At 33.7% G+C, this 120,369-nt stretch overlaps 8 protein-coding genes and 1 non-coding gene across 13 annotated transcripts; 3 read left to right on the top strand and 6 right to left on the bottom strand.

Annotated features, from left to right (window-relative positions):
- Positions 1 to 10,424: 10,424 nt before the first annotated feature.
- LOC115988222 lies at positions 10,425 to 10,526 on the top strand. The gene has a single exon (XR_004091397.1). It is a non-coding gene; the product is annotated as a U6 spliceosomal RNA (small nuclear RNA).
- An 827-nt stretch (positions 10,527 to 11,353) lies between these two features.
- Positions 11,354 to 11,935, bottom strand: LOC115985919. Its single transcript, XM_031108808.1, has one exon. It carries the CDS (start codon positions 11,933 to 11,935, stop codon positions 11,354 to 11,356), a length of 582 nt encoding a protein of 193 aa, XP_030964668.1.
- Positions 11,936 to 16,346: 4,411 nt separating this feature from the next.
- Positions 16,347 to 17,215, bottom strand: LOC115985920. Its single transcript, XM_031108809.1, has 2 exons — positions 17,202 to 17,215; positions 16,347 to 17,046 (listed from the first exon to the last, which is right to left on the bottom strand). The coding sequence occupies exons 1-2, from the start codon at positions 17,213 to 17,215 to the stop codon at positions 16,347 to 16,349; spliced, it is 714 nt and encodes a 237-aa protein (XP_030964669.1).
- Positions 17,216 to 30,807: 13,592 nt separating this feature from the next.
- On the top strand, positions 30,808 to 41,482 carry LOC115985921 (G-type lectin S-receptor-like serine/threonine-protein kinase At1g67520). The gene is made up of 8 exons (XM_031108810.1): positions 30,808 to 30,964; positions 31,637 to 31,792; positions 39,842 to 39,955; positions 40,043 to 40,242; positions 40,328 to 40,538; positions 40,672 to 40,909; positions 41,028 to 41,169; positions 41,261 to 41,482. Exons 1-8 carry the CDS (start codon positions 30,808 to 30,810, stop codon positions 41,480 to 41,482), a joined length of 1,440 nt encoding a protein of 479 aa, XP_030964670.1.
- Positions 41,483 to 50,238: 8,756 nt separating this feature from the next.
- Positions 50,239 to 56,202, bottom strand: LOC115983162 (proteasome subunit alpha type-2-A-like). Its single transcript, XM_031105788.1, has 6 exons — positions 56,113 to 56,202; positions 54,858 to 54,933; positions 51,812 to 51,897; positions 51,521 to 51,584; positions 51,106 to 51,171; positions 50,239 to 50,428 (listed from the first exon to the last, which is right to left on the bottom strand). Exons 1-6 carry the CDS (start codon positions 56,138 to 56,140, stop codon positions 50,380 to 50,382), a joined length of 369 nt encoding a protein of 122 aa, XP_030961648.1. The 5' UTR covers positions 56,141 to 56,202; the 3' UTR covers positions 50,239 to 50,379.
- On the bottom strand, positions 55,891 to 64,523 carry LOC115983159 (WD repeat-containing protein 74-like). The gene is made up of 13 exons (XM_031105781.1): positions 64,248 to 64,523; positions 63,730 to 63,865; positions 63,449 to 63,564; positions 62,453 to 62,482; positions 62,194 to 62,330; positions 61,883 to 62,062; positions 61,684 to 61,747; positions 61,485 to 61,592; positions 60,761 to 60,914; positions 59,695 to 59,784; positions 59,045 to 59,100; positions 58,047 to 58,104; positions 55,891 to 56,608 (listed from the first exon to the last, which is right to left on the bottom strand). The coding sequence occupies exons 2-13, from the start codon at positions 63,809 to 63,811 to the stop codon at positions 56,319 to 56,321; spliced, it is 1,365 nt and encodes a 454-aa protein (XP_030961641.1). The 5' UTR covers positions 63,812 to 63,865; positions 64,248 to 64,523; the 3' UTR covers positions 55,891 to 56,318.
- Positions 64,524 to 85,889: 21,366 nt separating this feature from the next.
- LOC115983160 lies at positions 85,890 to 93,517 on the bottom strand. Of its 5 annotated transcripts, none has more exons than XM_031105782.1 (5): positions 92,495 to 93,517; positions 91,386 to 91,489; positions 91,035 to 91,118; positions 89,439 to 89,509; positions 85,890 to 87,083 (listed from the first exon to the last, which is right to left on the bottom strand). In XM_031105782.1, the coding sequence occupies exon 5, from the start codon at positions 87,063 to 87,065 to the stop codon at positions 86,253 to 86,255; it is 813 nt and encodes a 270-aa protein (XP_030961642.1). In that variant the 5' UTR covers positions 87,066 to 87,083; positions 89,439 to 89,509; positions 91,035 to 91,118; positions 91,386 to 91,489; positions 92,495 to 93,517; the 3' UTR covers positions 85,890 to 86,252. The 5 variants fall into 5 exon arrangements, 4 of the variants coding, with proteins under 4 accessions (XP_030961642.1, XP_030961643.1, XP_030961646.1 ...); XM_031105783.1 differs by having other exon boundaries at positions 91,386 to 91,501; XR_004089897.1 differs by lacking the exons at positions 85,890 to 87,083; positions 92,495 to 93,517 and adding an exon at positions 92,150 to 92,375 and having other exon boundaries at positions 89,201 to 89,509.
- A 4,005-nt stretch (positions 93,518 to 97,522) lies between these two features.
- Positions 97,523 to 110,596, bottom strand: LOC115983161 (proteasome subunit alpha type-2-B). Its single transcript, XM_031105787.1, has 12 exons — positions 110,488 to 110,596; positions 109,340 to 109,403; positions 109,133 to 109,209; positions 108,232 to 108,296; positions 106,963 to 107,009; positions 104,198 to 104,273; positions 102,300 to 102,367; positions 100,112 to 100,181; positions 99,125 to 99,210; positions 98,835 to 98,897; positions 98,416 to 98,481; positions 97,523 to 97,845 (listed from the first exon to the last, which is right to left on the bottom strand). Exons 2-12 carry the CDS (start codon positions 109,378 to 109,380, stop codon positions 97,797 to 97,799), a joined length of 708 nt encoding a protein of 235 aa, XP_030961647.1. The 5' UTR covers positions 109,381 to 109,403; positions 110,488 to 110,596; the 3' UTR covers positions 97,523 to 97,796.
- A 1,708-nt stretch (positions 110,597 to 112,304) lies between these two features.
- LOC115985923 lies at positions 112,305 to 113,413 on the top strand. The gene is made up of 2 exons (XM_031108811.1): positions 112,305 to 112,395; positions 113,064 to 113,413. Exons 1-2 carry the CDS (start codon positions 112,305 to 112,307, stop codon positions 113,411 to 113,413), a joined length of 441 nt encoding a protein of 146 aa, XP_030964671.1.
- The last annotated feature ends 6,956 nt before the right edge of the window (positions 113,414 to 120,369 follow it).

Here is a 120,369-nt window from a genome sequence, read left to right on the forward strand (position 1 = left end):
TTCATTTTCCACACATTAATTGTTTGATATTAAGCTTGAATTGGTAATTTGTAAATTGGGGGTCTAAACGTTCAAGGTGTTTTATACACTTATTAAACTTTCAATTGGTATTAGAGCAGGTACACTTTTATTAGTTTCATTACCATAGTGTGATCCTTGACCCCATTTTGAGATTGACTGGTCTCAATCTTTAAATACTCCACCATATTTTGATGGTAGCAACTATGCCTTTTGGAAGGTAAGGTTGAGAGCATTTCTGTGTTCTATAGATGAGGCTGTTTGGGATGCTGTTGAAATAGGTTGGACAAAGCCAGAGGCAGCCAAATCCACTTGGGATAAGGCAGTCCTTGCAGCGTCAAATGCTAATAGTAAAGCACTTAATGCAATTTTTTGTGATGTGTCCCCAGATGAATTCCATCGGATTTCTCATATCACCGTTGCCTAGGAAGCATAGCAGATTTTGGAAACCACTTATAAGGGTACAAAGAAAGTTAAGGACACAAAGCTATAGATGCTGACTACCTGGTTTGAGGAGCTCAGGATGAGCGAGGATAAGTCCTTTGACTTTTTCTATAGTAAGCTAAATGAAGTGGTCATCGGCAAGTTTAACTTGGGAGAGAAAACGGAAGACTTGAAAGTTGTAAGAAAAATTCTTCGTTCATTGCCGGAGACCTTCCGTGCAAAGGTGACTGCAATTGAGGAGAGCAAAGACCTTGATGAAATCAAAGTCCAAGAACTAATTGGTTCTCTCCAAACGTATGAACTTTCATTACCAAATCAAAGAAAGAGCAAGTCACTGGCTCCTAAGACAATAAATGAAAGGGTAGAAGGTCATGGTTCATTGGATGAGGATGCAGTAGAAAAGGATGTTGCCTCCCTTGCAAAGAATTTCTACAAATTTCTAAAGTTCAAAAATAGTGAGAAATTTGGTGATAAAGGGAAATTTATGAGTTCCAGAAAGGAGAAGAAAGACTTCAAAAAGAGAGAAGGGAAGGAGTCTCAATCTACACAAGGAGTCACTTGTTTTAAGTGTAATGGACAGGGCCATTTCAAAAAGGAATATCCTAATTATCTGAGATCGAAGGGCAAGGTGTATGCCACCACTCTTAGTGACTCAGATTCCTCCACCTCTGATTCGGAGGATAGTTGTGATGAAGAAGGGAATTTCTCAGCATTCATGATTGTTGCTCATGTTGAGTCTTTAGAGGACTTGAATTTTCTTGTGGAAGAACTTGGGGAGCATAGTGATGAGGAATTCATGGGCATTGTAGAAGAATCAAATGCTGAAGAAGATAAAGATACAACTAGTCTTAAAGAGAACTATAATTTCTCTACTTGAGAAGTCAGGAGAATATGCAAGGGTGGCCAAAGCAGCTGTGAAAAAGATGAAGAAAGTTGAAGAGGACTATAAAAGTCTTCTAGTAAGATATAAGGAGGCCAAGTGTGAGATAGAGACACTAAATGGCGAGCTAACCGAGGCTTACACCAAGGTAAAATTCCTTGAGCTTGAGGTGATTCAAGCAAATGCCAAAGTGGAGCGAGTCTCTACAAAGAAGCTTGATGATGTCCTTTCTTCTCAAAAGATCTTCTCCGACAAAACCGGATTAGGATACACCGAATAAAGCAGTTCAACTGTGAACATCTACAAAGAAGTAAAGTTTGTGAAGGCCAAAGAACTGGTTGTAGTTGCCCCTACTGTTGAAAAGACAAATATTGAGAAGAAGAAGAATGTAACTGACCAGCAGATGTTGAAGAAGCCCCATAATCAATCTATGGTCAAGTTTGAAGGCAGATCAAAATCTCTTCCTCGATCGCAAAGAGGTCCTAGAACGAATCATATGTGCCATTACTGCAGACTTCAAGGGCATACCCGATCCAATTGTCATAAGCTGAGAGCATTGAGGAATACTAGTGATCAAAGGCTAAGAAGGCCAAGAAATGACAAGAGAACTTGGGCTGTTAAGTCATCAAGAGATCGAAACGTTGATCCCGGAATGATGGACGTGATGAAGAGGATTGGTGCATTCACCAACTGCTTGGAAAGCTTTACTAGAAGGTTTGAAAGTCCTAACTCTCGTACCCAATTCTAAAAGGATATCACCCCAAATGCACGTGACGTGTGGGTGATGAAGGGTACTCATGCATAAGCATTACCACATGTCCATGCATTAATACTTCCTATGTTATGTGACTATTAGTTTGTTTATTGATTATGAGATTTGAAAATTGTTTGCTTGTTTCATTTTTTTTTTTTTTTTTACATTATTGCTTTTAATCAATCTTTTCCTTCCTGTGTGTCAAAAATCCAAAAACCTCATAAAAAGTAGAAAATCCAAAAAGATTGATCGACATTGTTGAGTTTTGTCTCAAAATATGTTTTACCTTGTACCTTTGTGCAAATGGTTTTGTGCATCTATGAACATAGCTTGTTCCCTATGCACTTATATCATTATAGGAGAAATTTTGAAATCTTTGTGACTGTTGTAAATAGATCTTCAACCTTGACATGAATGATTAGTGAATGGTTTTGTTGATCTTGACACATGCATAAACTTGTGTCTATATATCTTCCCACTCTTTATTTTATTTTTTTTTTTGCTAAAAGAGCTCACAAAATATAAATCTCCAAATGAAAAGAGATATTGAGCTGCAAAAATTTGTCGCACATACTAGTATTTGACTAGGAAAAAGGGAAAGCAACCAAAAATTAAAAATATATGATGCCCAAAAAGCGAAAGGCTAACTCATCAAAGTGGAATATCAAAAATTTCAGGTGTCGATCTCAAAATGAGATATGTTGATTCAAATAGATCAAATGATATGTCAAACATGGAGTCAAATGAAAAGCTTAAAAGATATTGTACTCAAGCCTTTGTGGGAGGTCATATATGCATATTTCTATAATTAAGATGGATCACATTATCTAGTACTAGTTGTGTATGCCTTAATTGAATTGATCATTGAAACTTCACATTAGACTAAGGACTATCTTATCTTTGATATTCACACACAACACACATGCTTATGTTCAATGAATGCCATATTCATTCGTGTGATTGTACTTGATTAAATGTGTTTTCATATGTTCTATCTTTGTTGATCTATCACAAATAGATTTTTGAGTGTTTTAGTTGTTTTTGAAAAGTACTTTGTTTTTGCAAAAATTTTCAAAAATGTCAAAAATTGTTTTGCCCTGTTCTGGCGACTTAGATGCGGGTAGAACCAGTCGCGAGTCCATCATAGAGATTTTTCGCGACTCACTGGTGACTCATTAGTGGGTAAATGCTTCAGTCGCGAAAAAAACTTAGAATATTTTAAAAAAATTTAGAATTTCATGCTTTTCTAGGCTCAGGTTGGCGACTCGTTCTCGGGTGGAAGGTCTAGTCGTGAGTGGTACACAGAGATTTTTGCGGCTCAATTCGCGACTCTCTCGCGAATGGAACTTCCAGTCGCGAAAAACACTTAGAAAATTTTTCAAGATTTCTCTTTCAAGTGTTTTGGCAGCTGGTCCTGGCGACTTGCACGCGACTTGAGCCAGTTGTGAAAATCGCATGTTTTAGGCAAACTTGGTCAGTTTTTAAACCTTTTCAGTTTTCCCTTGAACATTTCTGACTGATTATCTTCTTCCTTACCTGACATACTCTCAAACTCACCGTGTCTCTCTCGAACGACCTCCGTTCTTGCATCATTTCATCATTCAATCTTCAAGGAAAGGTTTGGGTTTTGTCTCTTACTCTTTGTCTTTCACATTTACTGTATATTCCTCTTGGATTGTGTATTTCTTCTGATATCTGTATATCTTTTGATTGTACATGGGTTTCTATTATTCTGGTGAAATCAATGTGTGATTTTTGGTGATTATTTTCTAATCTACTCTATCGTGAGTTAATATTAGGTCATTAGTGACACACACACACTCATTGTCTTGTTTAGCACATACATCTCAAGTTTTTAGGGTTTTTCATCATTATCCTTGTTTTTGAACTAACCCATTGCTAATAATGTTTGTGGTATTGTGGGGTTTCTTTCTTTATGAAATATGATGCAGAGTGAAAATGTCTCCATTTAAGAGAGCAGCTGTGAAAGGAGGTAGTAACAAAGGGAAGGAGCCTGTCATTGATGTTGATAACCTCTCACTTAGAACAAAAAGGACTCGTTCATCATCAGAAGTGTTCGATCCCACTAAGTTTAGATCCTATGCTGCTTTTCAGACTCATGAGAATTACTTCAGAGATGCCACACCTTTACTTGAGAGGGTTGTTGATCAATCGTCACTTTTTGACACCGACATCCTAAAATGGTTTGCCCATAAGGATTGGAATTACCTTCTTTCCGACCTTGATGTCACCTATGAGAATTTGGTAAAAGAATTTTATGCCAATACAATTGTGGAAGGTGGAGAACTCAAGTGCTGGGTTAGAAGAAAAAGCTTCTCAGTCTCTTTGCATATTTGGCAGAGATCCTTCACATCAACAAACCGATGCTCAAAAACTCACCGGTTTATGATGATTTATGTCTAGACGAGGAACTTCTTCGGGATGGTCTTGGACAAGACTTGGAATTCTCATCCAATGGAAACTCCGTCAGTGTTTCTTCTCTCCCTCCAAAATTGAGAGTGCTTACAATAGTCATGTTTCACAACCTGTACTCTTTATCTAGCATAGGGTATATGAACCTTGGACGTGCCTTATTTCTTCATGACCTAATCTCTGATGTAGAGATTGACATCTGTGCTTGTATCTTTCACATTCTGTGCAAAACGGTTCTACGAACTGAGTCAAAGATATGCGTTCATTTTTGCTGTCTCATTTCTAGAATTTTAAAGCTCAAAGGGATTCGGCCAACAGATGATGACTCTTCCTACACAAAACCGAGTCCAATCACCATGCGTACATTCAACGCTAGCATTGGTCATAGTCAGAAGAAAGTCAAACCAAAAACTTGCACATCTCCTAGTGGTTCGCACTCCAGCTCATTCTCCTTTGACGACAAACTCGACAACATTGTGACATCTATCCACGAATTGAGCACCAAGATGTCCGGACTCACATCTATCTTACATCATCATAGCATTCGATGGGATATGCAATTCACCTCCTTACAAGCTCAATTGGATTAGATTCAGAGGAAGCTAGAAGAGGATATAGACTAGCTATTCCATGACAAAAAGGGGGAGATGATGTTCATAGGGGGAGAACAATGAAAGGGGGAGAAATAGCTTGATCAAAGGGGGAGAAGACTATCAAAGGGAGAGATTTTAGCAAGCAAGCCTATGTTCAATATTTCTGTTTAACTTTTTGCTTCTAATTAGTTTTTGCTATTTCAGTATTTTATGGAACTTGTTTATGGTAGTTTGTGCCCATGTTGCTTTTGTAAGCTTTTAGGGTTTGTTTTCATGTGTTTGTAGACTTTTATGATTTGTACCATGCTATATAGCCTTTATGTTCTGTTGCCTAATACTTCTAGCTAAATGTTTTGTATTTTCTTTAAGTATTCTCACTCTTGTGCCCTAGTAAGATTTTGTTCCTAGATGCATATATTTTATGTATTATACATTGGTTGAGTGTTGGGCATCCAAGTGATTTGCATTGAGCTTATTAACTTGTATGTCCGGATGTTTATTCCAAGTGTGAATGAGCATTGTGGTCACTATTTTATAGTAATTGCCTGTTTGGTTAAGCCATGATTTATTTCTCATTCCATTTTGCTTGATTGCATTGTGCTTGTCTCATATGCTATTATTACAAGTTTTTCTGCATACAATGATGATACTGTGTTGTTATGTTTCAGGAGATTCTTGTTCATATGATTCAAGAGTTTATCAGATTCTAGAGTTAGGTGTGAGTGAGTTTTGTTCAACTGTTCCCAACTCACATATTAAGTCTAGAGTTTGTTTTAGGGTTTTGTTACGAAATAGCCAAAGGGGGAGATTGTAACGTTGAATTTTATCAACCATCTTGTTGGCTTTATTTTGTACCAAATTTGTTTGTAGTTTAGCAATTAGTAACCTTGTATTTAGGTGGGAATCATGTAAGGGTAGTGTGTGAGAGAGTGAAGAAATGCTCAAGATTATGCAAAGAAGCAAGGACTCGCGATTGGATCTTGCGAGTGGCTCGCGGCTTGCAAGCCGCCAGAAGTTGCACACGTGCCAAGCATGCCAGAAACTGAAAAGTCACACCAGCTGTTGCACTATAGGACAAAAGTCCCAGTCTGGCCAGGCCGTTAGCTTGCGGCTTGAACTCGCGACTCAACCCAGTCGCAAGGTCAAGTCACCATAACACCCTGTTTAGGAAAAACTGACTTTTCATATTCCTTCTCACCCTACTAAATATATACCCTTATACCCACGTTATTAAAGAGATTCCAGAGAGAATTTTGAGAGAGAAACCCTAGAGAAAAACAAGATTGATTCATCCACAATTTTCACATAGAGACTCTTCAACTTCCTCTACTCTCTTCCTTTCCATTGTCAAATCCTTAAGAGGTACATTACCAAAACTTTTTCTCACCATACCCATATCTATGAGGATGTCATTTGGTGTTTGGGAAGCAGTTAAGAAGGGACCAATTTTATATTGGTAGATGTTATGGTCAAGTAGCGGAATCCAGCATAAATAAGAAATAGGTTCGGCGTAACCTCATTAGAGTAGAAGCTTGGAGGGCTTAGGTACATTGGGTAGATTAAGCTTGGAGGGTCTTCTGCTGTTCATGTATCCCAACTACATTCTTTAGTGGATTGTTTACCACTTGGAGGGCGGCAGAGAGGTTTTACGCCGAAGGCTTCGGTTTCCTCTTCGATAACACATCGAGTGTTGTCCTTGTGTTTGCATCTCTCTTCCTTTAATCTTTTCCATTTAATTTCTGCTGTGGATGTGATTTTATTTGATTTAGATTGTTTATCAATTTTGTATTAAGCTTATGTTCATTTACCACACATTAATTGTTTGATATTAAGCTTGAATTGGTAATTTGTAAATTGGGGGTCTAAACGTTCAAAGTGTTTTATACACTTATTGAACTTTCACTAAGTTTTCAAAAAAAAAAAAATACAGATTTCTCAAATTGGTTAGATTTGGAGCTTTATACATGTTTATTTTCTCTTATTTTCTTCTTTTTCAACAAAAATAAAAGCATGAAAATTTAATTTCCTATAATTTTTTTTTTGGTAGATAGTTGATATGAAATATAATATGTACGTTTTTTGACCCTTTAAACACAAGTTGTTTAACCTAATATTAAGCCAATTTAATTAACAAGTTCATTAATAAGATCTAGGTTAAACACATTCAAATCATATCATGTAAATAGTGCGAAAATATAAAGAACACACAATATGATAACCTAGAAAAATCAAACTAGTAAAAAATCTGGAGATGATTTAACCTAGCTATCCTCAAGGTAAAACAAATCCACTATGAAAGAATTGAAGTTTGTACAATAAGACTTAGACCACTAGCATCCTATTTCTACCTCGAGTAAAAAACTTACTACCACAACCACGTGACAATTCCGAGTTCACAGACTACTTCTTTCTTTGATTCCTAGCAACCACAAGTTCTCCTACTTGTGTTTTTTTTAAGCTCTTGAAACAGCAACTAAAGAGATCGTCAAGTTCTTAACATCAATCTTAATCTTGATAACCCTAAGTGTGTATGAAGGTAAACACCTCTAGATCTCATAGAATATTCACACACATAACATATCAACAACGTCTAAAACGTGGCTAGGGTTTTTCCTTTTACACTTGAAGCAAAACATAAAACCCTACATGTCATATGGGCTTAGGCTAAGCTACAAATTCTGCAAAAAAAAATCTGCACGAGGTTCGATTGATAGAGTCTAATGGTTTGCCAACACATTACACATTGAAGTTCTAATACATTTAGTTCCTAAAGTCTTAGAACCTAACATAATACTTGGATCAAAAGCAGCAATTATTTTCTTATATATATATATATATATATATGTATATGATGATTATTAACACAGTTAATTATGGCCAGATGGAGGATCGAAGACGTGGGTATGGATTGTAATTTTCACAACCATGGTTCAACTTGTGATTTTTTGCTGCATATTATGTTATCTACTCAAACGGAGAAAAGTTGTACTTCAAGGTAGATAGTTTGTGTGTATATATATATATATATATATATATATACATATTGAATTTACCTATTTCTTGATCATTTAATATGATATAAGCAAATTATGATGTTCTATGGAAATTTAAACAGGGAGTAATGAAACAAACCAAGCAAATGGATTGCTTGATTTGGTAAAATTGGATACATCTATCAACATCAATGAAATTACAAATGATGGGGAGAAGGTGGCTGATTTCAGTGTAATCAACTACACATGTATCGTGGCTGCAACAAACAACTTCTCATTAGAAAACAAGCTTGAAGAAGGGGGTTTTGGACCTGTTTATAAGGTAACTTCTATATAATTTTCTATAAAAATTAGTTTTAATTAATTTATACCTAAGCTTAATTAAACCTTTTTAATCATCACATCAGGGAAAATTGGCAGGGGGAAAAAAATAGCAGTAAAGCGATTTGGAAGAAATTCTGGACAATGAATACTTGAGTTCAAGAATGAGTTGATTGTCATGCTTAAACTCCATCATATAAATCTTGTCAAACTTATTGGTTTTTGCATTCATGGAGAAGAGAGGATGCTAATCTATGAGATTATGTCCAACAAAAGTTTAGATTACTTTCTATTTGGTTATTGAAACATCGACACTTATGTAAGACTTCCTCTGCTTAATTACACACAAAAAAAAAAAGTATTTATTTAAATCACCTTTCCCAGATTATTGGTCACATAAATTGTTTATATTGAATAGATCCGAACAGGAGCAAGTTTCTAGATTGGAAAAAACGTTTCAACATAATTGAAGGAATTGCTCATGGATTGCTCTACCTCCATAAATACTCAAGAACAAAAATTATTCATAGAGACTTAAAAGCTAGTAACATACTACTTGACAAGAACATGAATCCCAAGATTTCTAATTTTGGCATGGCAAAAATATTCAAGCTGGATGAATTGGAAGCAAACACTAATAGAATTGTTGGAACATAGTAAGTTAACAATACATTCCTATTCTTCTGATAATTGAAGTTCTTATTAAAATACTAATTTTACTTATGCTCAATTAAATAATTTATGAAATGAAAATATATATTTTGTTTTGACGTAGTGGTTATATGTCTCCGGAGTATGTTATGGAAGATGTGTTATCTATAAAAACTGACGTTTATAGCTTTGGAATCTTAATGCTTGAAATTGTGAGTGGTAGAAAAAACAATAGTATCTACAATGTTGATTGCACACTCATCTAGCTAGATATGTATGTCAATTAAATTTAAGCTTTGGATTTTATTTATTTTCATAGTTATTTATGCTTCTAATATTGTAAATGATTGTAACCTTTTTTATAGGCATGGGATTTATGGAAAGAAAGTCAAGGGCTACAACTTATAGATCCAACGATAAGTAATCCATGTGTCAGATATAAACTGTTGAGATGGATCCATATTGGTCTTCTATGTATACAGAATAGTACCAATGATTGGCCCACCATGTCAGATGTGCTATCTATGTTAACAAATGAAGGTACAACATTGCCTTTACCAAAAAATCCACCACTTTCTTTTGAATGAAATGTAATTAGGGCAACTATGTGTAATAAAAACTCAAAAGTTCTTTCAGTGGATTGCTTGTCCACTTCTGTTAGGGCGGATTATATAGAGATGATATTTATCTTTCGTTTTCCTGCAAATTTGTTTGGTGGGCAAAGGTTGAGTAGAGGATTGTCAATTCCATATTTCCACGTAACCATTCCTAATAAATACTGATTCTGCTATTTTCACCTTACAAGTTTCAACTAAGCTACAAATGTGCAATTTTCTTGTCTTATAGTTATCATCTTTCTTTTTCTTATTATTATTATTATTTAATTATAACATTTCTTGTTGAAAATTCTATGTCTTTGACGCATTTATGTGAGTAATATATTTGCTAAATTAATTAATTAACACAGTTAATGAAGTTCATTTTGGTGTCTTTGATTTTTTTATTTTTTTTTATTTTGAAAAGATGGGGTCTTTGAAGTTCAATAAACAAACAAGGAAAATCCCAAATTAATGATCATATATATGAGTTATTTCATTTTAGCACAATAAACAAACAAGGAAAATCCCAAATTACTGCAGGATATTACTATAGGCTCAAGTCAAGGTTTGCATCCGGGACTGGGAGGTCATTTTTTGGCAAAAAAGTTTTAAATACCAGAGTCGCATCAAGGTGGAACATGAACATCCCATAAAAATGAAAGAGTTGCGAGGGTGGTAAGTTTTTTCTTTTTTTCTTTTTTTCTTTTTTTTTTTTGGGGGGGGGGGGGGGGGTGGACGGTGGTGGAGGGGGTATCTCATGTCAGATTGACATCATATTAAGATTAGCATTGTCCCTGCGTAAGGATGACACGCATAAATTGAGACATCATATATGTATTTTCTTCTGAAAAGAAAAAAAGAAAAGAAAAGAAAAATATATATATATACATATGTATTTTTTGAATAAAAGTTAATTAATCACTAATATATTGCTTATTTCTTAACCATTTTTTTCTTGCAATTGTTTTGCCATGTTATGATTTAGATTAGGCCAATTTTGTTTATATTGTTATTAAAAATCAATTTGTATTATTATTTTTCAAAAACACATCTGAAATAACTTTTTTCCGAAAATTAGATCAGAACAAACTTACCACAACTTTTAGAGAGAAAAAAGTGTACTGGATTGCTTTATGTTTTTTCCCTTGAACAAAGAATAACAAAGAACTAGTACGATGCAAACAGAAAGTTACAAAAACCAAATCGCAATTGCTTTAAGAACCAATAACATTTTCTACAAGGGTTTCTTAAATCCACAAAGAGAGTTATTAGAATACCCCAAAAAATAGAGTGACAAAACTCTTAAATTTTATTAAAGTGAATACAACTTTTATTTAAAGGTTTGGAGGAAAATTTACTGACTCTTGTAAAATTTAATTGATAAGAAAATATATTCTAAAACATATCCTTATTAATACCCTACCATAATAGGGCTCTAATTTTACTAGTAAAACATAAAATACACATTAAATCAAGGAAATAATAGTTTTAAACCTAAAATTTCAAAAAATTGCATAAAAAAATTTCAAACTTTACCGTGATTTTTATAGCCATCAATTGCTTGCATTATAAATATTATAGTATTCCTTATTAAAAAGCTTTATATTCTTTCTTTTTTTCCCTTTTTCTTTTTGATAGGAATACTGAAAATGATATTATTAAAGCAATTAAATTGTTACATTGTGGATAAGAGCTTGTTCTAGAAAGCAAGGCATCTCTTCAATCCATGCAATAAAATCAACAATGCCAAGAGCATGTTTTGCTAGTAAGTGAGCCGGCCTATAACGTTGTCTCTTAACGTGAGAAACTTCCACCCTACGGAAGCCCTTACTGAGATCCATAATGCCTTGTACAATTGCCAAGACTGCGGATGGTGGAGTAGATGTTCCATTCAGAGCTTGGACCGTAATTAAAGAGTCACTTTCCACCACAATATCTTGGATTCCGATGTCTTGTGTGAACAACAACCCTACCTCAACAGCCTTGGATTTGGCCTCAATAGCACATAAAGGAGCATTTAAGTTTCTGCACATCGTAGCCTCCATTCTACCCAACTCATCTCTGACAATCACACCCACACCTGCCTTCTTGTTTGCTATAGCTACCGTGCCATCAACATTTATTTTAAACAAGTTCTGTGGTGGTGGGGCCGATGTTATGATTCTCTGCATATTATTCCCGAAGTTGGTTTGTGCTTCAGTAACAGCACTATATTCCTCCAGGTAGTTTGCTGCCCAATTCACCAACATGTTTCCTAGCTTTTTCTAGGCTCCTAATCTTGCTTCATTTCTATCATGCCACATTACCCAGGTTAAAATGATCACCCAAGCCACCTTGTCCACATCTACTTGGTCTACCATAAGCATCTTCCACAACAGATCATATAAGGAAGTCATAGAGAAAGCTCCACCTGGTAACACTATTTTTGAGCATGTTCACACCTCACATGCCCTTGGACAAGAGATGAAAGTATGACCCATTGTTTCCGCCTCCAACCTACACCCATCACAGAGGCTGTCTTGCACCACCTTGCGCTTTAGAAGGTTCACCTTGGTGGGGAGTACATAATGACATGCTCGCCATGTGAAGTGTCTAGTCTTATGTGGAAGAGGAAGGGCCTAGATCCTTTTCCAGAATTGCCAAACTAGACTTATATTCGAGCTAATGCCACTGTTGGGATTTGATGAGAGTCTTATTGCTACTACATATGCACTATGAACGCTGAATTTTCCATTAGGTGATTCAGTCCATACCAGCTTATCTTCCGAAAAACAGGAACTTAGAGGTATGCTTTGTATAATGTCAACCTCATATGGAAGAAATAAGGCAGCCAAGACATCTGGTTTCCATCTGACATTTTCGTGATCTATAAGCTCCCCCACTAGTGTATCCGAATGCAGAAACAACCTAAGAGAAGCCACTCTATGAGTCAGGGCTGAAGGCAGCCACTTATCACCCCATATTTGAATATTTCTACCATTGCCAACCCTCCATTTGATCCCTTCCCTAACCATGGTTTGAGCAGCCATGATGCTTCGCCATATGACAAGTTGTTCCCCATAGACACTTCAATAAACTCACATGTAGGGAAGTATTTGGCCTTGAATACCCTGTATACCAAGGATGTGTGATTCGTTTGCAACCTCCACCCTTGCTTAGCTAGAAGAGCCAATTTGAATTGTTTCAACTTCTTGAAACCCATACCTCCACTAGATTTTGATTCACACATTTTCTCCTAGCTTAGCCAAGCAATCTTCTTCTCATCTACTTTTTGTCCCCACCAAAAATTCCTTATCATGCTAGTTAGGTCGTCGCATAGGGAATCCAGAATTTTGAATCAGCTCATTGTGTAGGTGGGAATTTCTTGTGCCACTACCTTAATCAACACCTCCTTGCCCACCTTAGATAGCATCTTCTCCTTCTAGCCTGCTAGTTTCTTACCCAGCTTTTCCTTTATATCATTGAAGGGGTTTCGCTTGTTCTTGACCACCAAGGAAGGTAAGCCTACGTATTTCTCATGTTGTTTAATCACTTGTGCTCCAAATCTCCTTTTAATTTCTTCCTTGATAGTGAAAGGGGTGTTGCTGCTTAAAAAGAGGGAGGTTTTTACTTTATTTAGTTGTTGACCCAAAGCTCTCTTGTACACTTGTAAGACCTTCTGAAGTGCATCGCATTCTTCAAGAGAAACTTTACAAAATATGAGACTGTCATCTGTAAAAAATAGGTGAGATAATTTGGGGCCCCCCTGGCACTCCGAGACTCCTTTCATGCTGCCACTAGCCACTGAAGCTTTTATAAGAGCTGAAAGCCCTCTGCACACAACAAGAAAAGATATGGTGATAAAGGGTCACATTGACGGATACCCCTTGAAGGAAAAATATGGCCTTTAGGACTACCATTGATTTTGATAGAATAAGTAACAAACCTCACACACCTCATAACCAGCCCCCTCCACCTCTCATCAAAGCCCAACTTCTCCATAATTTTCTCCAAACACCTCCATTCTACCCTATTATACGCTTTACTCATATCAAGTTTAAGTGTCATCTCCCCCACTTTTCCAGTTTTCTTATTGCTAATGTGATGCATAGTTTCAAAATCAACAATTACATTGTCAGTGATTAACCTACCGTGCACAAATGAAATTTGGGTTTCACTAATAATAGAGGGTAGAATCTTTTTCAGCCTATTTGCAATAACCTTAGATACGATCTTATAAACGACATTGCATAGGTTTATTGGCCTATAATCAGTCACCCTTTTAGGTTCCTTGACCTTTGGAATCAACACAATATGAGTTTCATTGAAGTTAGCTGGAGAGATACCATAGTTTAGGAAGTCAAGTACCATTTTTGAGACCATATCACCACAGGTAGGCCAAAAGTGCTGAAAGAAAAGAGGGGGGGGGGGGTATCCCATTCGGGCCCGGCACTTTGAGCAAATACATTTGCTTTAGAGCAGCCTTCACCTCCTACACACTATATTCTTTGGTAATTTGTTGATTCATGGCAGGGGTTACCTTCCTTTGGACGGCAGTGGGGTTGTTTGTCTGGAAGAGGCTTTAATAATATCCCACTACAATCTCCTCAACCTTATTCCCCTCCTTCTGCCACACATCTTCATCATCTAGCATACCTACAATGAGATTCTTTTTTTGTCTAAAAGAAGCCTTTGCATGGAAAAAGCTTGTATTCCTATCCCCAGCTTGGAACTAGTTTAGCCTTGACCGTTGTCTCCACATTGCATCCTCATTGTCAAGCCAATTGTTCAATTCAGACCTAGTACTTCTCAAAGCTTAATTAATCTCAATTGATGAGGGTTGAAGCTCAAGCCATTCTACTTTCTTTTGAAGTTCAGCCACCGTCTTACTGACATGTCCAAATTCCTTTTTATTCCAATCATCTAGACTAGACCGAAATTACTCCAAGCAGTTCTGCAACACATTGCCTTCTATTGTTATCAACCCTTCTAGCCATGCGTCATTCACCACTTGCTTACATCATTGGTCTTTCAACAACATCGATTCAAACTAGAAAAGTTTCTTCAGTCTTCTACCCTTTGGTTTTGGTACCATACGTAGTAACAGGGGAGCATGGTCTGAAACCAATGATGATATGTGGTATAACTTTGCCATAGGTAACAAACTAATCCACTCAAGAGTTGCTAGTGCTTTATCCAATCTCTCTCATATCCACACACCATCTACCCTCTCATAGTTCCAGGTAAACTTAGGCCTATTGTACCCTAAATCATAGAGGCCCCAGGAGTTTATAGTGTCATTGAAGTTCATCATCTATTGTCTCGGTCTATCACTACCTCCCTCCTTCTCCAATGAACTAGTGATCTCATTGAAGTCTCTAATAGTCAACCAAGGCAAAGCAGAAACCCCTTTAAGGTATTTAAGTTTTGCCCAAGACTCAAGGCGTTTGGCTACCGTAGAAACCCGTAAAGTGCCACCACCCGACATTTGGTCCGCCATCCACTAGTGCATCAATATGTGTTTAAGAGTACATTTGAACCACCATTGTTATCCGTTCTTTCCAAAATAAAGCCAGGCCGCCGCTCTTCCCAATACTCGGAACAAACAAACCATCCCTCATGTTGCATTTACCCTTAACCATACCCATCCAACTCTTCTTATTTGACTTCTTCTCCATGAGGCAGACCATTTTGGGCTCTTCTTTTTGAACAACCTTTTCCAAGACATTAACTAACCGAAGGTTCCTAAGCCCCCGGCAGTTCCAACTTAGCAAACTCATTGTGCCCAGTAGCCTCTGCCCATCCCAAATGTTCAGCCAACAAAGCACTGAGTTGCCTGGTTTCCTCCTTCATTCTCATCTTCTTTTTCATCTCTAAGTTCTCAACACGTGATGCGCATGCATGCTCTTGTTTCCTTTTTGCTACATGCTCCTTATCTAATTTCATGGAACCCTCCAGCTCACGTGATCCATCCTATGCACTTAAAAAATTCCCCTTGTGTGGACTTCTTCTTATAACCAGTTTAGGTTTACTTGGTGAAGGCCCATTCTTGTTCTTTAAAGTCACATTGCCTTTATTTTTATTTTGGTTGGGCCTACTCAAGCCCATATTATTATCCTGCATGTTGTCAACCTGGCCCACCACGAAAGAAACTTTTGGACTACTCAACTCTCTGACATAAATTTCTTCCTTATCACTCCTTAAATCATGTGATTCAGTTTCTGAATTCAAAAGTAGAGATGGGTTTCCGTTGGTGAGCAGATTCTTTCCAATCTTATCAGCGTGTGTATCGAGATCACCATCAATTGAATGCGTAATCATAGGGACAGAGTTTATTGCATCATCAATGTCCCTGATACACGCCTCGAAATTTGGGATTTTTTGTTGTATCGTTGTCTCCTCGAGATTCGCCGTACCACCACCGGCAGGGGGGCCGCCTACACTTTCTACATCCATGGAGGTTCTAACTAACTCTTCCCTATTTCCGACCCCAATCTCATCACCACTCCCCATCTCACTGCTTCGTGTTGTCACTGCTGCCGTGGCCGTTGTGCTTTTTCAATGCTCCGATGATGAATCTCTTTAAGCTCTACCACTCTCTGGTTTGTCAAAACCCAGAACCTCCACAACTAACTTCTTTGCCCTGTTAAACTAAGGAGTCCAGAGCCATGGTATGTATTGCTAGTCCTCCATGGAGAGGCTTCCTTCGTTGTTAAGCCATACCATGCAGTCTTTGTCATCGTGAGTGAGGCTATCACACCAATAACACAGGTTTCGTAGTCTCTTGTGTCGGTATGAAACCCATCCTTCCTTGTCTTGATCCCATGACACCATCCGCCCCCTGCTTAATGGCTTTGAGGTATCCACCACTACACATACCCGTACAAAATTTCCTCCTCGCATCTCTAAATTATCCACGGGTTTGATCACTGTGCCCAGCGTCGCCCTTAAACTCAAAGCAACCTCCCTTGTCAATAGAGAGAAAGGGAGGTCATGGATCTGTATCCAAAAAGCTGTTTTGCAAAAACTGAGTTCATTCGCCGGCTTCAGGCCATCGTATCGTTCTAACGCCACCAGATGCCTATCATACGTCCACGGCTCTCCATGCAATACCTTCTCTACATCTGCTTCTAACTCAAATGCGAAGAGTGCTATGTTATCGCCGGCTGCCCTTATCTCAAAGTTTCGTCGTGTTCTCCATAAGGGGCGGAACGTTTTTGCAAAAGCCTCAGTGTTAATCGCTCTTCGGGTAAAGAACTTCCCCGCAAGAACAAATTCCGATGATTGCTTTTCCTTAGACAAATCGAACTTGGTTCCCTCCGTATCTGTTAATGAGATTTTTTGCCACGTTGGGAAAGCTCCTCCATGTAAAACTGTTTCCCTGTACCCCCGAAAAATAAACCCACTTGCCCCCTAGTAACTGTGGTACTAGGAGGAAACAGCACGTCCTTCTCCGAGAAGAAGGGACTTCCTATGCTACAGGTAGAGAACTGTGTTTCCCCACCAGAAGTTCTTATTCGAAATTATATTGCTAACAGCACAACATTCATCTCATTAAAAAACGGATAGATTCTTTACATTGTCATAAGAAGGCTTTATGACCGGCCAAGATATAGTCAGAAAGAAATAAAAAGTTTACAGCTGTGAACCTGTGATCCTTTTGAATTATTGAGCTACAGATATTCAAAAATCAATTTATGCTATTATTCTAAACACTTATCATCTACTTTCTCTTCTTCATTCTAATTTGAGTATGTTGCCAATTTTTTCAGCTTTAATATTAATTTGTACCATACCATGTTATTGTCGTAACTTGAGGAACATATATAGTCCAAAATCCTAAGGAAAAAAAAAAAAAAAAAAAACCTAAGAATATGAGGTATATAGATTAATTTTGATATCTCCTTTTCTTTTCTTTTTTTCCTCATAATTTTTATTTTAAATGGACCTTTTAAAAATAAATTTAAACAGTGAATAACCAATTTTTGTAATAGTAAATGAGAGTTTAGACATGGTTTTTTTGTTTTAATTAAAACCATTTCTATATACCCTTATAAAAATATAATGATAAGATAATTTTTTTAATTTTATTAAAATTGCTCCTAAAAATATATACTAAAATAACCACATGGCAGTGGACAAATTCCATTGTTCAAACTCCATTGTCCTTCTTGTTGAAATGTTGCCATGGATTTCAACTATAGTGAGACCAAGATCCTCTGCAACGCAGTGAGATCTATTTTTTTTCTTTTTGATTCAAATTTTAGTTGACACCCGAACTACTAACGTCAAAATTGGCCTAAAGGCTAGACCCAAAATTCGATAAGTGAAGTAGATGTGATAAGTGAACCTTATTAATTCGTGTCTAGCAGTAAAAGCAATGATTAAGGTGATACATGTCCAAGCGTGATAGGGAAATAAAATAGTGAGAGTCCAATGGTAGAATGAGATAGGTTATTATATGTCTAGCAAAAGTTGAAACACATTAATACACATCCAGCAGTAAGTTAGAACTGAAAAAGAACAAATATCAGGCTCAGCGCAATTCGTACTTCTAAATTAAGCAATGATTCCAACAGCTTTAATAGTAAACCAGTATCAAATCTTTCCATACTCTCATTTTGATTAAAGTTGAAGACTTAAATATAGTGTGGTGGTGGTGAAAGGAGAAAGTATATCCAGGTGCATTAATTTTAGCTTGTCAAGTTTTATGTAAAGGTCTATCTTACAGACTGTTGGAGCTAAATCAGAACTTGAAGTGATAAGTCACATTTATTTTCTGTGTGAGTAGAAATAGCATATTCCTTGCTCCATTCTTGGTTTGTACATTGGTATCGGCCATATGGGAGTCTGTTTGAAACTGAGCCTGAGGTCATCCAACACCATGATATCAAGTAGTACCCGATCCCTAGAGATTGGGGCAAATGATAAGCATGTCTTCTCTCTTTAAATGCTTATAGCTTCAGTTATTTGTATTAGTACTATGATCCCACATTTGATGACTTAATAAAGGTGATCATGTAGCTTGAAGGCTCGCATGAATAATCTTTCTAGGGTTTCAAACACTTATTTAAAAGGGTTGTACATCTAGAAATTAGTAACCGATAGGGGTGGCAATTAGGTGTGTTTTGAATCAGGTCATAACTGGGTCAATTACATATTCTTTTATCTTTAGTTTTGAATATGTGCATGTGAGCCTTGAATTTTATGAATAATACTAATTTATTCAAGCTTTGGTGAAAATAATTCTTTTTCCTCAGAGAATATATTGCTTACTTTAGAAAGAATATGATTAATTACTAAAATGTTTTGTCAAAAAAATAAATAAATAAATAAAATGTTAGTTTTGTGAGACACCCAAAAATACAATGAACAGTTTTGGAAGCCTAATACAACTACTTGGCACACCTAACAACTATTCTTGGACTATAACCATTATCCTCACACTAATTTACTATCAACCATTAAGTTGGGAGCAAGTGGGTTTTTCTTTTCTTTTTCTTTTTTCTTTTTTCATGAATATTATCACAGTTCTGCCATGGGAACTTTTGTTGGTCATGTCACCTATACAACCTTTAGTAAAGACATGAAATAATGCATAATTTTTGAGAAAAAGAACATAGTGAATTAAAGATCCAATATACCATAATAACCAAATTGAAATAATATAACAATTTTAATAAATTAAGTGATTTTTAGCTTTAAGAGTTAAGATATTCAATTGTATTAAGTTATTCCCTCAAATTTTAAAACATTGTCATTCACTCATAGAGTTTTTCATAGTATTCATGCTTTTTGAAATATTAATTTTTTGTGTAAACTTTTATGTGTAATTATCTATATTAATATTAATTTTTATAAATAATTAATATTATCTATAAAATGTTATCATTTAGTTGAGGTTAAAAATTAGTCCCAACCACAAGGCACATCACATAATTCATCAACACCTAATCAATCAAAGGACACATCATGACTTAATCAGTCACTTCATCCATCAAGTAAACAATCAAGTGCCCTTTTAGAGGTTCACCCCTCAAGTATATGATCATTTCATGCAAGGAATATGTGGAAGTAAAAGTTCAAACTATAGGTATTTATGAATATGATTACTTAAGTTTTTAGTCCTTGTATTTAGCATGAAAACTTAATTAAAAGTATGCTTATGTTGTTGGCTACATTTTTTTTTTTTTTTTTTTGGTTTGGTATAAAACGATTTTGCAGGTATATGTAACACAAGTATATCTTACATATATATTGAATTTGCCCAAAAAAAAAAAAAATTAAGCTGTCTTTTAACGTTTTATTTTTTAGCCTTTTGAACATGAAGATGGTATGATTAATCAAAGAATTAGAAGTATGCCTTGAAAGAGGTGATGATTCAATCTTTTAAGTCAGGTACCAGTATAGTTTCATTCCAAAGATAGATGCCAGTGTTAGGTTCTAAATATTTAGGAATAAATGTTTAGGTTCTAATTTTATGTATGTTGACAAACCGAGAATAAAAACATGTCTAAATTAAGTGTTAGACATTGCTCAATATTGTTAAAGTCAAGATTCAAGAACTATCAAGTTGTAAAAAGAAGAGTTCAGATTCTATGAAGCTCGATTGATCAAAAGAAAGATTCGACCAATTGAAATTCGTATTCTGTAGATTTTAAATCAGGCCCAAAGCCCCACGAAAATGTTTAGGGTTGAATTGAACACTACTAGGCATAAAAGGAAAACCCTAATTACATTTTAGAAGCCTTTGGAAGTCTTGTGAGTTACTCTTATGAGATCTGTGAGGTTTCTGTAACCTTCTAACTCAACAAGCATCTACCGGAACGAGATCTACAATCAAGAATTGGTGGAAACAAGTTGCTGCATAAAGATTTACTACTGATTGTGGTCTAAAACCTTTGAATAAGATCTCAAAGTCACAAACATGGGTGTTTGTGTTCAACAAATTTAGATAGAAGAGTCCGTGGAATTGGAACTGCATGTGATCGTGTGAGTAAGTTTTACAAAAGGTTGCTTTAGATTTAGGGAGAAAATCTATTGTAAACTTGCATTCTATCATAGTAAATTTGTTTACCTTGAGGATAGTTAAATTAAATACTCCCAAGTTTTTTATCTTGAAATTGTTGGTTTCATTAGTTTTCCAGAGTCATCATATCGTTTGTCTACTTTAATTTTCCACACTTAGGAATATAATTGCATGTGTTTAACCTAGATCTAAATAATCAACCTAAGTAACTACTTGATTAATTAATTAGGTTAAACATTATGATTTTAAGGGATCTAAATAGAACAAACAGCCAATATGAATTCATTGCAAAAATGAATGCCAATACAGCTTTATTGCAAAAACATATGCAAGTGTGGCTCTATTGCAAAGATGGATGCCGGTAAAGTTTCGTTGCAAAGACAAGTGCCAATGCGGCTTTGTTGCAGGGATGTGTACCGATGGACGCTAGCGAGAGCATCATTGCAAGGATGAACACCACAATACAATCAATGGCTAGTTGCTTCAAAAAAAAAAAACAAACAAACAAAAAATCAAAAAACAAAACAAAACAAAGAAGAATAAGAGAGTAACAAGTCAAACCATAGAAAAGACTATGAACAAAAATGAAACGCAAGGACGTTTATGCATGAAAAGGGGGCAATTGGGGTTCTTGGCCTTGCTATGTGAGAATCAAATTTGAAGGTCATGCGGAGTTCCATCCTTTTAAGTGCACCACTCATTGATCAAAATGAAAATAATTTGTGGCCGGCCCATAGAGAAATAGTGAGAAGATTTAGGGTGGCAACATGAGCATTGAAGGTCCAAAGAACAAAGAAAGCCAAAAGAATAAGTTTTACAAAAACATAAACAAATTGTCCGAAGAAAATCCCATGGCATGTCTAAAAAAATAAAAGAAAATAAAGCTTCAGTTTTTCGTAATTCTCTAAATCATTGATTAAGCTTCAGTTTTTCATGCAACGAAGAGAGAGAGAGAGAGAGAGAGAAGCTAACACTATTCTAGGATAGAATCCTCCATAGGGTGATCCTCTTATATAAGTGTTACGACTGGTGGGAAAAAAATGGAAGGAAGAAGCAGTAAAACTTGGTGCCACAAAACATGTTGATGCCGTGGGCTCTTTATGCTACCAAAGAAAAAAGAAACACATTCGTCATTCGTGAGACCTAAAGACAAGATACAAGGGCCAAGGAATTAATTTACACGCAGAGGCTTTAATTTATGTGATATACGTAAAAAAAGGTTGCTGGCCGGTTGCGTGAAGATGCAATACAAAAAGCCATGGAACTGATCATGAAGTTGATTAAAGAAGAAAAGAAAGAAAGAAAGAAAGAAAGATAGATCAAAGCAAACACGTAATGCTAAGAGGAAGAAGAACAATACCTATACAACGACAAAGGAGATCTCCTTTCAGATTTGTCTTCACTAGGAAACAAATTTGAGCCATCAGGAATGCCCTAACAATTGTTAGAGGCTGCGGCTGCATTAATAATAATAATAATGGTACATGATTAGGTTTGACTTACAAATGTTTGTGACTTTTTCTTGGCCTCACAAAACATCAAACAGCAATACATGAAGGAAAAAACATGCAAAGTACCCAAAAAAAAAAAAGAAGTCTTCAACAAAGCATTGACAGAGTTCAAGATTCAAGTATCCAATTCAAATTTTGAGACCCATTCACACGCCACACAAAAAGACAGTGTACGTGAACAAGCGCCAAGGGGGCATTTATTGAATGCATAATTTTTAACCAATTGCAAATTGTCATATTATATCACTAAGATCGTATAGTAGGACTAATTGCAAAGCACCATGTGTTACTTATTAGGTACCACTTTTGTTATTCAGACCAATAGAAAATTTCAAAATATCCCTACATAAAAATTACAAAAATATCCAAACGTCAATCACATGTTGATAGATGTTGATATTTTAAATTTAAAATTGCACAAATAGCTTAATCAAATATTGTCATGTGTTATTTTAAATTAAAAAAATTGGCTAATCAAATTACGTCATGTGGCCCTTGTAAAACAAGATTTAAAATCTCTCCATTTAAATTATGCATGTGTGTTACCAATCGTAGTCAATCTTTTGTCATCAAACCTTTTCAAGACTCTTATAAATAGAGATTCTCATCAATCTCCTAAAAAGGACATTCAATAGTTTCAAACTCTATCAGAATCATGGTCCAAAGCTGTCAAGAACATCAAGAACTTCAAATTAGAATTTTCAGAGAGAAATCATTTAAATCATCCTTCTAAATCAAAGTTCAGTTGAATTAAGCTCAAAAAGGTCTCCATAAACTACAAAAGAATTCAAATTAGTAAAACTCCATTTATTCTAGCCCCTAAAACCACAAAAACTTCCACCACAACTCTTTGAATGCAAAGAACATTCAAAACATTCATCCAAATAATCCCTCCAAGTCTTAGAGTTCTATTGGATTCAAGCTTCAAAGTCTCTAGAAAGCAATGGTGGAGTCAGGAATTTATATTTGGGGGGGGGGGGGGCAAACATAAAATTAGACAATTAATTATTTCTGTGTATATATTAATTATATCCATACTAACAGTAATGTACATATAATTTAATAATCAAAACCCAAACGTGTATTATTTCTGAATTACCAACTTCTAAACTTGTCCATGAACCTAGATTTTTCAAATTAAATTATCACCCATTAAATATAATGACTAAAATTTTAAAAAATACTAATAATTTAAAGATTTTTAAATAAAAGACAAACAATCATTCAAATTTCAATATATAAAAAAAAAAATAGCTATAACTACAACCAAATACATGTTATATTATTTATATATAAATAAAATGATAAAAATAATATATTTTAATCATATACATTTATGATGTTATGATACATTGATTATTTTAATATTTTAAGAACAAATAAAAATATGAGAAAGGGAGAGTAGCCTACACAGCTACACACCTGCTTTTGCAGGAAGTATTTTAACCACACACATGGTTATGTAGTGGAGGAAAATTATTTAAGTGTTACCTCTACAATATTTTTACAATAATTTCATAATAAATCCTAAGTGATAAGTTATTATTAGTTCTAATTTTAATCCACAACTAAATAACCTTTTTGCACACACGTAACAGCCAATAATAACTTGCCACTTAAGATTTATTGTAAAAATATTGTGCATATAGCATTTTTTTATTAAAATAACTTTACTATATATATACTAATTTTTTCAAATATTTTATGGGGGCCAAAGCCCCCTTGGGTCTCAATGTGGCTCCGCCACTACTAGAAAGTTCAAGAACTCTAATCAATTGCAGTTTTATTGGATTTAATCTCTAAAGTCTCAAGGAACTTTCACCACAAATCTTCGAAGATGATGAACATTCAAAAGTACACAAAGAACAAGAAGTCTTTAACAAATGCACAATCAGAGATCTATTCATCGAAATCCATTCCGAAAATCTCTTGATCCACTTTTCAATCAAAGTGGGGAACAACTTGTGTTCAACTCAAGACTACATCAACACAATTCTTGAATTGAAATCTTTTTCAAGGAGATTGGTTCAAAAGATCCTTTTTTTTTTTTTTTTTTGGTAATAGAATACAAATACAAATAATTATACCCACTCATTCATCAATACAAAAATATATTTGTGAAACTATTTTAATTGATTGATTTCCAAATTTGAAATTCTGTGTTTAAACTATTCATAGTTCATTTTTGAGAAATTAATTGAGAGTATTTGTTTGTTTTTAATGGGATTAGTAGAAAGAGAGAATCCAGGGAAAAAATTTATGTTCATGTGTGTGTATATATATATATATATATTAAATTGGGCCTCTCATGAAAAGGAGAAGAGTGAGGATAAAACAAAAACAAAAAATGATGCCTACAATCCTAGTTCTCACAAAACCATATGAAAATAAAAGCATAGAACCATGTGCCTTCATCTCTATTCACTATTTCAAAGTAGTTCATTACATTGTTCCACGCTAAATTAGATAAAGAAGTATAAAAAATAAATCAAAAATAAAAAGAAATCACGCCTGATAAGCCACTCGTTATGATTTGAAATTTTATGATTTTAATAAAAATTGAATTTTTAAAAAACAAAAGGAAAAGTGTTGTACGACTTATCAAAAAAAATATATATGGGATTGCCAAGAATGTAGTCAATAACGAACAAAAACCCAAATAAAAATTTATTCCTTAAGCTGGTGGGCATCTATCCGGAAATTATGGTTTTGACCAAAGTGTCTACTTTTGACAAATGCCAGCATAAAAATCATCTTTCGTTTCCTTTTCAGTTACTAGTGTGTTACGCGAGGCAAGAGGGAAGTATACCGGTACATGTATAGACTTAATATATATGTTAAAGGTGTTGAAAATTTTTATAGCTTAGAAAAATCCTAACATGATTAAGCATGCGTTTGCCCAGTAATTAAGTTATATTTTGCATTTTTTTGAGTCTCATGACACTGTTTATGGACCACCAAACCCATGAAAAACGCAACAATCACTCACTGAAAATGAAACAAAAGATGATTAAGCGTGCGTTTGCCCAGTAATTAAGTTACATTTTGCATTTTTTTGGAGTCTCATGGCACTGTTCATACCACCAAACTCATGAAAAATGCAACAATCACTCACTACTACAGTGTTTTGTGCTTTAAAAATTATTTTTGTAGTAATAAGTTTTCAGTTTTCAGTTTTCAGCAAAATAAGCGGTATCTAAATAGACTCTAAGTTCTCATTAGCTTAAGATATATTGAATTTCTTTTCTTCTTAATAAAAGTTACGAATTACTTTAAAAAAAAAAAAAAAAAAAAAAAAAAAAAAAAAAAAAAAAAAAAGAAAGAGAGAGTAAACTCTGCATCTAAATAATTGCAAAATAAACGGTATTAGGTTTTGTTGTTGACTAATTTCATGACAAATATAGTGGATCAAAACCATTAGGATTTAGGCCAAATAGGCAATGAACTAAATCCCTCAAATGAAAAAAGGTCCTCTATTATCTTATTAACAGTTTAACAAAAAATAATAACAATAAAAACTATATATATACCAGGGTTCAAATTACACCTGGTGTAACTGTAAGCAATATTACACCACTCAATATTTTTTAATTAGATGCAAATTTTAACAAATTTACCGTTAGATTACATTATTTTTGTATATTCTCCGTGCTTGCAAAATTTAAAGATGATCAAAGATCAATGACCATGTCATCAATCAATTGTTTAAATTCAAGTTTTTGTAGTTTAAAATAATGTATAAAAGATGAGTTTATGGATCAAATGGTAATTCACATTCAATTGTCATGCATGTTAAGAAATATAGAACATGTAATTCAACGATGGGTTTCTCAAAATATGAATTTTATAACAAGTTATTAGGTGATGTAATATTGTTTAGAATTACATCAGGTGTAACTTGAACCCAACTCATATATATATATATATATATAAGCAATATTACATCAATCAATATTTTTTAATTGGAAGTGAATTTTGACAAATTGACCGTTGGATTACATTATCTTTGTATATTCTCTATACTTGCAAAATTTTAAGGTGATCAAAGATCAATAGTAATGTCATCTATCAATTGTATAAATTTGAGTTTTAGTAGTTTAAGATAATGCATAAAAGATGAGTTTGTAGATTGAATGGTAAATAACATCTTATTGGTATGAAAATTGGCATACATGTTTAGAAAAGATAGTACATGTAATCCAACGGTAGAATTTTTAAAATATAATTTCATTAACAAGTTATGGTAGTTTCAATTTCCCAAATAAAAAGATGGAAAATGATTTTTTTTTCTTTCTTTCTTTATCAAAATTAGAATAAGAATTAATAGTTTTACAAATTAATTACTTACTAAAATCCTTACTCAAATTTTTTTTTTTAATTGAAATCCAACATTTATTACATGAATTTAATATTGCTACGAGAGAGACAAAGACTCTCTTAAAATAAGGCCAACCAAAAAAGAAACCACACTTTCTTTGCTCCTAAGTCTTGAAGAAACCAAAAAAAATATTATCCAGCTCACTCCTCACCTTGCTACTCTCCATCTTGAATTTTATTTTATTTTTTTGTAGTTGTCATCAATTGATATATGGCATTCTATAAGGTTAGTGGATTTATTTTGCCTTGAGGGTTGCTAGTCAAAAACCCCAGGATTTTTATTGTGAAATTTTTATTCTATTGGTTTTTCTTGGATCACCATATCATTGTGTGCTATTTTATTTCTGTTATGCTTTTTTGTGCATGATATTGGTAATTGTTGCATTAACCAAAGGTTGTTCATAACATAATCTAATTAATCTAGTTAGCTGGTATTTTAACAAGGGTCTATAAACACAATAATTCTCCAAAAGCTTATCTAGTACAATATTATGAGGTTAATTAAAAATCAAAATTTTTTTTATTATATATATATATATATAAAGATCAATCACATTAACAATTTCTTTTATATTGAGGCATTTTAAAACTTTGAACTAAATTGATACAACTAATAATCAAGGGATAAAATTAAAATCTAACACATACTTCATGGTTCTTATCCAAAAAAAAAAAAAAAAAAAAAAAAATCACAATTTGAAATTGTATTTTAGCCCTTCTCTTAGTAAAGTACCATTGTCGTGTCAATTTTAATGTTTTAGACAATGGGCATAGCCAAAAAAAGTTTGGCTCCAAATAATTTAGAGTTATTTTACTTTATCTCTATATGGGATAATTAAAGAGATCATGTGTAGTTTTTGTCACACATTATTTCTTTAATAAGTTATGTACGAAACTTGTTTAAATAATACACAATACTAATCTTATAAATTATCAAGTAGCTAATAGGTTGAAAAAAAAATAACTACAAACATATTCGAGTGGCCTGTCTCTTTTTTTACTTTTTTCTTTTCTTTTTCTTTCATTGATAACATTGTTTATAGCCTTCTTCATTTTAATGCCAAAAATCTTATATTTTACTAATATGACGTAGATGTTTCTCAAAGGTAAAAACTAATATGATGTTGTAGATGATGGCCATTATAAAGAAAGTGGTAAACCATGTTAAACATCAAACCGAGTAGTATGATTTTGTTATTCGACAAAACATAGTGGACCACCGACAAAATTTTATTTTAATCACCGTATGCCGCAATTATAGCCAATTCTTCGTCTTTCTCGCGTAAAAATTAAAATAAATAAATAAATAAATAAATAAAGGTGTGAAATTAGAGAAGGCAAAGTGAACGTGGGTCAATTGTAATCATGCAGGATAGAAAAGAAAGGAATATTGGAGTTTGAAGATGATGGCCTTAGTTTTTTCTATGTTGACTATATTGACTCTCTAAGAAAGGAAACTGCTCCCTGCTCATGAATTTGAAGTTGATCACGCCAAGCAAGCAATCATATATAAACAGTAAAAGCCCATACGAAGATCCATTAAGCAAAATTTCTCCTAATGTTGTACAGGTAAAAAGAGTAATGTTACCTACACAAATTATTTTACAATATTTTTATAAAATATTGATATGAAAAATTCTTACTAATTTTCAATTGAACTTACCTTTAACGTTACATTTTTACTTACCAATGATCACTCATCGTATCATTTGTAAAAAGAACTTGTAAAATAATTTGTGTATATAACATTACTCAGGAAAAAAAATCCTTGTGCAAATCTTCTTGTTGTTGTATTAGTCATTCATCAGATATCCATGCACTAAAGAGATTTGAGAGGTAGAAGAGTCCAATTGAGATAGATCTGCGTTTGGTCATGTGGATAAATCTTACTATAGATAACAATACGAGGATGTGTGATATTCTTGTATTGAGGGCTTCCATTCTACTGTTGTGAATTCTACTAGTCATGAATAAACTCCTGTAGTGGTTTTTTCTTTGGAAAAGTTTTTCTTTTGATTTTCCCTGCATCACTGTATGCCATGTTCTTTGTTTTTTTTTTTTTTTTTGGTTACTATGTTATTATAAACCTAAAAATTAATCTAAATTCCTAATTGATTAACTTAACAAGTTCATTAATGCTGATATAAAATCAACCGGAGTCTAAATTTCCTAGACATATTCCATTGGGCCTTTGATTTCAATGCCAAGGGATCTTCTATTTCACTAATATAACTTTGCTTCTGAGAATAGTTATGATGGATAAAGAAAGTGATCAACCCTGTTAAACCCAACAATTTCGATTTTGGTATGGACAGACCATATAATTGGACGGCTAGCTTTTTTATAATTTAAACTACAACAGAGTCAATTTCTTGATCCTCTCGTGTGAAAATATGAACTTGGATATGCCCGGCCTACTATAATCGACTATATAAAAGACTTTATATAGTTTCACGCAGGGTAGAAAATAAGGGAAATTGGAACCGACAATGCATCCCTTTTCTTCATGGAAATAGCGCCATCCTAAACTAAAGGCTCTCTGTTTCTACAATGAACTCCGACTGCAAAAGCTAATGGTACAAGCCTCCAACTCTCAAGTAATCATGGTATTACTAAACGTTGCAAAAATGTTGCTCAGTTGTTAGCAATTGTTTTGCCTAGGTGGCTGAGTATTTTTTTTTTTTCTTTTTACAAGATGAAAATTCTCCTCTAGTCTAATATATATATATATATATATATATATATAAACTTCCCCTTGAAAACTTAAATCTCAACTCTTTCTCCCCACACTCTGCAAGAACTTTGTACATGTAAAGTAACAACCCGAACAGTGCACGGTAGTAGATAAAGATGTTTCTATTTGGATAGACTATCCTGAAGTCCTTCTTATTGTAGACAAAGATATTATCTATATATGACACATAATTTTGGCATGTTTCTTTCGAGGTCCCACAAATTTCCACTTCACTAATTTATTTTCTTTTTTCTTTTAATATAAAATTTTGACTTATATCTAATGTTGCGTCTTTTATTTTTTATAAAAATTAGACTTATTTCCTTTTTTAATACAAAAATTAGACTTACTTCTACTATTGGGTATGGCTATTGTTAGGTTTTAAGACTTTGGGAACTAAATTTATTAGAACTTTAATGTGTAATGTATTGGCAAACCATGATCAAAACTTAGAGTTTAGATTTAGGCTGCTCAAAGTGTGTTTATTTGTAAAGTTGGAATCGAGTGATTACAAGATTTATTTATCTAAATCTGCAAAGCTCGTTCGATCGAACCTCGTGCAGATTATTCTTTTCTACAGAATTTCCAACTCAACCCAAGCCCGATTTGACGTGTAGGGTTTTATATTTTACTCAATGTATAAAAGAAAAAACCCTAGCTACGTTTTAGTGGTTGTTGATGTGCTGTGTGTTGAATCTCTTGTGAGATCTAGAAATGTTTACCTTCATACACACTTAGGGTTATCAAGATTCATGTCAAGAGCTTGGTGGTCCCTTCAGTTGCAGCATAAAGAACTTAAAGAAGATTTGAAACCTTTGAGTGGAATCTCAAAGTCACAAGTGAGAGTACTTGTGGTTGCAGTGGATCAAGGAAAGAAATAGTCCGTGGACTTGGAGCTGTCACGTGGTCGTAGTAGTAAATTTTCTATACAAGGTAGTAATAGGATGTTAGTGGTCTAAATTCTATTGTAAAAAATTCAATTCTTTTTATAGTGGATCTGTTTTACCTTGAGGATAGTTAAGTTAAATCCTCCCTAGGGTTTTTATTGGTTTGGTTTACCTGAGTTATCATATCACATATTCTTTATATATTCGCATTACTTTCATGATATGATTTGATTATGTTAACCTAGATCTGAATAATTTATCTAAATAATCACTTGGCTAAATAACTAGGTTAAACAACTTGTATTTTAAGGGGTCTAAAAATGTACAAGTGGTATCAAAGCAGGTTAGCTCGTGTATTTAGATCCTTTGATCTAAGAGTTAATCCTTGATCCCTGTTGTGATGGAACCCGGTCACTCTCTTGTGATCCCACCTTACTTTGATGGGAACAACTATACCTATTGGAAAGTAGGGATGAAAGCATTTTTGAAATCTATTGATGAGAGAGTTTGGAATTCCATTGAATACGGATGGGAGAAACCGACTACTCCTGTAAGCAAATGACAAAGTTCTCAGAAAGAAGCAGCCGCTTTTAATAGCAAAGCCATGAATGCTATTTTTAATGTTGTTTCTATGGAAGAATTCAAGAGGATCTCAACTATTGAGGTTGCTCATACTACATGGAATATTCTCCAAACTGTGTGTGAAGGCACAAAAGCAGTTAAGATTAACAAACTACAGCAGTTAACTACCAAATTTGAAAGTATTAGAATGTCTGATGATTAGTGTTTTGATGAATTCTATACTAAACTGAATGATATTGTTAACTCTGCTTATAATTTGGGTGAAATTTATGATCAACCTAAGATTGTTAGGAAGATACTTTGATCATTGACTGAGGATTTTAGACCCAAAGTGACTGTCATTACTGAAAGTAAGGTTGTGAACTCCATCCCTGTTGATGAGCTTGTAGGATCTCTCCAGTCCTATGAGCTAGTCCTACCTAAGACAAAAAAATCCAAATTAATGGCTCTTAAGTCAGTTGATGATGTTGATAGTAATGGATTTGATGATGAACTCTCCTCTACAAAGATTGCATATCTTGCCAAGAACTTTAGAAACTTTCTTAAGAACAACAACAGAAGGGCAAAAGGTAAAAACAATACTGAACCTAGGAATTTTAAGAGGAATGAACCCACTAAAGTGAATAATACTGATAAATCTAAAGAAAAAGTAGGTCAAACCTCAAATAATTCCATGGGTCAACAATGTTTTGGTTATCAAGGATATGGTCATGTGAAATCAGAATGTCCTACATTCTTGAGATCAAATGGTAAAGTTATGGCTGTAACCCTTAGTGATGATGAAATTTCTGATCATGAGTCTGGTAGTGATGAGGATAGAAACTTCATTACTTTCACATCTACTGCTATAGTTGATGAAAGTGTTGTGGTTGATGAGAACCCTTCTGATAGGGAACTCTCTAAGAATGCTGATTTGCAAGAAGCCTATAATAAGCTTTGCAAGGTTGTTGTAAAGGATGCTATGAATGTTGACATAGGTTTAAAGAAAATTGCTTCTCTTGAACTTGGTAAGAAAAATTTGTTGTTGAAATTGTTTGATGCTAATAAATTGATTAATAATGTGAAGACTGTAAACATGCTGTTGCTTGATATAGTTAAGAATTTGGAACTAGAATTATTTGTTGCTAGAGAACAAACAAATAGGTCTGCTAGTTCTAAATTGATCACATGTTGAGTATTCAAAAGTCTCCCTTAGACAAAACTGGTCTAGGTTTTGAAAATCTGTATCTGAAACTCATTCCGTATATTTTGTTTCCCCTTCTGAGCTCCCCAAGAGTGAGATTGTCAAATCAGTAGAAGTTACACCACCTCCTAGGAAGATTAAGGTTGATCTTAAAGAGTCTGAGCCTAAGAATCCTACCCTCCCTAAGGATAAGTTGCATGATAGACCTTTATGGGTTTGTCATTATTGTGGAAGGATTGGGTATATTTGTCTAAACTGTTTCAAGTTGCAAGCTGTAAAGCGAGCAAATAAGCCAAAAGTACATGTGCCTTAAGCACAAGATCATATGGTACTTATTGGTGAGTTGGTAAAGGCGTTAAATCTTTATACCAATCCTAGAGTTGCTCATCATTATAATATGAATAATAACTCCAATACAAGAGTTGCATCTAAAAGGTTTTGGATGCAAAATGTTCAATCTAATTAAGTCTTTCTGACATGGTTCTTGTACTTTATCTCAATATTATTTGTGACCATTCTCCTTTTGCTTTTTTTTTTTTTCTATGATTTGCATTATATAACATTCATACATTTCATGATAGGTTGTTTTTGTTATTCCTTTTATAAATAAAATAAAAAATAAAAAAATAAAGGTGTAAATGCACTTTTAGTCCCTATATTTTGCATCTTTTCCGTTTTGGTCCCTATATTTTTATTTCACCACTTTTAGTCCCTAAATCAATTAACATGTTCCATTTTGGTCCTTACAATTATTCACTTAACAAAAATTGCTGATGTGACAAACGAAGTGCACTGTTGGCACATTCAATGATGATGTGACCAATAAAGTAATATTAAAAAATGCCACGTTGGTATAAAATAATGATTAAAAAAGACACATAAGCATTCACATCAACTTTTGATTTTGAAAATTAATTTATCTATTTTAACAAAATAAAATAGGGAAAAAAAAAAAAACAAATTAGAACCTAAAATACATGAATTTAGATATGCCATCCTCTTCATCAAAAAGACAAAAGAGCACAAACCCAAAAATAAAAATCATACAAACCCAGAAAATCAAACATAAGAACACAAGAAAACAAACCCAGAAAATTCATAAATGAATATTGTACAAACAAAATCAATCTATTTATGTATATATACATAAATCAAATTATCCAAAACAATATCAATCCACATATACCAACACAAACCCAGCTCAACCATACCAACACAAAGCAAAATTAAAATTAAAATAAGAACACAAACAAAAACTGATCTCCAACAAGAACACCAAAACATCTCAAACCTAGCAATCAATGATCAACAAACCCACCCCACAACCCACTCCAACAACAAACCCACCCTTCGACCCACCACCAGGCCAAACCGACCACTGCTTCACAACCATCGACCACCACCAGCGATTTTTGTTTCACAACTACCACCACATTGATCTCAGCCTCTCTCTAAATCTGGATCAAAACTATGGAAGGTTGTAGAGAGGGGAGGAAACAAGGAGGGGCAAGCAGAAAGGGGAATCGGGGAGGGAGAGACACCGGTCTGAGATAGAAAGACCCACCAAGAGAGAAAGACATCGATCTAAGCCACAGAGAGAGAGGGCAAAGCACCGATTTGAGTGAGGAGCTTGAGGCATTTGGGTTTGGGTTTGGGTTTGAGCAAAATCAAGAGATAAAGAGAATGAGTCAATCAGAGAAAGAAAAAAAAAAGCACCATAACTAGTTGTTATGGTGGCAGTGGCGATGAGCAAGGAAGTAGAGTTTGAAACTTTTGGCCATGAACATGTTTTGGAAAAGAGAGATCTTCATTTTTTGGAAGAGAGAGAGGAAGCTTTGAGTTTTGGAAGAGAGAGGAAGCTTGGAGAATGTTTTAGAAGGGTTGGGGGAACTAGTTTTTGATAAAGAAGTTTTGGGTTGAAGTTTTTTCTGGGTTTGTGTTCATGTGATTGAATATTTTGGTTTTGTGCTCTTTCTTGTTCATGTTTTTAGATTTGAATTCATGTATATTTTAATTCTGCAAGGCTCGATCGATCGAACCTTGTGCAGATTATTTTTTTCTGCAGAATTTCTAACTCAACTCCAGCCCGGTTTGACGTGTAGGGTTTTATACTTTACTCCAAGTATAAAAGGAAAAACCTTAGTTACGTTTTAGTGGTTGTTGATGTGCTATATGTTGAATCTCTTGTGAGATCTAGAATTGTTTACCTTCATGCACACTTAGGGTTATCAAGATTCATGTCAAGAACTTGGTGATCACTTCAATTGCTGAATAAAGAACTTAAAGAAGATCTGAAACCTTTGAGTAGAGTCTCAAAGTCACAAGTGTGAGTACTTGTGGTTGCAGTGGATCAAGGAAAGAAGTAGTCCGTGGACTCGAAACTGTCACGTGGTCGTGATAGTAAGTTTTCTACACGAGGTAGCAATAGGATGTTAGTGGTCTAAGTTCTACACTAACATCCTATTACTACTTCATATAGAAAACTTACTACCACGACCACGTGACAACTCCGAGTCCACGGACTACTTCTTTCCTTGATCCACTACAACCACAAGTACTCACACTTATTTGTGTGTTCTTTATATTTCCACATTACTTTCATGATATGATTTGATTGTGTTAACCTTGATCTGAATAATTTATCTAAGTAATCACTTGACTAAATAACTAGGTTAAACAGCTTATGCTTTAAGGGGTCTAAAAACATACAGCTATTAATTTGGTATGGCAGTAAATTTGGTCATAATGTTGACCAAGTCTTATTAGGACTCAAGATCCTTGCCAACTTAAACAATATTATTACGATACTCATCATTTTATACACATCTCATTTTTAAATTGAAATTGTGACTTAAAGTCATAATCTTGAATTCAAAAATCAAGACTTAATGTCACGATTTCAGTTAAAAAATGGGCTTTGTGTAAAACTATGTGCAAGTATTGCCCTTCCAAGGAAATATATGATCTTAACTGAAATTTTACATGATTAGTATTATTATTTCTATACATGGATTGTGGCAACATAGTTGAAACTTCTATACAAACTATAGATGGACTAAATGCAAAAGGAAAGCTTAAAGGTATTGGATGCTATCAAAATATTTTCATATATTATTCTCATGTTTGGCACCTAAGTATTTTGATATCAAATGGAGTAAATATTTCAGAAACACCTATACCAGTTATGCTTAAGCTTGGTGAAAAAATATGCATACGGATTTTTTTCAAGATGTGTATATCTTTGTTTCGTCTTATAAAAAGTTCATTATCAAATTATATTTGAGATGACTGCTATATGTAAAACCAATCTTATATCTATTTTCAACTTTTATTTTGAATTAGAATTATTGATTTTCATTTATTTTTTACTCATTGTTGCATTAAACAAGGTAAAGATATTTAATATTTTCTAATTATCCAGAGTGTTGCACGAGTTAGCAATAAGTTATCTATTAAAACTCTAGAATCATTTAAGATTTGCCACCTAGTTGGGTAAAGGCCAATACTCTTGCCACATATCATTTTTCATATAAATATTTATTCGGAAAAAAAAATCAATTAATATAAAAATTAAATGCATTGATCATTATTATTACTATTATTATTATTAACTCATGTATAAATCTTCATTAAATTTATATTATATATTTACTTATTATAAATTATTCCACTTAGTTCTAATTTATATAACCAATTATTTCTTTGATAATTTTACTTATTAATTAGTTATTAATAAAGTACATAAAAAAATACTATCATTCAACAATAAAATAAATTTGATTACAATCACTACATAACTATCTAGGCTTCAATTCATATTAAAAAGAGCTATAATTTTCAATTAACAATTTAACTAAAGGTTGATTACAATCACTATTTAACTAAAGGTTTTTACATAATTTATTTAATTAGTCTATGTTGATACCTATATTTTCATATATTTAACTAAAATTAGAAGTGGAATCATTTATCTTTACATCAATCAATAGGGACCCCCTCTATCTTTATTTAGATTTCCTCATTTCAAATCCTATATATCAGTATATTTGCACATATCTATACTATCTATAACAGGATTCCTCTCTTTGGACTGGATTTGTATGTGGTTCAAAAATACCTCTAGACCTTACATTTAACAGGGACAAAACTTGGGGACAACCTAGTAAAAATATATCTCCAACTCCACTTAAGATGCCTACAAAATAGAACACCCTCCTACTAATTCATGTCTTAAAAAAATAAAAAATAAAAACAAAAAAACTTATCCAAAATTTAAAATAAAATAAAAAATCTCAGTCCACTTTGTATATTTCCTTCAAGACAACGTTCCAACTTTTTTTTTATTCTTTTTTTTATACTTTATCAAGACTCTCCAGTTTCTTTTATTTAATTTTTGAGTTGTGTCATAATTTAAAAATTGAGATAAAGGAAAAATTATGACACTAGACCAAAAAAAAAAAAGCATCATTACACGCGCAAAGCGCATGTGACGAAGCTAGTATATCTTAATATTTTTATTTTATCTATACTCATTTTATGAATATTGAAGATCTATATCACAATTCCTTTGTGACATATAAACTTTATTTTGAAGTAAGTGATGAAATCAAACATTTTATTTGACATGAGTATAACATATTAATCATGATTTTCTACCTTGATCATGGAAGTGGAGATTATTGATTGATATATGGATGTATTAGAATACATTGAATTGGACCAATCTAATTGATTGTTCTACAAACTTTTGTTACTTGAATAATTAAACTCATAATTGCTAAAGAGCAAAGTCTTTTAATCTTAAGGATCACGGACTCAAATGTGAGATGTAAGTTAAAACCTTAATACGTTGGGTAATCACATCTATCATTGTAGAAAAATCATTTCTTAAGAGTGAATTTATAATCTCAATAAGAGATAAGAAATATTCCCTTGACATAGATTTAATTATTTAGAGTATCATATCTTGTCATTTTAGTAAGGGGTTACTAAAAATATATATATTTAATAAAATGAAATTTTAAGAGTATAGGAATAATCAAGAAATTAAATTATGAACTCAAATATTTCAGATATACTGATAATAAAGTGATCATAAATTATTTTATCTTTATTTCACTATGAATATTTTATGGATAGGTCAAATGAATTTTCAGTCACAGGATATCTTGTACAATTAAATAAACCCTATAGTCTATAGTACAATTATGTTTTTATTGTAGAGTGAAATATAGTAAGTCACACTGTTGAAATAACAGGAGCCCAAAGTTTTTTGGAGCTAGGTTTTATTTTCCATTTATTCATATCTCAAACTATACATTTAAACATTCCAATGGATGGACTGTTAGAACATCAATTATGATAGAAAAATAAAATGATTATAAACAATGTAAAAGGGGGTTTATATATATGTTAAGGCATATAAAAAACGTCTAATGATATTGTAAAGTCCACATTTTTAGATTGTTAACCATGAACAATTGTAATAGTTTAGACTTAGTTTATCTAAATAAAATTACAATAGATAATATTTGATCAAGAATGCATAAAAGGTACCCTTGCAAGACTGCATTTCATCTATAGCTTGACAGGTCAAAAACCACTTATCTCGACCGATCGAACAGCATGTCTCAACCGATCAAGACTCAAGTAGTTTGGATTCTCAACTTCTTTTTTCAACCATCTAGGGTTTCGATGGAACTTAAGTATATATAAATACAAATTTTAGAGCACGTTTTTACACAAACAAGAGAGCATTGTTATTGCCCAAATCTAGATTTTTCCAAGCTCTCTTGAAGCATCAACTAGAAATTACATGCAAACAACAAATCTAATGATAGAGCGAAGTTTCTAAAATTAGCTAAACATAGTTACTAATTAAATCTTTGAGAGTAGATCTCGGAGTCACAAACAGGAGAGTTCGTCTGCAACTATCCAAAATAGAAGAATCCGTGAATTTCAGAATTACATTCACACTAATAAGTACTAAATGAGGTAGCACTAGATTTAGGGTTAAATCTATTGTACAAACTTCGATTCTATTCTAGTGGATCTGTTGTCTTGAGGATTGTTTAGGTTAAATCATTCTCTTTTTTTTTTTTTTTTTAAATTGTGAAACGGATTGTTTCATCAATTTTCATTGGTTATCATATTGGTGTCATATGTGATCTGTGCTTATATGATATGTTAAAATCAGTTCAATCAAGAGCATAATTAATTAATTACTTGACTAAAATTTGATTTATTTTGTGACAACTGGGGCCCAAAACCCATAATATAGAGTTTTAATAGAATAGATGGTTGAAAAAAAAAATCATATTACATTAAATTTTTAAGAAGGGATAAAAAAGATAAAGAGGCAATGTGAAATGAAGTGTCGGAGCATACTTATTTAGCATACTTATTTAGTAAAATAATCCAACCACAGATTTGTGATAGTCATTCAAACCTTTGATACTTTTGTGTCTATGCATGGTTCATTAACCAATGAAATTATTTCTTTAATAAATTTTGTTATGTCTCAATATAACCAGTCCTCTTTCATTAATGTTTCTCCAAAGAAAAAAGTCTTTTTTCAATGGACCGCCTAACGTGTTTGACCTTAGCAGGCAGCATCTCTCTGTTTCCTTGTAGACCCGCGCTATACGCTGGCATGAGCATATAAGTAGCTACTAATTAGTAAACAAGTGAAAAGTCATTAGTCTCTATCTTACTGGCTAACAACATGATAACCACTCTCAAATTTGTGTTCATTCTATTTTTCTCATGCTTGTTGTATACTTCTTCTCATTGCGTAAATGTGAATAATCTTAAATCAGGTGATACACTCAATTCCTCAAGGTTCCTAGTTTCCACAGAAAGAAGGTTCACATTGCAAGAGTCAATGAATTTGAGAAAAAAAAATATATATATATATATATATATATATTTATATAATGCAACTTTTAAGTTTGTGCATATTTATGTAAGGAAAATTACCAATAATGCAAGAGTCATTGAATTTGAGCAACTTCGAATCTGGGTTGTGAATAGTGCAACTTTTAAGTGTATATATATAGATAATTTGTGACGATGCAGGTAGGGTCATCACAGCAGATTTAGATATGTTCAATCATTTCCTCAGTTCACAAACAGATTCAGATCGAGCTTTCTCCAAACTTAAACTTCTTGATCAAGAAATAGCAGCTTAGATCTCTCCTCCCTCCCCCTCTCTCTCTCTCTCTCTCTCTCTCTCTCTCTCTACATATACACACACTAAGTTTTTCCCTAGCTAGATATCCATGTGTATTGCATCTTAATTATCTTAATTGGGGTTTTACTGGAAAAATGTTTGTTGCTTATATATAGATGGTACAGAAATTAGTCATGGCTAAGAATCTTAAATATGGATTTTATTCAAGGTTTATGTGCCTTGTACTCTGGGATTACACAAATTACAGAAGCAACAAAAAATGAATCTAGGGCAAGAATTTTAAAATTAAACCATTAGTAAAACTAACTAAACTAAGATATGTCTAATTTTCTCTTTCACTGAGGTTTCAAATACAAACTGTTAAAGATTTCAAAAATTGGTTAGATTGGAGCTTCATAATATGTTATATTAATTGGTTTGCATTTCTACACCTTTTTAGTTAAGTTTTGGGTTTGAAGGATCTGAACTTTGCATGATCCCTTTGATGGATCTCTTTTGCTAATTATGCTCACTCGTTTATCCCTTCGTATGGGTATTCATCTTCCACAATTTTGTTTAAATAAAGAAAAAGAAAATTTCATTCCCTTGTATTTGTAGATTTTCGATATGAAGTATAACTTGGATCAAAGTCAGAAAATATTTTCTTATATGATGATTACTAACACTGCTATATATGACCAGGTATAGTAACAAAGAAGTGGATATGCGTTGCAATTTTCAAAGCCATTGCTCTACTCGTGATTGTTTTCTGCATATTGTGTTATCTACTCAAACGGAGAGCAGTTGTAATTCAAGGTATATATATATATATAATATTTAAATTTACCAATTCTTGTTTATTAATATGATATATGCAAATTAGTTCTATGGAAATTTAAACAGGGAGTGATGAAACAAACGGTGAAAATGGATTGCTTGCTTCATTGAGCTTGGACCCATCTATCAACATGAATGAAATTCTAAATGATGGGAATGATGGAGCTCGTTTCAGTGTAATTAGCTATACAAGTGTCATGGCTGCAACAAGCAATTTTTCATTAGAAAACAAGCTTGGAGAAGGAGGCTTTGGGCCTGTGTATAAGGTCACCTCTAAATAAATTTCTACATCAAGTAGTTTTGAGTAACTTACATCTAAGCTAAATTAATCTTTTTTAATCACCACATCAGGGAAAATTGGCAGGGGGGCAAACGATAGCGGTAAAGCGATTAGGGCGAAATTCAAGACAAGGAATACCTGAGTTTAGGAATGAGTTGATAGTCATGCCTAAACTCCAACATGTGAATATTGTTAAAATTATTGGTTGTTGCATTCATGGAGAAGAGAGGATGTTGGTTTATGAATACATGCCCAACAAAAGTTTAGATTGCTTTCTATTTGGTAAGAAAAACATTGACTTTTATCTAGTACTTCCTTTACTTATTTTTCCAAAAAAAAAAAATTTAAGTTTATTATATCACTTTTTAGAAACTAGATTATTGATCACATCTATTTCATTGTTTAAATTTGATAGACTCAAAGAGAAGCAAGTTATTAGATTGGAAAAAACGTTTCAATATAATTGAAGGAATTGCTCAAGGACTGCTCTATCTCCATAAATACTCAAGACCAAGAGTAATTCATAGAGATTTAAAAGCCGGAAACATACTTCTTGACAAAAACATGAATCCTAAGATATCTGATTTTGGCATAGCACGAATTTTCAAACCAGATGAATTGGAAGCAAACACTAATGTAATTGTTGGAACAGAGTAAGTTAATAATATACTCTTACACTTGTGATGATTAAAGTCCTATTTTAATCTTACTATTACATGTGCTCAATTCAATCACTTGTGAAATGAAATATTTATTGTGTTTTTGATATAGTGGTTATATATCTCCTGAGTATGCCATGGAAGGCGTGTTCTCCATAAAGTCTGATGTCTATAGCTTTGGAGTCTTGATGCTTGAAATTGTGAGTGGTAGAAAAAACAACAGCTTCTACCATGTTGACCACACACTCAATTTAGTAGAATACGTATGTCAATTAGTATTAATCTTTGGGTTTTGTTTATATTCATTGTTATGTGTGCTTCTAATATTGTAAATGATTTTCTCAGGCATGGAATTTATGGCAAGAAGGTCAAGGGCAAGAGCTAATAAATCCATCAATTAGTGATTCATGTGTCCAATTTAAGGTACTGAGATGGATCCATATCAGTCTCCTATGTATACAAAATAATACTAATGATCGGCCCACAATGTCAGATGTGCTATCTATGTTAAGAAATGATAGCATACCATTGCCTTTACCAAAAAACCAACCATTTTCTTTTGGATGAAATGGCTTTAGGGCAATTATTCCTAAGTCCTAAAAGACTCAAAACGTTCTTTTCAGTGGATTGCTTGTTCACTTCTGTTAGGGCAGATGATATGTTATAGAGAGGATAATTATCCTTTGTTATCTAGCTTAACCACTTCTGTTATGGCATTGAGTAGAGAATTGTCAATTACACCTTTCCTTGTAATTGTTGTAATATGAACTCCCTGCCTAAATCTATTCAGGATGTATGGAGGAAGGATGTTAGTGTTGTTTGTGCTTAATGAAATTGGTATTTATCTTTAAAAATTAGAATAATAAATAATAAATAAATCTTCACCTTTCAACTACGCCACATATTAATGTGCAATTTTCTTAGTCATAGATATCATATATCTTTTTGTTTTTTTAAACATTTCTTGTGGAAAATTCGATTTCTTTGACATATTGTTCAATTCCTCATATGTGAGTAGTATATTTGCTAAAACAACACATGTTATTACTATAGGCTTGACTCAAAGTTTGCATCTAGGAGAAGTCAATAAGTACAACTGATAAAAATTTGAATAAACATTTGTGGCTTCATCATCTTGAATTTTCTACAAAAGTTTTAAATACCAGATTCTCATAGGGTGGAACATCCCATAAAAATGAAAGACATTGCCAAGGTTTCTTCTTCTTTTTTGTGGGGTGGGTAGGTTGTTGTTCTATCTATGTCACATTAACACTAAGATTGACATCGATATCATATATGTATTTTCTTATTAAAGTCATTAAACGCTAATTTATTACTAATATATAGCTTATTTCTGAGCCATTTTCTTGTTGCAATTGTTCTCCATGTTATGGTTTAGATTAGACCAATTTTGTTTATATTGTTTTTAAAAATTATTTATATTATTATTTTTCAAAAATAAATCCAAAATAACTTTTTCCAAAACTTGATCGGAGCAAGTTAACCAGATTTTTTTTTGGAGAAAATAAAGTGCACATTATTGCATTTTTTTTTTTTTTTCCTTGAGCAAATAACAACAAAGGGCTAGCTGACGGGGTGGAAAATAGCAAGAACTAAAATAACCACTAAAAAATAGGGAAACAAAAATAAGAAAATTTACTAAACTAAATACTTCATTTTTGTTTACAAGCTTGGAGCCCAATTTAAAGGCTCTATAAAACTTGACCAACAAGAAAATATTTTCTAAAAGATATTATAATTTATACCTATCATAATGGAACCCTAATAGAAAATCATTAAATACACCTAAAATCAAAGAAATAATAATGCTAAATCAAAATTTTCAAAAACTTCATAATAATATCAAAAATAAATAAATAACAAAAATTATATTTCAAATTATGTCCTTCACTAACCCTCTGCGAAGGAGATACAGAGGGCAAAGGGAATGATTGGAAAATACAAGTTTCGGAGTTATAGGTTGCAAAATCTTTCTAAGGATTTTTTAGGCCACCTATTCTTAATTTGAAGCCAACATGTGTAGATACGTTTGTCCATTAATCATTGCATAGAACCTTTTGAGGGTTTGATTTATCACCAACAAGATAGCTTGGGCTACGGGAATATGCAGCACCTTCATCTACTTGAAAGAAGCTATTTCTACAGTCTCATATAGTCATATGTGTATTATCTGCTGGAATATCAAGCCAACAAAAAACCCTAGAGGACTGCCATGTTCAATCTTACCTATCAACTCCTCACTGAAGGCCAGACATTTGAGGAGAGCTAAGAATACAAAAAATATATATATATACAAAGATTCTCTTCAGAACAATTCTTGTTCTTTCTCTGCCTGTTTATTTCAACAAGATTGAAGATCTTATGTGCAAGAATGATATTACATTAGGGAATTAGGTTTCAGTTGTTAGAACAAGGCAATGTGAGTAGCTTATAGCTCTATTAGCATGAAGCATCCTATAAAGAAACAGTGGAAAACTCAAACAGTGAAACAGTCATATTCTTCACTGTGTTTCCAGCGGAGATAAAAGAATGAAGCCGTAAAGCCTAAGAGCCTTCAAGGATCTTAGTTGGAAGATGACACTTTCAACTTGTTTCTCATTTTGAGAGTTTCCTGGAAGGAGAACCAGGCCCCAGAAGTATGCATCTAGATAGCATTGTGGTTGGAAGCAACAACAAAAAGGTGAAACACAGTAGTCTTAGGGAATGTCATTTCTCAATTCATTCTTAATATTTTGATAGCCGACCCAACAGTTGCATCACATGAAAAAATTGCCACAAGAAGAAAGTATTGTTACTTTCTCAAATAATAAATCTAAAGTCACAAAAGATTTAATTTCATTTATAAACTCAAATAAATAAGAAAAAATTACATTTTACCATTTTAAATTATACCTCATGATACATTTACCCCCTAAACTATAGAAATTTAGTCCTCCTAAACTTTTACATCCTACACACTTTGCACCCGCTGTTTATTTCTTGTTAACTTGGATGGAAATTAGACCCATGTGCAAGTCATGTGACAATTACAAAGGTTGCATATTATCAAAAGACCAAATTGCCCCATTTTAATATGTTAGAAGTTAGAACATCACGGGTCTCTCTAGAATGCCCTCATGACGCCTCGTCTTCTTCCTCTGTTCATTTTGCAGGCTATGCCTCCTCCCTCTTCTTAGGCCATATAGTGTTTCAATATTGGCAATCAAACACAGCTGGAAATTATTATTAACTAGCTGAAAGGGCCTGCGCTATGCGCAAATAATGTTGTAAGTTGTTATATGAGAAGGTTGGATAGAATGTTTAACATAATTTTAAGTAATAACATGAAGTATCACATTTTTCCCAATTCTAATAATTGCAGTTAAATATTCAATAAGAATTGCTTACTATACATTAGCTAATTAAACATTATACAAGAAGCCCACTTGGTCTTGGTGCTGTAGAGATATATAACCAAAAGAGGGTGAGTTAGACTCATTAGAATGCATGGTCTCAAATCTCCTTATTTTCCCAATATCATTATTCACGTAAAAGAAAAAAGGAGTTTATATAGTGTGCCAAAACATCAATATTTTACTGATCCAGTCAATTCTTCCACCAAAGGGAAGATGGAATAGAATTCACCTAGGTTTATGATCTACAGAATATGACGCCCGTGCTACATTGAAGCATAAATGCATTGCTCATTTTTTCTGCAACCAAACCATTAAAATTAGGAGAAAAAATTTTTCAATTATCTTTTGGTCACAACTTGAATTAAAACACATAAAAACAACACCCAACCTATTAAAATTAGAACATTGAAACTCATTCAACCACAAAGTCTCCATAAAATTTTGGACTAATAATGGGAATCGGACAAACTTACCCCAGGCTATGCAATATTGAAATAACATAAAACTTAATTAGTTTTGCTTATAAAAAGTGGTCATGCTAACAGGTGCTCTTAGGGCACTGGTTAACAATCCATTCTAAGAAAGTTTTGATACCATTTTTATAGAAAATGGAAAAAGCTATCAAAAATAAAATTTTTTTTTTCTTTTCCCATAAAAACTTTCTTTAAATAGATTATTAACTAATGTCTTAAGGGCATCCGTTAGCATTTCCCTATAAAAATTTAAGCTCTATCTATGAGGAAAAAAAAATGTTAGGAAAGTACGATCAATGGGCCATATATGTGTTCTCTACGATCTGTTGATATAATAAAATGGATGTCCTCCCTCAAGCTCATTACTGACCCAAACGCTACAATCCATTAAAAATCCAGCATTATTACATTCTAATTAAAATAAGAATAAAGATTTGTAAATTCTTAGCACTAACTAATTAACTAATAAAACATCTCCTTCATTTGTATGTGTCACACATTTGGCGTGTGTAACTCCAATATAAATTGCATGTCCATCTTAACAATCTTTGCAAAGGTAGAAATTTTTGGACAGAGGTAGGGGAAATTTGGTTCAAGGATTTCTTCAAATACTATTAGAGGAATTGAGAAAGGAAAGAGAAAACAGCCTAGCAAACCTCACTTTGTCACTGCCAGTAAAGAGTACTTTGGACGCAACAATTGCATTGGCAGCTTATGTATAGTCAAAGCAAACATTGAAACCAGTTTGGCCGTATGTGACATTGGAATTGCAATTGTACTGTAGCCCTCCATAGACAAAACATGCCATTAACTGATCCTTAAAGCCTGCAAAATTAAACCATTAATGAACATGAGAAAATGAAATTTGGAAGTCAAATGTATGGCATAATTAATTTGAAGATTTGATTTTCCCAAGCTTGTGTTCCCTTAAACATGCAGACCACAAACTCAGTACCTGGAATAATTAAAAAAATGAATTGAAAGAAACAGAGAGAGAGAGTCAACAAGCAATAGAAGGAGAGACACAAAAGTGTGCGTTAGAACTTAGAACTAAAGAGTTAAAAGAGAGAAAGAGGAAGAGAGAGAGGTAAACTGGTTTTGCCGTTTCATTTTTTAAGGGGAGTTTGAAGAACTCTTGCCAAACGTTTCGGTTTTCAAGAGGAGTGCAAAGAACTCAAATAGAGTGGTTGGGTTCAAATTCATTAATTGGACTTTGGCTTTTTAAATGACCGTCCATTTTTTAAGCTAAATGCAAGTTTAGTGTGTCACAGGAACACGCGTACTCCTGCATGAGGTTTCTTCTTTATATATATATATATATATATATATTGATTTAACCCAGCTGCAAGAAGCACAAGTGCAACCCAGAACAAAAAGATCCTGAAAGTAGCAGCACCAAGTGCTTATTTAATTTAGGCAAAAAATTAAAGATAAAAGATAAAATTGTAATAGATTTGGATTGAGTGAGATTTTAGATTTCAAACAATAGCTCATTCAATAAAATGTTTTCAAAACATAACTTGTGTGAAAATAATTATTGGTAGAATGGTAGTATTACTTTTTTGACCAAAAATAAATAAATATTGTGCTTCATTAGACATGTTAAACCATGAGACAAAGATGAAGCCAAAAGGCAGCTTCCCTTTTAAGGGATAATTCAAGTACGATCCAGTTTTATATACATTATTTTTGTTACAATTTTTCTATGTGATTAACAATGAGGTACCAAAAAAAAAATTTGTGAATTCATATAAATTATCCGATAATCAATTGTAATCTATCACGTAAAAGACAAAGGGTACTCAAAAGGGTACTAAAATTATTTCTTTTTAACAAATTTGAGATCGGATGGCATTAAAGTCTCCTTTGTACATTTTTAAGGCCCATTGAAAGGGATTGCAATGCGGTTTTTGCAACTCTAGAAACACTTTTCTTTTATTTAGTGCCATGCAGTAGGGCCATGTCTAAAAAATAGGAGAGAAAAAGAACTTTTATATTGTTTAGTTGGAAGAGAAAATTAAAAAAAATCTTGGTGAGGACTAGTTTTTTTTTTTTTGGATCTACCCAAATCTTATTATCCCAATTTGGAGTGATTCAGAGGAGAGAAAATTGAGAGAAGAGGGGGTAGACGTAAAATCAACAAATCTGCCGCTCCATCCATTTCCACTGTGTGTGCACCTTAAGTTAGTTTTTTGTTTCTCTTTTAATCAAATAGGTAGCATTTCTTAGAGCGGAGGATATTTTGTACTAGTTAGTTTTGTTTCAATGAAAAGAAAATAGTCGTGTGTAGTTTCTAACCGAGGGCTGAAAATGATATTATTACCGAGGACCAAGCTACATCACAACAATTCCATGCTAAGTGTGCGTTTGGTTTGCACGTCCACATTGGGCATTTGCGTTTTCAGATTTTTTTTTTTTTTTTTTTTAGCCGTACAATTTGACTTTACAACAACTTTTCAGCTATACAAGTAGGTCCCGTGTACTATTTACGAGATCTTACAAACCTCACTTTTCAGCAACTTTTTCATTAAAAATGAGTCTCACGGTACTATTTACATATTTAAAAATTATTTTGCTACAGTGTTTTCAGTTTTCAAATACTTTTCAATTTTCAACTGTATCCAAACAAACCTTAAAAGAATCACAGCGAGTGGTAGAAAGTTTTAGCCCGCCTCTTTGGTCTCAACTGAAGACGGGGTATTTGGCAAGGTTTTTAAGCTTGGACTCAGTTTCTGCAAACTTGCTTAGGGGTTTCTCAGATGGGTAAGAGATGCATTGGAAGTTTTAGATGCGGGATGGGATTAGCATCTTTTGCAATAACCATAATACAACTTTCTATACTAATACAACTATACAAGACATGGTCAGGGTATGAGTTGATCTCAAATCCAGAATTAGTATTACTTGGGGCAGGACTATTTTCAATTGGGCTAAACTTTCTTTTTGAGATTCTTTGGGAGGGCTTGTGGACTTCGGAAAAATTGGGCCAAGTTTGATGGTTCAATTGGGTTATGAGAGTCCTTAGATTCTTGAATATTAATAATTCAGAAGTATACGGGGAAATTTTGGTGGATATTATTTATTATTATCTTATTGGAACTTTTGGATGGGGATCCCTAGTTTGCTACCAAGGACATGAGTGGTATGATGGTAAAGTTTAGGAATCTTCACATTTAGTTGAGAAAGTTTAGGAAAACAACTTTTGTTACAAATCTAAAGTGGTTGGCTATAAATGGTAAAAAAAAAGTGATAAATTCATATGAAAGTAATTGTTCATTATTCATAATTAACCATTTTTAATAAAACTTGGCTCGGTAAATAGTTATGGAGATATGGGATTGAACAGGAGCAATTTTGACATGATGTCATCAAGGCTAAATATAAGGTGCAGTACAGAGATTGGTCTAGGATGGTAGTGAGAAAACCTCATGGTTGTAGTATGTGGAAAGGCATTTTAGCCGGTTGGAAAAGATTTCATAATTTCATATTGATTGGGGTGGGAAATGGCAATAGTGAAATGTTTTGGCATAATTTATGATGTGAAGATCAATCTTTGCAGGTTTTATTTCCAAACTAACACTCCATTGCAGGGGAGTTTGGTGCGCTCGTGACGCTCACCTAACTCCATCTTCCCTTTGGAGAGGTGTTTAGGCTGAGTTAGTACGGTTACTCGTAAGGTATCTTTTTTTGTATTAACAAATTTGAATTGCATACTAACTATAGATAATTTTGTTGAATGGAAACTATTGGTTGTGAAATGGATAAGCACTTGTTGCTGCATTGCACTATTGCTGGGGAGGCAATAGTGTTGTGGCAAGCAACAAAGCATTGCATTACGTGAACCATATGGAGGGATTCGAACTATTGAAATCAAAGAACAATCTATACGCAAGATATTAAATATGCTCCTTGAGATCCTCTTTTTTTTAAAAATATTGTACTTCAATTGTGGGAGTGTCTTGAAGTTTTATTGTCATTTTTTGGACCTCATTTGTGTTCGTATGTATTTAAGGACTCTGTCCTCTGGGCGTTCATTCTTTCTAACAAATTATTCTCTTACTTACAAAAAAAAATACAAACGAGATTAGACCACATGCATATAGACATGGCAAAACGGGCGGTTCGGGTCAGGTCAATCGGGTCACGGGTCAAAAACGGGTCATTTTAAGCTGGTTGAAAACGGGTTTGGGTCAATCGGGTTGCGAGTCGGGTTGAGTCGGGTTGACCTGTATTTTTCACATGAAATTCTTTTTTTTTTTTTTTTTATAAAGAAAACAATATGTATTTGCCATTTGGATAGTTATGCAACATATTATTTGATGTAAAATGCATTATTTTAAATTCACTACTTATATCAAGAATAAACTCAGTTAAATTTATTAATACTTATTCAATAATTTTAAAATTATACAAATCCTAACATTGCTATCTAAAACGAAACAACACAAAGATAAGTAAAACAAATATACAAGTTTTATTTTTACACAATATCAACATTCCAAAAAAAAAAAAAAATACAAATGACTTATTGGATAACTCATTTGATAAAGAATAAAAACATATAAGAAAGTTACAATTTTAAAAATTAATTTTATAATCTATTATCAATTATGTTTGACATTCTATTTCAATTTGAGATATACATTAAAGTTTGATTACTTACTTATTTATACTTAGTCTCTTTTATGAAGATCATATCATTGTTAACAAGCACACACTCTAGGAAATATCATAATTTATTTTGAAAAGCCGTTTATTTTGAACATAAATTGTTAAAAAATAGATCTAAGCATTCATAATTTATGCTAATTTGATACTTTGACTTTACTATTTTCACACTTGTGAATGTGTCTCACACATATCTACAATTTTAAATCTGTTTTTAACTTTAATGTAACCAGATTATCTTGGCATGTACTTTGCTATTTGATATCTAAAAATCTTTACTCATTACAGAATGCTCAACCATTTATTTTTTAATTAATTTGCATGCAGTTATGTAAATGTATCAATTGTTTCCTTAAAACTCACAATAAACAATTAAACCAATATCATCTTAATTTCACTTTTTTTTTTTACCAAAAAAAAAAGTTTAAAAAAATGATTCAGGTTCGGGTCGGGTCACTGGTCGGGTCGAGTTGACCCGCAAAAAAACACGGGTCAGGTCACGAGTCAACCCGTTTTTGCTTCGGGTCAAAAAAAATCAGGTTCGGGTTGGGTATTTTTTCGGGTCGAGTCAGAAAATTCTGACCCGTTTTGCCATGTCTACATGCATATGCCATCAGGTTAGCAAAAAAAGTAAAATAAAAAGGTGATAACTTACTAAAGTGATATCGAATATAAATTTCAGTAAACAAAATCATCCAATCAGTACCACTACGTACTTGCAACAGAGAGAGAGAGCGAGAAAGAGAGAAGAAAAAGGGGGGGAAAGTGTACAAATACATCATTAAGTAGATCATCATGACAAACAAGGCATTTTGCAGTAACAAGGACCGGTATAAATCGTGTAACTCAGCCAGTCATTGCCCTGTAATAAAAGTTCTCCCCAGTTTCTTAATTAAAGGAAAATGAACTACTCCACTTCAGCCAAGTAATCATCAATTTCAGCCGGTGTTAGTACTCTGCCAAAATTTAGATCATGAAAACAAGAAAACATAAGCAACCAAACTTGTGTCTTTATAACCAAAGGGTTAGGTCAAAGCCAAAATTTACAGAATTTAATTCAAAACTCAAATGGAAATATGAACTTCTGTGATAAGTTTAAAATCAAAAACTGCATTATAATAAATAACTGGGATTACAAAAAAAAAAAAAAAAAAAAAAAAAAAAAAAAAAAAAAAAAAAAAAAAAAAAAAAAAAAAAAACAGCTTATCACAACGAGAGTGAAATTCAGTAAAAAAAGAATAACTTTATGTTTTACTTTTACTTTTCACATTCAACCCATCTTTATGAAGAGCCATAGTATATTTTATGAATTAAAATATTATATCAAAAAAACTTTTTCATCTTCACATTTCTGCTAGGTGTTTAATTTTCAAATTCATGCTTGTACAAATGTAAACGAGTCAGGTTCAAACATGCCCCTATAGCTTGGATAAACACTAAGCCAAGCACAAAAATCAGATCAGTTTTACTTATTCATGCCATTGCATTATTCAACCATGATCTTAGATAAGAAACAAATACATAAAAATACCAAGAAACCACCATCCCACCCTAAAAAAAATAAAAAATAAAAAGGGAAAAATCCACCTACAACCACATGTAGTTATATGCAAAAGAGAACAGGGAAACTTGCCTGAACTTTTTGTCTATACCAATTATGCCAATCTCGATGTTTTTGCCAGAGATTTGTCCCTCAAACCTAGACAGGACACAAGAAGCATTAGCGAGCTGAATTAAACGAGAAGTATCTGGAATAATGCTAAAGCTAATACATTGCTACACAGTATTGTTGAAAGGGATTCCTCTGTGAAGCTTAAGCACAAATTTGATGAAAAATATTGAAAGAAGAGAGAATTAAGTCCTCTTTCCTTAATAGATTTTAGGCAACTCTCTTTGAAAGGTAATGGGATATTAATCAACCAGAACAAAAAAGAACCAAAGAAAAATGCTTAGATTTATTTGATTGGCATTCATCAAAGAGAACCTTCACATGTATACTGCGACAGTGGTCTTAGTATAGAAGTAGAACTCAAAGCTACAATGCCTACCCTTCCTTCAAGGTTAATATTGAAGTGTGGACGGGCATCATCAAGCTCCATATCATCTGTATACCTGTAAGACGGACAGGTAAACAATACTTTAGGATGAAATTATGGCCAATGCAATGAAAGTTAAAAGGATAGTACATGTGATATTCACATACATGAGCCCTAATTCAATTCATTTCATTGTATGAATTGAGACAAATGATATATTTACTCCCCCCCCCCCCCCAAAAAAAAAAAAAAAAAAAAAAAGTTTCTCTAACACGTAGCTGGCAAGTGAATCAAACTTAATACCTCTTTTCAAGAAATGTCTTTGCATTAGAGACATTTTTCCCCATTGCAGAAGCTTTCCAAGAAAAATATGAACCTGATGGGTCCACCTACAGCAAACAACAAATAACAGGAACATGTTAAGAATGATGATAATTTCTACTGGAAAGTGTAATTTGAAAGAATAAATTCTAAAAGGCTTCTATGTCTGTCACTGCTGCAAATCCAATTGAAATGCCTAACCAAAGTCTATCACTTTTCTTTCTTTTCAAAAACAATAGAAATGGGTTCAAGTTACAAACTTGTGAAACTTTAACAATATATAGACATTTATACGAGATTAAATATTTTGTCAATCCTCCTGTTAGATCACATGTTCTCTTTATGCTCATCATTTACTATCACATCCACGACTTCACACATTTAGTAAATTTTCAAAACATAAAAAACTCAAAATTTTGACATTTGTTAGATGAGATATCTCTTAATTTCTAATCTCCTGTTCTATAGAAATGAACAAAAGTTTAACTTGACATTTTTTTCTCTGCAACCATGGAGTTCTCAGAAAATAACATGCTTTTTATCCAAAGCATATTGGAGGAGCATCATTTTGAACTCCAAAATCTGGGTTTTGGGTTTAGTTCAAACTATTTAATGCATGGCCAAAGAATATATTATATATGGTGTCATAAATATAACTGAAACCAAAGTTCGGGGGGAAAACAGGGCAAGAAAATTCAAGCCCGCTCAAATGCATCACAAATATAAAATAAAAAATCCATAGCTAACAGTCAGAAGACTAAGCGTGCGTTTGGATTGGGCGTTTGTAGAGTAAATGCTGCGTTTGACATTTTGGAGCCCGGGTCTCATGCACTGTTCAAGGACCAGCAGCCCAGGGAAAAATGCAACTAGTGTTATATACAGTGTTTTTAGATTTAAAAATTATTTTGCTATATTGTTTTCAATAATAAGTTTTTAATTTTCAGCAAAATAAATAGTATCCAAACAGACCCTAAAAAGACTAGATCTTAACATGCCATGGGGTGTTATTCAAAAAAATTGGATTTTTACAGATGCTCACAGATGTTCTCATAAGCCCAAAATTTGTTGCATCATAGATTAAGAATCACTTAGCAACTTATATTTACAGATGCGCACAGATGTTCTCATAAGCCCAAAAAAATTCCATTGACATATCACTTTGCAACTTATAAATAATCAATTGGCTTAATTTACAAAGTAACAAAAGAAAAGATTTTTTAAATTGGGAATCCAAAATAAAATATAAAAAACAGGAAAAAAAGATTGTAGCAAGAAAAATGCCATAAGTAAAACAAGCTAGTGAGTGAATCCAAAACAAAATTGATTTCAATCCAATAAACAAGTCATAATATTTACATAGACTTCAATAATATTTCATAATATCAAAGCATTTTCATCAAGATCAATTCAACTAATATTCCTCCACGTAAGAGAGAGCAAGAAAAGACAATGTCCAAAAGAGCTGAATCATGAATGCCACTACAAGGACAACACAAAGACATTGCCTCCTCAGAGATGGAAACAGAGAAAGATGCCAAAATGTGAATCTCTATTTCAAAAGTGGCAATGACCTTTAGGTCAAATAGCATTTCCCAGTCTCTCCAATGGAGTCATCCAAGGTATAAATTCCCCCTCTCTGGTCTCCCCCACATCAAAGAGTAGTGAAGTTTAACTCAAAATAGGAAGATGGAAACTAAGATTCCCTAATTAAAATTCATAACCTAGATGCACAAATAATTGATGGTCCTCTCTTATTCTTCAAATAATTTAAAATATGTCAGCCCAAGGAAACCAGCAAGGGTAATCCAGATTGTTTTAAAAGCCAAATATGGACATTAGTTAGCAACTAGTGACATCTAACAGAACAAGAAAGGTCAAAATGGAGGTTTATGAAATATTATTGAAGTCTATGTAAATAAAACTTGATGGAACCATTATTAGAAAAAGATGAAAGCTCTGAGTGACAGAAAAGAGAAAGTCAGATGGTATGGTATGGAGATATAAGGCACAAGAGCATATAATCAATATACAGCTTGAACTTCATTGTGTCGTAATGTGTGCAGAATGATAAATGCCGAAGAAAAATAAAACTGGTTGCTATTCCACAACATAATGCACAGATTGATGATGATGATGAGCTGACATGTCATTGGGTTAAAAACATCAAGAACCATAACTTGTCATCTTCACAATTTACATAAAATGAATATATAAATATATATATATATATATATATATATTTATATATATATATACATATATATTTATATATATAAAGAGAGAGAGAGAGAGAGATAATTAGATGCTATTCCCCAACATAATGCACAGATTGATGATGATGATGATGATGAACTAACATGTCATTGGGTTAAAAACATCAAGAACCATTACTTGTCATCTTCACAAATTACATAAAATGAATGTATATAGAGAAAAGCTCTTATAAACATTATACTAGCGTATGATTCAGAGCTACTTCTGGAACGGCAGAAAATCAACCAAACAACCAAATTAATCATCAGTCACCAATAGAACCATGTAAAAAAATCACCACATTCCTTAAAAATTTAAATGCAGAAAACAGCTAGTACTTCTCACATGGAAGGCAACCAATTTTGATCAAGTTGGAAGGTGGTGAAATTTACAGATTACCCTACAAGATCAATCCAATCTAGGATACAGACTCCTAAACTATATGAGTCTTTGGGAACACAATTGCAATCCAGTCAAAAGAATATTATCTGCTTCAATCTAAACTCAGATCACTCTATCCAGGACACCAAAAAATTCATCCATGATAAATTCCTTTCAAAAAACTGTAAACAACCATTTTTTTATATGTATGACATTGCCAAAAGCATAAATGATGTAGCATAAATCAAAGAGACAAAGGAACAATAGCCACTAATCAAAGCTTTACAACTTAGCACTATAAGTGAAACCAAATGATAATGTGACAAAATAATATTAAAAAGAGAGATATAGATGATGAGGAAAATGAAAAAACACAAAGGAAGTTGACACATACTTTGTATAAGCGGTGATATTGCCCTGCCTGCTTTCTACTTTTTCGTACCAGAACTCAAAAGTCAGGTCCCATGCCACTGCACAACAGTTCATTTTATTTAAAAACTCAATTGTTTACCATGTTTGGAGCAGAGGAAAAAATAAGTCCAACCAATACAATGAACAAAAATAGAAAGGTTAAACATGTAGATAATGGCAACAACCAACAGGTTAGCTTATTGTCAAGTGAGATATCTCCTCCAACTGGGCAAGGATAATAGTAAGAGAATCACAATGTCAATTAGTTATAATCTTATTTTAAAGGCAGGCATCCTTGCCATTTTGACTCTTTAAAAAGTGTCTCAAGAAAGAAAATCATATGCTAAGACTTCCCCCAAAAGCTTAACATAAGCATACATACATCTTTGGATAGTAATATAAACCAACAAATGTGGCAAATTCCATAGTCTATAGTTACTTACATTGTAATTCACAGTATGGGACAAAAGATGAATTCATTTACTCATAATTCACACGATGAACAAGGCTAATATTTAACATGAGTAACCCAAGGCTAATACTTACTCAGAGTGCACATTTTTAACCCTTTTAACTATCAATCGAGGCGGATGTTTAGAAGATGCAATTTGCAGACATGCCAGAGAGCTCCTGTTTAACAAGATATCCACCATTGGCAAAAGTCTTGTATGCGCCAGGTGCATGAGACTTTGTCTCACTGGGGCTCACCTACCAGTGTGACAAAGGTTTCATGTGCCCAGTACATGAGATACCTTCTCCCACCATTGGCATTTAGCAGATTATTAACTTGAATACAATGGTAATGGAAAATTTTCTAAAGGAAAACCTATGCATCAAACAGGCGGCAAAGTATAGTGTATTGGATATCCATTTCCAGCTCTAGGCACAATACATCACCAACCACCCTTTATTCTTTAACTCGCACTCAGTTGCTTGAATAAGTCGAGTAGTAAGAAAAGAAATTTGGATGGTGGACATTAATAAGCAAGAGGGTAAATCATTGTTCAAATTCAATCAAAATGAAGCATTAACTTCTCCCATTAATTCATTATCTTCATGTTAATTTGTGTTAACCAGTCACTGATTAAGCATAACTATCTCTTTCAAAACAAAACAAAACTTCATTTCTGGACTTTCCCATGCTAGTCAGGAATAAAAGAAAAACAAGTCCCCAAACTGAATAAATTAACATCGTCATTTTGCTACAATATGGTCATCTACTTGCTTCTCAGTCTCACCTCCTAGCAGAATAAATAACAAAAACATCAGCCCTTACGTTAATGATACATGAAGGCTTCCTGTACTCCAAATGTCTTTCTTCCTGCAAAAATGCACTCCAATCTTTGGCTTCTTTCACCCTACCTTCTTAGTCATAATGCATGTCAACGTTTGACTCCAGCACTTTGGATTGTACACACAAGCATGCTCATGTAATAAATCTGAATCATGATTCATCATGAATCTCACATGTTGATCTTTTGCTTTTCTTGGATTTTAACTTCTTGCTTCCCTCATTTTCTTTCAATACCTTCTTTTTGCTTCCATTGTTTTCTTTTGATGCTTCCTTGTTTCCTTCATTTTCTTTCGTTGCCTTTTTCTTCTTCCTTCTTTCTTCTTCTTTTGATGCCTTCTTTCTTTTCACAGGCAGTGTTTCTTCCAGCTCTCTGATTTCAGTCTCATTAGCAATTTGTTCAGCATTTAGCGGTAGATCTGCTGCTACAGAAGGTTTAACTTCTGCTCATAAGAATGAGGAATGTATAATTAGTAGGTGTGGATTAATGTTGACATTAAAATATTATATAACTAGCTTTGCATAAGAGGAACAATTAAGGTAACCATCATATAAACTAAAAAGTGTACGGTGTGTACCAAACTTCAGGGTCTAGCAACTTCAAAAACTGGAGAGTCAGATCTCATATATCCTTATCAAATTTAAAGCATATTTGATCCCCTAAAAACCCTTTTTAAATAAAATTAGGCTAAAATTAAATTTAGTCCACTACTTTTATTTCAGCTGTCAAATTAGTCGCTAGGGTTTAATTTTTGTCAATCTAGTCCTTTCATCCAAATTTGTTACTAAATGACTCTGTTTTAATATTATTTTTTTCTTCATTCAAGTTTTAACTGAAAACATTCATAAGTTGCTCCGTTTAATAGATCTTGTCATTTGATGAGTACTACTTAGGAAAAAAAATTAACACAGAAGTACCAGATTGACTCATTTTGAAATAGTAAGGGACCAAAATAATAAAAATTAAATCTTAAGAACTAAATTGACAACTAAAGTAAAAGTCAAGGGACTAAATTGGATTTTAGCCTAAAAATTATGTGTGTAGTAATGGAAAATAAAATATTTTCATCATTTTACATTGCAGAGAAAAAAATACCAAGAGTATAGGATCGGTCTAGTCTTCACTCCTAGGCCATTAGGAGTTGTTTACTTATTAGTAGTTTGAGGATAAAGACAGACTCCAACCTCCTAAGAGATCCCTGAAGTTAAGTATAAAGAATGGATCCACAGTTATAACATTAAGTCAACCAATCCAGAAAGAGGTGAAACAAAGTTTGACTAGTTGTTGGGCTCAAAGTTTTCTTTCAAAAATATTAGTTCCGCCTTATATAGCTGCTTTCAACAATGACCCAACTTTTTGCATTGTTTTTTAGTAACTTCATTATAAAGTGATAAGACCTTTTGTTCTTCTTTTTTATTTTATGACAAGGAACCCCCTCAAGGTACGAGCCAGTGGGACCACCACTGAGGGGTAAACCCAGGATGACTACATACCCACACTGAGCAGGCATCAAGTAAATCGCAAAATGCCTCAGCTAGGAGTTGAATCAAAGACTTCTGGGTTTACAGTTATCCAGGCACTCTCCCTTAGCTTGAGGCATCCCAGGTGGGGGCAAAGTGATAAGACCTTTCCTCATTGGTAAGCTACACACATCTCGTGAGTCCCCTCCATCCCATTAAGCTAAAGTTCATTAGCTCCAGCCCAGTGTTAGAATTATCACTCATATCATATGAGCAATAAACTATATTACTAGTACCGGTCCCCACAATCATTCCTTGTTCACAAAATGTAACAACATGCCACTAATAGAATAATTATAGTAAAAGAAACAATACTATTGGCTTGGTCCATAACGGACAAGACAAAAACAGAAAACTAACCTTCATCAGCAAAATTGGAGTCAAAGACAACATTTGTAAGATGCTGCTTCAGGAAAACCTACACAATGAAGACTATATAAATAAGATGATGGAAATTTTTGCAGCATAGCACGTTAGCTTATAAAACCACAAATGAAAAGACTATCTACAATCCTTGCATGAGCTCTGTAAAAGTGTCAACCTTACAGGGGTCAGGGCCACAGATTCAAACAATGAAACTCAAAGCAATACATAGCTCCGAATAAGGGGCAGTCATTAGGCTTGTGGACCAAGAGTCAGTGCATGTTTAGGAATGCTTAGGCTTCAATTGGAAAGCAGACCTTTCCAGCCAAAAGTTCAAGTGCACCATACCCTAAGCAGACCTTCACAGCCAAGTATACGAGTGCACCACACATAAGATTAAAGCACTTAATTTTATACATTCACCATTAAACCTTTTTGCTCAATGTTTTCAACATTATGCCATCATGTTAATGGACCATCTTGCTTTGGTATCATCACATGCAGATTACTAATGTCCCTTTAATAAGAGTCAAGTAATGTGCTGATGGCAGCATCTCACTTTATACATTATTCAAATGAATGGTAGCTGCAATAATTTGAGTCTATCAATGAAAGCAGAAAACAACTTCATTTTTCATTAACATAATATCTAATGAAATTGCTAAACCCTCAGAAATGGATTTAATGATTCCTTTAAAAAAAAAAAAGATTAAATGGTTAGAACAACAAGTTTTTAGCTTTCAACGCAAAAAAGCTCTATCACTCATCTCTATCACAGCCTAAATTTGTTCTTGGCCTCAAGGTAGAACGAAGAGTTTTGAGCATTAGGTAAGAAAATTTGAGATGCCAAAACCATGAGTAACAAGCTACAAAAATGTAACTCTAGTATGGGCAAAAAATAAATATAAGAGTTTAAAACTAGCACATATCTTCAGCCCTGACTTTCAGCAAGAAATTCTAACAAATCTTCATAATCATAAAGTATAAGAACATACCGCAGACAGAAGTTGCCGAGTCTTTATATCCCAAAAGCATAGATAACTGTCCAGTCCTAGAAATTAGTCAAGTTCTCAGTTTTGATGGTCAAGAAAATTTGGTCCTAAGACAAACAAACTTAACCTCAAAAGGCTAAAGGATGATTCGATAAAATTAAGTGAACCCAGACATGAAGAAGTGCTAACTGCACGCACCCTTCTTTTAATTAGAATATTAATACAGGAAATGACTTTCAGGAAAAAAAATAATAATACGAGAATAAAAGTTGTCATTGCTTAGTAGATAATATAGCAAGTGATTGAGTATAAACTAAGATAAACTTTTCCTCCTTTTCTTTCCCACTTCTCCAGACTAAAAGACCACCCTAACTAAACCTTGCTATCCATAACTCATAAACAATTAGTGGCTGTCTTCTAAAGGAAGCCAATACTAGACCTCCTAACAAAGGGTGAACATGCAAACCTTTTGACCAAAAAAGAAAAATAAAAAGAGAGTATGTACACACAATACAAAACACAGACTACAGACCTCTCTCTCTTGATGTGTGTGTCTGTGTGCGTGTGTGCGCAAATGGTGTTGTGTATGTATGTGTGTCAGTATGAGTTCCAATGCAAATTAACATAAAGGTGAAACAATACAACACACTCACCACAAGATGCAATCACTGGAAGCTTTGGGTGCCTGGCTATAGATCTGATGCTTCCAGAACATTTTCCCAAAAAGCACCCCAATAATTTTCCTGTAAAAAGATACTTTCATCATTTATGGAGTTACAAGAGAGAAAAATCTCAAATCATTCGAAAAATATGAATTATATGCAAGAATAACATTAGCAACATCATAAATCAATTTTCACATCCACTTTAATGCAACTCAATTAACCTCAATCCAAAAATATGTAATAGTTACCAATAATCCAAAGTAGACCTTGGAGTAAGATGGGTTCAATTTTCAGAGTTAAAAATGAATAATACCCTTGAATTCCTATGGTAATTGCGAAAGGACCTATGTCCAGACATTAAACATCATATGCAAATAAATTGTGCATTAACAATTTACTTTGAAAAAAAAAAAATTAATTTCTACAAAAGGCTTGAGCTCTATTGCATTAAAATTTCAATACTGAATTAGGTGTTTTCCTGCAGTGATCAAGCTCTTCCCAGATATGACCCCCTGACAAATAAATTTTGATGCATGTAACATGAAGCAAACAATTGAAATGAAGTCAAAAGAAAACCATCATATAGTTCACAAGTATTATATGCCTCATCTTTTGGATCTAAAACTTACATAAGAAAAACATTTTCCACAGATCAAAACAAGCATAAGGGCATGTCTATCAGTTTGTATATCCCCACCCAAAGATACATGGTGGAGCCAGCATTTAGCAATATATATAAATGAACCCACGTGCTTGCACACCCGCTCACACAGGAACATAGAGAAAACCCACATATAAGACTTGATCACCTTAAATGATAATTGCCAATCTAAATTAGCCAGACAGTACCAAAGGAAAGCAATGCTCTTTTCTTTTTTCCATTTTTCTTTTTAATAATCAAAGGCTTTCTACTGAAGAAAACTAATTAAGTAAATAAACAGAACACTTACACTACCAGAATACACTATAAGAGAGCGAATGGTAAATGTATCTTCCAGACTTCCACACATATAGAATATCAAATATGTGACAACATGATGGAACTACAGTTCACCTGAGCGCATGTCAAAAGAAGCAAGGTCACCAGACCCATTCCCTACATAGACTGTATAGCCATCTAAATCTTCAGTTACTGATTTGATAGGCGTCTCCCGAAAATCAAATGAGATAACAGGTCTGCGTTGAGCGGAAATATCATAGAGGCAAACCTGTTAAGAAAAAAAATGAATTGAAATTTTTGAGTAGCTGGATGATTACAATTACAATAGAGCTACTAGTCTACTGGAGATAAGGTAATAAAGAAATTGTGGTTCCTCCAAGAAACCAGCAAAGACAAAATGATAAGAAAGCATTCCAAGTTCTATAAAAATAAGAAATTTAAAAAAAAAATTAAAAAAAAGTATTTAACAATAACTTGTATATCATAAAACTAACAAAGGATATAAATGAAATTGACATTTTCTTAGCTCCAGATGAAAGAAGAAAAATTAAAAAATTTCATCCTAGGAGTATTATTAGTCATTGTTAGTTTAATCGCTCATGATCAGTAACATGTAGAACATGGGTATTCTCTCTTGTGACATAACATCTGATGATATCTCAATTGAAGAGAATTCAAGTACACAAAAAAACCCCAATTCCAGTCAGCATCAAGCAACACATGCTCAAAGGACAGTAGGAAGTGAGGAAAAAATCTGTAAGAATGTTGCATTCCCAGAAATTACTAATATCCAGTTATTCATTCCAAAATGAAAGAAGAATTTGCAATGAAAGATTACCTGATGGCTGTTGGTGCCAGCCACAATTTTGCGGTGATCATCCTTACTCAAGAATGTTGATGATGTAAACCAAGTTGGGGTAAAAATATCAAGACTGTTCTTAGGAGGCTGCATAGGGTAGAAGCTATTAAATAAATGCAAGGAAAAAAGGCATATTAAAGATTTCAATCAAGATTTAGCAGATAAAGGAAAGGCTCACAGATTTGGTAGCCCAGATTTTAGTACAGCTGTTAAGATCCCACATGTTCATTTCAACACCCTTTCTGAGATGAAAACCAAGAAAACCATTATTTCATAGATGAATAAGCTAGCACACACCATAAAATCCCACTATGAAATGACAATTGACTTAATTCTCAAGCTTATAAATTCTAATTGTGAATCTCAAGAGCACTCACCCTCCAAATATAGCATATTTTTCACTTCCATCCACTTTAGAACATAAGATATTGCCAGAACTGCATACACTCCATGTGTTTGACGAACCAATAGAGGCAGAACCTGCAGGTGAATCAGTAACTTCAATGGACCTCATGCTTGTGTTTCCTTTTGTTGTACAAGTAAGCAAAGTACAAGACCTAGAATTTAACAATAAATTCAAAGATCAGAAGCTGTATGCATATGGGAAGAATGCAGCTGGAAATCAAAGATGTAAGCACCTATGGTGGAATTAGGTGGCAAAGCCTAGAAAGCAACAATATTGCAGTACCTGGATGTCAACCCCAATTTCTGTCCGGCAAATAAATGCAACCCAACAACAGCATCATCTTCAGGTCTAGGACCACCCTCATTGGCATTAGAAACCGTGAAACAAATATTCCCATTAATTGCACTGAGAACCTCAATCTGTAGTATACATTAGGAACACAAATATTGAATAGGATCTTCAATAAGCCTATAACTAACAGTCAAAACTGAAAACCAAAACATGTAGCCAGATATTCATAAGTCCCAAGCGTGTAACTCACCATACCAGTTTTTCTTGCCACTGCTAATAACTGCAAGAGAACGAAAAATAATTCTTTAAAAAAAAAATAAAAAATTTAAAATTTAAAAAAAATAAAAATAAAATAAAATAAAATAAAAAAACACTTCTGCAAAAATAAAGGATTTGAGGGTCTTAATTACATTTTTAGAAAAAGATTGATAGAATATTTGAATTCATACACGTATGTAAAACAAAAGGATAGATTGTCCTAGTTCAAGCTAAAAGCTTCTATTTAGGCAATAAGTGAAACTTGCAAGTTGCTCTTTGGCAAGCAAGCCATTATGCATTATCGCTAGATATATGCAAGGGAATGACTAGAGAATCCAATAAACTGGTTGCAACCAATATTAGAACCTGTTTCTCTCAAAGGATGATACATGTAAGTTGCCTCTTACTTCTTCAGAAAACAAACACAACATACAATGGCAATTAAGTACAATGCTTGAAGTCCCAAACTTCGTGAACAATTACAAACTCAATTCGTAATACCCATTGCAAAATTTAACTCAAACCACAAAGGCTCATATTATTTGTTTAACTTACTAATGATCTATTTAAAAATAAGTGTTGGCCCCAAGAAGATGGTGAATAGCAGATTCAAACTAGTGACCACCTCTTCATGAGGCGTGGCACCCAATGAATTCTACTACCCTTGGGGCAACATTAATTAAACTCCATTAGCTACATAACAAGCATTCAAACCAAAACCTTCAACAGCAAAAGAAATCCAATTGAAATCAAAACATACAATCATTTCTGCACAAAATCTTTTCCACCTATTCTACATTTAACCCATAGAACATGAAAGCATATCTTCATTCTCAAACATTCCAAACTTCAACAAACCATACTAAACTAACAATTGCAACCAAAACCAAACACTTAAAAAAGATTGAAACATATTGCCAACAACAACACAGATGCTTGAAATTCAAAATTCAATAAACTCAAACAATTTGAACACACCAACACATACCGGGTCATCTTTACGGTCATTGATAGAAGCAGCCAGTACACATTTTGATGAGTCCAGCTCACCCCATCTCTCCACCACTCTAGGAGCCCCTCCTTGACTACCCTTAGCTTCAATAACTATTACCCAAAAAAAAAAAAAAACATAAACACCAAGCAAAGCATCAAAAACCCAGATATATAAATACAAAATAAAGCATATAAAACCCAAAAGACAAGCTTTTTACAAAAGGGTATATTGCTAATTTCGATCAATGAATAAAAGGGTGTAAGAAAAAAATTCACCTTTGATGAGACCAAGTGCGTCGAAGGTTAGAGCTCGAAGAGAAGGGCAACCCGGGCACTCTAATGTGGTTGTACGAGGCATCTTTTTGGTAAAATATGCGTTGTCTCTCACCAAGGACGGACCCAGTATCTCAAGCTAGGAGGGCCGGAGATAAGGGAAAAAATAAATAAATAAATAAATCAAATCAAATAAACATCCATATAGTATTACATTAAAGAGTTCATCAAAAAAAAAATCATTTTTCAATTTGTTACAAAGGTTAACTTTCATAGCTGACAATGTTCACAACCTAGTTGCAGTAGAAACCGCAAGTGTCAATTTTACTTGGTTTTGTTAAATCTGTTTAACATTTTTATTACATTATGTACTTTTGTCTTTGTCTCTGCCAGATTGCCACTCACCCACTGCCCCAAACACACTATTACCCCCACTACTATGAATTTATAATGCACTAGTTTTTCAAGATTCAAAATCAATGTTAGGTTATGAAGTTGAAGGAAAGAAAAAATAATAATACTTGAAGCAGAATGGAGGTTAGAGGCTGCAGCGGCCGGCGTCGGAGGCGGCCAGATCAAGCAGGGTGGCGGCGGCGGCGGCGGCGACTGGAGGTGCGTGAACTCTAGGTCAGTCCACTAGGTTGATAGGCTGTGGTGGCGACGACGTGGTTGACTAATCCTATCTCCTATTCTTCTTTTTTTTTAGGGGGGCAAGGTTTTAGAAAAGTGGAGCCCAATCCTAAAAATGTCTGAAAATACATAACTTTTTTTTTTTGGGCTAGGGAGTCTGGGCCCAAAAAACTATTTGGAACCTTAAAAGATATCTTGGACTAGAAAAGTGCTGTACAGTTTGCTTAGAGAGTTGGACAATTGCTCCAAATCTAAGAGAATGGAGAATCACCGCATGAATATTTTTTAACAATAACTCCCCAGTTGAGATAAGTGCTGTACACTCAGCTTTTTTTTCTTTTTTTTCTTAAATAAAATGAGCAACAATTGAATTCAAAAATGTATTTAGCTTTTAATATGTGCATGAGTCTTGAATTTTATGAATATATACTAATTTATTCAAATTTTGGTGAAAGTTATTCTTTTTCCTCGGAGAATGTATTGCTTACTTTAGAAAGACTGTGATTGATTACCAAAATGTTTGTCAAAAAAAAAAAAAAAAAAAACTAAAATATTAGTTGTGGGACACAGAAAAATACAATGAACAATTTTGAAAGCCTAATACAACTGTCAGTTTTTTTTGATATACACCATTATCAATTTCTTTAAAACTTTTTCCTCTCTCCCCATGTGTGTGTTAAAAATATCCAGTATTCTTTAAAAAAAAAATGGAAGCAAGTGGTTTTTTTTTTTCCTTCCATGAATATTATCACAGTTTTGCCATAGGAACTTTTGTTGGTCACCTATATAACCATTAATAAAGACATGAAATAATGCATAATTTTTACGAGAAAGTAATTCAAGATCCAATATACCATAATAACCAAATTGAAAAAATATAATAATTTTAATAAATTAAGTGATTTTTAGCTTTAAGAGTTAGACATTCAATTGTATTAAGTTATTCCCTCAAATTTTGAAATGTCTTCATTCACTCAGAGTTTTTCATAGTACTCATGCTTTTTGAAATATTAATTTTTTGTGCAAACTTTTGTGTGTAATTATCTATGTTAAACATAATTAAACAATTTTTATGTTTAACAAAAATTGATAAATCATGTCTAATAAAAAATTGTTAAATTGCGTTTAACAATCTATTTATACATGTGTATATGGCAATGGAACGTTATCATTTAGTTGAGGTTGAAAATCAGTCCCAACCACAAGGCCTAGCACATGATTCATCAACAACTAATCAATCAGAGGACACATCATGATTTAATCAGTCACTTCATCCATAAGTAATCAATCAAGTGCCCTTTTAGAGTCTCACCCCTCAAGTATATGATCATTTCATTCTAGGAATATATGGAAGTAAAAGTTCAAACTATAGGTATTTATCAATATGACTACTTAAGTTTTTAGTTCTTTTACGTAGCATGAAAGCTTAATTAAAAGTATGCTTATGTTGTTGACTGCAATTTTTTTTTTTTTTTTTTTTTTTTTGGGTATAAAAAGATCTTGCAGATATATATAACACATGTGGAATAAAAGTAATATCTTACCACACACAATATATAAATATAAATAATATATATATATAAGAATTTGTCCCCCACCCCCCCCCCCCCCAAAAAAAAAAAGATTAAGCTGTTTTTTAACGTTTTATTTTTAGCCTTTTGAACATGAAGATGGTATGTTTAATCAATTTATAGGCAATATTGCGAGGAAGCCTCAAGATAACATTGCAAGAAGGATAATGAAGTGTCATACTTTAAAGAGGTTGGGTGATAAGTGGAGGAATTGGAAGTATGCCTTGAAAGAGGTGACGATTATTCATTCTTTTAAGCCGCGTACCAGTATAGTTTCATTCCAAAGATAGATGCCAATATGAATTCATTGCAAAAATGAATAACAATACGGCTTTATTGCAAAAATATTTGCAAGTGTGGCTTTGTTACAAAGATGAATGTTAGTATGGCTTCATAGCAAAGATGGATGCTTGCTAGTATAGCTTTGTTGCAAAGATAAGTGCCAATGCGGCTTTGTTGCAAAGGTGTGCCAATGGACACTAGTGAGAGCATCATTGCAAGGATGAACACCACAATATAATCAATGGCTAGTTCCTTTCCCCCCCCCCCCCCCCCAAAAAAAAAAAAAAAAAAAAAGAAGAGAGGAACAAGTGAAACCATGGAAAATACTATGAAAAAAAAATGAAACGCAAGGACGTTTATGCATGCAGAGGGGGCAATTGGGGTTCTTGGCCTTGCTATGTGAAAATCAAATTTGAAGGTCATGCGGATTTCCATCATTTTAAGTGCACCACTCATAGAAGGTGTGAAGCTAACACTATTCTAGGATAGCCTCCTCCATAGGGTGACCCTCTTATATAAGGGTCTATTTGGTTAAAGGAGTGGAAAAGTGGGAGGATAGAAGGCTGTGTTTGGTTCATGTAAAAGCATTTCCAGAAAATATTTCATTTTCCGGAAATGCTATTTTCCGGAAAGGAAAATGTTTTCATGTGTTTGGTTGCATTTCAAAAAATTTTCCGAAAAATATTTTCTGGTGTTTGGAAAAGAAGGAGAAAAAGACAAACCCAGAAAAACACGATCAAAACCCAGATCGACGCTCGACACTCGACTGGGTTCGACGGCGCGATGCTTCGCGAGCTCCAGTCCGAAGACCGCACCGTCAATCGCGATCGACGCTTCGCGAGATCGCGATCGGCGCGAAGGCGAGATCGCGATCGATGGCGCTGGTGCTTGCGAACGGCACAAACTGGAGCTCGGTGCTTCTCCCTCTCGTGAACGGCGCAAACGACGCTGGTGCTTGCGAACGGCGTGCTTCTCCCTCTCGCGCGCTCGCTCTCTCTCTCTCTCTCTCTCTCTCTCTCTCTCTCTCTCTCTCTCTCTCAGGAATTCGAAGCGTCGATCGAAGGCGAGATCGTGATCGATGGCGCTGGTGCTTGCGAACGGCACAAACTGGAGCTCGGTGCTTCTCCCTCTCGTGAACGGCGCAAACGACGCTGGTGCTTGCGAACGGCGTGCTCTCTCTCTCTCTCTCTCTCTCTCTCTCTCTCTCTCTCTCTCTCTCTCTCTCTCTCTCTCTCTCTCTCTCTCTCTCTCGGAATTCATTTGAAGTGAAAATAGGAACGGAAATTCATTTCCGTAGTCAAAACCTTTTTTTTTCGGTCAACGGAAATCAATTTCCGGAAAATTCTATTTTTCGGACCAACCAAACACCCGCATTTTCAGAAAAGCATTTCCGAAAATGATTTTCACCCAAAACAAACACACCCAAAAAGATTTTAATTTCTCTCATTTTTGATTAGTTGGGAGTGGAAAAGTAAAGGAAGGGAAAAAAATTAGTTTGTATAAATATACTCATACACTCTTGTTAAAAAATAATGTCCAATTAAAACCAAAAAAAAGTGACAAACAAGCAAAAAAAAAAAAAAATCACACACTTTCCCCCTTAGTTTTCTTTCCATTTTGGGGAGAAAACATTTTGGTGGGCCCAAGCCAAAAAAAGCAATATTTTTTTACTCTCTCCCTCCCAACCAAATACCTTCCAAAAAGTTTTCCTTCCTCATTTTCTCTCCTTTTTTTTTTTTCTTTCCTCCCTAAAATCCACTTTACCAAACACACTCTCTAAGTGTTACGACTGGTTGGGAAAAAATGGAAGGAAAAGACAACTATGTGAAGAAGCAGTAAAACTTGGAGCCATAAAACTTGTTGATGTCGTGGGCAAGGATGGACCCAAGGGGGCCCAAGCCCCTTCAGCCCTAAGAAAAAAAATGAAAAAAAAAAAAAATTGGGCCCCCCTAGCCCAAAGAAAAAATAAAGAAATTTTTTTTTATTGGTTATATATATATATATATATATACATATTTTAATTTCTAGAGCTGCATTTCTCTCTTCCAAAAACTTAGACATCTTCCATTTTAATTAGCCTAGGTAGCAACTATCAAACTCAGAAACTTAACAAAAACAAAACTTTAAAATAAAAAATAAAAAATTCTAGTTAACCCAATATTAGAATACTAGCATCAGATTTTCTAAATAATAAATATTTAGTATTTAGAACACCAAATACCAAAAACACTAATGTACGAAACATTTTAAATACTATATTAAAGTAACAAAAATAAGTTTTGGTCTGTTAAAATAAGTTTTTTTTGCAACAGCTAATGCTCCTAAGAAACAATATTATTTTGTCTTTGTTGGTAGATGATTACATCTTAATATATTAAGAAACAATGATTTCGTGTATTTATCTTGGTTGATATTTTGTTAGTACTATATGGATACATATTTGGATTTTTTTTCTTACGCTTCGGCTCCACTAACTTGAAATCCTAGATCTGCCCCTGGTCGCAAGTTCTTTATGCTACCAAAGAAAAAAGAAACACATTAATTCGTGAGACCTAAAGACAAGATACAAGGGCCATGGAATTAATTTAAACACAGAGGCTTTGATTTATGTGATATACGTCAAAAAAAGGTTGCTAGTTGGGTGAAAATGCAACACAAAAAGCCATGGAGCTTACCATGAAGTTGATTAAAGAAGAAAAGAAAAGAAAAAAAGAAAGATTGAAGGCTTGAAGGCTTGAAGCAGGCTTGTAATGCTAAGAGGAAGAAGAACAATACCTATACAAAGACAGGAAATCTCCTTTCACTTTTGTCTTCACTTGGAAACAGATTTGTGCCATCAGGGCTGCTTTTATAAGGTTGTGACAAGGAGTGCCCTAACAATTGTTATAGGCTGTGGCTGTAATAATAAAAATAATAATAACAATAATAATAATAATAAAAGAATGGGACATGATTAGGTTTGACTTACAAATGGTTATGGCTTGTAAGAATGGAAAACAAGGAGTAATAGAAAGCTGAACAGAGAGCTATGGAAACTGAGAAAAGAGAGAGAGAGAGCTTCTGGAAAAACTTTCTATTATGACTGAGAAGAAATGAATTGATTTTTCTATCTGTACACAGGTCCTACTTATATACTAACCAGATGCTAACTGAAAGAAAACTAATTTCCCAAACTATGCGCTGGGTAGTTACATCAGGCAGTTACAACATAGCACGTGTGACTCTCACGTGTGAACATAAATAACTAATGCAAACTAAAACTACAAGTAGTATAAGTTCTTGTGTCGTTTTGTGTATAACACTGTCACTTGCTTCACTTTGTTTTACTCCACAAGCACTTCACACCACAATCACTTCACCTCACTGTTTCAGCATCTGCTTCTTGCCTCACTTCTGCTCTAACCTTAACCTTATATCTTTACAGCCCCCCTCAAGGTTAGCTTCAGGTCCATGAATGTTGATTATGCTCATTTTGTCAAGTATAGAAAACAATTGTTGAGCACTAAGTGCCTTTGTCAATAAATCTGCTAACTATGTGTGAGTTGGAGTATAAAATAACTTAATCACTCAATCTTGCACTTTGTCTCTAACCAAGTGACAGTCTATCTCTATATGTTTTGTATGTTCATGAAACACGGGATTCTCTCCTATGTACATGGCAGCTTGGTTATCACAGAAAAGTAAGGCTAGTTGTGGATGATAGACTTCAAGATCCTTCAATAGTGCTAGCAGCCAGGTTATCTCACATACTATCATAGCCATTGCCTTGTACTCTGCCTCTGTAGAGGACCTGGACACAATGGATTGCTTTTTAGACTTCCATGACACCAAAGAATCACCTAGAAAGATGCAATATCCAGTTGTTGATCTTCTAGTATTCACACATGCTGCCCAATCTGCATCAGTGTACCCCTTTAAATGAAAATCAAACCTTGAAGACAACAAAATCCCTTGACCAGGACAGCTTTTGATATATTGCAATACCTTATAAGTTGCATCCAAGTGAGGTTTTCTAGGATTGGACATGAACTGGCTAAGCTTATGGACTGAATATGCCAAATTTGGCCTAGTAATGGTGAGATATAGTAATCTACCAACCAATCTCCTATAGACTCCAGGATCAGCCAACAATTGTCCATGATACTTACTCAGCTTTAAATTTTGGTCCATTGGAATCTTGCAAGGCTAACAAGCTGTCATCCCTGCATCCTTAAGTACCTTAAGGGCATATTTTCTTTGACACAAAGTGATTCCCTTCTCTAATCTGGCCACTTCAAGACCAAGAAAATATTTCAAATTTCCAAGATTTTTTAGCTTGAACTTCTGATCCAAAAATACTTTAAGATCTTCCACTGCCTTAACATCATTGCTAGCAATAAGGATTGTAGAGAGGGAAAATTCCCGACCTATCACAAGCTGACACGTTACATTACTAAGTCCACAAAATACAGCCAATTACACAGCACCATGTATTGTTGCTAGGTTTTGCTATCACTATTCAGAAGCCAACAGAAATTTGCCAAGTGTCATGCAAGAACCAATCACGCTTCAACGCACGTGTAAGCGATGACTCAAGCAGCCTCGCACGTGTAAGCGATGACTCAAGCAGCTTCGCACGTGTAAGCGATGATTCAAGCAATCCAGCACGTATAAGCGATGACACAAGTGAACCAATCAGGCTGTGACATGTGTCACCAATCAAGTTTCGCCATGTGTCGCTCACCCACCCCAAAACTCCTATAAATAGAAGCCTTCTTGAGACATTTAGGAGGACCGGATTCAGAAGGGAAAAAGCTCTGCTGGAATCAAGCCCTGAAGCCTCCAGGAACTTCAAGAACTTCAACCCCAAAATCGGAGAACATTCGAAGCAGAATCATCCAAATCATCTGCCTAGATCCAAAAGTTTGCGGGAATCAAGCTCAAAGGTCCGAAAACATCAACAAATCACAAATCAGTGAAGCTCTACGGATTCAAGCCTCCAAAGCCCCGAAGAACTTCCACCACAAATCTTCAAATACAAAGAACACTCGAAGCAGAATCATCCAAACTATCTGCCTAGATCTCAAAGTTCACTGGAATCAAGCTCAAAAGCCTCCAGAAACCTCAAACAACCACAAATCAGCGAAGCTCCACGGATTCAAGCCTCTAAAGCACCGAAGAACTTCCACCACAAAACCTTCGAAGACGAAGAACACACGAAGAACACAAAGAACACGAAGAACAAAAGATTTCTAACAAGCTCATAGCCAGAGATTCATTGTAATTCTGTTCCAAAGATCTTCAATCCATTCTTCAGCCAAATTGAAGTACATTGGGTGTTCGAATCAAAATCACATCATCACAAATCCAATCAACAAATCTTTTAAGGAGATCGAATCAGAGGATAACTCTTTTGTAATCACAGAGAATTGTACCACACAATCATCAATACAAATTCGAATTTGTGAAACTATTTTCACTTGTTCGACTTATTTCCAAACGAGAGATTTAGTCGCTTACAAGGATGTCATCAACATAAACTAATAAGGCCAAAAATGACTTGGGAGACTTCTTAGTAAACAAAGAGTAGTCTGATTTTGACTGTTTGAAACCATACTGCAAGATTGTGGATGAAAACTTGGAGTACCACTGTCTGGAAGCTTGCTTAAGTCCGTATAATGACTTGTTGAGCTTACAAACCAGGCCCCCCTTGCAGTGAAACCCCTGTGGAAGCTGCATATATACATCCTCATGTAGATTACCATGGAGGAAAGTATTATTTACATCAAGTTGAGTCAAATTCCAACCCCTAATAGCAGAAACAACCAACAATGTTTTGACAGTAGTCATTTTGGCAACAGGAGAGAGTTCCAGTAAAATCAAGACCCTCCTATTGTGTAAACCCCTTAGCCACCAAACGTGCCTTGTACTTTTCAATACTGCCATCTGACCTATATTTGACCCTGTAAACCCATTTGCAACCCATTGCCCTATTGTGAGGAGGTAATGGAGTAAGTGTCCAAGTATTGTTGGCCTCTAAGGTAACAATTTCTGCATCCATTGCTTCCTGCCATTTGGATTTTTGACAGCCTCAAAGTAGGACTTGGGTTCAGGAATATTAGTAATGAGGGAACAAAAATTGGCATAAGAAGTAGACAATTTAGAAGTAGAGAGATAGAAGGATAAAGGGTATTTGATACCTGAAATGGGAGGTAAAGAACCTGACTCGATGGATGAAATGGAGTGAGGAAATTGATCACAAAGAACTGAGCTGCATTTGTATGATTGCAGATAGGTAGGAGGCTTAGAGACCCTTTGTGACCTTCTCTAAGATGGAGTTAAAGTAACAGTGTCTAAGTTTGGAGCAACGTCTACAATAGAGGTTGGAATAGGAGAACTACTAGACACATGAGGAGGATTAGACATAGGAGGAACTTCAATTTGTAATTGATCTAGGATAGGAAGAGTGGAAGAAAGGGAAGGGATAGGATCAGGAATTGGAGCAATAGAAATGGACTCAGATGTAGGTGGAATGACCTGATCTGGTGTAGGAATGGCATCTGTGACAAGGTCAGAAGTTGGAAAAGAAATCAAAGGATCATGAGGTGAAGCTACTGAAGGAAATAGATGAGGTAGAGGGATGTTGGAATGAGAGAAGATGAATAGGGATCTGACACAAAAAGAAAAATGGTTTCATGAAAAACCACATCCCTTGAAATGAAAATTCTCTTAGTAAACATGTTAAGAAGTTTGTAACCCTTAACACCAAAGGGGTATCCAAGAAAAACACAAGGTACAGACCTAGGATCAAACTTAGTTCTATGGTGAATTAAAGTTGAAGCAAAACAAAGACAACCAAATACCTTGAGATGCTCATAAGAAGGAATTTTGCCATATAACTTTTCAAAGGGAGATTTATTTTTTAAAATAGGGGAAGGTAGCCTGTTAATGATATGTACAGCAGTCAACATACACTCACCCCAAAGATAAAGAGTGACATTAGACTAAAATCTCAAGGCCCTAGCCATGCTCAAGATATGTTGGTGTTTCCTCTCCACAACTGAATTTTGTTGTGGAGTGGCTACACAAGAATGTTGATGTATAATACCATTTGCAGAAAAGAAATATTTCAAGAAAAACTCAGGAGCATTATCAATTCTAAACACTTTGATTTTGGTGTGAAACTGTGTACATATCATGTTATAAAAAGAAACAAGCAATGGTCTAGTATCTGATTTGTTTTTCTTTAGATAGACCCAAGTAGATCTAGTAGCATCATCAACTAGAGTGAGAAAATATTTGAAACCTTTTTTAGTAGGTTTAACAAAAGGACCCCAAACATCACAATGGACAATATCAAAAGCATTAGAGGAAATGTGATTAAAAGATGGAAATGGTAACTTTTTCTGTTTAGCAATAGGACAAAGAACACAATCTTTATTACTTTGAAATTGGATTACATCAAGAAGATGATTGTGCAGAGTATTGAGCTTATTATCATAAACATGCCCAAGTCTAAAATGGCTTAGAAACAACAGGAACATTGGAAACAGAATTTACAAGTGAATCAAAAACAAATTGCAAAATGGAAAAAACTCCTGATATAGATGTGCAATCTGGTGAAACTTGCAGCAAGTAAAGATTGTTGTGCAATTTACCCACTCCAATCGTTTTCCAACATGACAGGTCCTGTATGAAACAAAATTTGGAAAGAAAAACAAGACAACAAGATAGGCATTTTGTTAATTTGCTAACTGATCAGATTAGGTTGAATGAAAAAGAGGGAACACAAAGAATATTTTCAAGAATTAATGTGAATGTGATTTGGATAGTGCATATGTGAGTAACAGTAACTTTCTCACCATTAGGCAATTGAACAAAAGTGGATATAGAACTAGTGATTTTGGTAAATAAGGTGACAGAATGAATTATGTGATCTATAGCACCAGTATCAAGAACCCAAGTCTCACCAATGAAAGCAGTTTTGTGCACAGGATTAACAAAAAATACAAAATGTTGCATGCTTAAAGTCATACAATCTTGAAACACATGTCAAGTATTACCTGAGGTAGTAGTGGAAGTAATTGCAGAATTGGTTGAATGGACACCTTCACAGGAATCAGATGACAAGGCATGGGTGTTGAGTAGGGAAATCAATTGTTGGCATTGATTAGTAGTAAATGGAAAATTGCCACTGCCTAACTGTGTCTCTCCAGTCTAAGATTGATCACCCTTAAGACTGGTCTGATTTGCCATTGGAGCCTTTCCCTTCTGCTTATAACCTGGTGGAAAACCAACCAATTTGTAACACTTCTCCTTGATGTGACCAAGCTTGCCACAATAACTGCACATAGGCCTTCCTTTCCTAGCATTGCCTTTGAAATTCTTGCCAAAATTACTTGTAAAACCAGAGCTATGAGTAAAGCTTTGATTTTTAACAGCAAGAGCAGCTGTTTCAATTGATGAACCCAGATTGAAACCTGAAGATCTTTGCCTTTCTTCTTGAATCACCAAAGAAAATGCCTTGTCTATAGAAGGAGTAGGTTCCATCATGAGAATTTGAGTTCACACTTGAGAATAAGCATCATTTAATCCATTGAGAAACTGCATCAGTGAATCTTGATGCTGAAGAGAATTGATCTTATCATATACACCACAGGTGCACTTGCCACAAGAACAGCAAGGCAAAGGTCTGAAATTTAGCAATTGATCCCACAAAGCTTGAAGCCCTGTGAAGTAGGAGGTGACTGTTGAATCTCCTTGCATCACAATAGAAATTTGCTTCTGTAGCTGTGAAATTCGTGGTCCATTAGCCTAAGAGAAACAATTCTTGAGTACATTCCAAACTTCAAGAGCTGTGTTCCTATAGATCACACTAGCAATAATATGAGGCGAGACACAATTCAAAATCCAAGAGGAAATCATTGAATTGCACTTAGACCATGCCTTCTTCTCGAGAGGAGTAACTGCCATTGAAGCAGTGATTGATCCATCAACAAAACCTAGTTTGCTTTTGGCATCCAAAGCCATCTTCATCGCATGAGCCCAGGTAGGATAATTATCCTCTATTAATGGTTATGAAACCAAGATCGCACCAGGTGATTCACCATGATGCAGAAAGAATGGGCTACAAGGATCCTCCATTGGTGAAAGCTCATGCTGTGAGGTTGAAGATGAAGCTTGTTGAGGATTCGATGCCATTGAAAGCGATTCTAGCTCTGATACCATGTAAGAATGGAAAACAAGGAGTAATAGAAAGCTGAACAGAGAGCTATGGAAACTGAGAAAAGAGAGAGAGAAAGAGCTTCTGGAAAAACTTTCTATTATGACTGAGAAGAAGTGAATTGATTTTCGTATCTGTACACAGGTCCTACTTATATACTAACCAGATGCTAACTGAAAGAAAACTAATTTCCCAAACTATGCGCTAGGTAGTTACATCAGGCAGTTACAACATAGCACGTGTGACTCTCATGTGTGAACATAAATAACTAATGCAAAATAAAACTACAGGTAGTATAAGTTCTTGTGTTGTTTTGTGTATAACACTGTCACTTGCTTCACTCTGTTTTACTCCACAAGCACTTGACACCACAATCACTTCACCTCACTGTTTCAGCATCTGCTTCTTGCCTCACTTCTGCTCTAACCTTGACCTTAGTATCTTTACACTCTTGGCCTCACAAAACATCAAATAGCAATACATGAAGGAAAAACATGCAAAAAAAAAAGGGAACATCATGATCTAAGTGACAGTGTGGTGTACTGCAAGTCAAAATTACTTGGTAAGGCTTACTTCACACGGTGGAGTTGGCTGAAGCATTGGCAGCACATAGAGCGGTAGTTTTTACAAAAGAACTTAGCATCTACAAGATGGTGGTGGAAGGTGACTGTCTCCAGGTTGTTTAGGCATTGAAAGCTCTCGATCAATATAACACTCTATATGAAAATGTAATTGAGGATACTCATAGTCAGGGGCTTACTCTACAACATTGCCAGTTTCAGCATGTGAGACGAGAAGGGAAGAAGTTGGCTCACACCCTTGCAAGAAGAGCAATTTTAACTGCAGACACTGATGTATAGGTAGAAAAACTACTTAATGATTTGGATGATGTATTCCAAACTGATTTACTTTAATTAAATTTGTTAGGTTTTAGACCCCTTAACACAATATGTTTAACCTAATATTAAGCCAAGTTGATTAACAAGTTTGTTATTCAAGTCTAGGTTAAACAATTATGAGTAAAACATGCGGAAAGTAAAGAACACAAAGATCTGATGACCTAGGAAAACCAAACCGGTAAAAAACTTGGGAAGGATTTAACTTAGCTATCCTCAAGTTAAAAACAAATCCACTATAGAAAGAATTGAAGTTTACAAAAGGACTTAGATCACTAACATCCTAATGCTACTACACATAGAACTTACTGACACGACCACATGCAAGCTCCGAATCCACGGACTACTTCTTTCTTAGATCTGCAGCAACCACAAGTTCTCCTACTTGTGACTTTGAGACTTCTCTTAAAGGTTTTGGATCTCCTTGAATGTTCTTTATGCAGCAACTGAAACAAACATCAAGTTCTTGATGTGAATCTTGATCTTGATAGCTCTATGTGTGTGTTTGAAGGTACAAACCTCTCAGATCTCACAAAAGACTCAACACACAACTCAAAAAAGACTTCTAAAACATAGGGTTTTTCCTTTTATACTAGGAGTGAAACACTTAACCCTACACGTCATATGGGCTTAGGCTGCCTTTGAAAATATTGTAGAAAATTTCGGATATGCGATTCTCGATCAATCGAGTCTTGTAGAATTGAACAGTAATTTCTTGCAATTACTCATTAATTCCAAACTTACATTAAAACAAACTTTGAGCAAGTCTAAACCTAGAATAAATATTTTGATTATGGTTTGTTAACATATACAAAATGAAGTTCTAATACATTTAGTTCCTAAAGTTTTAGAACCTAACAAAATTGTCTTACCTTTTTCTCAAAAAAAGAAAAAAAAAAAAATCTTCAACAAGGCATTGACAGAGTTCAAGAATCTAGCAACCCATTCAAATTTTGAGACCCATTAACACGCCACACAAAAAGAAAATTTACGTGGACAAGCACCAAGGGGACATTTATAGAATGCAAAATTTTCAACCAATTGTAAATTGTCCTAGCTATTATACCACTAAGACCATAGAGTAAACTAATTGCAAAGCACTATGTGTTACTTAGTGGGTATCACTTTTGTCATTCAAACCAATAGAAAATTTCAAAATATCACTAATAAAATTACAAAAATTTCTAAAAGCCAATCACATGTCCGACAGATGTTGATATTTTAATTTAAAATTGCACTAATAGCTTAATTAAATATTGTCATGTGTTATTTTAATTAAAAAATTTGGCTAATCAAATTATATATGTCATGTGGCCCTTGGAAAACAAGACTTAAAGTCTCTCCATTTAAATTATGACATGTGTTACCAATCATAGTCAATCATGTGTCATTAAACCTTCTTAAGACTCCTATAAATAGAGATTCTCATTAGTCTCCTAAAAAGGACATTCAATATTCTCAAAGTTTTGTCAAAATCATGCTCCAATGCTTTCAAGAACATCAAGAACTTCAAATTAGAATATTCAAAGAGAAATCATTTAAATCATCATTCTAAATCAAAATTCAATAGAATCAAGCTCAAAAATGCCTCCAAAAACTACAAAAGACTTTAAATTAGTAAAACTCTATTTATTCAAGCCCCTAAAACCACGAAAAACTTCCATCACAACTCTTCGAGTGCAAAGAACATTCAAAGCATTCATCCAAATAATCCCTCCAAGTCATAGAGTTCTATTGGATTCAAGTTTCGAAGCCTCTAGAAAGTTCAAGAACTCTAATCAATTGCAATTTTATCGGATTTAATCTCTAAAGTCTCAAGGAACTTCCACGACAAATCTTCTAAGATAATGAGCATTGAAGAGTAAACAAAGAACGAGAAGTTTCTAACAAACACAATCAGAGATATATTTATCAAAATCCATTCCAAAAATCTCTCGATCCACATTTCAATCAAATTGGGGAATAACTTGTGTTCAACTCAAGGCTACATCAACACAATTCTTGAATTGAAAACTTTTTCAAGAAGTGATTTAGAAGATTTTTATTTTTTGGTAATAGAATACAAATACAAATAATTATTACCACTCATTCATCAATACAAAAATATATTTGTGAAACTATTTTAATTGTTTGATTTTCAAACTTGAAATTTTGTGTTTATACTATCCATAGTTCATTTTTGAGAAATTAAATGATAGTATTTATTTGTTTTTAATGGGATCAGTTGAAAGAGAGAATCCAAGAGAAAAAAATTACGTTCGTTAGAGGTCTATGGAGTTAAGGATGTCAATATACCCATATATATTAAACTGGGCCTCTCATGAAAAGGAGAAGAGGGAGGATAAAACAAAAACAAAAAATGATACCTGCAATCCTAGTTCTCACCATGGTTTTAAAAACCAAACCGGGCATAGAACCGTTTTTTTTAATTTCCAGTTCAACCTCGGTTTTTGACCGATTTTTGGCTGGTTTTCCAGGTATTGATCGATTTTGGGGCTTTTAACTGGACTGGATTGGCTCCCAGTTCCCGATTGAACCAGCCAGATCGGCCAATCCGGTCCGGTTTTTTTAAAACAGTGGTTCTCACAACCATATGAAAATAAAAGCATAAAACAGGGGCGCGGCTATAACATGGCTTTGGGGGCACCCTCCCACCCCACCCCCCAAAAAAAAAATTATTTTATATTATGAATAAGTATTAAAACTTTAAAATTTTTTTTTTTTTTTTTGAGAAACAGTATTAAAACTTTAAATATTTAACTACAACAATAGAAGTTGGCCCCCCAAATTTTTGAGTTAGTCTAATAATGATCTTAAAAACTAATAGAATTTGTTAATTGGTCTAGTAGTTATAGAGACAAGATAGTTTTTTTTTTTCTTTAATTCGTTTTTTGTACATGTTTAATATCAAACTAAACAGTTTTTGTATACTAATTGGAGTTTGAAAGATGATAAACTCCCCTAAAAAATTATCTTTCTTTTATTTATTTGATGGAACTAAAAAATTATCTTGTGAATATACATATTTGAAAGTTGTTAATTTTATATACAATATATTTATAAATTATGAGCTACTTTAGTATCAAATTATTATTATTTATATTTATATATGTACGTTTAGGTATGTGTACAATAATTTATCTTGATTGAAAACTAATATATTAATATCAAAATTTGGTCCCAAACCAAAAAAAAAAAAAAAAAATCCTAACACCGCCCCTTTTTCCAGGTAGTTCCTTACATTGTTTCACGCTAAATTAGATAAAGAAGGATAAAATGTAAATCTAAGATAAAAAGAAGTCACGCCTGATAAGCCACTAGTGGGCATCTATCCCGCAATTATGGTTTTGACAAATGTGTCTACTTTTGACAAATGTCAGCATGAAAATCGTCTTTAGCTTCTTTTTCAGGTACAAGTGTGTCTTTAGCTTCGGTTAGATTGAGCTTATTGTTGCTAAAATTGAAAACTGAAAACTGAAAATACTATAATAAAATAATTTTTAAATGTATGAATAGTGTCGTGGGACCCATAAACAGTGCATGAACAGTGCTCGAATAGTGTTTTTTTCCCTGCACAGTGATTTTACTGTTCACATGCAGAGAAAAAAAAATAAATAAATAAAGGGCATGAAAACGCAGGGCTGAAACGCAACTTTCAGCCCTGCCCAAACGCTCACTATATATTTACTCTATGTCTGCATTTTTGGCTTTTTTTTTTAATTTAATTTAATTTCAGCGCCTCTAATGAACAGTATATTAAGACAAATACACAATATTTTTATTAATGAACAGTAATCGAAAAATATTTTTTTTATTGTTTTCGGTTTTCAGCAAAATAAGCAATATTCAGATGCACCCTAAGAGTGTTATAAATTTTTGTAACTTAGATAGAGAAAAATTCTAGCATGATTGAGTCCTTGTTAGTTTAAGATGTATCGAATTTCTTTTTTTCTTAATGAAAGTTATGAATTACTTAAAAAAAAAAAAGTAAACCCTCCATCTAAATAATTGCAAAAGGAACAGTATTAAGTTTTGTTGTTGACTAATTTCATGACAAATATGATATAACTTAAATAAAAAAATAAAAAAGAAAGAAAGTAAATCCTCCATCTAAATAATTGCAAAAGGAACAGCATTAAGTTTTGTTGTTGACTAATTTCATGACAAATATGATATAACTTTTTTATCTTAAACTTTACGATTTTTCATGTAAATTTGTGGAGTTTCATCCATAGCGACTCAACCATTAGGATTTAGGCACCACCGGACCTTGTGCCTGAGTGGTACCCGGGCCTTAGTGCCTTGTCAAGCTCGGGGGTTCGATCCCCCTATAAACCAATTACCCAGCAAAAAAAAAAAAAAAAAAAAAAAAAACCATTAGGATTTAGGCCAAATAGGCAATGAACTAAATCCCCAGATGAAAAAGGTCCTCTCTCTCTCTCTCTCTCTCTCTCTCTCTCTATATATATATATATATATATATATAAAAGCCCCTCTATTGTACAATAAAACGCTGTCTATCTATTCATCAAAAAAAAAAAAAATGCTGTCTATCTGTCTCACAATGCAAAAATTTTAGACAATAAAAATTATCTTCTCTTTAAATGTTGTGCAGTATGCTAATGTGTTTTACTCTATTTGTGGCAGTTTTAGAGTGTAAAAATTTTCGATTTCCTAAAAAAAGAGATGGAAGGTGAACAAATTTTTCCTTTCTTTCTTTATCAAAATTAGAATAAAAATTAATAGTTTTACAAATGAATTAATTACTAAAATCCTTAATAAAAAAAATTACTGAAATCCAACATCTATTACATGAAATTTAATATTGCTGCAAGAGAGACAATGACTCGCTTAAAATTAGGCCAACCAAAAAAGAAACCACACTTTCTTTGCTCCTAAGTCTTGAAGAAACCAAAAAATATATATATTTTTCCAGCTCACTTCTCACCTTGCTACTCCCCATCTTGAGTTTCATTTTATTTTTTTTGTAGTTGTCATCAATCGATATAAGGTATTCTTAAAATTTTATTTAGTTAAAAACCCCAGGATTTTTATTGTGAAATTTTTACTCCATTGATTTTTCTTGGGTCACCATATCACCGTGTACTATTTTATTTCTATTATGTTTTTTTTACATGATATTGGTGATTGTTGCATTAACCAAAGGTTGTTCATAACTAATTTAATAAATAACTTGTTAAAAATAGTTAGTTGGCATTTTGACAAGGGTTTAAAAACTAACATTAAGATTCCAAAAGCTTCTCTAGTAAAATATTATGAGGTTAATTAAAAATCAAAAATCTTTGATTACATATATATATATATATATATATATATATTAATATTATAGATGTATAAAAAGATCAATCACATTAAAAATTTCTTATATATTGAGGCATTTTAAAACTTTCAACGAAATTGATACAACTAATAATCCAGGGATAAAATTAAAATCTAACACATACTTCATGGTTCTTATTCCCAAAAAAAAAAAAGAAAAAAATCACAATTTGAAATTGTATTTTATCCCTTCTCCTTTTATTAGCAAAGTACCAATGTCATGTCAATTTTAATGTTGTAGACAATAAGCATGGCAAAAAAAAGTTTGGCTCCAAATATTTTAGAGTTATTTTACTTTATCTTATTATGTGATAATTAAAGAGATCATGTATAGTTTGTCACACATGACTTCTTTAATGAGTTATGTAACTTGTATGCAATGATAATCTTATAAATTATCAAGTAGCTAGTACGTTAGAAAAGATGACTACAAACATATTTGAGTGGCCTGTCCCTTTTTTATCTTTATTTTTTTCATTGATAACATTGTTTATAACCTTCTTCGCTTTAATGCCAAAAATCTTGTTTTTTATTAATATGGCGTAGATGTTTCTCAAAGATGAAAACTAATATGACTTAGGGTCTGTTTGGATACAACTTATTTTTGCTGAAACTGGAAACTGAAAACATTGTAGCAAAATAATTTTGAAATGTGTAAATAGTACCGTAGGACCAATTTTTAATATTTTTTTTCTAAATAAAGTGGTTGTGGGTCCTATGAACAGTGCATGAACAATGCTGCTACAGTATATGAACAGTGCTGTTACAGTAAGTGAACAGTGATAATTGTCCTCTAGCTTAAAAAAAAAAAAAAAAAAAAAAAAAAAAAAAAAAAAAAAAAAAAAAAAAAAAAGAAGAAGAAGAAGAAGAAGCAGAAAACACAAATGCAGTAGACGTGACACAGATCCAAACACATACTTAGATGATGGCCATTATAAAGAAAGTGGTCAAACATGTTAAACATCAAACCAAGTGGTATGATTTTGTTATCCGACAAACCATAGTGGACAACCGACATAATTTTATTTTGTTCACCGTATCCCGCAATTAGAGTCAATTCTTCGTCTTTCTCGCGTAAAAATATGATGATATCAGAGAAGGCAATGTGAAGGAAGGTGAGTCAGTTGTAATCACGCAGGATAGAAAAGAAAGGAATATTGGAATTTGCAGATGCTGGCCTTCGTTTTTTCTATGTTGACTTATATTGACTCTCTAAGAAAGGAAACTGCTCCCTGCTGAGGAATTTGAAAGGAAAAACTATTATGGGAGTTTATGATAAACCTTAAAATTAATCTTAATTTCTAATTGATTAATTTAACAAGTTGACTAATGCTACTATAAAATCAACCGGAGTCTAAATTTCCTAAACGTATTCCATTGGGCCTTCGATTTCAATGCCAATGGATCTTCTATTTTACTAATATAACTTTGCTTCTGAGAATAATTATGACGAATAAAGACAGTGATCAACCCTATTAAACCCAACAATTTTGATTCTGTTATAGACAGATCATATAAGTGGACGGCTAGCATTTTTATTTTATTTTATTTTTTTTTTTGGAGGAATAGGTAAGTCAATTTTATTAAGATAAATCAGACTGAAATACATCAATTAAATCCTGTGGTAGATCTTCTAACCACACATCTAAATCAGCAGCTAAAACTGCTTTTTTGCTAGAGAATGGGCTAAACTATTCCCCTCCCTGTAGATATGACCGAAACTACAAGTTTGAAACCAAGAGCTGGCTTTTTTAATATCTTCAACAACATGACCCCACTGTGTCCTATTCTTTTGTGGGTTATTAATAGCTGTAATGACCCTCAATGAATCACCCTTCACCATCACTTGACCAAGACAGAGCTCCTGGGCAAATAAGATAGCTCTTCGAGCGGCTAAGGCTTCGACCAAGTCTGGCTTAGTGCAGCTATGATCATACCTTCAGCATCCCTCACTACCACCCCTAACCCCGCTCTCGCTGAACCTTCAAAGATGGCACCGTCGAAATTAAGTTTATAAACTCCTAACTCTGGCGGCGACCATTTCTGCCTTGGGCGCTGAACAGAGGTCCGGGATGGCCTGTCCTGAACGTCCCAATACTCCTACAGCAACTCCCGAGCTCGTCTCGCCGTTTCCCCGACAGCCCACACCGGCAGCTTCTCTCTCAATTTGTTCCGTCTAACCCAAATGCACCATGCAATCATTGAAAACAGAGCAGCAAAATTTGGGCTTGTATCTTCCAACACAGCAGCGACAAGATCACCAAAACCTCTGAAAATTTTTGATCGTAGGGAACTAAATGTTGGGTCCGATAGCCAAATACTTTTGGCTCCATCACACAACCATAAACAGTGAATGGAATCTTCAGGATGATCTTTACAGAGGTTGCAGAACTGATCAGGTAAGACATGCTGTGAGAACAAATTCAGCTTGGTAGGCAAAGACTCCCTTGAAGCTCTCCACACAAAATGCTTCACTTTGTTAGGTACCTGTAACTTCCATATTCCATTCCAAAAATGCTTGCCATTCTCTGTTTCAGATGAGCTAGGCAGAGTAGCTCTGATTTCTGAGGATAACAGCCGGTAAGCGCTCTTAACCAAGTAGTTCCCATCCTTGGTGAGTGGCCAAATAAGCAAATCCTCCATTGGAAAATGATTGACCGGAATGCTTTGAATCCTCTCAGCTTCCCAAGGTAAGAAAGATTGCTCAATAAGCTCCTTGTTCCAAACTTTAGTGCCAGGAATGCATAGATTCTTCACTGAGGACAGAGATGGATTAATATTGGGAGACACAATCTTGCCACTCCCTGGACAATTCAGCCACCTATGATTCCAAATGTTTATGGATGACCCATCTCCGACTCTCCACCGTGCACCCTTGCAAATAACCTCTCTTGCTAGTAAAATACTTTTCCATGCAAAAGAGCTTCGTTGATTGAAATCTGCATCCAGAATGCTACTTGATGGGAAGTATTTTGGTTTAAACACCTTGTACAGTAGCGTGCCTTTCTCATGAAAGAGTCTCCACACTTGTTTACCGAGGAGTGCATCATTAAACTGTCTGAGATCCCGAAACCCCATTCCTCCCAAAGACTTTGGAGAACAAAGAGTACCCCACTTCACCCACTGCATTCTCCTTTTATTATCTTGGTTGCCCCACCAAAACTTACGGATCATCGCCTCTATATCTTTAATTAAACCCAAGGGTAATCGAAACACACTCATTGAGTATGTGGGAATAGATTGGATCACCGCCTTGATCATGACTTCCTTCCTGGCTTGAGAAAGTGGCTTCTCCTTCCATCCTTGCATTTTGGCCCAAATCCGCTCTTTAATTTGATTGAAACAAGCTTTTTTCTGTCTCCCCACCAAGGATGGCAAACCAAGATATTTTTCATAGTGTTTGATAGCCGGCACCCCTAGCAAGACTTGAATGTCTCGTTGAACCTCCTCCGATGTGTTACGACTAAAGAAGAGAGTAGTTTTAGTCTTGTTCACCAATTGGCCAGAAGCAACCTCATACCAATCAAGTAATTGTTGAATTTTTTGACATTCAATTCTGTTAGCCCTGCAAAATAGTAGGCAATCATCTGCAAAAAAGAGGTGAGTAATCCTCGGGCCCTGTCGGCATAGAGATAAGCCCCTAATGTCCCCATTATCAGCTGCTTTGTTGAGAAGTGCATTTAGCCCTTCCGCACAAAACAAGAAGAGAAAAGGGGACAGGGGGTCACCCTGCCTCAAACCCCTAGAAGGTCGAATGAATCCTTTTGGTTCACCATTTAAGAGAACGGAATAGGTCACAGTAGATACACATTGCATGATCAAAGCCACCCAAGACTCTTGGAATCCCATCTTCAACATTATTTTTTCAAGGAAACTCCACTCCACTCTGTCATAAGCCTTACTCATATCGAGCTTCAAGGCCATAAAACCCTCCTTACCTGAATTGAGAGTTTTCATATAGTGCAATGACTCAAAGGCAATTAAAATATTATCAGTAATAAGTCTATCGGCTATGAAAGCACTTTGGGCTTCAGAGACTATAGAATTTAACAAAGGTTTAAGTCGGTTTGCAATAACTTTACTGATAATCTTATAAAGCACATTGCACAAACTGATAGGTCTAAACTCTGAAACACTTTCAGGATTACTCACTTTTGGAATAAGAGTAATGAATGTGTGATTAATGGATTTTAGAAGATTACCAGAATTTAGGCAAGAAAGGACAGCTTCTGACACCTCTGGACCAATATGTTGCCAAAAGGTTTGGTAAAAAAGAGGCGGCATTCCGTCAGGACCCGGGGCCTTCAAGGGAGCCATTTGTTTAATGGCTGTGTCAATTTCTTCCATGGTGTACGGCCTCACCAACTCAGCATTCATTTCTGCAGAGACCACCCTCTTAACTCCTTCAAGGACTCGGTTAAGATCATGAGGCTGTGACTGGGTGAACAATCTAGTAAAAAACTCCACAAAAATGCTCGAAACAACACCTTCATCAGTCTGCCAAGTACCTTCAGAATCTTTTATTCCTTTAATGAAGTTCCTTCTTTTCCTTTGGGTTGCCACTCCATGAAAGTATTTAGTGTTTTTATCTCCCTTTGCCACCCACTATGTTCTAGCTCTCTGCCTCCACATTTTACTTTCTTTCTCCAACAAAATATTAAGTTCCCTTCTAAGATGGATCACATTCCCATAATTTCCACCGTTGGCTGCTTCCTCTTCAGCTTTCCATAATAACTCCTTTGTCTTGGCTAATTGTCTCTTTACACTACCAAAGTGATCTTTGCTCCATGACTTGAGCATCTTTTTACACTTCTTGAGCTTCTTTGACACCTTAAACATGGGATTGCCTTCTTGTTGAATTTCCCAGGCTCTTAGGACAGTGTCACTGCATAACCTGTCAGCCAACCACATCTCTTCAAAACGGAAAGGTCGCCGAAACCAACGTTGTGACTCGCTATTGGGATCAAAAACCAGCTTAATGGGACGATGATCTGATGAGAAGCAATGGAGATGGCGAACTAAAGCAGCCGGGAATTTTGCTAACCAATCATAGTTGGCTACTCCCCTGTCTAACCGTTCCCATATTAGGTGACCATACCTTCTACTGTGCCAAGTAAACTCAGGTCCAGTGAAGCCAAGATCCACAAAACCACAATCATCTAGCACATCCCGGAAAGCTTGCATCTGGTCATGTGCTCTGATTCTACCTCCTCTCTTTTCTTCCGTCCAGAGTATTTCATTAAAGTCGCCCATACAACACCATGGCAAGTGCGGTTTGGACCGTAACATCCGTAACATACTCCAAGCTTCCTCCCTATAGTTTGTATTTGGTTCACCATAAAAACCGGCAAAGCGCCATGCCTCCGCCGTCATTCCGTTCACCACAGCATCTATATGAAACTTTGAGAAACTGTCCATCCACACCGTCACTTCCGACTTCCATAAGAGAAGAAAAATATTAAAATCTAAAAAAAAAATTGCAATTTGGTGAAACCATTTGGCGGAACCATGGCTTCTAAGCCCAACTTTTATTATATATTGTCGATGATATTGATATTGATTAATGATTTTAACATTTTCTGTAAACAAAAAATGGTATTTAGATATAGGTTTCAATTAACTCAATTAGTAACTCTGTTATCTCGAATAAAAGATTTATGGTTCAATTTCCACTAATACCCAAAATTCATTGATGTCTTGACCTAATAATAAAGAGCAATCACTATAGAACCATAGGTTTAATATATAGTATTAATCATATCTAAAATAAGAAAAAAATAAAATAAATTTAACATTGAGTTACGTACTTATTTTAAGGTATTTAGATAATTCAGCCAGTTAACTCTAGACTTTTACTTTCATAATATTTCCTCTCTTGCGCAAATTCCTGCATGTCGGATTGGAGATGATCTTCCTAAACTCCATTTTCCTTAAAAGTATATCTTGTTAAGTTGTCTATGGTTTCATTTAGTGATTTAAACCTACTCTAGATGTGACCATATATAGTTCCTAGGATGAAGATCTAACCAGATTCTCAAAGTTCAAGCATTCTCAGAGCCGGCTCAATAGTGAAAGTAAATGATGCGGTCGCTTAAGGCCCCAAGGAAAAAAAAAAAAGCCCCCAAATTTTAATCAATAGGGTTATTTTTTTTTTCATTATAATAGTATTAATTAAGCCCAAATATTAGCGAATAAATAAAATAACTTTTTTATCAAATGAAAAATGAGAGAGAGAGAGAGAGAGAGAGAGAGAGAGAGAAATGCTATGTTCACAATATTTTTCACAAAACTTTCATAATAAACCCTACGTGTTAAGTTGTTACAGGCTATTATTGATGATAAAAAATTAATTTCATTGATGAGTTCAAATTAAAACCAGTAACAACTTACTATCTAGGATTTGTTGTGAAAAAATTATGAATGTAGCACTTCTCAAAAAAAAAAAAAAAATGCAATACACAAAAATTGACAACATTTTTTATAAGTTGAGTTCGCAAACTTTTACTAGTTTTTATCTAAGTCCATCACTTTTTTACTTACCACTATTAATATGCCACATCAACAGGTGTGAAAAGTTGTCAAATTTTTTGTCTATATAAACTTTGTAAAAAAAAAAAAACTACATGGTTCATGTTAATTAATAGTAATTTTGCATCCAAAACAAGATAATAGAGTTAAGTAGTATTTATTTTTAATAAAAAAATTATATTTAAATATATAAAATGTCTCAATTTCAATTTTCATTATAATAGTATTAATTAAGCCCAAATATTAGCGAATAAATAAAATAACTTTTTTATCAAATGAAAAATAAGAAGAGAGAGAGAGAGAGAGAAAGAAATGTTATATCCACAATATTTTTCACAATACTTTCACAATAAATTCTAAGTGGTAGGTTGTTACGGGTTATTCTTGATGACAAAAAATTAATTTCATTGATGGGTTCAAATTAAAAATAGTAACAACTTATTATCTAGGATTTGTTGTGAAAATATTGTGAATGTAGCATTTCTCAAAAAAAAAAAAAAAAAAAAGCATTACACAAAAATTCATAACATTTTTTATAAGTTGAGTTCGCAAACTTTTACTAGTTTTTATCTAAGTCTATCACTTACATTACCTTTTTACTTACCACTATCAATATGCCACATCAACAAGTGTGGAAAGTTGTCAAATCTTTTGTCTATAGACTTTGTAAAAAAAAAAAAAAAACTGTGGTTCATGTTAATTAGTAGTAACTAGTGGAGGGCCTGCACGATGCGCAAATAATGTTGTAAGCTTCTATATGAGAATGTTATGTAGAATATGGAACATATGTTAAAGTAATAACATGAACATATTTTTATCTACTAAAAAAAATTGCAATTAAATTTTTTATTAGAATTATACCAATGACATTTGCTAATTAGTTACATGCTGCATCAATAGAATTTTTCATTTATCCACGACTCCACAAGTTGTAGATGACTTCAATAAAACAAAACTCACTTGAAGTTAAATAGGGGCACCACCAATTGTACTTGAGCCAAAAAAATTGAAGTTACATGCTACATCAAAACAATTTTCCATTAACCACTACAAAAAAATTGGGTTTAGGGGGCGTTTGTAACGTAACATTTATCTTCACCTCCACAAATTACAAATAACTTCAATAAAAAAAAATAAAAAATAAAAAATAAAGGAAGTAACAACTCACTTTTAGGTAATTAGGGGCAGTACTAAATGTCACTAAACAACTATCACAACTTGATATAAAAGGAAATCAGAAACCTCGACATCGAAGACATGTACCTCACAATCTTTGTCTGAGACCCCAACATCACCATTCACATCCAATGGAGCAATATCCCTCTACTTGTGAACTGCAAACACAAACATCAAAACACATTGAATTGTGCCCACAACTAAAACAATAGTACCTATTCAAAATAAGTTTGACATTAAGTCCTTAACATTGACACAGTAAGCAAAAAAAAAAATCAGAGAGCTTTAAAAAAATCCATGCATTCTACTTTCATGGCTTCCATTACTACTTAGAACCAACTCAGCTTCTTCCTAGGTGAGACTTTATTCTATGTGGAGATTTATATAATAGTAAAGTAAAATCACAAAAGTTAAAGTTAAAGGGTAATTTCTTCCTATTATTCATTTCTATTAGGGGCTGGCCAAATGAAATAGGAGGTATGTTATCAAAATCAAATTCTAAAAAAAAGAAGGAAAAAAAAGGGCAAAACACTTAGGCATTTTAACAAACACTTTGCGTGCAAATACCCATTTGATATTCAAGTAGACAACAGAACTATTTAAATAATAAAAAGGAGAGAAGAAAATAGAAGGCAAAAAATACCTTGAGTTTAGCAAAGAAGGAATGAAATTTGAATCTGATACGTATCAGATTCAAACTTCATTTGGGTTATTCTTAAAAAAAAAAAATACACCGGTTCACTTTTCTTTGTCTAGCGAACTATAGGACTATAATAGGTTTTTATAACATGCAAATAATGGGAGAAACTCTTTGATTTCAGGGAGAAAAAAAAAAGAAAAAAAAAAAAGAAAAAAGGAAGAAGAAGAAGTAGTGGAAGAGTCCAATACTGAAGTCCAAAAGACTAAAAACGTTGAAATCTTTTAATCTTTAGAATTGATTGACTAAACCGATCACTACATTGAGACTACAAATCCTAGTTTTGAGATGAGCTAAACGTGAGAACAATCAATTACTATCATCTAAATGTGGGGACAATCAATAGAGTTACACTGGACTGTAATTTGCTCTAATTTGTCATCTTAATGGGCTTCTTGCCTTTAATGAAGTTTAAAACGCCAGCCCATGTTTTGAAGTATAGTAGGATGAGTAGGAAGAAAGTTAATGATTAAGGCTGAACATTAAATTAGAGTGCCATATAGTTTTGGAGAATGTTGTACATATATTATAGCACATCACTTACTATAAGAACTTAACTATAGCATATATATAAACAAACAAACAAAAACAAAGCACAAACATAGTGTTTTTTTTTTTTTTTTTTTTAAACCTTGACAAGCCATCGATAATCACAGTTTGGTTTGAGGTTCTATGCCAATCCATCTGCGTAGGATCATTCATAACATCATTAAAAGACTACATATAAACCTAAAATCCATTTAATTTTGAAAGGAAATATTTCAGAATTTTTTTTTTTTTTTTTTTTTGAGATGTTACTTTCTATGAAAGCCAAATAACTTTGTCCACTAACCATCATAATTAAGAATAATGTCACCCGCTAACCACAAGGATCTTATTGCAGTAGGAAAAACCAATGTAAGAAAAGAAAAATATCTGCTTATGATTACAATGTAATGAAAACACATTAAAACAAAGAGAAAAACCAGCAGTGTTGCAAAACAAACCCAATACAAATATTCATCAGTAAACATGCCTTTTTCCTTGAGACGGGTCTTTCCAACACTTGGTTTACTGGAGTTAATTGCAGGCTGTACCAAAGGAATCAAAATGATACATAAGCAAATTTCGTTGAGTGCATATTTAAGTTTATCAAATATATAAATTCATATATGTTATTTATGGGAAGAACTAAATACAAATTGAAGGAGTTTTTGAACTTGTTAATTGAGTTCATCGTAGGTTAATCTCATCTACATATCAAGATGAGAATGGACCTTTTTAATATTGTAGAACATATGGAAGAATCATACTGTTTATCAATATATATGAAACTAATGACTTTAAGCACAAAATACCTTGGAGAGTGAATAGAGAATGGTTTCTAATCTTTGGTCACAATGAAAGCACAAACACCCTCTAGGGAGGGTCCCATTTGATATATGTCAAGGAAAGCCAAAAACTGTTTGAAGAACTGGAAAGATTAGTACATATATCATTAGAAGAAACTTTCAGCTGTCAAACTATCAAACTCCATTAAGCAAAAACGTAAACGTATGTGAACATATACAGAAACATATTAAGCCAAAAAGCTGACACTATGAGATTGATTTGAGAAGATACTTCTAGCGCTTGCGAACATAAAAAGAATCATCCTGGCTCTCAACAAATTAAGACGCAGTCTTTTCTTTTGTAACATCAAATGTGGAAAGGGTCTTCACTACTTAGTCTAGAATAAAGATCTGGTTTTCTCATCAATATTCAGTAGTCAAGAAATGAATAAGAAACTCACAAACCACACTTCATGATAAATATAGCAACAACGTTAAGTCTTGCAGCAAATCTAAAAACCTATACACAAAATTTACTTTAATTTTGGTTAAATAAAAAAAATTTACAAATTACCACATATATAGAAGTCTGTAGCACTCTAAGAAATTGAATCAAAGGATTACAAACCACCTTTCTTAGAAAAATTTAATTAAACACATTACATGCAACAACTTTTTCTGTTCATAAAGTTGATCTTTCAAATAAAATAAACAAACAAAGGGATTAAAAAAAAAAACTGCATAAACATAGAGACAGTACATTCGTATTAAAAGGAAGAAGAATAATTAACCTTCAATTAAAAGCAAGTTAGGTCTAGCCTTTGAAGATTATTCCCTTAGTATCTGTGAATGTCTTAGGTTCATTTCACTTATAATAGATGAAAACAGGAACGTAAGAACAGTCATGTTAATTATGAGGAAGACAGAGAGGTTGGCAATTTGAAACAACTAAATCTTGTAGAAGAAGAGGAAGCAACAGCTAAGCTTTTGAAGAGAAGACACAGAGTGGAGTCCTACGTAGCACTGCACATTGTGCACAATGTAAATGCTAACAGTAAAAAAAAAAAAAAAAAAAAAAAAGAAAAGGGTTAACACGATCTTTTGGGTAACAGTAAAAAATGTATTTAGGCCCTTACGCATTTAAGCCGCCTCTGAGCATTCTTCACCAATTTTTCATAAGATGAATTGCCAGTCAACAAAGTCTGAAATTTGAGAGGTTCGTGGAAGGAGAACCAGGCCCCAGAAGTGTGCAGCTAGATAGCACTGAGGTTGGAAGCAACAACAAAAAGGTGAAACACAGTAGTTTTAGGGAATGCCATTGTCCATTCATCCTTAATATTTTGATAGCCGACTCAACAGTTGCATCACGTGAAAAAATTGTAACAAGAAAAAAAAAGCTATTTTTACTTTCTCAAATAATAGATCTAAAGTCACAAAAAATTTTATTTTCTTTATAAACCCAAATAAATAAGGAGAAATTATCATTTATCATCCTAATCGATGCCTCATATTACATTTGCCCTTCTAAATTATGGGAATGCATGTATACTTAGCTCCACTAAACTTTTACATCCTGCCAAGGGCAGCTCTAGGATTTTTGTATAGGGGGTTAATAAGAAACATCAATTATATAAAACCTAAAACAAAAGAGACTTGAATATATCAATTTAAAAAAAAAAAAAAAATGAAATTCTACAATTGTCAAAGTGCAAAAGTAGCTCATAACTCTATATCAAATCAATCCACACACTTACAGTACCAGTAAAGAAACTCAAAATGCTATGGCTTCCAAAAAAAAAAAAACTCAAAACACTATAACCCATTAACCCCTACAAGCCCCCACACACGGTCAGACTCACTCGGCGACTCAAAAATCAACTAGTCAACTACAAAAATCAGAAGAACACTATAACCCCACACACACTCGGTCTCAAAGATTCAAAACTCAAACAAAAAAATCAAAAGACCATAACAGTATAACTCCACATCCACTCATGATGATTCACTCACACAGATTCAATGAAAGAATATATCAAAACACTATAAACACACTCTCACAATGAAAGAAAGAGAAAAATAGAGAGCTGAAAAACCAGATCATGCGCGGCAAATCGTGGAGGCTACACAATGACAGATTTTGTGTGTAAATCAAAGGCAGCCTTTTTCCCTTACACCCCACTGATTATTTTTCTTTTTAACTTGGATGGAAATTAGACTCCGGTACAAGTCATGTGACAGCTACAAAGGTTGCATATTATCAAAAGACCAAATTGCCCCGTTTTAAATTGTTAAAACATCGCAAATCTCTAGAATGCCCTCCTCCCTCCTCTTAGCCCATACAGTAATTCAATATTAATTGGCAATCAAACACGGCTAGAAATTATTATTAATTTAACCCAGCTGGAGGAAGCACAAGTGTAACTCATAACACAAAGATCATGAAAGTAGCAGCACCAAGAACTTATTTAATTTAGGAGGAAAAAAAAAAGAAGATAAAATTGTAATAGATTTGGATTGAGTGGAATTTTAGATTTTAGACATTAAGACCTAACTCATTCAATAAAATGTTTCCAAAACTTAACTTGTGTGAAAAAAATTATTGGTAGTATTACTGTTTTGACAAAAAAATGATAAGATATTGTGTTTCATTAGACATGTAAAACCATGAGACAAAGATGAAGCCAAAAGGCAACTTCCCTTTTTAAGGGGTAATTCTAGTACGATCTAGTTTTATATACATTTTGTTACAATTTTACTATACAATTAACAATGAGGTGTGACAAATAATTGTGAATTCATGTAAAAGTATTAGATAATCAATGTAATCTACCACGTAATAAAAAATAAAAAATAAGTAAAAAGGTGGGACTAAAATTATTTCTTTTTAATAAATTTGAGTTAAGACCGCATTAAACTCTCCTTCCTAAATTTTTAGGGCCCATTGAAAGGGATTAAAATACTCTCTTTTTTTTCTTTTCTTTTTTAAGTGCCATGCAGTAGGGCCATGTCTAGATATAGGAGAGAAAAATATATTTTATATTGTTTGGTTGGAAGAGAAAATAGAAAAAAAAAAAAAAATCTTGGTGAGGCCTATTTCTTTTTTTTCTTTTTTCTTTTTTTGGATCTACCCAAAACTTATCTTCCCAGTTTGGAGTGATTGAGAGGAGAGAAAATCAATAAATCTGCCCCTCCATTCATTTCCACTGTGTACGCACCTAAAGTTAGTTTTTTCACTTTTTGCTTCTCTTTTAATCAAAATAGGTAGCATTTCTTTTTCTTTTTTTTGAGGAACAATAGGTAGCGTTTCTTAACTCTACAAGTGTGGAGGATATTTTGTACTAGTTAGTTTTGTTTCAATGAAAAGAAAATAGTCATGTATAGCTTCTAACCAAGGGCTGAAAGAGATCTTATTACCGAGGACCAAGCTACATCACAACACAACAATTCCATGCTAAGAGAATCACAGCGAGTGGTAGAAAGTTTTAGCCCGCCTCTTTGGCCTCAAATGAAGATGGGATATTTGGCAAAGTTTTTAGGCTTGGCCTCAGTTTCTGCAAACTTGCTTCAGGGTTTCTCAGATGGTTAAGAGATGCATTGGAAGCTTTAGATGCGGGAGGGGATTTGCATCTTTCGCAATTACCATAATCTCATCTATACTAATACAACTATACAAGACATGGTCAGGGCATTGGAAATTGATGGGGCTTGAGTTGATCTCAAATCCAGAAATTATTATTTACTTTGGGCAAGACTATTTTCAATTGGGCTAAACTTTCTTTTTTAGATTCTTTGGGAGGGCTTGTGGACTTCGGAAAAATTTGGGGCCAAGTTTGATGGTTCAATTGGGTTATGAGAGTCTTTAGGTTCTTGAATGTTAATAATTTTGGATGCAGGTTAATTTGTTAAAAATAGAGGGGGCATTAGAGGGCCAATTTTGTGAGTTTGGGCTTTTGCTTTATTGACTATCTCCTCGAGAAGAAGCCATTCAGAATTCAAAAGTACATGGGAAATTTGGTGGGCATTCGAGTATTTAGATCAATCTCTTTAGATTTTTAAGTAAACTAATCCAAAAACTCTAATTTTTCTATTGTAGCAAGGATGTTTTGTATGCACACATATAAGAGTCAATACTCTATTTTTTTTACTACATTTTAAATATTAGTGAAAAAGAAAGTCTAAAAATGCGACAAAATGCTAAATATTTTTCATTGGTAAATTTGAACATAATATTATTTTATTTTATTTTATTTTATTCAACTTTAGCTATAGCTCAATTGTTGTGAAAATAATGTACCATTTTGTTGTGTTTTCGCAATACTGCTAGTCAAATTGTCAAAAAGTGAATAAATTTTATGGTTCCAAGAAATATTACTGTTCATCTATCATTAAATAGTTATCAAAACCACACATCATGATGGTAAGCAACTATTTTTAACAATACGTGTCAAAAATTGTATGAGAGAACATAACATAAAATATATATATATATGAGAGAGAGATTGATTTTTTTTTTTTTGGAGTAGCAAGAGATAGTAACTTGCTCCTTCTGGTGAAGTAAAACTCAATGTTAAATTATTTTGGTAGATTGTTGAGACTAATGCGTAGACTTTTTGTGGTTTTTAGCTATATTTTTAACTTCAATCTAGTTTATTGAGACTAATGTGAATGCTCTTATTAATTATTATCTAATTGGAACTTTTGGATGGGATCCCTAGTTTGCTACCAAGGACATGAGTGGTATGATGGTAAGGTTTAGGAATCTTCGCATTTAGTTGAGAAAGTTTAAGAATGCAACTTTTGTTACAACTCTAAAGTGATTGACTGTGAGTAGTATAGAAAAAGTGATAGATTCATGTGAAAATAATTGTTCATCACTCACAATTAACTATTTTTAAGGATAAAGTTTAGTTATAAAATTAGTTATAAGCTAAGGATACAAACTTACAAAATATCTTTTTATTGGAGGTGAATTTTGACAGACCCACCATTGGATTACATCTTCTTTTTATATCCTTCGTGCTTACAAAATTTCAAGAAAATTAAAGATCAATAGTTATGTCACCAATAAATTGTTTAAATTGCTAGTTTTTGTAGTTTAAATTATGCATAAAATATAAACTTATAGATCATATAGTAAATAAAATTCATTTGACACAAAATTTGATGTGTATTAAGAGTGTAAAGAACATATAATTTAACGGTTAAATTTTCAAAATATGAAGTAATATTTATTTCATTGAATAAGATTATAGCCTTAGACTACAACCAATTTTATATCTAAATTTTGTCCTATTTTTAATATAACTTTGCTCCATAAATAGTCATGAAGATGGGATTGAGCAAAAGCTATTTTGACATGGTGCCATCAAAGCTAAATATAAGGAGCATTAGGGGTGATTGATCTAGGATGGTAGCGAGAAGACCTCATGGTTGTAGTATGTGGAAAGGCATTTTAGCTTGTTGGAAAATATTTCATAATTTCATATTGATTAGGGTGGGAAATGACAATAGTGACATGTTTTGGCATGATGTGTGACGTGAAGATCAATCTTTGCAGGTCTTGTTTCCAAACAAACACTCCATTGCAGTGGAGAAGGTTGCATCATTGCATTAGTTGATTATGTTTGAAGAGGATGGTAGGAATCTTTGATTCCATAGGGATTTCCATGATTGGGAGCTAGCTAGGAGTGCAGTAATTGATGGTTTACTTTACTCCAGGCTGATGGTAAAAAGGAATGAAGATTGTCTAATTTTGGACTTCAAATGGGCAAGGGGAGTTTAGTGTGCTCGTGACGCACAACTCACTCCCATCTTCACTTGTTGCTGGGGAGGCAATAGTGTTGTGGCAGGCAACAAAGAATTGCATTATGTGAACCATATGGAGGGATCCGAACTATTGAAAACAAAGAATAATCCATATGCAAGATATTAAATATGCTCCTTGAGATCCTTTTTTTTTTTTTTTTTTTTTAATATTGTGCTTCGATTGGGGGGGAGTGTCCTGAAGTTCTATTGTCATTTTTCAGACCTCATTTGTGTCCGTATGTATTTAAGGACTGTGTCCTTTAGGCGTTCATTCTTTCTAACAAATTATTCCCTTGCAAAAAAATACAAACGAGATTAGACCACATGCATATGCCATCAGTTTAGCAAAAAATAAAATAAAAAAGATGATAACTTACTAAAGTGAATCAAATAGTAATTTAAGTCAACAAAATCATACAATCAGTACCACTATCACTTGCACCTGAGAGAGAGAGAGAAGAAAAAGGGGGGGGGGGGGGGGGCGGAAGAGTGTACAAGTACATAATTAAGCAGATCCATCATGACAAACAAGGCATTTTGCTGTAACAAGGACCAGTATAAATCGTATAATGCAAACCAGTCATGGCCCTGTAATAAAAGTTCTCCCCAGTTTCTTAATTAAAGGAAAATGAACTACTCCACTTCAGCCAAGTAATCATCAATTTCAGCCGGTGTTAGCACTCTGCCAAAATTTAGATCATGTAAACAAGAAAACATAAGCAACCAAACTTCTGTACCTTTATAACCAAAGGGTGAATTAGGATAATGAAGGTCAAAGCCAAAGTTTACAGAATTTAATTCAAAACTCAAATGAAAATATGAACTTCTGTGATAAGTTTAAAATCAAAAACTGCATTGTAATAAATAACTGGAATTACTTTTAACTTTCAACTCATATTTATGAAGATCCATAGTACATTTTATGAATTAAAATATTATATCAAACAAACTGTTTCATCTTCACATTTCTGCTAGGTCTTTAATTTTCAAATTCATGCTTGTACAAATGTAAACAAGTCAGGTTCAAACATGTCCCTATGGCTTGGATAAACACTAATCCAAGCACAAAAATCAGATCAGTTTTACTTATTCATGCCATAGCATTATTATACCATGATCTTAGATAAGAAACAAATACATAAAAATACCAAGAAACCACCACCCCTACCCTAAAAAAAATTAAAAAATAAAAAGGGAAAAATCCACCTACAACCACGTGTAGTTATATGCAAAAGAGAACAGGGAAACTTGCCTGAACTTTTTGTCTGTACCAATTATGCCAATCTCAATGTTTTTGCTAGAGATTTGTCCCTCAAACCTAGACAGGACACAAGAATCATTAGCAAGCTGAATTAAATGAGAAGAATCTGGAATAATGCAAAAGTTAATACATTGCTACACAGTATTGTTGAAAGGGATTCCTCAGTGAAGCTATATTAAGCACGAATTTGATGAAAAATATTGAAAGAAGAGAGAATTAATTCCTCTTTCCTTAATAGATTTTAGGCAACTCTCTTTGAAAGGTAATGGGATATTAATCAACCAGAACAAAAAAGAACTAAAGAAAAATGCTTAGATTTATTTGATTGGCATTCATCAAAGAGAACCTTCACATTTGTACTGTGACAGTGGTTTTAGTATAGAAGTAGAACTCAAAGCTACAATGCCTACCCTTCCTTCAAGGTTAATATTGAAGTGTGGACAGCATCATCAAGCTCCATATCATCTGTATACCTGTAAGATAACAATATTATAGGAGGAAATTATGGCCAGTGCAAAGAAAGTTAAAAGGGTAGTACATGTGAAATCCACATACATGAGCCCTAATTCAATTCATTTCATTGTATGAATTGAGACAAATGATATATTAACACCCCCCCCCCCCCAAAAAAAAAAAACCAAAAAAAAAAAAAAAAAAAGGTTCTCTAACACGTAGCTGGCAAGTGAATCAAACTTAATACCTCTTTTCAAGAAATGTCTTTGCATTAGAGACATTTTTCCCCATTGCAGAAGCTTTCCAAGAAAAATATGAACCTGATGGATCCACCTACAGCAAACAACAAATAACAGGAACATGTTAAGGTTGATGATAATTTCTACTGGAAAGTGTAATTTGAAAGAATAATTCTAAAAGGCTTCTACGTCTGTTGTCTCTGTTGCAAATCCAATTGAAATGCCTAACCAAAGTCACATTTTTTTTCAAAAACAATAGAAATGGGTTCAAGATACAAATCGTGAAACTTTAACAATATATAGACATTTATACAAGATTAATATTTTGTCAATCCTACTGTTAGATCACATGTTCTCTTTATGCTCATCATTTACTATCACATCCACGACTTCACACATTTAGTATATTTTTCAAAACATAAAACACTCAAAATTTTGACATTTGTTAGATGAGATAGCCCTTAATTTCTGATCTTCTGTTCTATAGAAATGAACAACAGTTTAATTTGACATTTTTTCCTCTGCAACCATGGAGCTCTCAGAAAATAACATGCTTTTTATCCAAAGTATATTGGAGGAGCATCATTTTGAACTCCAAAATCTGGGTTTTGGGTTTAGTTCAAACTATTTAATGCATGGCCAAAGCATATATTAAATATGGTGTCATAAATATAACTGAAACCAAAGTTCTGGGGAAAACAGAGCAAGAAAATTCAAGCCTGCTCAAATGCATCACAAATATAAAATATAAAATCCATAGCTAACAGTCAGAAGACTGAAAAAGACTAGATCTTAACATGCCATGGGGTGTTATTCAAAAAAATTGGATTTTTACAGATGCGCACAAATGTTCTCATAAGCCCAAAATTTGTTGCATCACAGATTAAGAATCAGATCCAAATAAGATCTGATATTAATAATCTCTAACAGCTTGAGCTCAAACGCAATGACATCTGAAAATTGTTTAACACAAGATTAGGACAGAACTGATGTACCTGATACAATTGTGGGCCTTTGTCGTCAAACCCAGCAACCAGTAGTGAAACTCCAAAAGGACGAACGCCACTAACAGAACCAAAAAAATAAAAATCAGAGTTCCAAAACAGGAATGAAATATGATTCTTTTGAAACTTTCCTTAGTTGAGTTTACACAAATCAAGCATCCACTAGTATTAAAGCTCTATAATTGAAAGTCAGGTTCAAAATCTGATTCATCCAATGACAATGCAGCTCCACCTCCCCTTATAAGTTATAGGCACAGGATGAAGTCATGGACTCATGACATATTGGGTGTGTAACTTACCAATCATAAATAGATACAAAATCTAATTTGACCAACTTTAAGATCTTTTAAGTTTTTCATGAAAATACACATCTAGAGAAAATCTTGGCAGATCATTTTCAATTATTCAAGTTTCTCAAACATACCAAATTATCCTCAACATGGAACAAATGGAAGTACTGAGGGTCCCAAGGAACTCAATATAGGGGTATTCAAGATCATTCTAAAAGGACTAAAAGGAATTTTGGCAAACATAATTCAGTAATTCATTAGAAATCTGTTATTGATATCTTCATATCTTCTTTTTGTATGTAGAATAAGGTTGCAATTTGTGAACAATCAAGCCCAACAAGTGGCAGGCCAAGCTCAACAAGCGGTTGGTCAGACCCAACCAATGGGGGCACCTCTTCCGTCGTTTTCGGGTAGTATTTAGGAAGCACGGGTGCGGATTTGGGTTCAGGTGCGATGCGGCAACTCGGCAATTTTTGAAAAAGTAAGGTGCAGGTGCGGCGGGATACGTTTATAAATAAATTATTAAATATATTTTTATTTATATTTTCTATGTATTGCTAAGCATATTTTTTCATATAATGGTAAACATATACCAATTTAAGAGCAATAGTAGATAAAAAACCTTTGGGATCAATTTAATATTTATAGCTAATATTTAGGGGATAAATTTTGCAAAATAATATTATTTTTTAATGATAAGTAATTATTTAAATTGATACAATTACTAAATTATTTGGCTATTATTAAGCTAAATGATATAAATTGTTGAATTTAATATAGTGTTTAAAAAAAATCATAATAAAGATATTCAAATTTGGGGGTTTTATTATAAATAAACAAATACGTTGGGATATTTATAAACAAGGAAGCTTCCAAGAAGCTCCATTGCCAAGTCCCACCACTACCCACGTGCATTGCTTTATTAATATCACATTCCAAGGCTCTATTTGAAAGCCTACACATCTCCACATCGGCTTCTTCTTCTTTTTTTCCTTTTTTTTTCTCTTCTTTCCTCACAAATCATTTGGTAGCAGATCTTTCTTCTTCTCCTTCCCTTTTTTTTTTTATCTCACAAATATTTTGGTAGCAGATCTTTCTTCTTTCTCTTCTTATTCAGACAGAATCAGACCGGATTGGGGCTGTTTCGGCCAGTTTCTCAGCCAGCTTTGGCGGATTTCAGCCCAAATTGAACCGATCAATGTGAATCGGGGACAGAAATATATATATATATATATATATCAAATCGGCACGTCGAGTGCAAATCGGCGCGTCAAAACGAGTCAGGTGCGGTGGCCCTAGAGCCGCACCCGTGCTTCCCAAGGTAGTATACCCCAAATGCCACCACCACCTATGATGCCAATTCCCTAAACTTCACCAGACCCCTCACGATCTACTAAAGGGGTTATATCCGGCTTCTACATATCCCTTGAACAGACCAACATGGAACAACAGAAGCCACCAGACCAAAGTAACTTAGCAAGAGCTTGGCATCTGCCCCAAGTTACATTTTGTACTAGGAAAAGAAAAACTGATCCTGAATGAGTAGAAATTTCTCTGCAAGTTGGAGGCTACTTGAGGTAACAACTGGTGTCTAAACAGATGAAAAGTAAAATTCAGATTTGCACTGAATTTTAAACTCGTTTTGGAGTCATTTGCAAGATGATGTACTTGCATCCTTTTAAATTTCAATAACCTCAGCCTTGTGTCCTGTACATTTCTTTTTTCAAATCACCTATGATTAAGGTGCATAATGATACACAACAGACTTCAACCACCCCCCCCCCCAAAAAAAAATAAAAATAAAATAAAAAACAAAACTGCCACTCTTCTCATAATGGGCATGAACTAATTGAAACAAGCAAATCATATTCCAGAAGAGAAATAATTACCCGGACTGAGTGAACTCCTGCATAACAGCAGCAATTTCCCTTACAAGCTGTGTAACAGGGATGGGCTCCTATAAAATTCCATTGACATATCACTTAGCAACTTATAAATAATCAATTTGCTCAAGGAACAAAGTAACAAAAGAAAAGTTTTTCTAGGTTGGGAATCCAAAATAAAATATAAAAAACAGGAAAAAAAAAAAAAAAGGAATGCAGCAAGAAAAATGCCATAAGTAAAACAAGCTAGTGAGTGAATCCAAAACTAAATTGACTTCAATCCAATATAAGTCATATTTAACAAGTCAATATCAAACCATGTTCATCAAGATCAATTCAACTAATGTTCCTCCATGTAAGAGAGAGCAAGAAAAGACAATGTCCAAAAGAGGTGAATCATGAATGCCACTACAAGAACAACACAAAGCCATTGCGTCCTCAGAGATGGAAACAGAGTAAGATGCCAAAATGTGAATCTCTATTTCAAAAGTGCCAATGACCTTTAGGTCAAATAGCATTTCCCAGTCTCTCCAATGGAATCATCCAAGGTATGATTTCCCCCACTCTGGCCTTCCCCCACATCAAAGAGTAGTGAAGTTTAACTCAAAATAGGAAGCCAGAAGCTAAGATTCCCTAATTAAAAAATCATAACCTAGATGCACAAATAATTGATGGTCCTCTCTTATTCTTCCAAGTAATTTAAAATATGTCAGCCCAAGAAAACCAGCAAGGGTAATCCGGGTTGTTTTAAAAGCCAAATATGGACATTAGTTAGCAACCAGTGGCATCTAACAGAACAAGAAAGGTCAAAATGGAAGTTTATGAAATATTATTGAAGTCTATGTAAATAAAACTTGATGGAACCACCATTAGAAAAAGATGAAAGATTGGAATGACAGAAAAAAGAAAGTCAGATGGTATGGTATGAAGACATGAGGCACAACAGCATATAATTAATATACAGCTTGAACTTTATTGTGTCGCAATGTGGGCAGAATGATAAATGCCAAAGAAAAATAAAATTGGTTACTATTCCACAACATAATGCACAGATTGATGATGATGATGAACTGACATGTCATTGGGTTAAAAACATCAAGAACCATAACTTGTCATCCTCAAAATTTACATAAAATGAATATATATATATATATATATATAGAGAGAGAGAGAGAGAGAGAGAGAGAGAGAGAGAATTGGATGCTATTCCCCAACATAATGCACAGACTGATGATGATGATGAACTGAAACATCAAGAACCATTACTTGTCATCTTCACAATTTACATAAAATGAATAATAGAGAGAGAAAAGCTTTTAGAAACATTATACCAGTGTATGATTCAGAGCAACTTCTGGAACGGCAGAAAATCGACCAAACAACCAAATTAATCATCAGTCACCAATAGAACCATGTAAAACAATCACCACATTCCTTAAAATTTTAAATGAAGAAAACAGCTAGTACTTCTCAAATGGAAGGCAACCAATTTCGATCAAGTTGGAAGGTTGTGAAATTTGCAGATTACCCTAAGAGATCAATCCAGTCTAGGATACAGACTCCTAAACTATGAGTCTTTGGGAACACAATTGCAATCCAGTCAACAGAATATTATCTGCTTCAATCTAAACTCAGATCACTCTATCCAGGACACCAACAAATTCATCCATGATAAATTCCTTTCAAAAAACTGTAAACAACCATTTTTTTACAAGTATGACATTGCCAAAAGCATAAATGATGTAGTATAAATCAAAGAGACAAAAGAAGCAATAGCCTCTAATCAAAGCTTTACAACTTAGCACTATAAGTGAAACCAAATGATAATGTGACAAAATAATATTAAAGAGAGAGATATGGATGATGAGGAAAATGCAAAAAACACAAAGGAAGTTGACACATACTTTGTATAAGCGGTGGTATTGCTCTGCCTGCTTTCTACTTTTTCGTACCAGAACTCGAAAGTCAGGACCCATGCCACTGCACAAAAGTTCATTTTAGTTAAAACTCAATTGTTTACCATGTTTGAAGCGGAGGAAAAAACAAGTCCAACCAATACAATGAACACAAATAGAAAGGTTAATCATGTAGATAATGGCAACAACCAACAGGTTAGCTTTTTGTAAAGTGCCATTGTGCCAAATGAGATATCTCCTCCGACGAGGCAAGGAGAATAGGAAGAGAATCACAATGTCAATCAGTTACAATCTTATTTTAAAGGCGGGCATCCTTGCCATTTTGACCCTTTAAAAAAGTGTTTCAAGAAAGAAAATCATATGCTAAGACTTCCCCCAAAAGCTTAACATAAGCATACATACATCTTTGGATAGTAATATAAACCCACAAATGTGGCAAATTCCATAGTCTATAGTTACTTACATTGTAATTCACAGTATGAGACAAAAGATGAATACATTTACTCAGAATTCATGCGATGACCAAGGCTAATATTTAATATGAGTAACCCAAGGCGTACAGCTGAGATGGTGGTATCACCTATTATACAACAATCCTCAGACATAACAACTAGTTCTCCACAAAATAACATTCCTATTCAAAATTGTCAGCCTAAATAAAATAACTAGCAAGGTCGCATTTCTAAGTTAACCTAAATGTTACACAATTCTAGAAAAATACTTCTTAATTAACAAATAAAAGAAAAAAAATCCTCAATGTTTTCTCAAACTACTTATTATATCAGACACAGATATCATTACCAAGGGCATTAACACAATTAGACTACAACAAAACCTTAGTTCTAAAACTTTGGATTGGCTATAAATCCTCAACATATTAATTAGGTTCACCTCTTTGGGTTGGCTATATATCAGAATATATCCTCAACATACTAATTAGATTCAGCTACATGTATACTTTTCATCATTCTTTCTAATCCAAAATCATACTCTCTCACCTTCTTACTTAACACATCCTTTTTCACTATTTCTAGTTTTACCTATATATATATAAAATTTTTGATAATTTAATAATAAGGGGAAGGGGGATTTGAAACCTAGACATCTCCATTGGAAACACCAAGAGGTGCCAATTGAGGTACAAAGCTCTTGGCTTCTAGTTTTACTAATATTATTTTATGTTTTCCTCTTACCTCTTTTTCATTCCCTCAATTTGAATCTAATAACTTTTTCTTATTGGTACATTAATCACACTCCTTGGTGTATGACCAAACCTTCTCCAACAAGTCTCCCTCATTTTCCTCAATAAGAATAACCCTATCTTTAAATAAATTTCTTCATTTAGCATCCTATCTTTCTGGGTAGTTCCACTTATTTATCTTAATATTTGCATTTCTACTACTTCACTTTATGAACATCTTTCTTAATAGCCCAAGATTCAACACACACAACATTGGTGTATGACCAAACCATCTCCAACAAGTCTCCCTCATCTTCTCATCAATAGGAATTGCCCCTATCTTTCCAAAAAAAAAAAAAAAACTTCTTCATTTAGTATCCTATCTTTCCTTGTAGTTCCACTTATTTATCTTAATATTTTCATTTCAACTACATTCATTTTATGAAAATGTTTCTTAATAATCCAAGATTCAACACCATAGAGCATGGCTGGCCTTATTTTAAGCAGTCTTATAAATTTTCCCTTTAACTTACTAGGTATTCTACATTCACACAATGGTCCCCCCTTATGAATAATAGATCCAAGATATTGAAAGCACTCAATCTTTGGTATCTCTTCACCATCAAGTTTTACAATCCCTTCATCTTGGTTTCTACTTGTACTAAACATATGCTCCATGTACTCTGTTTTAGTCCTACTTAGGCTACAACCTTCTAAAGCGTCCTTTCAAATCTTCAACTTAACGTCAACTCCACGTCTAGTTTCATCCACTAAAACTATCATCTACAAAAAGCATATGCCAAGATACTTCATCTTAAATCAAGTAAGTAAGTTCATCCAAAACCTATACAATGAGATATATACTTAATGTCGATCCTTGATACAAACCAATTATGAAAGAAAACTCATTTGCGATGCTTCAACTTGTTCTCATGCTACTCACAGCTCCGTAATACATATCCTTAAATCACCTTCATAAACTTTAGAAAAACTCATTTCTTTTCTAAAAACCGTCATATAACCTCTCTCTAGTTACCTCTTTAAAGATGCATATGGTACTCATTCAAAAGAACATCTATCTCATCAGTTTTACACATCAAAATACAAAGGGAAAATCAAAATATGATTCCATTAATCAATTTCACACATCAAACGACAAAGGGAAATATACATATCAAAATATATATACCAAAATTGTAGGGAATTCCCACTGCAGTAAAGACGTAGCAGTTGTAGCAATTATATACCCAATGATGAGGAAAAAAATTTTACATCAATAAAATGCCACGGGTTAAAACTAAAAGGTAAGAAGCATGCATTCTTTTGTGATGGCTTTAAGATGGAGTTAGGAGCATTAAGTTTAAGGCAGGAACCCTTTTAAGGCTTGTTTTCACATAAATGCCAAAAGAAAAAAAATGTATTCAGCACAAATGCAGCATCTATAGTCATGAGTAGTCCCCAATAAAAATCCATGATCCCATTATTCCTGAGGCAGAATGGCACAAAGGATGTAATATAACATTATATATATATATATATATTGAATAAATTAAACATGAAGGTCATATGGTACCTGTAAACAACTCCAATGTTTGGTGTTAATAATTGAATTTTCTGAACCTGAAAATCGAGCAAATTTAAAATATCAGCTCTGGTATACCATAAAAACTCTTGGAGAAGTTGTCCAAGAACCAAACACCACCAAAGTTCTGAAATAAAAAACTCATAATATGCACAAGATGTAGTTCATGGCATTTTTTTTATAAGTACTAAAGAATTCTATTAACGGAAGGGCTTCCTAAAGATTACAACAGAAGACTTAAATGGTCAAAAAAATCAACTAAAGAATTACAAGAACCACCCCTCCCAAAATCATTGTTCAAGATTCAAATAAAAAGCACAAAAAGAAGCCTTAAGTTCAATCACAGATTTGCACACCTTCAGAAGTGCAAATATTCCGTTCCCTCCAAATTTTTTGATAAGTAAATAATTTTATTCAAAATAGAAGATAGTTCAAAAAACAAAGTGTGCATAAAACTTCTAAAGAATTATAATCAAATTAGAGACTGCCCAGAACACCCATCCAATCATATAGGGATCTCAGTGTCAACTGCTTGACACTCCAAAAAATTCTGCTACTCCTCTCTATCCAAACTGTCCACAAAACACACAAGGGAGTAGCCTTCCAAATCTTTGAATTCCTACAACTCTGAAATTTTCCTTAATAACATTCAAACGTCTGAATCATCTTCTTTGACATAATAACATAACCAGACATAACCCAAGATACACCAAAAAGAGTAAGTACAAACAACCAAATATATCCTGCCACTAGTAAATAAAGAAGGTGATTTACATACAATAATTCTCACAAGGATTACAGAAATTGTACTTTTGTCCTTAATACAAAATTGACTATAACTTGCTAAAGAAAAACTCAAAAAGAAAAACCTGCTTCAATCCTAGGACACACATAATTAGACCTTTCAAATCACATGGACTTTATTTCAATTGGACTTCATGTGTGCCCCATAAGAAATGTCTTGAATAGGAAAATTTACTAATTATTAACAAATTAATCTTCCATGGCCACATCAATTGAGTTCAAATGTGTGCAAGTCTCCTGGTACAATAGATCAAAGAACAGGGATGCTCTAATGTTTATATTAGTATACAATTCCTTTAGGTGATGTAGCAATAAAAACATGTATGTAAGATCTCAGAGAATCTCTCCTAGTAAAATATAAAGAAAGGTTTGGAATGTTTCGTTCATAACATAGTTTTTTCTGCACCAACAACATGCATTCTATAGACATGTGGGGAAAAAAAAAAAGTCACTCACAGATGTTTCATCAACTAAGATAGATGGTAGTTTCTTCTCTGTTGCAATGACAACACCATTAGCAGCTGCAACAAGCAGTTGAACATATGTAAATAACAATAGCAATGATAACAAAGTAAGGCTAAATTATCGATATCACAAGACATTAAAACCTATAAAATAACATGAGAATGCAAACAATCCAGAAATTTTTTTAAGATCAAGGTTTCTGCTAGCAGGCAATAAAATCAGACATTATCCACTTAAGATGATAATAGAGAGAAATGTGATAATTTATTATAAACATATTTTTAATGTAATGAATGAGAATATTAGAGAATATATAAGATAATAGGTGTATTTGAGAAAAAAATAGTAAACATGAACCTTTACAGTGAAGTTTTTTTAAGTTTCTACATACAAGTAATAAAATGAATAATCCTCAGTATTTCATGATTCTTTATATTTCTTTGTAAATCAAAACTAGAATATGATGCATCAATCTTGAGTTGTTAACCTTTGAAAAAAAAGGTAATATTTCATCATTCACAAAAAAAAATAATAATAAAAAATAAATAAATAAAAAAACTTTCAAACGAAAGGAAAACTGCAAGAACCTAAATTTTAAATAAATAAATAACAGAATGTAGCTCAATGACTTATTTATTTTAACTTTATTCTAATAATAAAACTTTTAACAGTAATTAAACCAAATTAGAAGAGCAAATCTACTATACCACATCATAAACCATTACTTTACTACAATACCACAATTTGTTACTATTTTCCATTATCCATTGATTTTCATGTTTATATTGATTGAACTAACCATCCTGTTCAACAATTGGGGTGCATGTGTAACTTACCAAAACACAGAAAAATGAATCACAGGACTAACGAAGCATAGGCACTGTCAGATTACCTTTAATTCCTAAAGATGTTTGACCAGATCCCACAGCTGTTAGAGCATGTTCAATCTGGACAAGCTTCCCAGAAGGACTGTTTCAACATGTAACATGGTAATTGAAGATCAGGTGATTTAATCAAGGAATCACATAATGCTACAAAGTCATGTAACTTAGAATGTACATTCTAGCATACATCTGTGCATTCAGTTTTAAGTCCAAACCTGAAAGTGGTGAGAGAAAATGAGTACTGGCTATCCCCCATAATGTCTTGGACAAAAAATAACCCTGCAAAAAGGGAACTCACAAATGGTGAAATTTCTTTTTCAACAAGTAGTAGATAGTAATTAACCACAGACATGAGGCACACAAATGAGGCTACTATCACTAGGCTATCACTTGAACCCCAATCAGTCTTCTTGATATAAGTTATTATGGCCAAATTTCAAATGGGTTGGCCATCACAAATATCAAAACCCCTCAACCCTAGAAAACCTATATAATATCATTAAAATCATTAAAGTATCATTTTTTCCCATTGCTTCTCAATTTGTTTTTAGTTATGAACCATTTGAACGTAAAATTTCTGCTAGAGTCAATCTTATAAGACATAAATCCTTATTGGCTCAAGCCAATTGATTTTTTTCTTCTTCTTCTTTAAAAACACTAATCTAACTTTTGATTTGAGCAACGAAATCAATTTCAATTCTTTTACATTCTGAGTCATAGCCGTCACTTATTGAAAGCCATACCATTGATTACATCATAATTTATACCATAAACATTGTATGTGTTAGATTCCCTAGAAAACCTATAAATGTCATTAAAATCAACAAATATCAATTTTTCCCATTGCTTCTCAATTAATGTTTAGCTCAGAACCAACTGAACATAAAATTTCTGCTTGAGCCAAGTGTATTCATTTTCTTCTATAAATAAAATCATCTAACTTATTATTTCAGCAATGAAATCAATTTCAATGCTTTTACACTGATTCACAGCCATCACATATTGAAAGCCATATACCACTGATAACATTACAATATACAAAAACATGCTTCGAAGCTTACATTATATAGCGCACACATACACAAAGAGTTCAAATCTGTGTTAGATTCACAAGAAAAAAGCAGGAGAAAAAACGCAATACAAAGCGAGTTCAAAAATTTGAATCATAGGAAAAAAAAATTCTCCTGATCAGTCAATTTTGAAGCTTAAATTTTCATTATTTGAAAACTAAAAACAACTAAAAAAAAAAAGGCATAAAGATCGATTTCGAGAAAAAAAAAAAATTCTTAACTCTTCCGTCGGTTTTCGGAGCAACCAAACAAAGTCTTAGTTAGGGTTTCTAGTAGAGATTTCAAATGTGTACCTGGATGGATCAAAACGAGAGCGTTTCACACAGAGTGAGAGAAAGAGAGAGAGAGAGTTGAGGTTTCTTGCAGAGGAGTCTGTCGAATGTGAAAAATAAAGAGCACAAAGAGAACAAACACCGAATTATATAATATATAGCTTAAAGTAAAAAAAAATAATAATAAATAAAAATAACTAAATAAATCTAAACGACACCGTTTTGGGTTAGAGCATGCTATACTTTTCAGTGTTTCCGTGCTTTTCATTTTTCTTTTTCTTTTTCTTTTTCTTTTCTTTTTTTTTTTTTTTTTTTTTTTTTTTAAGTATTGAGAAATTATACATTTACATTATTTTAACAACAGATTTATAACAAATCCTAATTGGTAGGTTCTTATAGGTTTCTTATCGAGAAATGATATATTCACAATATTTTCACAATATTTTTACAACAAATCGTAAGTAGTAAGTTGTTACTGATTGTTATTGTTGTGACAAAAAAGTAATCTTAATATTAGATTCAAATTTGAACTAATAACAACTAACCACTTATGATTTGCTATGAAAATATTGTATAAATGTTGTAGACGTAACATCTCTCTTATTGATTTGAATCCACCACTGCAATTACTTTTTTTCCCACTAATAACAATAATCTGCAACATAAGATTTGTTGTGAAAGTATTATGGACATAACATTTCTCTTAAGTATTACTATATTTTTCTCAAAAAAAAAAAAAAAATCACATACTTTCAAAATTCAATTCATACTCATCTTTTTCATCTAACTCACATTGCTAATTTTTTTTTTTTTTTTAGCAGAAACAACAATAGACTTATTTATACATAATCACATTGTACAACGAAAAAGAGAAAAAATGAGTATTCTTTTACCAAACAATGACCTCATTTTTCTCTTCCTGAACACATGATGCAACAAACACTTCACCTCTGTTGTTGGGTATAAGAAAATCAAATCCCACTGATGTGATCTAGGAAAACCATCCACATCCAATCAAGTTTTAGACACAAAAAAAAAAAAAAAAAAAACCCTATTTGGGACCTTCTTCTGTCTCTAGGATCCCAAGCCCTCAACAATTAAGGCTTAAAATTTTGATGTGGAAGGAAGGGGTGGAAGAGTACCACCACCAAGGGTTGAGAAAGACACAAGCTATCACTATTAAAAGCTTGTTTTTTGTGAGTAAGAGACTCTAACGGAGAAGGAACTATGGATGGGTGTTTGGTTGAATGAAGATAGTTATTTTGTATATCAAGAGCTGATTGAATGTTGTAATTATCCTTCTCACCTACCAATTGTTGCCTAGAGCACGTATCCTTCTTGTTATTTGTTGGAGTATTTGTATTTGAAATACTTTCCTCCAAAATAGTGGTAGACTTATCTGAAGGAAGTACCTCATTGGTTTTAGATACCTCCTGTGATGCCCTAATTTAATTGATTGTGTGATATGTGTGGGTGTGTGATGAGTCCCACATTGGGCATATACTAGGTTGAACTAGGCTTTATTAATAACTACAAGGAACCTCAATTGTAACTAGTTCTTTTGAGGTATAGCACAAATATGGCTACCGTTTTTCCTTAGGTCGTTACATATGGTATCAAAGCATTGGTTTATGATTCTGTAGACTTATAAGTTTAATCTTGTGATTATTTTGGAACAAGAGTGTGATCATGAGGAATTTTAGTGTTAGAATTATTTGACCTTTCATTGTTTTTTTAAAGCATGTAGGGATGGTTGTTGTACTAACTATGTGCTTGGTTTGACCTTCAGGGATATTTAAAATATGTACTTATGATACATTGTTGTATTGCTTAAAGAGATGGCTCCACCAAGGAGGAACACAAGGAACGGTCAATCGAATGCTGGGGGAACCACTGATCTTCAGGCTATTATTAGACATGGCAAAACGGGTCAGACCCGTTTTGACCCGACCCGTTTGACCTGCAACCCGTTTGACCCGTAACCCGATTGACCCGCGACCCGATTGACCCGACCCGAACCCGAACCCGAACCCGACCCGCACGTTTTGCCACGTTTACCAATGTTGAGTAGATTTAGATTGAGGTGTAATTTTTATAAAATATTTACTTATTCTTTTTTACTTAATATGTTATGTACTCCATTATAGTTTGTTATTTTTTACTTGCCACCTTTATTTTCTCTTCCTACTTTAAATAGATTGAAGATTATACCAAGATTAGTTTCTAGAAAGCTGGAACAGGAGTTGCACCAAATTTGGGTATCAATTCAAGTGTTTAGTGGTAATTGGTAACAATATCACTAGTGAGAATCTAATCACAATTAAGGAACTCATAAACAATTGACAGATTGCATCTATTTCCAAAAAAAAAAAAAAAAATTGTTTGAAAAATACGGGTCAACTCGACCCGACTCATGACCCGACTCAACCCGCGACCCGTTTGACCCGCAACCCGATTGACCCGTTTTAAAATGACCCGTTTTGACCCGTGACCCGTTTAACCCACAAACCCGATTGACCCGACCCGAACCCGACCCGACCCGCCCGTTTTGCCACGTCTAGCTATTATTGAAGTCATTGGTGGCTTAATCAATATAGTGCAACATCAAGTAGGAGCCACCAATCCAACTAGTGCTCTGGAGAAGTTTAGAAAGCTTGACCTTCCTCCTTTCAAGGGTACAAAGGATCCAATAGAGGCTAACAACTGGCTTAAGGAGCTGGAAAGGCTCTTTAGGGCAATGGAGGTTAGAGATAAGCAACGAGTTATCTTTGCTGTTTTCGTATTCAAAGGTGATGCATTGGAATGGTGGGAGTCCACGGTGAGGACACATGGGAGAGAAGTTATAACTTGGCAGCATTTTGTTGGGCTCTTTCGTAAGAGGTATTTTCCCGATAGTCTGATGGTCCAAAAGGAAGTTGAGTTCATTCACATAGCACAAGGTACTTAATCAATGTATAAGTATGAGCGAAAATTTGCTGAATTATCCCGCTTTGCTCCACACATGGTTGACACGGAAGCAAGGAAGGCTATGAATTTTGAAAGGGGCTTAAGGGAGGAAATTCAGGGATCGGTTTCCATGTTCAAATTGGAAACATATGCAGAGGTGGTATACCGAGCTCTCATAGCAAAGAGAAATTGCAATCGTCTCTCAAAGGCCAATGATCAGGAGAGGAAGCCAAATCAGAGTAATTTTCTTCAGGGAAAGTCTAGTGAAAGTTCATTCAAGAAGCAAGGGGTGCCTGATTCAAACAAGAAGACACATAGGACTTGTCCAAGGTGTGGAAAGGCTCATAGTGGAACATGTTATTTAGAGTCAGGAGCATGTTTTAAATGTGGCAAGACTGGACACTTCATCAAGGATTGTCCAAATTTGCGAGTTTAACAAACTACCAATACAAATGGGAGCCAACAAAAACCCAAGGTTCAAGGTCGAGTTTTTGCTTTGACTAAACAAGATGCCGATGCATCCCCTTCAGTGGTTTCAAGTACACTTCTTGTTTCTAGTCAACTTGCACAAGTGTTATTTGATTCTAGTTCAACACATGCTTTCATCTCACATAGATTTACTCAAAGGCTAAATATGGTACCTAAAAGTCTATATTATGAATTGTGTGTTGCTACACCTTCTAGACAACAAATGAATACCAATAAAGTTTATAAGTTTTATAATGTTTTAGTTTCTGGGAGGGAATTAGAAGCATATCTTATATTGTTGGATATGTTTGAATTTGATGTGATATTCGGAATGGATTGGTTATCTACTTTTCATGCTTCTGTAGAGTGTTTTGAGAAGAAAGTGGTATTTAGAATTCCTAGAGAAACAGAATTCTTCTTTAAGGGAGATCGTGTGGTGAAACCACCTTTATTGGTTTCAGCTATACAAGCAAGACAATTGCTTAGGAAAGGTTGTGAAGGGTCCCTTGCTTGTGCTTTAAAGGGTGATAAAATAGAATTAAAAGTTGAAGACATCCTAGTAGTGAAAGAGTTTCCATATGAGTTCTCAGATGACTTACTTGGATTACCTCCTGACAAGGCAGTTGAGTTCACCATTGACCTAGGTCATGGTACCAGCCCAATTTCCAAAGTACCATATAGAATGGCCCTTGCAGAGCTCAAGAAATTGAAGGAGTAATTGCAAGACTTGCTTGATAAAGGCATTATTCGGCCTAGTGCTTCCTCTTGGGGGGCTCTAGTATTGTTTGTTAAGAAGAAGGATGGTAGTATGCAGTTGTGCATTGATTATAGGGAGTTGAATAAGGTAACCATAAGAAAAGTACACTTTGCCATGAATTGATGATTTGTTTGATCAACTTCAAGGCACTCAAGTCTTCTCTAAAATTGACTTGAGATCTGGTTACCATCAATTAAGAGTTAAGGAGGATGACATCCCAAAGACAGCTTTTTGAATTAGGTATGGTCATTATGAGTTCTTAGTGATGCATTTTGGTCTGATTAATGCTTCAGCTTTTTTTATGGATTTGATGAATAGGGTATTTCATAAGTACTTGGATTGGTTTGTTATTGTATTTATTGATGACATCTTGGTTTACTCTAAAAGCCAAGAAGAGTGTGAGGAACACTTGAGGAATGTTTTGCAAATTTTAAGGGACAAGAAGTTGTATGCTAAATTGAGGAAGTGTGAGTTCTAGCAGAATCAAGTGGTGTTCTTAGGGCATGTGATCTCTAGAGATGGAATTATAGTGGAGCCTAGTAATATTGAAGCAATATTTAATTGGGCTAATTTAACTAACGTAAGTAAGGTCAGAAGTTTTTTGGGCCTTGCTGGTTATTATAGAAGGTTTGTGGAAGGATTTTCTAGTATTACAACTCCTTTGACTCAATTAACTCAAAAAAAAATGCAAAGTTTGATTGGACTAATGAATGTGAAAGGAGCTATGAGGTTTGGTAAGAAGGGTAAGTTAAGCCCTAGATATGTGGGGCCCTTTGAAATTTTGGAATGAGTTGGTTCTATTGCTTACCGGCTTGCCTTACCACTGGCTATGTTAAGGTTACATAGCGTATTCCATGTATCCATGTTGAGAAGGTATGTCCCTGATCCTTCTCATATTTTGAGTTATAAGCCACTCCAAGTTCAAGAGAACTTGTCCTATGAGGAAGTTCCAATTCAAATTTAGGATCATAAAGAGCAAGCGCTATGTAATAAGACTATAGCTTTGGTCAAAGTATTATGGAGGAATCATTCCACAAAAGAAGCCTCATGGGAGCGTAAAAATGAAATGCAATCCAAATATCCCCAGTTATTTCAATATTAGGGGTATATTTTGAATTTTCGAAGATGAAAATTTTATAAGAGGGGGAGATTGTAACACCTGCATCACTTAAATTTAATTTTTTTGCTTCTAGAGTGGAATTGGTGATTTATTTGATTTGTTTAGAAGGTGATCTTATTTTGTTTTATGATCATTACAAAGAAAATAAATAAAAGAAGATGTAACATGGAGAGTTACTTTGTGGGTTATTTATATAAAACCTTTAGTCTTCATTCTTATCAGTTAGGAAAAATGATAATGGATTAAAACCTATTTGAATTAGAAGTTTAAAAGTCTGTTTGGGAACAGCTTATTTAGCTGAAACTGAAAACTTTTTACTGAAAGTCTAAAAAATAAGGTTAAAAGCTAGTTGAATAGTATAATGAGACCCATGAATAGTACCAAAAAGAAGCTAAAAACTCAAATAAGCTGAAGCTTATAGCTTATCCCAAACGGGCTCTAAGTGTTATTGGAATGTTTTAGAATTCCAACCTATCTAAACAGATAAACCTTTATTTGGGGCTAATTGAGAATTAAAGTCTTGGAAGCATATTTAAGTTTTATGGGCTTCTTAGAGATTAAAGAGATAAGTTTTAGTGGATTTTAAACTCCAGCCCAAATAGGAAACATATTTAACGTGTAAAGCTGAAAAGTAAACTTAGGGTTTCTTGCGTGAAAGGTAGAGAAAGAGATTGCAAGAAAAAAATTCTGCATCCGTGTGGTCAGTGTGGTCAGGTATATATCTTACTCAAAGATCTATGGGAATAAACTACGAAACTAGTGTAGTCTATAGATTTGCATGATTATTCCATATGAACTCATGAATAGGTGTTAAGTCTTTAAATGTATAGTTACTGGACTTCGTGCAACTTTGGAGTGGTGCTAAGTTCATGACCCACGTAATCTATAATATTGTTTCTAGTTTCAAATACTTCCGTCAGTACATGCATAAACTTATTTGGATGCCATATATATATATATATATATATATATATTGGGTTAATATCATCAACAAGCATATGTTTATTTGGAAAGTCAACTTGTACTGAGAGAACTTCTAAATAACATAGATATCTACGTATTCGGCTCATTGGAATTGTTTACTAGGTATTGATTTTTGGAGTACTTGATAAAACAATTGATTACTAAATTAGTTGTAGTTTCAGAATAAGTTGTGATATAAGAATTTTAAGAATGAAATTTATATTTTCATTGCTGACTTAGGGTATCCATTCTTATTGAGTTGCCTTGTCCTTATTTAGGTTCTAGTTGACATTGATTCAAACAGTTGAAGTGAAGTTTGGTTTAGCAACTAGAGGTAAGTAGATTTCTAAACATGACGTTTCTCAAGACATGTATATATATAAATATATATATATATATATATATATAAACACACTCATATTTGCAAAAGTGAAGTTTCAAAATCTTTTATCATTGTCAATGCTTTATACATACCTGAATTTTACTATTTCTTGTATGTTTCTTTCAAACTATATATGTTAAGAATGACTCAAAAACTATATTTTTGAGAAAATATTCATTATATGATATATGATTATCATATTGTAATAAAGTAAGAATGTTTTCTAGTGGTCAGTTAGACAGTTTGCAACCTTTGCCAACACAGGCTTAAGTATTGGTCTTCGGGCGAACTAGTGTTATCATGGTATGGTGTAGTGTTATCGTTTGCTCTTTGAAGCCAGTGTTACCTCTTTGAGGTTATTGTTATTGTTTCCCATGGAAATCACCCAAAAGTGTTTTAGCATTTTATGTCTTGTCGGCTAACCTTTCTAAACTAAATTATTGATTTATTGTTGTTGGCCTTTATAAGTGGAAAAAAAATTGTTTATTACCATATTATACTATTTCTATTTGTCAGGAAGAAAACATTTAATTATAACTATGTAATCAAAAATAAAATAGTAACCACTTTAGTTGGCCAAAATACACTAAATAGGTAAAAAACAATATAATATAGTAATAAACAAATTTTTTTTTCCACTTATAAAGGCCAACAACAATAAATCAGTAGTTCAATTTAGAAAAGCTACCAGACAAGAAATAAACTACACTAAAACACTCAGTGGGTGATTCCCATGGGAAACAATAACAATAATCTCAAAGAGGCAACATTGGCTCTAAAAAGCAAACAATAACACTAGCTCCAAAAGGCAAATGATAACACTGCATCACACCATAATAACACTACTTCGCCTGAAGACCAACACTTAACCCTGTGTTGGCAAAGGTTGCAGACTGTCTAGCTGACCACTTGAAAACATTATTACTTTATTATAATATGGTCAATACAAATCATATATCATGAATACTTTCTCAAAAATATAGGGCACGTTTGGTAGACTATAATAAACACTGTAATGTAACAGTTATTCCTATAGTTTAGCTATTCAATAGTTTAATTATGTTTTTATTACAGGGAATAGTCATTCCTTATGAATAATAATTCTTTAAAATGAGGAATAACTATTCCTCTCTAAAATGGTTGTAATAGTTATTCCTTAGTAGATATAATAATTTCTATCATTAATATATTTCCAAATAAATAAATTTTCCATATCCACCTAACAATTATGGAAATAAAAAATTATCAAAAAATAACTCATCTCTCTAAAATTTAAAATATATTGTTTTCTAGGAAATATAATTATAAGAATGAGATATTTCTAAAAATAGATCATAAGTTTTATTCTAATGTTACAACTCACAACCAAACTAATGAATAGGTTTAGTTATTCCATTACAACACATTTTATTCCTGGTAATAAAGATTACCATTCCTGTTGTAATCCACATTCAATGTACCAAATGTACTCATAGTTTTTGAGTCATTATTAACATATACAGTTTGAAAGAAACATATAAGAAATAATGCATTGACAACGATATAAGATTTTGAAACTTCACTTTTGCAAATATATATATGTTTTGGGAGACGTCATGTTCTGAAATCCACTTACCTCTAGTCGCTAAACTAAACTTCACTTTAACTGTTTGAATCAATGTCAACCAGAACCTAAATAAGGACAAGACAACTCAATAAGAATGGTTGCACTGGTAGCAATGAAAATATAAATTTCACTCTTAAAATTTGTATCTCACAACTTATTTTAAAACTACGACTAATTTAGTACTCAATTGTTTTATCAAGTACTCCAAAAATCAATACCTAGTAAACAATTCCAATTCCAATGAGCCGAATACGTAGATATCTATGTTTTTTAGAAGTTCTCCCTGTACAAGTTGAATTCCAAATAAACATATGCTTGTAGATGATACTAACCCAATATATATATATATATATATATATATGGCATCCAAATGATCTTATGCATGTGCTGACGGAATTTTTGAAACTTGAAACAATATTATAGATTACAAGGTTTATGAACTCAGCACCACTCCAAATTTGCGTGAACTCCAGTAACTATACATTTAAAGGCTTAACACCTATTCTTGAGTTCATATGGAATAATCATGCAAATCTATTGACTACACTAGTTTCGTAGGTTATTCCCATAGATCTTTGAGAGAGAGATATACCTGATCACACCGACCACATGGATGCAGAATTTTTTTTCTCATAATCTTGCAGTCTCTTTCTTTACCTTTCACACAAGAAACCCTAAGATTTCTCTTCAGCTTTACACGTTAAATATGTTTTCTACTTGGGTTGGAGTTTAAAACCCACTAAAACTTATCTTTTTCGTCTCAAAGAAACCCATAAAGTTTAAATATACTTCCAAAACTTTGGGCCTGTTTAGTACGTATGTTTAAACGACAGCTTTTAGTTTTTTGGAAATACGTGTGAGTGAAAAAGTGTGTGAAAATACATATAATGCTATTTAAAAACTGAAAACATGTGTTTAAGTTGATATACCAAACAGGCCCTTTATTTCCCAATTAACCTAAAATTAAGATTTATCTATTTAGATAGGCTAGAACTCTAAAGGATTCCAATAACACTTAAACTTCTATTCCAAATAGGTTTTAATCTTTTATCATTTTTCCTAATGGATAAGGATAAAGACTAAAAGTTATATATAAATAACCCACAAAGCAACTTTTAGTGTTACATCTTCTTTTATTTATTTTCTTTGTAATGATCATAAAATAAAATAATATCACCTTTAAAACAAATCAAATAATCACCAATTCCACTCTAGAAGCAAAAAAAATAAATTTAAGTGAGGTTGGTGTGATCAAACAGATTCTAAGTCAATGCCTTCGTGACTTGATACTAAGTTGCTCGAACCCTATTGTTGATACCAAGCTTGAGCCTTGTGGCCTGGACTAGCACCGCTATCCCAAAGCTCGGCTACGATCATGGCTTGCTGCCAAACCCAAAATTATTTAAAAGCATAGGGTCGGGTGGTTAGACCCTCTCAGGTCTGCCCTCACCTCGGAAACTGACCTTAGTCAAGTTGGGTGGTATTCTACTCCTCCACTATGGTTACATTCGAACTCCCAGACCAACTTTATAAGCAAATGGATGCAATCTTAAGAAGATTCACAAATAGTTTGTAGGTTGAAAAATCCAAAGTTGCTTCTCTTGGTAATAGGCCCATGGATAAAGAGTTCGATTCTCATTTGTTTTATAAGATTTGTAATG

The sequence above is a fragment of the Quercus lobata genome, chromosome 4 (genome assembly GCF_001633185.2).
Source record: "Quercus lobata isolate SW786 chromosome 4, ValleyOak3.0 Primary Assembly, whole genome shotgun sequence".
Lineage (NCBI taxonomy): Eukaryota > Viridiplantae > Streptophyta > Magnoliopsida > Fagales > Fagaceae > Quercus > Quercus lobata.

Coding starts and splice junctions, on each gene's coding strand:
- LOC115985919 (XM_031108808.1), bottom strand. CDS start 11,935: ATGTTGGTGAATTGGGCAGCAAACTACCTGGAGGAATATAGTGCTGTT.
- LOC115985921 (XM_031108810.1), top strand. CDS start 30,808: ATGAATGCTATTTTTAATGTTGTTTCTATGGAAGAATTCAAGAGGATC. Junction 40,910..41,027: donor AATGTAATTGTTGGAACAGA/GTAAGTTAATAA, acceptor TTTTTGATATAG/TGGTTATATATCTCCTGAGT. Junction 41,170..41,260: donor TTGACCACACACTCAATTTA/GTAGAATACGTA, acceptor TGATTTTCTCAG/GCATGGAATTTATGGCAAGA.
- LOC115983162 (XM_031105788.1), bottom strand. CDS start 56,140: ATGTTTTTGTTATTTATTCTGCTAGGAG. Junction 54,934..56,112: donor GTTATTTATTCTGCTAGGAG/GTGAGACTGAGA, acceptor ACTGTTGTGCAG/TGGCATGGGACCTGACTTTT. Junction 51,898..54,857: donor AATATCACCGCTTATACAAA/GTATGTGTCAAC, acceptor TGTTTGCTGTAG/GTGGACCCATCAGGTTCATA.
- LOC115983159 (XM_031105781.1), bottom strand. CDS start 63,811: ATGCCTCGTACAACCACATTAGAGTGCCCGGGTTGCCCTTCTCTTCGA. Junction 60,915..61,484: donor CTGGCACCAACAGCCATCAG/GTAATCTTTCAT, acceptor TTTTCTTAACAG/GTTTGCCTCTATGATATTTC. Junction 59,101..59,694: donor TCCAGTGATTGCATCTTGTG/GTGAGTGTGTTG, acceptor ACTAATTTCTAG/GACTGGACAGTTATCTATGC.
- LOC115983160 (XM_031105782.1), bottom strand. CDS start 87,065: ATGGACAGTTTCTCAAAGTTTCATATAGATGCTGTGGTGAACGGAATG.
- LOC115983161 (XM_031105787.1), bottom strand. CDS start 109,380: ATGGGGGATAGCCAGTACTCATTTTCTCTCACCACTTTCAG. Junction 104,274..106,962: donor AACATTGGAGTTGTTTACAG/GTACCATATGAC, acceptor ACTTTTGTGCAG/TGGCATGGGTCCTGACTTTC. Junction 98,482..98,834: donor ATATTAACCTTGAAGGAAGG/GTAGGCATTGTA, acceptor TGTCCTGTCTAG/GTTTGAGGGACAAATCTCTA.
- LOC115985923 (XM_031108811.1), top strand. CDS start 112,305: ATGGCTCCACCAAGGAGGAACACAAGGAACGGTCAATCGAATGCTGGG. Junction 112,396..113,063: donor TATTAGACATGGCAAAACGG/GTCAGACCCGTT, acceptor TAATCAATATAG/TGCAACATCAAGTAGGAGCC.